Source organism: Camelus bactrianus, chromosome 3 (assembly GCF_048773025.1).
Source record: "Camelus bactrianus isolate YW-2024 breed Bactrian camel chromosome 3, ASM4877302v1, whole genome shotgun sequence".
NCBI classification, from domain to species: domain Eukaryota; kingdom Metazoa; phylum Chordata; class Mammalia; order Artiodactyla; family Camelidae; genus Camelus; species Camelus bactrianus.
In genome coordinates this window covers 14,936,581-15,080,759 of record NC_133541.1, presented here as the reverse complement: position 1 = coordinate 15,080,759, position 144,179 = coordinate 14,936,581, and positions in this window count along the sequence as shown.

Sequence of the window (144,179 nt, the reverse complement as noted above, 5' to 3'; positions counted from 1 at the left end):
ACAAAGCTCTTGAATCAACTGGATATCCAGTTCATAGCTTCAGATGATAGATGTAAAATTTTTTTCTTATATGTATTTTTTCTGATGAAATTATTCAGACTTACTCATCAATATAAGAGAATAAGCAAAAAAGAAGACATGGATACATGAATAAGGATCCAGTGAAAGAGGGGGCAATTCAAAGTCAAGGATTATCAAATATATCAAAAGTCACTGAAAATAGAGTTCTGATTGGATTAAGGTGAGGAGAGGCTGCCAGAAGGCTACCTCATGAGGAAATATAAAATTATACTTAGTCATTTAGAAGATAGGGTTTAGTAGAGCTGCACTAGTCTAGTGTAGATGTACTAGAGAGATGGAAAGAGTAACCATATGTATGTCTGAATACTAAAATAAAAATATCCGGCAGATATCAACTCTAGAGAAAAACCAAAGGGACATTTTCAATTCAAGGAAATATAAACATGGTTGCATCATTAGACTCAACAAAATACTGTTACACTTTCATGTTGATTAAAAATTGGTTTACTTGTAGGTGTGTATTGTTATGTAACATAAAACTTTTATATTAGAAAATAAACAATTACAATCCTAAAATTAAAACAAAATCTCATCTTTGTCCTTCAATCCACTACTTTCTATATCCTTTATAGGGCATCATTACCTCTTGGTGCTTCTGACTCCTTGGTATTATAGTAAATATTTCATTTGATTGCCATGATTGATCACCAGTCTAAAAAATATCATTCACAGAAGTCTCCAACAATTCCAAAATGTCTCTTTGATCTATTTTCTCTCCCAGTCCCTTCAATAACAATATTAATTGTATTCCACTTTCTGAAATAGTATCAGAATTCGTCCTTTCCATTGCCACCATCAAATATATACTCACTCTCAAGAAATATTTTAGAGAAACCCAGTAATTTAATATTACAGTGGCTTCATATTTCAAACACTAAACTTAAAACCAGTTTCTTAAACCCTCAGCTTTGTTACACTAGAACACCAGTATCTCCTATTCTTTAAAAACAAATTATTTTATCTGTTCATTGAATTTCAAATTATTCAAAGTATAAGAAATGTACATTATCAAACATATCTTCTCTTCATTCTGTCAGTTCAAACTTTTCTTATTTAGTGTAATAATTTCCCTCAAATTAAAAACAAACAAACAAACAAACAAAAAACAAAGTCTTGTCCATTAAAATGAAAGCAATTCCTAGGGCCCTATTTTCCTTTCTAAGATGTTGCTCTGTATAGTACTAAGTTATTTTTCCTACCTATGTGTCACTAAAGTTCTCAAAAGAGTTTTCAATCCCACTGTGTTGTCTTGTTTCTCACTCCTTATACTCCAAACTAGCCTTGAGTTCATTTTCATTTTGCTGAAATGACTCTTCCGTAATGTCACTCCATCAAAACTGTATCATACATTATCTTCAACAACAAAAAATATTAGTTCTTGGTACTGAGCCTCTCATCAGCATTTAACAATGATAAGTACACCCTCTTTCTTTGAACTTTTTCTTCCCTTCACTTTTGTATTTCAGATGATTTCTGTTTCTTTTCTACTATCTTTTCATACTTTATCTCTCCCCCATCGAAGTTTTTCAATACTTACTTTATGACCTAGTGTCTTCTCAAGTTATTTTTTTGTCCCAAAGGAACTTCTCTACACTCAAAGATTCAATTATCACTTACATACAGATTACTCTCTAATGATTCCTGAAGCCAGATACCTAGTGAAATTCATATCTACATATTTCTGCAGTTTGCCACATTTTTATTTATATCAAAATATTTTATACATATGTAACACATATATTTATATAACACATATCCGAAAATAAACTTATAACCTTCCACAGATGTGGTCAATTTCTGATATTTATTATTTCCAGCAGTTAATGCTGACATCCATCTTGCTTTCAAAACCAACAACCCAGGAATCATCCTTGAACTTCCTTTCAGTTTTTTTGAATATTTAAAATCTCACCAGGTATGCCCAATGTGAGTCCTAAAATCTCTCTTAAAGTATCCACTTCTTCAGAGGAAACTTAACTGAATCAGGCAAAACAACAGCTCTATTACAAACTCATCACTGTAGCCAGCTCTCACCACAATTATTGTCTAAAATTGGGGGAAATTCTGGGTTAATGGCAGTCTTCCATGTGGGACTCTAAGCTCTCTGGATCTTCCTTTGCTCATCACTGTATATGCCCTACCAAGAAAATTGCCTGAAAAAGTAGTCTAATGTGAGTTTATGAATAAGGGACTCATAGGAGCCATCTAACCTATAAACTGAATTAATGAACCAACTGATTTATCAACCAATGCTATTTTATTCCAACTGGTTTTGACCCCTTCACGTCACTGAAATGACATTGTATGACAATCATGATTATCTATGAAATCTTTCATAACTTACTGGGTCTCTCAGAGGCACAACATATGCATATCTAAACTTCCTTTCATAAACTCTCTCTCCTGCTGATTTTCATGGTTGACAAATAATTATTTTAAAAGAGTAGATGAACTAAAGTAGGAGAATACCAATTTATTGTGTATTCTAAGAAGATTAACTTCCTAAGAAGGTTCTATTAATTTTACAAATACTGCTGGGAAGTGTAAAAAATATAGTTAGACATAGTGAGTGATGATTTAAGTACTTTAATGTTATCACATGTATGATATATTTCCAAAATCCAGTAGCCATCCCACCAATTTCATTCTTTCTACTGACAGTGTGCCAAATCAAAATTTAGGAAAATAGTATTGTACACCTGACCTATGTCTTTTATATAGCCTCATGCTCTCAGTCACAGGCTCAATTCATGTGTCTATTAAGAATAAGCAATTATAGAATAAAAAGATTTCAGTTCATATATCTGTTAATCCAATTCAATTTAGAAATAGTGATAATCTACAACCTATTTAGTTTTATAATCTAATATATATGAGTAAATTTTAGAGATTCATGTTATAATACTTAGCTTTTTTATTTTACATTTTTTCAGTCTGAAACATATGAACTGAATAAATACATGACATACAAAATTATTGCAGTAAATTAGGGCAGAAATACAATAGAAGGTGGTATTTCTTAGTAAGTCATTGAGCAAAATGTTTGAGCCGTGCCAAGTACAAAATCTTTTGTTAAGGCTGATTAGGTTTCAGATTATAAAACACCCTTATAGTGCCAATAAATTACCGTCACCTTTCTCAGAAGAAAGTGACTAACAATATTTGGTTGCTGAGTTAAATAGAATAAATGTCTCAGAACTTGGCCAGAAGGCTGAGATTTTAATTAGTTATTAAGGTTTTCAGGTTAATGAAATCACATTTGCCTTTTCTAGCTAAAGAATCTGAATTGACAATGGCATTAAATCTTGAATAAACACTAATTTGCCAGAGCTTGCAAGAGCCTGACCTGCAGAAAAGAAAAAAGAAAAAAAACCCTGTTAATAGAATGCTAATTATCAAACGTCTTCTTGATTTTATGTTAATCAGAGATGTACTCTTTCAAAATAGATATTTAAAGGCTGATAATAAAATGAAATATATTTAAAACTACTGCTGAAGTTAAGTGATTATTCTTTTCTTTTTTTTTTAATTTCCATTATAATGACTGAAAACAAATTTCTTGACAGTGTTCCTAAATGAGGTCATGCCTGCTCACAAAGTAAAATGTATTGCAATTCTCTGATTAAGGAAAACCCTAACAATTCTAATTAGAAGCACTTAATTTATACCTTAATACCCACGTACCCTCCTTCCTTATAAATATATGCATGCATAAGTGAAATTTTAATGATATCTAATGTTTAAGGAACCTAAAAGAAGATATCTTTTTTCTTTTTTACTTCCTTTTCCTCCTTAATATTTATATGTTTTACATTCTCAATCTGTAAATACTAAGATATTTCATATATTCACTCATCTAATCCTCAGGCAATTCCATAGATACAATGATCATAAACCTATGACAGAGGAGGAAACCAAGGGGCACAGTTATTTTAGCAACTTGCTCAAGAAACCAAAGTTGTTATTGAAATCAATAGCTTTTTAGAATGGTTACATAGTGGTTAAGATCCTTGTTTTCAGAATCAGCACAATTGAGTCTAATTGTTAGCTCTAATAATTCTTGCTGAAGTTAAATGAGATAATACATATAAACATATAGAACAGTATCATTCACATATCAACTGTTTAATATCTGTAGGGCATTATATCCTTTACTTGGCTCTGTTGTTTGGGTTGTTTCAATTACACCCCCACATTGTAACCACTTTTTTGTTTGCCCCTATGAAATTATTGGAAATACACATATTTTAAAAGGATTAGATTTTCTTAGTATTTGCATACAAATTGTAAGAAACAGTATTGAAAGACATTTCCTGGTAACTTAACAGAAGTATCTAAAAAGGTATTCCTTCTTCTCCTAAATTATTTATGAAACATACATTTATGAAAGTGTCCTTGTTTTTGCTTGCAGATGCCAAAAAATAAAATAGGGGAATGCAGAATCACAAGGCTTTGTATATCTCACTACTTATTTCTTCCCTGAAGGGAGTTTTTCTGCAAGGATGAGTGGGATCAGAGTGATCACCTGAAGGGAAAATGAAGAAGTTCCCTTACTGTGAGAATAAGATTCCAGATAGTTTTTCTGAAAATGGCAGAATTCATCAAAAGCCTTTCCTTATTTCAAAATGATATTATATTGAATTTGTTTCTGGTTGCTGAAGATGCTGTAGTGATCTGAGGTTTGTGCTGACCAGTGATAAATATTTGAAGGGAAGAGATGCTGAAATGCCTAAAATATTTGTGTATATGAAATAAAACATAAATTTTTACCTCTAAATATTGTGCTATTGGGCCAAAAATAATAGGGCATGTGTTTTCCGAGGGAGGCGAAACAGTACAGAGCTGAAGAATCATGTATTCTCAATTATGTTTGACAAGGATGGCCATGGCTTCTGGACTGAACATGAAGATGGGAAACTGATGCATCAGGCTGTTGACAGGTGAGAAACAGTAATGGTGAAAAGAACCAGTTACATTGCGGATGTATTATGTAGGTAAAGCTAATTGGATTCCCTTTTGGGTTTGACACATGGTGTGAAACAAACAAAAGTTGAGGTAAATTCAAGTAGTCTCACTTATGTCAATAGAAGGGTGGAGCTTCTTTGTACATTTTTTTTTATTGACGTACAGTCAGTTTACAATGTGTCAATTTCTGGTGTACAGCATGTTTCAGTCATACACACCATACATTGATTTGTTTTCATATTTTCTTTTATCATAGGTTACTATAAGATATTAAACTTTTCTGATTGTTTTTACAAAATATGGAAGACTGCAATAAAAGCAGATTTTGAATGGGTGATTTTATAGGAAGGCCAGCAGTGCACATTGGGGCATATTAATATGAGATTGTCAATTGAATGTGAAAGTAAAAATACTGAATAGTTAGTTACTTTTTCAGTCTGGAATTCAAGATAGAGGTCTGGACGAGTGAGACAATTTGGGGGTCCTAAGCATTTAAGTGATATTTAAACCTGTGGGATAAGACTTAGTAACCAAGTGAACAAATATGGATAAAGAACAAAAGTGACCCCAAACTAAACCAGGATCATCTATTTCAAAATTAAATGGTTGGAGATATGATCATGAACTTATAAATAATGTAAGAAGAGGCTATAAGGAAGAAAGAACAGAAGGATGTGTTGTCCCTAAAATAAATAAAGACTTTTTTAGAAGTATTATATGATCAATGCTGCAAGGAGACCAAATAGGAAGTGAATTTAAGGTTCACGTTGGATTTTCCAAGTGGAGGTCATTTGTGACACTGGCAATGACAGTCTTTTTTTGGAGTGTTAGGGTGACAGCTTGATTGGGATTGGTTTAGGGGAGAATGGAAGGTAATAATTCAGAGACTGATATCCTTATCTGTAAAATAAAGTAGTAATGGTAGCATCCTTAAAGAGCTTGTTAAATTAGATAGTTTCCATGAATTGTTAAGCACACTGCCAGAGACATGGTAAACACTCTTTTAAAGATTTGTTTACATGTTTATTATAATTACTTTCATCATTTTTAAAATACTTCTATTTTTAAAAGATTAAAAAGGAAACTGTGTCATATCTGAATTTTTTAAAAATCAGTATTTTTATTATTGAAGTCATCAAATAGTTTGATATGACCTACTGGAATTTTAAATGATATGCTAAAAAATTTGGGTTGAAGTCCATTTCTTGCCTTTTTCATAATTGGATATACTTTCAAATGAAGTTTACCAAATACACAAAGCATACTTGGTGTAGTATAGTTTTATATTTCGAGGAGGATAGAACTGGAAACTTTTTATAATGGAGGTATGGTTAGTGTAAGCCTGTCCATCTGAATGAGGTCTGTCTCTGAGAGGGATCAGATTCACAAGAATGTCAGATTCACAAGAATACCCATTCATATGCAAATAAGTATTTTTATTTGGATTTATCTAGCTCCCTAAGAGCTAAGCAGAGAATGAAGATAAAGTGCTTTGTTTGCCCTAAATCACTATGTTCATGTTTCCCCAACTTCTTGGAGTTTTCTGTATCTCTGTTAGGGGTTATTATTTACCTGTTTCTAACTTCCATCTCAACAAATCATGAATATAATGACAAAGAAGAAAAACACTTGAATTAATATTTTGCCCCTCTTAGCATCTCTAACTGAAAATGAAAAACAGTTCTTAATGTAAAGAGTTTGAAGACTGTTTGAATATAGCCACAGGGGTGGCTCTACCTTGGCAATGATAAGACTTTGTATCCATGAAAAATCATGTTTTTCAGTTTGAACTCAATCATGAAATGTTTGCAATTATAGAGTAATTGAAAATACATAGCTTCAAGGCCTCCTGCTGTTGGATAATAGATATGATATGAGATAAGTGCTTTGGACTAAACCCTTAGTCATCTCCATGTCGCTGTTAGAAAAGTAAGAATTATTCTGAATCCAAAAAAGAAAAGAGTAGAGTGGAATTTCCAATATGATTATCTTAATATTCACAGTGCATTCATTTGCATATTCATGCGATAGATCTTATATCCATGTATTTATTCAACGAACTATTATTGCCACTCCCTCTGCTATGTGCCTACCAAGCCCACAGTGATGAAAACTCATAGTCCCATCCCAGAAGAACCTCCCAAGCATCAGGGGCGAGAGATGCTCCTGGCAAACTTTGCAATGAAATATACACGATGGAATACTAAATTAATGATGTAACAGCCTTGGCAGAACAAGGAAAAGTCTTTAAATCTACTTAATATTAAAAAAAAATTAATACACACACATACCGTGGGGGAGATTTTTATAATCAGGATTTAGTTGCTAGCTGATTATCTATAGTGAGTCAAATAGAGAAGTTTCCATAACCCCTAGTGTTATAAATTGGATGCCTTGGTATATTAACAAAGAGGTGTGCAAGGATAATTTAGGGATGAATAGCTATTTCCTCCCCTCCCTTTCACTAAAATTCAAATATTGATTTAAATGACTTTATAAAAGATAAAAATTCAAGTGATGCAGTTTAAGTAGCAAATAATTATACATTATCACACAACAGTTTTTTAAGATACTAACTTTTTCATTATTTCCATCAATTGCCCAGACAAAATATTATGAGAACAGTGAAGTGTTTTAGGCATTCATTCCATCTCTTAGTCAGCAAATAATATATAAGCCTAATTATTCACGTCAGAATTTTTAAAAATTCCACTCATTGGAATGAATCTCCCCTGATATAATTTTATTCAGCTTTTGAGTAGCTAAAACATTAAACAGATATATAAATTTATATGTGTGTGTGTGTGTGTGTGTGTGTATATATATATATATATATATATATATAGGTGATTTAGTAAAAATTCTCCTTAGTCCACCCAATCTACTTATTATCCTCCCCAAATTATTGCTTTTATTAGTTTCTTGTTTATGTTTCCAATTATTTTAAGCATGTATAAGTAAATACTTTTAAAAATCTTTAGCTTCTGTTACAAAACTAGTAGCATATCATATATATTTCTGCATCTTTTTCTATTCACTTTAAATATATCTTGATGATACTTCCATATAAAGAATTTGCTCATTTTTTAAGTGAATAGTACTCCATTTTACAGATGTGCCACAAGTTATTTAGGCCATCCTGAACTGGTAGACATTTAAGTTATACACAGTCTTTCACTATGAACTTTCTATGCTAATGCATAATAACCTTTAACATGTTTAATTTTCTCTGCAATGCATATACCTGAATTCTGAAGAATAGAATTGTTGCTCACAGGATCTTCATATTGTAATTTTGTTTGCTAGTACTAGATTGTTTCCCGTAAGTTCTGTTAAAAATTATATTCCCAACAGTAGGTGATACTGAACCCCTAAGAAACCATGTTATAAAAATTTTGCAACATGTCAATCAATAGGTAAAATATTTCAGTCTTCAAATTTGTATTTACTTTGATTCTATTTTAAGGAAGTCTGAACATTTTTTCTATATTTAAAAGCTATCAGTATTTTATTTCTGTCAAAATTTCTGCTTAAATATTTACTTACTTTACATTGATTTCAGTCATAGTTGTATGAATTTGCATGAGCATTTTATAAAATGAAGAAGTTTGCAATTTTACTCTAGTATGTAGATTTGTAACATTTCCCAATTTGTTGTTTTTTGGCATACACAATTTTTGTCTTTTTATTTTGTTTTTTTATAACACATTTATATTGCATATTTCTGTTCAGGATTTTTGTAATATAGTTAAACCTCCTTAACCTACTTTGACTTTATAAAATAAAATTTTGCATATCTTTCAAGTACTTTTATGGGTTTATTTTAAAATTATTTCACCCATTCACAATTTATGCTTGTGTAAATTGGAATTACAGTTCCCCCAGTTATCTACCCTGTTGCTTCAATGCCATTTATTGAGCAGTTCAACTTTTCCTTTTGAAATCTTCCCATTTTATACAATTCCCAAAAGTATACGTGTCTATTTCTAACTTTCAATGTCTGCCTAGACAGTTAATGTTCTCTGGTTAATTAGATTAAATTATTATACTATGTTTGCCTAACATTGAACCATTTTTGTCTTTATTAGAATAAAAGTCACTGTTTCATGGGAATTATTCTATTCTGGGTAATATATAAAATAGATTTATTTGCTAATATTGGATTTTATTTAACACTTCATCTGAGAATTTTTTGGTATATGTTTTTAATTCAATTCTTATTGGATTGAGCTGTTAATACTAGGCTCATTTTATGAATATAATACAGGAGCTTTTCTTTCTTCCATCCGAGTTATTTAAATAGCATTTTTCAATGTGGTAGAAATATTCTGTGAAATCTTGTGCCAAATATTTAGAATTTTCTATGTATTTTTCAAAAATTACCTATTTATATATTTTTTCTCCTATCTTTTTCTCTTAGCCCTCAGTAAGCCTTTTCAAAGTTGGCATTTTCCCCTGTTTTTCTGTTAAGCTTCCTTTAAATTACATTTTTTGAAGACTTCATCTTTTAGAGCAGTTCTAGGTTTACAATAAAATTGAGAGGGAAGTACTGAGATTTCTCATATATCCCTTGCTTCCACACATATATAGCCTCACTTATTATCAAAATCCTCACCAGAATGGTACATTTGTTACAATGGATGAACCTAGATTGACATACCATAATCACCCAAAGTCAGTGGTTTATCTTAAGGTTCACTCTTGGTGTTGTACATTTAATGAGTTTGGACAAATGTAGAAGGACATATATCCATCACTATAACATCATCCAGAGTATTTTCACTGCCCTAAAAATCTTCTGCATTCAATCTGTGTCTCTCCCTTTCCCTCAGCAACCATCAATCTTTCTATTGTCTCCATAGTTTTGCCTTTTCCACGATGTCACTTAGTGGGAATCATACAGTATGCAGCTTTTTTAGATAGGTTTCTATCCAGGAGAGGAAATTTCCCTCTTTTAGTCCTTTTGTCTGGTAATTAAAATGATATAAGGCAGATTACCAGGGGAAAAAAAAAATCAAATTTATTATGTGTGCACAGGGAATTCTAATAAGTATGAAGAATTCCAAAGACAGCAAAACAAGGTGATACACACACACACACACACACACACACACACACACAGAGACAGAGAGAGAGACAGAGAGAGAGATAAAGAGGAGAGGAGATAGGGAGTCTGAGACTCAAAGGGGAAGAACAGTAATTCACAGGAAGATAAAAAGAGTTAATGTTTGATAAACGAGTGTTTGTTGGGCACCCAAACACAATGGGACACGGAGAGGACTTTGATCAGACGGGCTTTGCTAGGCTCCTCCTGTCCGACTATACCTACTGCTTTACTATGTTCCTCTGTTGTGATAGCTTCTTGCAGGGACAGGCCTGCTTTCACAGGCTTTCAGGCAGTAAGGGGGAAGTTCAGAGGTTCTTCCTGAGTCTTTCAGGCCTTGGTTGTTTTCAGCTTTCTAGAATGGACCCTCTTGGCGCAGCCTGCTCTTAGCTCCATCACTTCTTCCACTTAATAATATGTATTTTAAGTTCTTCCATGATTTAACAACTTGTTTACTTTCAGCACTGAATTTTTAAAGTGTAGTCAATTGTCTGTATATACTCTATAGTTTATTTATCCATTTGTTGCTGGAGAATAGGTTCTTGTCTCGTGCAGGAAAGAATTCAAGAATTCCAAGAATTCATAGTAAAGTGAAAGTAAGTTTTTTCAGGGAGATACACGCTCCATAGACAGAGTGTGGGCCATCTCAAAAGGCAAGGGAGAGAGCGACCTTGAGGTGTGGAGTTGTTAGTTTTGGGGGGCTTGGTAATTTCATATGCTGATGAGTAGGAGGATTATTCCAACTACTTTGAGGAAGGAGCAAAGATTTCCAGGAACTGGGCCACCGCCCACTTGTGGACCTTTTATGGTCAGCTTAGGAACCGTCATGGCGCCTGTTGGTGCACCGTGAGGCTCGTGGACTACTGGAAGTCGAATCTTCCGCCATCGTTTTTCTAACTAGTTTGTCCTATCCTCAATTACTGTGTCATTTCTTCAATGGTTGGGCCCTGCCCCCTTCCACCCTAAAGAACATCTTGGTTGCTTCCAAATTTTGGCAATAGTGAAACAAAACTGCTATAAATATCCATGTGTAGGTTTTGGTATGGACAGAAGTTTTCAACTTTTTTGGGTAAATACCAAAATGTGAAATTGCTAGATCATATGGTAAAAGTATATTTAATTTTGTAAGAAATTGACAAACTAGCTTTCAAAGTGGCTGTACCATTTTGAGTACCTGCCAGCAATGAATGAGAATTACTGTTGCTCCATATCCTTGCTAGCATTTAGTGTTGTCAGCATTCCCCAGATGTGGGCCACTCTAATAGATAGATAGTGGTATCTCATTGTTTTAATTTTCAGCTTCCTGATGACATATATGTGGACTATCTTTTCAAGTACCTATTCATCATCTCTGTATCTTCCTTGGTAAAATGTCTGTTAAAGTCTTTGGCTTATATTTCAATTGGGTTGTTTCATTTTTTTAATGTTAAATTTCAAGGTTTTTTTGTATATCGTAAACAATAGTTCTGTGTCAGATGTGTCTCTTGCAAAGACTTTCTCCCACTTGGTGGCTTAACTTCTAATTGTCATGGTGCTGTCTTTTGCAGAGCAATTTTTAATTTTAATGGAATTCAGTTGTTCATTATTTTTTTCACGTATTTTATGCTTTGTGTTTTATCTAAAAATTTACCACTATACCCAGGTTCATCTAGGTTTTCCCTTATGTTATTGTTTAGGTTTTTTATTGTTTTACATTTTTATATATGTTCCAAGATCCATTTGAGTTGATTTTTGTCAAGGGTGTACGCTCTGTGACTAGATTAATTTTTTTCTCATTTGGATATCCAGTTGTTCTAGCACTGTTTGTTAAAAAAAGAATATCTTTTTCCATTGTGTTGCCTTTAATCCTTGGTCAAATATCAGTTGTCTATATTTTTGTGGCTCTGTTTCTGGGCTGTCTATTCTTTTTCATTTATCTTTTTGTCTATTCTTTCACCAATACCACACCGTCTTGATTACTGTAAATTTGTAATTTTTTTAAATTGAAATATGACCAGTTACAATGTGTTAATTTCTAGTGTACAGCATAATACTCAGTCATAAAGAACATACATATATTCATTTTTATATTCTTTTCTGCCATAGGTTACTACAAGATATTGAATATAGTTCCCTGTGCTATACAGTATAAACTTGTTATTTCTCTATTTTATATACAGCAGTTTGTATCTGCAAATCTCAAACTCCTGATTTATCTTCTCCCACCCACTTCCCGCTTGGTAACTAGGTTTTTTCTCTATGTCTGTGAGTCTGTTTCTGTTTTGTAAATAAGTTTGTGTCTTTTTTTTTTTTTTTTTTAGATTCCACATATAAATGATATCATGTGGTATTTTTCCTTTTCCTTCTGGCTTACTTCACTTAGGATGAAAATCTCAAGATCCAGCCATGTTGCCGCAAATGGCATTATTTTATTACTTTTTGTGGTTGAGTAGTATTCCATTGTATAACTATACCACAGCTTCTTTATTCAGTCCTCTGTCTATGGACACTTAGGTTGTTTCCATGTCTTGGATATTGTAAATTCTGGAACTTTTGTTTCCTTGCTTGTTTATTTGTTTGTTTGTAGCAAACTCTACAGATCTCTTGCACATCCCACTAGCTGTGGCCTGTCCTCTCTATTTCCTTTCATCAAGCTTCTACATGGGCTCTGCTCTTGCTTTTTGGTAGCCTTTACGTGTATTTTGAAGTCCAAAGATGTTATCAGTCTCCAAGTTTTATTTTAAATATTAAGTTTATGTTTTGATTTTCTATCTTCAAGTTCCTTGATGATTCACAATATGTGCAAGGGAAAATTCTGAATTATGACTGAAAGTCATTTAACTGTTTTAAAGAAATTAAATGTGTGTGTTGTAATTCTATACACATTTGGAAGAGAAGGAGGCTTTGAATTCTGTTTCAGTTTGAATTAAATGGAGGCAATATATTTTCACTGGCAGTTTGCAAATCTGTGAGGAGAAATTTAATGGAAAAATTACATAGTTCATATAGTGCTGAGTTAAATAGGATAAGACCAATGAGATCATTTGCAGATTAAGTGAATGTTTCAACTCCTCTTACAAATGTGCTTATCAAATGAGTTATTTCAGTTTTGCTGCTTACATGTTTTAATAGAATGCTAGATTTCTAAATATAACATCTTTCTAATAACTCTAATTTTATAGAAAGGCAAAGACTACACAGTGTTTGTATGACCATGGTCATGAGAAAGTAAATATTGTGTATCTGTTGCTTTGTTCTCTTACTGGTTAACCCAGAGAAAGTTTTATAAAGCTATATGGCCTAAATTCTGATTTAAATATGGATAAGAAATTCATGTATGCATAGTTAGCAGAATTAACATACATTTGACAGAATAAACCTGTGTTTGGTCTTACTTGTTGTGTACAAAAGCCTAATTTTATTAATAGGCTTTGTTCTTAGCCTGATAATAACAATTTTATATAGGATGGTATTATCTCTGACAAAAGTAATAATTACCTACATTACATTTTTATTACTTAAACCATCAGTTGATGACATTTAAATATGACAGCTTATTTGATAATATTTGAACTGATTTTGAAAATGAAGACAAGTTATTTATATATCAATAATTGTAAAGTGAGGGATCTCAAAAGTAACAAATTTATGTGTCTTTGACAGATAAACAAATAGTGACATTTGAATAAATGTAGCACAAAGCAGGGGAGCAGTGTTTAAGGAATTTGTACTTTGATGTTTGATGTGATTTCAAACCCCAGTTCTCCTTAGCACATGTAGTAAACTTTTAATAAGTGGGTATTCTTATGTAAAGTAATTATCTGTATTTTAAAACAATCCCATGTAGCACCACCTTATCAGTTTAGCTTCCTCTGGTCCCCACATCACATACTTATTTACCTGGCCATGTTCTTTAACCTGTGCGATAGTGGATACTCTTCACTGATTATCTCATCCTCTTCAAGCCAAAGAGCTGTCTTACTCCTTGAAGTGAAGCTTCCAGTGCATTAATAACCTCCACTCATTTATCAGTACTCTAAGACTTTTCTACCACTTTATCTGCTCCTAAATATGACCTAAAAAAGCCTTCTCTGACTTCTTATCATTTTCTACTAAGCAACAGATGGAAACTCTACTCTTTCTGCTAAAGATGGATTTTATTTCTGCTGCCTGGGACCCAACTGAGACAGGAACGAAGGGGGCAGGGCACAGCCATTCAAGGAATGGCACAGTAATTGACACCAAGATGGAGAAAGATTCAACTCCTGGTAGGCCTTGAAACCCAAGATGGTGGGAGATGTGACTTCCAGTAGACCTTGAGCTTCATTATACACTCATTTTAATAGATTAATATAGTAAATGACACTCCCATAGGCACCATGACAGTTCCAAGGCTGAACATAATAGGTCAAGAATTGGGCGGTGGTCCGTTCCTGAAAATCACCACCACTTCCCCAAAGTATTTGAAATAATCCTCACACTTGTTAGCATATGAAACTAATGAGCCCATAAAAACTAACAGCATTGTTCCTCATGGCTGCTCTCCCTTCTGAGTGAGATGGACCACACTCTGTCTGTGGAGTGTGTATCTACTTTTACTTTAAACTGAGCACCCAACCCCCACACCTCATGGTCTTTCTCTTGCCTTCTGAAACAGGCTGCACTCTTGTCTATGGGGTATGCATCTCTCTGAATAAATCTACTTTTACTCAACTGTGGCTTGCTCTTGAATTCTTTCCTGTGTGAAACCAAAGACCCACACTTGGTGAGGCACATCTCAGGGACTCAACTGAGACCTGGGACATAGCCATCCTCTTACCTCTCATTTTTTTCCTATTCCATAACCATGAATCTAATATGACCCACTGATCTCATGTGAAGAGGTTTTGGACACCTGGTCCTCCACCATGATATCTCACATTTTCCCAGACTGGTATAAGTATACAGCTCCATGATCCCAAGCATTGGTAATCACTGTCAGCAAAGTGATCGTACACCACAAATAGTTCCACATTTCAGGAACTTCATCTCCTAATTCAGCTCTAAATTTGCTCTTACTTCCACATTAGATACACTGATTTGTATCTCTGTGTCCATACAGTTTGTAGGTTCTCTTCCCCCTACATAGAACATCCAACTCACTTTTGTCTTCCAAACAAAAAAAAAAAATATATAAAATTGATTTTCTATGTTCTACCAAAAAATAATATTTCCTATATAAAACCTTAGTCAACTTCTCCAGAAATGAATCCCTCAGCTGACTTTATTTCACTTGTGTTTTCATTTGTTCATGCCTACCTGAATGTTAATTCCTTAAAGGTAAGTGCGAAGTCTCACATTATTTCTTTATTCTTCTATTTCTTTTTCTCTTTGTGTTCCAAAGGCATATGGTCGATATTCAATGTTTTTTAAATGAAAGCGATAGAATAATTAAATATAAGCTGTAGGTTACCTAGGAATGGAACAATCACCAGAAAATTTATTTGAAGAGACTTCAAAATAGATGTTTCAAAAAAAGAATGTTACTTTCATACATGCTTTTTTATAGGAACTTGCATACCAGTGACAATAAGCATGACTTGGTAAATATGTGACTTCTTGCTTGAAGTAGTAGCAGTAGTTTTTAGTTAACTTTCTTTGCTGCAAACTTGCTGATCTTGCTAATTATTTTTAATGTTCAGAACAGAAGGTAGTTGTGAATCAATGAAAACAGAAAGCATTTGCAGGTTGATTTTTACCTCATATAACTCAGAAACTAAGCATGCATTTCAGATAAAGAGGTAAGAGAGAATTTTATTTTCCCCTTGCCAACACAATTGTGGGAGAGCTAAAAGCCTCTAATAGCCTTTTGAAGAGGAAGGATGTTTCATTTATGTGATGTTGAAGGTAAAAAAGTTTAAGGAAACAAGGTTTTTAGACTGTCATAACCAAATGCTCTTCTTTGTTCACTTGAAAAGCAGATGCAACTTGCCAAGTTGACATAAGTGAAAGCTGTTTCCTCTGGGATTCCATGATTTCCTATCTCCTGGGTTATATATTAGGGGATGAAAATGTTTTCTGTTTGAAATGTCTTTGTGGTTTAAATTCAAGTGACACCAACAGCAAATAGCCTGAAGCAAAGCTACTTTGATTGTTCTCTTTGCTTTGAATGATCTAGTCACTTTGGAAAAGACAGCTCACATCAAGGGGAAAATGTTTAAAAATGAACTATTGAATGAAAAGGAATATTTGGAACAACAGATTTACTTGCTGACATAACGATCAACCTACTGACCGCCCTGGAATTAGTATTTCATTTTGACTTCCAAATGATAGATTACATGTAAACACATTCTTATTATTGTTATTACTATGATTGTACAAAGTCTAAGTTTACAGAGCATGAAGTCATTTTCTCTGGTCTCAACATTCTTACAGATAACAAAACCAAGAATCGGAAAACGTAAGTAATTTTCCCTGCCATGCACTTTCTAAGTCATATGGGCTTCATCAATTTTAATCTAGTATTCACTCCCACACACCATTACTTCCCAGAGAAGGTCCTGAGTCACTATAATGTTCCAAGAATCAGAACTATAACAGTTCTGCAAACTTGAGTCCCTCTTGGGTTATACAAAGAACTACTCTTACATCAAAGGTAATGAAAACTAGACGAAGGAGGAAAACATTGATTTAGTTTAACTCATGATATCTCAAACTTACCCGACCACTTATCACCTTTTCTTTCTCCCCTAGGAAACATCTATGAAGATCCTGTGTGGCTAGTTTCCTTCAAACACCTTTTGTAAACCTTGGAATACAGCATGCTAAAAGAAAATGAGTCTCAGTAGGAATACCTCAAAACCTGTTGCCCAGTTTCTTTTGTTTTTGTTGTGTGTATGTGTGTGTTTCTGTGTGTGTGTGTGTGTGTGTGTGTAATTTCTGGTAATTTGATATACCAGAAATACCTTGGCAGTTTATTCTGATGGTATAGGAATTTCTATGGGTCTAAAAAGTTCAAATTATGTGTCAACATGATAATTTATATACATTGATGCAGGCAACACATATGTTACAGAAATATTATTTTTAAAAAATCACAAGCTATTATCCTTGATAATTAAAATGATAATATTAACTCAGTCCTTGTCTGTGAAAATGTGTGGATCATTAAGTTCATTGCAAGTTTGCACTTACCAAGAGGAGGCAGAAGAAACATCTGAGTTTACCAAATTAGGACTCTTTTATGGTATAAATATTGATACAAGGCTTAATCCATTAGGATTAAATCCTGAAACACATGACTTTCATGGCTCAGGCTGTCAGTCTCAAATGAAAAGACTTGACATCTTACATGCTACTGATGAATGTGTCTCCATCATATTCTTTAAGGCAAAATATAAAACATTGAAATAGCATGTGTCAGCATAGCTTCATTATAGCCTTTTGGAGGTTGTCAGAAGCATCAGAGCAGGCACCTCATCATGATGTTTATGACAATCTTTTATACGTTAGGACTGAACACTTACAAGAACAACTCCAGTCTGGGAATAGGGAGCTGAGACTTAGTGTTCCCAAGAAATATACTTAAAGTTCTTTGTAAATTAAAGGTTTGAGAACCTTAGATCCAGTAATCACTTTTGGTTATTTCCCGTTATATTGACCTCTGTAACACCCAAATTAAAGAAACATAGAGATTCCCCCCAAACTAGATGGCTCTTGTATCCCTTTGGTAAAAGATGCCAGGTATCTGGGGATATCAAACTAAGACAGGTTAAACAGATGTCTTGGGTATTTATTCTGGCTTGTCCAGGCAGGTAAGTCTGTGGTGACAGCAGGGATTCAGTTGAAGCAAACCATTCTAATATTGTGACTTTTAGGTGGCTCTGTGACTCTTACTGACTTGAAACACTTATATACTAGAATTCTCTGATTTGGAAAATCTGGTCTCCATCATCAGTTTGCTAACTTCCTCAGCTGCAGGTGTGTTACAAAATCACTTTTTAGGTTAGGCCTGCCTTCGTCATCTTTACACTGGAAACTTCCTCCTTCTCTTGTAATCCTTAAGCCCCATTACCCAGCTGTGGGTCTTCCATTGCATTTATCACCTATAGGCATAAATCAGTAATTTATCATATTTACTGTTTTTACCACCGAAGAGATATTTGTCAGTTTTTGTTTGTTTGCTTTTTTTTTTTTTTAATTTAGACTTCAAATCTTAGAAGAGTTATGAACCTAAAGCTGCTCTAAAACAATAAAATCTGAATTTAAAAAAATATATATAAAAACAAAACTTAGAATAGTGCCTGGTATATGATATGCAGTAAATAAATATGTTACATAAGTGAAGGATAATGCCATCCTAATAAATGGAATTTTAAAAATAGCTATGGAAATTACTAATGCTGAGATAAAGATCTTTATACTCAATTATTCTAGATAAGTCTTTTGCCTGCACTATATTTTAACAGCTTCTTGGTCAGGACATCAAAATGCTGTAGTAATTATTTACAAGTCAACTTGATATATCTTATTTGCCTTTAAGCTTTTTGAGATAAGGGCTTTTTTTTTAATTATAACATTTCTGGATCGTGGCCCAGTGTAAGCATTTTGGGGCACAGGGTGGGGCTTGATGGACATTTCATTTAATCCTCTCTCTTTGACTGACTTGCTTTGTTTCCTTGGGAACATCTTTTCTTCTTCCTGAAAATCAGCACTTGAATCTATACCATTAAGAGAGGTAGTCACTTAATTCCAAGATGACTTCTCTTTCCTATACTCTTTGATATTTATCCAGCTAATTTTCTCTAGTAACTAAGACTCCTCTCCCGCCTCAGTAGGACCAGCTTTGGATCATGCAGCGAACAGCTCTATCTCCATAACAGTAAACAAGGCAGTGTTTTGGTGCGGTCAGTAGGTATTTTTGATAAACTGTAACCATACCGGAATAAACATTTGTGGCTTCCTTATTGGACAGTTTTTTGTCGAGAAGCTTTATGTTTATAAATAATTTATATTTAGAGTTTCACAATGCCTGTTCAATTAGGGTAGAGAACTTTTTTCTACTTTGTGATGCTGAAGGTAAAATTTATTATTTACCTATTCGTACTGAGAATATCGCTTCTGGGGCTTCTCATCAATGCTGATGTTTATAGCATCTGTCTGCACCGATGCATGTAGAACACAAATTTGAGCAATTCATTTGTACATCCTTTATTAAGTACTAGCTTGGGGAAAGTACTCCACTGGCTTGTGTCGTGATTGCTCTGTGACAAACAGCTGAATCACTTTACTTCATCTTAGCTGAGCCATATTCACTTCCTTAACCTGTGTCCATCAAGTCGGGAATTCTTAGTCCTCATAAATACCAATTATATATTATTTAAACCTCTATTTCTCATAATACAGAAATGATGTGCCATAAATATGACTTTGATTCAAATCAAATTTATTTTTTATGTTTAATGTGTATTAATGCAAAGCAAAATAGATATTATGCCATATATTATTTTTAAATGTGTATCCATGATTTATAACTCTTTGACCAGGAAATAACAAACATGAGTGTACCATCATCTTAAGTTCAAAAGATAAGTTGTTGAAGGCTAGAGTTACAGTGGGTTCTGAGAGATTAATGGCTTGATTGACTCATTCAAATCTTACTGCCTAATGGAGGAGACATATGAAAAATTGCAACATACTGTGATATGCACTGAAAAAAGTAGAAAGCATAAAATATTAGAAGAGAGCAAAAGAAACACACATCACCTGCATAGACGGAAATGTAGAAGTTTTCCTGAAGCAATGAAGATGAGGGAAGAGGAGGAGCCAGACTCACTGAGCCTGAAAGGGCAGTCAGGATTAGCCTGGTAAGAGCTCTTTACTCACAAATGCAGTCTATTCAGAGATAAATCACGGTTCATTTAACTTCTATTTTTAAATCACTCAAATAGAAATTCATGGTTATATTAAATATATAAGTAATTATGTATAAAAATAAAACTATTCAAGAAAGTGTCCTTGTTGCTTCCACATTTGTTGGTGTAAGTCAGCTAACATTAGAATGACAAACATGACAACGACAATTTGGAGTCTAAACAGGAAGATGTGAAAGGGAAGATGTTATTATTATATCAGGCTATAATTAGTGTCGTAACTGTTTTTGCCAGAAGCATTTCGCCAATCATTATGGCATTTTTGACAAAGTACCAATAGTGATCGCTCAGTTAGCTATACAAAGTGTGACTCAATGCATTTATGTTGTGGGAATGTGTTATATAAAGTACAGAGATAGTTCAGAAAGATATTAACTGATATGAGATGTAATTGTCCAGTGCTTAAACTGCTCCTTAAAGTTGTCTTACGTGATCTGGAGCCCAGCCATTGTAGAACATTCCAACTATTACTTTCAATTTAGACCATCAGCTTTGGTCCATTTACCAAGATGTGGAATCAGAGCAGTTGATTCTTCTGAACCACTGCCAGTTACACCCCATCTAGTTTCTACAGGCCCTGTGCCTTCAGCTGAGTGTTATTTTTGGACTTCAACAAGAATGGCGCTACCATCAATTGAAAAGGCATAGGTTTAGAATGAGGCTCATAATTTGAAGGGCTGAAATTGCTCACTTAGGTAAGAAGTAACCCTTTAGTAAATTACAGATAGAATCCAATTCTCATAAAGGCCACCAGAGTATGTAACACCTCATAACAAGGTCATTTTTCAGTTTTGCATTACATCTCATAGAAGCATTATGTGTGGACATGAATGATGCATTTTCAGCAACAAATATTTTCACGTCTCTATCAGTTTATGATCCATCTATTTAATAACTATGCTATATTTTCTATGTAGCACAGTATACACTAACTTTATTATAACCTTTGTATCTTGCATAGTTATGATAATCTGTGGCATAATTTACAAACAAATTGAGAGGAGTAGCTTATATAGAACATATAATATTTAATATGATTTAAAATTTATATACCCTAGAAATTATTTTCCTTTTTCAGGATTAGATAATATTGGCTAAAACAATTATATCATTCTTAGATGAACTCAAGTGACATTTTAAACATTTCATTCCAATGATATGACATTTTAGTCATTGTAATGTATATGTATATTTTAAATATATATGCATTTATTATATACTTGCAAATATATATACACTTACTAAACAAAAAAATCAGAGGAAAATAAAGAATGTTAAAACAACCTATTTATAGCTTATCAACTATTAGTCATTAGACTTAATATTTTATTTATTTTTAGAATAATGCTTTAATAGTAGAATTTTGCATATATTTAAGAAGGTAGAAAATATGTGCACATGTCAATTAATAATGTAATTGATGACTGTATAATAACTGTCAACTATTTAGATTCTTAACCCCCAGTCTGTCTTTCTTTACTGCTGTCAGGAGGAGATGCTCCATAAATATTTTCATGTTTCTGCACAATCAGAGCTTTCTGAGTTTATGGAAAGAAGTATTAACTTGATCCACCAAAGACACAATATCTACCCAGAATCTGCAAGCAGAGCCACTTCTTAGTGACTTTGAAATTGTCTGCTCTCATCCACCATGATCTGACTTTGAGGAATCATTCTAGTAGACTGAGTGGAGCTATGAATGGGATCACCACCCACTGCATCATTTAGATCTCTAATACTGCTGCTGAGAGGAATTTATACTGTACCCCTGGAATGAAAGATGATACTGCCCCTCTCACCAGCACATCATAGATCATTTTCGCAAACAGAATGACCTCTAGACCCTCCTACAGAACAAAGCCAATGTTCCAAAGTTGTTTTTTCTGGACTTATTTAACATCTCTGCCCCATCATTCCCTTAGATTTTTGCTGACCAGTTAGAGGAGATGAGAAGAGAGGAGAGAAGACATAAAATAAAGAATGTAAAAGGGGACTTTATTATCAATCAAGCAGATAATAATATTAATAGGATAATAATATAATTTCATGTACATTTTGACATTTGGGGGGAAAATCTATATGAAATGGAAGTGCTTCTTGAAACATATTTTATCAGTACTGACAAGAAATAATCTGAATAGTTCTATATCTGCTAGTATAAAGGAACCCTTAATTTAAACCTTCCCACAAAAAAAACCTCCAGGATCCAATTGATTAATTGGCAAATTTTCAAAACTTTTAGGGGGAAATAATGTGATTTTATACTAACTCTTCTAGAAAATAGAGGGAAAATGATACACTTCCTGATTCATTTTATGGGGTCAGAATAAGCCTGACACCAAAATTTACAAAGGATTTTACAAGAAAGGCATTTACAGACTGATAACATAAAAATAGACACAAAATTCTAAACAAAATAACAAATAGGATCTGGTAATATAAAAAACAAATAATAAATGTGATTTCTTTCCAGAATACAATTTTTTTTCTATCTAAAATCAATTAATATAACCAGTCACATTAACAAGGAAATGAGAACAAATATACAATTATCATCATCTAAAGAGATTTTTTTTATTTTCAATAAAATATTTGAACATTTGATAAAATTCAAGAATTAGTAATGTTAATCAATACCATCAAAATATGAGTAAAAGATATTATTTTCAACTGATACAGCCTATCTACCAAAATTCTATACTTAAAATCCCACTAGTGATGAAATATTGAATGCTTTCCCTATGATTTCATTATAAAGATTAGCGTAGCAACCAGCACAACTTCTACAAACATTTTACAAGTTCCTAACCAATATGACAGAGAGAAAATATAGATTTAGGATTGCAAAGGAAAAAATTACACTTATTGTCAGATGAAATAATCATATAAATAGAACTTTTTTTTTAAATTACAAATGCTTAATTTACTAAATAAGTTTAACAAGAGTCTCTGCATAAAATTCAACAAATTTCATCTATAGTGGAGAAACTGAGGAACTGTCTGGAGTGATTTAAATCCTCTGTATTTTAGAGCCAGTGCTTACATGAGCATGTGTGGTTGTCAAAACACATCAAGACACTTAAGATATGCATTTTGTTATTTGTACACTAAACATAAATAAAGTTGATTTGGAAAAAGAAATACAATGTCTAACTGCAATATGTTAACTTTAATTTTAGTTCCAAAAACTGCTAAGAGATAGCATTATTTTAATGTAGATAATGTATATATGGAGATTGGTGTACTATTCACAAGCTCGTTCTTTATGACTAATTATTTTAAATTATGTCTCCAGTGTTAATTTGTAAGGTGACAAATGTTTAGCATATTTAAACTTATGTAACTTAAACATATCTTCCCATTAAAAATCCTAAACATGATTGATATTGTTTAGTTCAACAAACATTTATGGGACCTCTACATGACACTAGGTAAAGTTCCAAGAGCCAGGTGTCTCACACTGAATAAGACAAAATTCTGTCCTCAAGGATTTATAAGGTAACAGGACAATTTATTATTTTTAAAGTTAATTACTTTTTTATTATGATAAGAACACTTAACATGAGATTTACCCTCTTAAATTTTAAGTGTACAATACAGTATTAATAAATAAAGCACCAAGTTGTATGGCAGATCTCCAAAATGTATGTATCTTGCATAACTGAAATTTTATACCTATTGAAAACAACTCTGCATTCCCATTGCCTCCTCCAGCCCCTGGCAACCACCACTCTACTCTCTTTTTGACTATTTTAGATACTTCATTGAAGTGGAATCATGCAGTATTTGTCTTTCTGTGTCTGGCTTACCACATTTAGCACAATGTCTTCCGAGTTCATCCATGTTGTTGCATTTGGAAGGATTTCCTTCTGTTTTCAGGCTGAATAATATTCATACAGCACCCTCAACCTTTGCCGCAAAACAGAAGACTCCAAGAGATCCTGGAACAGTTACCCTCCATAATTACATGCATATTTCACATGGCACCATAGCACAAATTTCCTCCTTGATCATTGCTGCAGTCTTTGTTTCCCTGTTTACCATTTCACAGGAGCTGGACGTGTAAGTCCCGATCTCAAGGCAATACCTAGCAGTTGCTAGTCCTCCTAGCAAAGGATCAGACCCCAGCTGTGGCAGCTCCAGTTTGAGTCCAGGGCTCAGATTTGGCTTGTGCCTTTCCCAATTCCTGTCTTTCAAAGAAAAGCCAGCCCATCACAATTCATGGAGGGTTTGGGAGAGAGTTTGAAATCTCTCAGTGCGTTGTTCAGTGTTACATTCTGGAAGGCGTTTATCTTTGGCTCAAATGCTTTTTATGTAAAAGTATAACTAATGTAATTATTCACTGTTAGTCATGCCCTCTTTTGAAACGATCCCTGAAGAAATAACAATAATAGTAATTATAATAATACTATTTATAATAATCATAATAATATTAGCTAATATTTATTGATTATTATCTATGTATCATGCACTGGACCAAATTCTAAGCATCTGTTAACTAGTCTCACTGATGAAGTACTTGAGGCATAGAGGTCTTTTATTTCACAAGGTCATAGAGCAGGTCAATTTTGGAACTGGAGCACATTCAGAGCCTTCTGACTCTAAAGCCAGACCTCCTAAATGCAGTAGTCTAAGTTCTCTCTAGGTTAATATCTGTTCTCATGCTAAAGGAATAGCCATTAATTCTCATCTTGTTAGGTAATTGGTACTGAATTTTGCTGAAGATCTTTTTGCCATTTACAGGAATGATGATTATGTTTAATACGAATTAATATGGTGAATTATTAATGATTTTCTGCAATGGTATAAGAGAGGAGAGGGAGAGACAGATGTAAAGAAAAATCCCTTCTCAATAAATACAGAAGAAATCATAGAAGAGAAAATAATTTTGAATTCTCAATGAAGTAATTGATTCTGGCAAGGATCCTTAATTCATGCTAAAATACTTGGTGAACATCTGTTGTTTGAAGAGGATCTAGACCTCTAGAGCATTCATAGCAATTATCACCTCTTCTTTATGGAAAAGAAGAGGTGATTTTATGACAAAGACGTTCACAAAAACCACCTAAACCAAGTGATTCGATTTGGAAAAATGACCATGTGTATCTATTTAATTTTGCAATGGAAATTAAACCACACAAGCTCTATATATTCTTGAAAAGAAGATCTTAAGCTGAATCAAATTGAGTGGGAGCAATTAGATAAATCCCAATAGTAGGAATACTAGTAAATAAATAGCCCAGATTATTCCAATACATGAATGACCTGAAAAGCAAAACAAGAAAAAAATGAGCGTTTTGATTAAAGAAATTAAAGAAACATAAAAACTCAGTGCAACATATGATTCTTGATTAGTCCTTAGTTGTTTTGTTTTTGTTTTTGTTTTTGTTTTTAATCCATGAAGGACATTTGGGGACAATTAGGAAAATTTGATTATGGATTGTAAATTGGGTAATGTTACTGTATTGATGATAAGTACTTGGGATATAGTATTAGTATTGTGGTTATGAAGGATAAAACTATTGTTCTTAGGAACTGCATGCTGAAGTGTTTGGAGGTAAGAGGCCATGACCATTGTAACTTAATAGCAGATTACTTAGAGAGTAAAACCTCTACATATGCGTGTGTGTTTGGAGACAGAGACAGAGAGAGAGCAAATGAGGAAATACATTGATGGGTGAATAGTATGTTGGAATATAGTGTATAATTCTTTCAAATTTTCTATATGTTTACAGTTTTCATAATAACTTGAAATCAAAAAATTACACATTTATAAGAGCAATAACAACAAAGAAAAAACTCAATCTTTGAAAACCTTTCATTTTTTTTTGTTGTTGTGGTGATATTATAGTAAATATTCAATAAATATTTTATAAAACCACATGCTTGGATCAATGTTTAAATTTTTCCTAGCATTTTGCTTCTCTCCTTTCTTTCCTTCATTCTTTGCCTTAAGGACTTTTTTTTTCCTTCTTTGCTGAAATAGCTTACCCCTCCGCTGAAATCTATTATCCTCAAAGGAATTCAAATAGTTTATTTTTTTTTTAACAAAGTTATAGTAACTTGATTTGTAGCTACATGTAAATGTGTGGTAATGTTCAAACTTACAGAAGACATTTCCTCATCTCTTAATAGCATCAAGAAAGCTCTAAAAGAGGGCTATTTTCAGTCCTCTTTATGTAATAGGATGTTAGCTTTCCATCACACTTCAATAGCCTTCATAGTGGGTAGCATTTAGTTAGAAGTCAGGCCAGAAAATAAAGCCTCAAAAAATGTGTATTTACACAAACTTATTTTATATGTTACTATATTCAGAGAATGTATATTACTGCCTAGGTGTACATAAGTATATACCCACCATAAAATATATCTTTCAGGGGAGCACAGTGAACAGAAGTTCTTAGTTCTGTATTTGTCATCATGCACTTTTATAAAGTGAATGCTCTAATGTTACTGGTAGGAAGGTGGCAGACTGTGCTTCAAAACCATACGTGATAGTGTCATTCAGCAGTGACTTTTAACTTCCAAAATTAATGAGTTGGCAGACATTTTATGTTTAAAGGTGTTCCCTGCTAAACTGGGTAATTAGAAAACTGATTAGTTATGCAAAAATATTTTTATCACTGTGTGAATGAAAAATGTTTCCTGCACACCAGTTAACAAAGGATGGTGCAGCCATCAAGCTGCCTCCAGCAGTGAGCCCTGAGGAAACTCAGGATGGAGACAAATGGGCCAACCACCCCCACGGTGCAGCCAGAGGGGGCTCAGGATGGGAAAGCACAGGATCCAGGCCCCAGATGGATAAGGTGCAGATCAAAGGGATGATTTCAACGAGGCCAGACTCTTGCATCTTTCCCATACGTAGAAAAGCTTTCAATTCTTTAACTTGAGATATCTGGTTTTCTTTAATTAACAGTTATCTTTTGATGTTCCAACTACCTGGTCTTTGTTGCAAAAGCTTCTATATACTGGCTCCTCCCTTACCTCTTTGGAGCGGTCCCATAGTGTTATCTGAGAGGCTATCTCTCTGGCTGGAAGTCTTCAGAAAACCCACCAAATAAAAGATAATTTTCAATTTTTACATTGTGCAAATTTTATCTTTTTTCAGTTGACAACTGTATAAAAATTTACATAAAGGGGATTGAGTATTTACAAAGAAGGATTATTTAGGAAAGACTGAAATAGAGTAGAGTAAAATCTTTGTAGAGCCATCTATCAGTTTTGTATTGCTGCTTAACAAAGTGTCACACACTTAGAAGATTAAAACAACATGAATTCATCAACAGGTTTTCCAAGAGTAAAACTTCCAGGCACTTGCCAGCTGGTTTCTTTCCTTGAGATCTCTCAGGATGAAATCAAGGTACCAGACTGATGCAAGAAAACAGATGTGGGGCGTGAGGAGGGCCATGTGTGTCCCAGGCTTCGACTGAGCCCCTGGGACATGCCCCGCCAAGTGGGGTCCTTGGCTTCGCGCAGGAAACAATTCAAGAGCGAGCCACAATTGAGTGAAGGTAGATTTATTCAGAGAGATACACTGAAAGGCAAGAGAAAAGCCATGTGTTGTGGGGGTTGGGTGCTCAGATTAGAAGTAGGTACACACTCCATAGACAGAGTGCGGGCCATCAAGGAACAGAGGAAGAGAGAGAGGCGTCGGCCGCGAGGCACAGTATTGCCAGTTTTTATGGGCTTTGGTAGCTTCATATGCTAATAAGTGGAAGGACCAGTCTAAGTAGCCTGGGGAAGGGGCTGGGATTCCCAAGATGTTGGCCATTTCCCACTTTGACCTATTGTGGCTAGCCTTGGGACTGCCATGGGCCTGTGGGCATGTTATTCACTGTGTTAATATAGTACAATGAGTGTCTAATGAAGCTCGAGATCTACTAGAAGTTGAATCTCCCATCATCCTGAGCCTCAAGGCTACTGGGGGTTGAATCTTTCACCATTTTGATGTTAATTGCTGCAGCATTCCTTGAATGGCTGTGCCCTGCCCCTTCCTGTCTCAGGACAAAGGTTGAAATTTCATTCGAGGTGCTCAGGATCTTTTTTACATCCATGTGGCTGTTGGCAGAATGCATTTCCCTGCGTATAGCTGCTGTGTCTAGAGGCTGTGTCTTCAAGGCCAGAGCAAATTGACTAAAATTTAGCGTGTAGCAGCTCATGTTGCCCCTTTGACTTCACTTACTATTCTTCTCCAAACTCACTGCATTCCTGTTGCATCAGTTGGCTTCCCTGCTGTTCCTGGAGGGTGGAGGGTGGGAAATGCTCTCTAGACTGGGGGAATCCATATTTCTATTCTTGCTGGAATATACTCCAGTACCAACATGTCTCTGAACAATGAGAAATAATTAAATATGTTAAGAGTGCTACATGGTAAGTTTTATATCACCCTTAAAATTAGGTTTAAAGATACTGCAATACCAACAAAGAACAAAAAAGAAAATCATAATGATACAACACTTTAGAAAAAAAAATCTAAATTACATAGTCAAAATGGGAATTAATATTTCAAATTTTCTTCAAAAGGATTAAAATAATCACAGTTTAAAATTAGGTGATTATGTTAATAGTGGGTTTATAGTGATATAATTTCTTTGTTCAAATTTTTAAATTATGATAATTTTGTAGAGGGAAACCAATCAAGTAAGCTCTTTTTAAATAAAAATAAAATAAAAACAGAGACTCATGCTATCCAGGTCAAGGTAAAAGGAAGTAAAACTGCATCCAAGTTGATAACATCAAATTAAAGGAAACATCTCTAGATCACCTCTGAATGTTGTGAACAGACAAAAATTCCTTAATAATCAGGACGTTTTTGAAAACATGGATGTAGTTATGAAGCAACATTCATCTTTTTTAAATGATCAAAGATTCTAATTAATTACTTAAACACGGCTTCGGTTAACAGCATCTTTTAGTTGAGCCTTGCACATGGCTCCTGTGTTCTCCAGGTTCCCATGAACGCCCCCATAATCTGCACCTTCAGGCACAAGGGTATTTGCAGGGGGCACATCACTGAGCACTCCAGATCCCTGTGTTTGTCTCACATCCTCCCCACACCTTGGGGAGAGATCTTGGCTCCAACTGTCCTCACCTAATTCAAGAGTAATATTTGTTTCTTGGAGTAATTCTGACTGAAACAGAATATCCCTGCTCTTGAAAATTTCACAAAGAAAATTTCTTTTCACAAAAAGAGGTCTTTTTCTCTAAAAAGGGAGAGAATCTAACTAAAAAGTTATGAAAAGTTATCTTACCTGTGACCCAAACTCTTTTAGAAGCCCTGATAGATACTGGGGAAACATAAATTCTTTTATCTCCAAAGCAGGAATGAAGTTAATCAGGACATGAGTCAAAAGTAAATTTGAAGAATGATGGAGGCGCAATATTCAAGAATATCAGGCAGAGCAGAGCATAAGAATGAAGCCCAGGTCTTAAAGCAAAATCTGCATGCAGATCATTTGAACCTCCAAACTCAGCCTCTGTATTTAGGTATCAGAAATCCTGGAAAGTAACAGATTACTGTCTCTCAATGCTTCTGCTTACCTACCTGTATTTATGAAGTAGAAATCTAGAAAAGTTTTCTATAGAGAATCTGGGGAATTCTAGAAAAAAATTTTCATACACTTACAATTACATTTAAAACAATCCTAGCATCCCATCCAGGTAGTCACCCTTCAGTAAATGACACACATGCACACAATATTGTCAATTTGATTACTTTTTGCTTGAATGTAAGAGTATAAAGTCAGGATGTCATATGTTTGGGGAAAGACTTTAATATTGGAGGAATCAAAACAAATAACCAAACAAAAAAGGCTAAGAAGACCAGGGTAATTGGAAGAAGCAGACAGTTCAGGGATGAAAAGAAAATTTTAAAAGAGAAAACAAGTAATATTCTCAGAGAGTTAAAAAAAATTCTATCTATACAACTAGAACAATATATGATATAAAGGGAAATAAGAAAGATCTTTTCAAAATATGCACTTATACAGTCTTTGTGATAGGGAAGATAACTTGAAAAAGTTTCTTGGAAAATACAGTAAAAATAAAGAAACAGAAAATGCTAGAAGAAAGATGACACATACGAGATATGCTTGAATGTCCAACATCCAAATAAGGGAAATTACAAAATGGGAACTCAGAGAATACAGTGGGGAAATGGCACGAATGGAGTAAGTTTCTCATAAGCACTTAGATTACCTCTAAATGTTTACATATCTGTTGGAAGATTTGAGGAAATTTAAAATTAGGAGCATAAAATAACTACAAGAAAAGAATATTATAAACTTCAGGAAATGTTGTTAAGGTGCATAAGAAAACTTTTTTTCTGAATCAGCTATGAACAATATTTACATACTAATAGTAATAAAATCATCTTTATTATTGTATTAATTAAAGGCAGCAATATAATAATTCTAGTGTAATATGGGGAGGCGGTAGAAGGATAATATTAAAGAGTTGAATCTTTATAGTAAATCAATTGATAAATCAATAAATCAGTAAATTATGAAATGGTCCTAAAACATACATTTAGAAAAATGAGGTGAATACCAAAGGAAAAAGAAAAAGGATGTGGGAGTGATTGCTTCAGAGAAGCAGGGCTAGGAATAGAATGTGGTCGGTTAAGACACGGCTATTTTTAAAACTCTTTAATACCACTGATGTTTACAATATGTGCACTTATCAAGTCAACTACAAATTAAGAAGCAACACTATCTATACCATGAATATTGGGGATGAAAATTACTTTAGAAAGGCACTTGTCAGTTAATATTTGAATTCGCATAAATCTCTTCAAAACCAATTACTGAGCTCCTGTGTTTGTCATCATGCTAAGCTCTGCAGATAGAAAGATAAAGAAGTCAGAATGACTTAGATTCCTGTTAGCTTCAAACATAATCCTGTTCTTGATTGGGGTTTGCTCATTTTATATCCATCTGTTGTTTTTCTTGCTTCAGATTTGCAGCTCTCCATTAAGAGACAATATTTATCGCCAAACAACTCTTTGCTTTCAGCATAAAGGTTTTGCAGACTTGAAAGGGACTAATTTCTAATCAGTTCAGCAACCTGATTTTCAAGAGAAAAATCTGTGGCCAAGACCACTAAAGGAACAAGATTAAGGATACATAGGTAGTTTATCACTGAGAGCACTTTTGAGCATACAGTGGGAAAAAAAAATAAGTATTTATTTGATCTGAGTATACAATGCTTGTTAGAATGACTAAACATATAAGTAAGTGTGCTTGTAAGTATGACATCAATCAACTTCTACATTTAAAAAATAAAATCATTTTTAATATCCACCAATATTCTGCTTAAGGAAAATGTAATATTAAGAATTTGCATTGGTAATATTATTTTAAAACATTTATTGATGATTGCATACCATTGCTCTGAGAGATTTATATAACATGTCTAATTTATGACATTTAAATATAGCAAGGAATTTTTAAAAACTCCTTATTGACATTTCCTGCAGATATTTTAAAGTAGATTTCAGTGCTCTGATCACACAAAAAATGTTACTATGTGAGGAAAAGATAGTTAACTTCATTGTAGTGATCATTTCATACACATATTGATATCAAATCATACTGTACGCCTTAAGCATATATAATTTTTACTTAAAAATAAAAAGTTAATTTAAAAATATTTTAAAAATTAGCCCTAGGAACTGAAAATCAAATGGAAGATGTTATTTTAAAACACCCATTTCAGGGACAGGGTGCACAATTGCTTTACATACTTTAATCATGTAACACTAGCTCTAATTCCGCAAAATCTTGAAGATGTAATTTGATCCACTGTTGTTAAAATCATGTAAGTATTATCCTTACCCTTTGTGGGATCTGCTGCATGTATAACCAGATGTGTGTCTTGAACTTCATCTGGGTCTGAGAAATTAGGGACTTGGACTCCACCATGCTTTATTGATTTTTTTTTCTATTTTGTTTATTTATATTTTCCTGTACTTAAGTTTCCTAAATAAAGCCCTCAAGCTTTTATTAATGCCTATCTATATATTAATGAATTATAATTTACATTCCACCACATACACACATTTAAAATCAGAGGCTAAGATTAAAATTGGACATTTGTTCTCAAACACATTCTGTACTTCTCAGATTATTTACAACATACATGTTAGTTAAAATAAATATGAATATGTAGATACTGCAAAAAAAAAAACCCATAAAAATAAGTTCCAAATTCATTCTCCACCTCATTCATTCTTCCCTGTCCAAGGGTCAGAGAAAATGTCCCCCAATTGAGCCATATTTCTTAAAAAGAAAAACATTTTCCTGAAACACTAATGATGAACTTGAGGGCTCTGTCAGTCGGTGCCAATTAGTAAATCCTCCTTACTACCACTTCCTCATTGCTGCCACACGCCCTGAGCCCTCCTCCTCTCTTGGCTCCCATTGCTCATGGCTGTGCTATCCCAACTCACCTGCATGAATCAAGCTTTCTGTTCTTCACTTGGTACATCAGCTCTCTCTTTGCCGAGCTTTTTACTACTGTGACTTACTTCTGCATTCCTTATGTTGCATCTCCACTTGAACATAGCACGTTACAATCCGTACTTGACAAAAGAATTGGCTGAGAAGAAAACATGCAGAATTAGATGACTGAGTTTGGCAAGTCTGCAGTTTGACAGTCCACGTTGCTAATCTCCAACCTTCCTCGCAGCAGCATTTCACGTGCACTCATATAGGCTGCATTCCCACTGCCTCCCTTGGTTTCTTCATTTTGTTCTCTCTCTGCAGCCTTGATGCTCATGTCAGCCTAACCAAGTTATGATTCATTTGGTCACTGGAAGGAGAATGGAACTTGATCTGCGATAATTAATCATAAATACATTGAAGCTAGATCTCCTTTTGTCTATTATATTATATCTTGAAATTTGTCTGTCTTATACTTTACAAAATTGAGATCAAGAAAGTCAATTATTGTACACCTAAAAGCTCATCAAAAATGTGTTGACTTAAGGAAGGAGAAAATTTGTGGGAATAAATTTCACGTCTCTCAGTGTTTATTATTCACAAAGCATGTGAAAGAGACATGAGTGAATGCGACTGGGCTCTTGCAATCACTAAGAGATAAAACATAACACTCCATATTTTTATCTTTCAAAACATTGCTCATCTTACAGGACAATGCTTACATTAGACTTACTCCATAATCCTTTTCTGTCATCACCAGTGAAAAATGCTACTTTCTAACTTCGTCCATTTTCCAAGTTGTATTATACCAATTATGATACCATGTGTGTGGTATCATAATAATCAACTTAATCAACTTGAAAATTATTATGAGACAAGTGAATTTGGCAGAAAGGGATACTGTCATAATGGCAGACTCTAAAATTCCCTTTTTACTGAGCTATGCTGCTTTTCAATGCATTTTTTCAATTCTAATTTATCCTAGAGTAGAGTCACAAGATTAACATTAGTAAATAGTAAATTTCACTATTCAGAGATTTATTCAAACACTCCCAAGCTTTCTCATTTCTTAAAGATCAAAATCCAAGTCCTGTTTCCTTAGAGCTCCTGCTTTTGGCAATCCAGATATCTTTAAATGACAACTGATGATGAATGCAAGGGAGCCACAAGGAAGACAAAGCAGACTTCACATTTCCATTTACAGGTCTGTATGCCTCTCTTTTTAAAATGGTAATATTGTGCCATTCAAAAATTAGTTTGAACATAACATTTAACATGACTGATCCCTAAATCCATTCTACCTCCTGATAACGCCTAATAATTGCTGAAACTCCACCTCCTAGATTGGAGCAGCTACGTGAACTCAAGGTGCTATTTCTTGATTTTAAAGCGAGGTTTGGGTCAAATGTATAGCTTCATCTTTCAAGAAGACTTTTTTTTTCTTTCATAGAATAAGTAACAGAGCTGACCTTACTCATATAAGAAAATGTCATCCTGCAAACACTCCAAAACAAGCACATTAGCAAATAATGATACCAAAAGAGTAGCTTTTTAATGTCAGTCAATACATTTTACATCTTTCTGATCATTTGTGAAAAGCAATGTAGTTAGCAGAGCTATGCAGTGAAAGAAAAAAAAAATCTGTAAACCTTTAAAATTTGTATTTAAAATATAAAGCAAATCAATGATTTTTCTTTCTCCCAGTATGGAAGATTTTTAATAAGATTCCAAACCTTAAGTGACCCCTATTTACGTAAGACTCTGCTGTTATATAATAAGAATTAAAAGGTGGTTAAAATTTGCAGTGTAGCCTCTGATTCAAATCCTATGTCTCCAAATTACTTAAGAAAGAATTCTACATACTCAAGTATATTATATATATATATATACACATATACATACTCATATATATATCTTGGCCATGTCAATGAGAAAGTGGTGAAATTGCCAAGGCAAATATCACTTATATATGGAATCCGTAAAAACAAACTCAGAAACAAGAGTAGAATAGTGGTGGTCAGGGGTTGAGGGTTGAGGGAAATGGGGAGATTCTGGTCAAAGTGTTTAAACTTCCAGTTATAAGATCAATAATTTCTGGAGATCTAATGCACAGCACTGTGACTGTAGTTCAAAATACTATATTATATTTTTGAAAGTAACTAAGAGAACATATTTAACACTTTCTTATCCTAAAAGAGAAATGGTAATTATGGGAGATAATAAAGAAGTTAACTAATCCTACAGTGGTAATCATTTCCAGATATATAAATGTATCTAATTAACACATTGTACAACATAAACTTACACAACATTAAATAATTATATCTCAATAAGGCTGGATAAAAGTCAAAATTTTTGTATTATCACACAACTTAACTAAACTTAATAATTACCTCCATAGTAGGAGACATTGATAGTCATGCATATTAGTTTCCATTATCATTTTTCACTAGAATTAACTGCATAGAAGATCTATAATAGATTCTTCCCTATCCAAAGTATCTCATCATTGTAAAAGTAAAATTAGTCCCTTAACTAACTTCTTGGCAAAATTAAATTCTAACTGAGTATAAGATAGATGTTCTAATCCACAACTTCCATTAATATTATTTTAATGTACCTTTACCAATACAAAAACTCTGATCTTCTTGAAAGGAAAATAAATATTTACATAAAGAAAGAAATCAGTTTTCCAATAAAGAAGTTAAGATCTCAATGAGGGAACAGAAAACAATAAAATTTCTTGTCAATAAAACCGGCTGGTCACTTTCTCTTTTTGTGGATACCAATGTCTCAGAATCAGTTTCTACTGGCTCACAATATACAATTTCACAGGGTGCTGCATACAGCTGACCTTTGTTCTTTACCAAAGAAGAAAAGATAGTATGTCAATATAAAATATAAAGAACCCTTACTAGGGACATTCTGGATCATTCATTTTCAAATATGCATATGCATTGTTTTGTTTGTCACAGCACAATTTTTCCTTTTCCTGTAGAAATATTTTTATTTACTTTTTTGTAATTTCACGGTTAAGAATTTTAAACTGGGCATTAGCATCCATTTCACTTTATAGTATCATTAGAATTTTAATGAATACTGTGTCTATGCTTTACTCTCCAGTATTTCTATGGTGTAATTTAGACTGATTATCAACATAAGTTTTTTTTTAATTTTATATCCAAATAATGAGATCATGTCCTCTTAAGTATTACTGAGCTTCAATATTATTTACTTCTAATCTAAAAGATACTCTAAGGGAATGTTGTCCTCAGTTAACCAAGAGATCTGAACTGCATAGTCAAATTTATTTTTAGGTAAAATTATGGAAAATTTACTCATACTACAGATTCTGTCCTTCCAGAAAATGTCTTTCCCTGATATTCAAGTTGATACATTAAGGAAATTCAGTAATCAACTTTTTAAGAGTGAATTTATCCTGTAAATGCCTGATTCATAAAGAAAAGAATAATTGAATAGAATATTTTGCTTTCAAAATATGAACATATTAAAGTAGGGGCTGAAAGTTCTACATTTTCTCATGGTCAAGAAAAGTCAGTTCAAGTTTAAGAGCAAAGATCTCTATGGCTTAAGAGAAAGATATGGATCAATGAGTTAAATGATGGTATCAAACTGATATCAAAAAATAGTTATAAATCTATACTCTTAGCAGCAATAGGTTTCATGTTGAAACCTTAAAATTAAAAAAGCAAGAAATTTTGTACAAAACAAAATGTTATAATCAGATATGTCTGCATCATTGACAACTCATCCAAAAGTTCAGAAGACACATTCTGAAAATCAACCAATGTGTTTTCCTTTCACTGAATCTCCGAGTGCTTCTGGGGAACCAGGCATTGTGATTACATTTACTGTTACTACATGTGAAACACTGTCTTAAGTCAGCTCCTGCTGCCATAGCAAAATACCACAGACTGAGTGACTTAAATAACAGAAATTTATTTCCTTACAGTTCTGGAAGCTGCAAGTCTAACGTCAGGTTTCCACTATGGCTGGTTCCTGGTGAGACCTCTCCTTCTGGCTTGTAGACAGTCACGTTCTCACTGTGTTCTCACATAGTGGGAAGGGAGAGAGATGAGAGAAAGAGAAATAATGCTCTTTGGTGTCTCTCCTTATAAAGGGCTCTAATCTCATCAGGAAGGCCTCACCCTCATGACATCATCTAAACCCGTGTAACTCTCAAAGGCCCCATCTCCAGATTCCATCATATATGGGGTCAGGGCTTCCATATATAAACTGGTGGGGGTGCATATTTAAGTCTATTAAAGTTAAAAAATTAAATTTCTTAATTTTCACAACAATATAAAAAAGCGAGGGAAATTATTTTTCTCACCATGTAGGTCAGAGAAATGAGGTAGAGAGGTGTTCAGTTGGCCAATCACACAGAAAGTCAGGGAGTGGGTACTAGACCTCAGGCAGTTACATGTTCATGCTCACACTGTTACACCATATCACCATTTAAATGGCCCAAGCACTACTAATTAAACAGGACCTGCTGTGAAACTGACAATTTCAAACATACGTATTAATTTTGACAGTTATTTCTAAATATTTGTCTCTGATTGAAGAACAAATTTAAAAAGTTGCTTTTAACTTAAAATTTTGGATAAACTGTGTAATTTTGATGGATAAAAGTCGATGTGATATTTGAGCCCCTATATCAGTACCTCTTTGATTTGGCATGTTAAGAATGATAATTAGTAAGAATTTTGAATTTAAAAATTAAATACAAAAACAAATGAGTTTCAATAATCCAGGGTAAATAAAAATACTTGAAATGCCTGAACTGATGTCATTTCTTGGTGAATGGAACACCTGGTGGAAGATCAGTGTCTCTATATACAATGATTTAAAAAAAAAAAAGATAAAATCGAGAAATGATTTGTACAAAAACTATAAAGTTCTGCTAAAGTAGCAAAAGAATGATTCTAGAGAAAGAAGAAATTCAGACAGGTGAGCTGGATTCTGTTACCATTTTTCCATGGGTCATTTGCTGATTCAGGCGGGATGCTGAGAAGTTTATGAAGCCCTACACGAACACTTGCAGAGGACGGCATTGAGGATGTGTGCACCGTGTCAGAACCCAGTACAACTTATAGCAGATAACACATTGCCCCTCAGGAGGTCTTAGGTCTCTGTGCAGCAGGAAACCAGAAATCTATGTGCAAAGACTGAAAAAGTAAATGTGGATTTTTACAATCATGTGAGATAAAGAAAGACTAGACTATAAGGTCCCACGAGAGAGAAGAATCCTGCAGAGTATATCAGGCTCCCAGGTGAAACAAGGAAGTGCTAATGGGGAATAAGAGCAGACCATTATCAAGGATGCAAATCAGTCTCCATCCAGCACAAACCCTGACTGTCACGGTTTTCTCAAGCTGCCATAACAAAATACTATAGACTGGGTTATGTAAATGACATACATTTATTTTCTCATAATTCTGGAGACTGGAAAGCTCAAGTTCAAGTTTTCAGCAGAGTTCAGTTTCTGGTAAGAATTCTCCCTGGCTGGCAATAGCTGCTTTCTTCTTGTGTTCTCACATAGGAGATGGGGGGGGGGGGCGGGGGGAGAGAGAGAGAGAGAAAGAGAGAGAGAGAGGCTCCATCTTCCTTTCTTATAGGGGCACCAGTTCTATTCAATCAAATCTCCACCCTTATGATCTCACTTAACCTTAACTACGTCCTTAAAGTCCCTATCTCCAATAAAGTCACATGGAGGTTAGGGCTTCAGCGTATGAATTTTGCAGAGCTGGAATTCAGTCCATACCACTGATTATACTAAAATAATCAGCAATAGGGATTTTAATTTTATATGATATAGCATTATCATTTGTGGCCCTACACTATTTTTTCCAATAAATATATATGTTGACTAGTATTTAATCAAAAATTACTAGGCAGATCTGAGGCCATAATAGCATGCCCAAAAATGAATAAGAGGGGATAAAAGCTGAGATCATAAAAAAGACATCCATACATGCTCCAGATATGGGAGTTAATTTAAAGGAATCTTGGGTATTCAAAATTCTAAGATGGTTCCCAATGTCTCTGCCTTAGTTTACACAACCTTCTGCTTATTCATTGACACTAATTAAGGTGCAACTGTGAAAGGATTTTGCAGATGTACTTAAGGTCCCAAATAGTTGACCATAAGATATTGAAAATTTCCTTGAAAGGACTGCCTTCATCAAGTAAATCCTGGGACAAGGCTTCTCTTGACAGAATAGCTTTTGGATCTGAGATAGATTCCCAGTATGAGGTAATTTCTCTATTGCTGGCTTGGAAGATGAAAGGCGACATGTAGCAAGAAATGTGAGTGGCCTCAGACAGTAGCTGAGAGCTAGCAAAGAAATGAGGACCTTATATTGAAACTTCAAGAACTGAATTCTTGTATAGCTATGTGAGCTTAGAAGAGGACTCCACGTTCCAGATGAGAATGCAGACTGGATGGCATCTTGACTTTTCCTTTTGAGTCCCTGAGCAGAGAACCCTGACACATTGTGTCTGGTCTTCTGACCCATAGAACTGTGAGCTAATTAGTTGGTGTTACTGTTGCCACAAAACTGGCCTCTGTCCCCTCAAAACAGATTGAGACTCAGAGGTAGAGTTTTGAGAAGATTAGAAGAGAACAGCTTTATTGCTTTGCCAGGTAAAAGCGAATCACAGCACGTTCATGCCTGAGAGACCGTGAATCCAACTTGGAGTTGGGGTTTTGAAGTTTTATGGAAAAAAACTGAATGGAACAGAAAAGGTGATAACAATCAGGGCGATTTACAGGGTGCAGCTACATTCCCCTTAAGCTCCATGAATCTTTCTGGTGTCATGGTGGACCGTCTGTCCATTCTTTTGAGATTACCTCCCATTACCTTCTTCCTGGTTAAAGGTATTGAATGTTTGTGGGTTGCTTAACACAAAAAGCAGTAAGGGAGAGAAAGGATTTTTTAGTTTGAAAGACTCAGCAAACAATTTCAGCATCAGGGAAGTTACTTCATTTCCTACTCCATTATTTTAAGTAGTTATATTATGATAATAATAGCAAGAGAACATAAATACAAACTTTAATATAACTGTGATTAATATATTAAAAATAGTTAAAAAGATAGAGAATTTTAGCAAGATTTTAATTTATTTAATAACAAGAATCAAGGGAAAATTACAGAAATGAAAAGTGCAGTTTCTGAAAAGAAAAATTCTTTAGTTGAATTTTAAAAGAAAATCACAGACGGAAGAAATGAATTTCCTTTTATAGCATCACTTACACCTAGGAGATGCTCAAATGCATATGAAACTATTTGGGCCAAATTTATATTAGTAACTTATAAATATGTCAAATATAAAAACAAAGAATTAAGAGAGACATACTCTTTTAACATTCATTGCATCCTTACTGGCATAATGGTACGTGCCCAGAATTTAATGAATTTAAGTGTGTTATGATTGTGAATTTCAAAGTATTCTCCTTAGTCACAGGGCCCTTGTGAGTGCTTCATGATACTCCTAGTAAGGTAATTGTGGAAGAGAAATGCATTGATGATCCAATCCGTGTATGCCACTCACTGAGTAGCCGTCAGTACTTTCTTATTTTTTTTTTTCCCATTGAGATTACACTTGAGAATATGAGATGGTTCAACATAGTCACAAATATAACCTACGCAACACTCATTGCATTTTACATTTTACACAGGTCATTCCCATATATCGTATTATTTGACTTAGGCATTACTATCATCAAATAATAAATAAGGAAAATATAGTTTGGGCTGTAGTTATAGCACTTGCCTAAGTTTCTATGATTAAATGTTGGAGCATATGAGTATATTTAACATGTTGATCACCACGTTACCCAAATCTGGGTGACAGTTGCGTTTCCTCAGGACCACCGATCCACAGTGGGTGATCAACATGATATATAAAACGTAATAAAATGCAATCTTATTCAGCCTCAAAAAGAAGGAACTCCTGCCATTTGCAACGACGTGTACAGCCCTGGAGGACGTTATGCTAAGTTAAATAAGCCAGACACAGAAGGACTTCATGATCTCACTTATAAATGGAATCTAAAATAGTCAACGCCATAGAAGCAGAGAGTAGAATGGTGGTTTCCAGGGGCTAAGGAGAAAGGGAAATGGATAGATGTTGGCCAAAGGGCATAAAGTTTCACTTATGCAAGATAAGTACGTTCTGGAGATCTAATATACAGCAATGTGACTACAGTCAACAATATTGTACTGTGTACCTGACTTTCGCTAAGATAGATCTTAAGTGTTCTCACCTCGAAAAGAAAAAAGAAAGAAAATGGTGACTATGTGAGGTGATGGATGTGGTAATTAGCCTGACTGTGGTGATCATTATTTCATAATGTATGATACACCAAGTGAGACAATTGTATGCATTTTGTGTCTGCAATTTCTGCCAATTATACCTCAATAAAGCTGACAAAGTTGGCCATGTAAATATTCACACTGAGGCTTTCTTACTCTCAAGTGTATTATGTTAGCTTTTCTTAATGACAGCAAAACATATGCTAGGAAAACTGGATATGCAGAGCTGATCATATAATAAGTCACAAAATGAAATATCACAAAATAAAATGATAGACCATAATGAAGAATGTGCCAAATGAGGTAATTCAAACTGTAAGAGTAAGCAATGAAATAAAATTTCTAATTAACTAATTAATCACATATTAAAAACTAAAAGTTTATCATGACAAGAAAAAAGTTTGTAAATATATATGGTTCAGATGTTAATCGGACTCATTGTAGTGATCATTTCTCAATATATACATAGGTCAAATCAACATGTTGTACACTTGAAATAAATATAGTGTTTTATAACAACTACATTTCAATAAAAATTAAGAAAGTTACAGAAGATCTCTTCACAGGCAAATCAAACAAGGGAAAACTATCAATAGCTATAATTATAGGCCTCTTTGTAGAATAATTTTCCACAGTACTTTCCAAACATTTAAAGAATATATTACAATGCTGTTAGAAGGAAAATTAGTCTCTCACTCTACCAATAGATTGTTTAAAATCAGAGAAAAATTTTCATGGTACATTATAAGTATTAAAACATACTTTTAATTGACTTAGTTATTTTAAATTCAGTGACTATCAATTGACACGTTATTTTCAATAAAACAAAAAACACTTTCCTCAGAATATATCTTCATGGAAATTAATTGGCTGATATAGCAGGCAAAGAAAACAAATCAAATAAGAATCAGAAAGACATTCTAGGAACTGACTAAAATAAAAGGCTACTCTGTGTCTGAAACTTACACATTGTGTATACATTGTGCTATACGACCAACACCCCCTAGCTTATTGCTGAAAACTGCTAGGATCATTCAAAACTGTCTTTACATCTGACATTTTTAATAAAATAATCACAAACATATTTAATACATAACTTAGGAAAATCTTTGTTTATTACAAATAAATAAATTAATATTTATGCAAAAAATCTAAAAGCTTGGTATCACAAATGGGGTATTTAATGTACAAATATTTGATTATATTGATACATAGTTTAGAAAATTGAGTATTTAATGTGTCATAATTTGAAAACAAAAGAGCATACTGGAAATTACATTTAATTTGTCCATAGAAAATAAGAGTCAGGCATAAGAAAGAATATAGTTTCTATCCGTAGTTCATACAAACTATCAGCATGAAGGTTGAAATAATATTACATACAAAGAGATACATATATAGATATAGTGGGAGTTTTTATGTTTCATGTCATTTAATTTTCATTTCTTCCTATCAAGGTCTAAATCATCTTTGAAAGAAAAATATATTGTTTGGAAGCAATAACAAGTTTATTGAAAGTAAAATCAAAGATTGATATCTTCTCATATTGAAGAAAAAAGTAATTTTTATACAAACCATCATCCTTTTTGGGTTTAGATGCCTCTGCCTCCAACTCTTAAACATATTAAGATAGATAGATAAATATATTTATATTTATATATAAATTTATTGGTCAAAAGTGGTAGATTATTGATCAGGAAAACAATGCAACCTTGTTATACACTAATATTCTTCTCAAAACCGTTTGAAATATTTGGTTTATTAAGATGATCTGTAGGAAAAAAAATAATATTACAAAGTGCCTTTGGCTATAAAGTATGAAAAGTTCTTGAAATGATACATGTTCATGTTTGTTATGTTGTGTGAGCTTTGAACATTTTGTTGAAAAAAAAAAAGCTCACAAAGGAAATATAAAACTGCAGACAAGAGCTATGCAATGAGTAAAAGGCAGTTATTAGCAAACTAGCTTAAGTGAACTGGAGGGCCATACCTGTCACAGTGCTTGATGTGTCCATGTATTGAACAACTGGTAGCACTGTGATATACAAAAAATGTGAGAGTTTGCCAAAACCAGTCAGCCACTAATTTATAGTTTAATCACATTTTATTTAAAATATCTTTATTATAAGTGTTAAGGCTGCTGAGATAAATCACACTTCTATTTTGAATATGTACTAGGCAAGACTGATCCATTTAAACAATATTTGATTCATAGTGTGTTTTATTGTATTTAGGAAACATTTCATTGTTTTTAATCTCTACTTGTAAGTAAATTAGAGCAGAGAAATCTAGTAAGTAAATTTAGAACTCATTTTTCAAGGGCTATTTTCATAGAAAATATTTATCGTATTTGAATAAAAACTAAAATAAGATTTTTAGCTGTAAAACTGAACCCAACACTCAGAACTAAAGTTCAGCTGTTGTCATTATTTAATCAAAAAACCAAAGTGCTAATTGTGAGAGCCAAGATATATAATTACCTAAGATATAAATTTGTTTCACCTAGAATTTGAGGAATTCTCAGTACACTTAGGAAAAAACATTGAAATTTTAGATATTGAAATATTAGATTATTTTAGCCCCTCCAGCAACATTATGTTTCTAGTGATGAAGGGAGCTCCTCGCAGAAATTAGAGGATGGCAAAGACACTTACAAACAAGGATTGAGCGAGAAAAATCTTGAGAGGTTCAAAGCTTGAGATCTCTATTAAAGAAATAAAATTAATTGAAAGAAATCCATTCCTTGAAAAAAAATGAATAGCAATTGATATTAGAGTCTCCAAGTGCATATTTTTAAAGAAACTTATTTAAAAAACAAAGAAAATTAATTTAATTGGAGAAATCTGTTTGAAATACCAACAGGAATTACACTAAATAAATACTACTTCTCTAAAGAGATTCCTTTGATACTTAAATGCCAGGAATTAAACATTTACATACAGCATGAATTAAGAGAGATTCTTTCCCATCAGAACTTCTTTCTGACCTCAGGTGTTTGTTATAATTATCTAAAAGAGATCTGCATGACTGGGACATTGTGCTGTACACCAGAAATTGACACATTGTAACTGACAACACTTTAATAATTAATTAATTAATTAATTAATTAAAGAGATCAATAAAATAATGACTGTCATACATGTAATTTATCTACTACTTGGCTCCAGGCATAAAAGATGATATAATTTAACCAGTTACAAATTAATCACATTACAAAATACATATTGTAAAATTGCCTGAAACCTATATGAAAATAATTAGGCAAATAAGGAACCTCTTTATTGACGGGTTCTCAAGTTTCTCGCTCTCTTTCTGTAACATGCACACAAATCAAACGATCTGTTTGGCTAATGTAACGCTTTAGAGGAAATTCCAATTAACCATTTACTGAGTCCCCTGTTCCCTGTGAGCCTCATGTGGGAATCAAGAAACATATGTATGCGCACACACACACAATGAGAGTTTAACATTTGTAATCACTTATACAATTTAACGTATAATAGTATGCTAAAAAAGTAGAGCTTTACTAAACTGATACTCAGAGAATTAGTTACCTTTGAAAAACTTGAAAATAAATGAATTCCTTAAAGGCGGGAACTTTATTTTTATCAGCATCTAGAGAATTCTTGATGCACAGAAGTCACCTGATAAATATTTGTAAAAAATGATTCAGTAAGTAAAAGAGTAAATATAATATTGAAAATGGTATGTATACCTTTGACTTGCCAAGGACACAACCAGTTGGGAGAGAGTTGGAGCTGAAATTCTGGTTTCTGGTCTCCTTCCTCTGTCTCTTTACACTCCTTACAGAAGGGAAACAGGCAGCTCCCCCAGGCTTATGCACCTTCTGGGCCCTGATCAACCTGCCTCAAGTCCCTCCACCTCCCCCATGCAGAAGGCCGCTGCAGAAGGCCTCTGTCAGACCTGGACTGGAGGCTCCATCCCTATGGACAACTGATCACAGAGGACTGGTGCTGGGTCAACCTGTCATTCAACGCATTCATAAGCCTGGATGGCTGGCCCCAAGGCTCCCATCTGATACCTCAAGGCAAGGATGATGCTGGGGTGATTCTTAGCTCGTGGCCAGCGTGGATTCCAGGTACAACTCCAGTGCCCTTCCATTCTGCCAGCTTTTGGAACTAGCTCACTGCTTGGGCCTGGCCAACGAGCAGATGCAGGTCCCCAAGATGCCCTGATCATACAGTGGAGCTTACAGGGCACTCTGACTGCAAGTACTCAGCTCTACTGTCCCCACCATCCAGGGTTTTCCAGACTCCAGGCATTTCCAGGCCACCTTCACTCCATAGATGCAGGGCAACCTGTTCTGCTATTTTCTTAACTCTTTTCTTTAAATTGATTTGCTTTCCTTGTAAGAACTTCAATTAAAAAGGAAACTTTAGATTACAAGAAAATAAAAATAAATGTATACAGAACTAGTGATATACCAAGTTTAAAATTTCAGCCAGGAATATTTCACATGTAACATACCTGGAATGCATTTATGAAAGCAAAACATTTAAAAGTGGATTTGAATATACCTAAAATGTATGCAATATTTTTCAATAATATTTTGTTGCATTAAATTGTGCTATGGGAAAATGCTTTCATTCCTTCTAGGTCAACTTATGGCATATTTTAGAATTCTTTCACTATTGTCTGTCTATGGATTATATTGTTGAGGATAATTGGATAATTTTATCTTACAGTAAAAATAACTTTTTAATTATGTCATCTTCCACTTATTGCCTTTATTATAATAACCTGTAAACCTGCAGGGACAAAATGTCTGGTTACAATAAATATTTAAAGGAGTGTTTTAAAAAGCAGTTTGGTAACATGAGTAGTTTTTTTCCACTAGATAATGATAAAACTATACAGAAATTGTGAAATAGAATAAATCTATTTATGGTCAGAGCAAAATTGCATAGCTAAAAATAGGAACTAAGCTGAGAATTTTTATTTATACTAAAGAGTAAAAACCTTAGTAGATCTTGGTGCCAGATGTCTTTGATTGGTGCCTCAGGTCCAGTTTGTGTCCCTCCGTCCTGAGTATTCTGAATGGACTGCATTGGTAGATCTCCTCCCTTTCTTTTAAAAATACTCCATTATCACTTGTTGATAAGTGATAAACCACTGATGCACCTATAAACAGTCAACTGATTAATTATTAACTCACAGAAAAATTACCCGACTCGTGTGTTCATGCTTCCTGGAGAAAGTTGACTGGTAATTTATCCCTCAATTTCATATATAGAAGATAGAATTGCCTCACTATGAAAATGACTTGATGAGAAATGGAAGACTTTCATGACTTTATGCTACATTTAAATAACTAACTCAAATTTTACTAATAGAATTTTCATGAAATATTCAGTGTGTGCTCTTCTATGCTATGACTTTCTGACTTTTCAAGGTATTAATGAGTATATGTAATATTTGACCTCGCTTCACAGTTTAAATAAAGATAACTCAATTAATTTTCATTATAATCAATACATTTGTTGTTGACCAAAATACAGTTGCCTTTATGTATACCACTTGAAAGACAAAATCAAAGGGGAAATTAGAGAAGACCTTGAAATAAATGAAAATGAAAATACAACTTACTGAAACTTGTGGGAAATAGCATTATTTCTACAAAAGCAATACTAAGAAGAAAGCTTATAGTGATACTGCATTAAAAAAAGATCACAGATAAGTTAATTTTACACTGTAAGGAACTAGAAAAAGTTGACAAACAAAGGTCCATGTTATCAGAAGAAACAAAATGCTAAATATTAGAACAGAAATGCAAAAAAAAAAAAAAAAAGGCAAATAAGAGAACAGGATGAAAGATCCTGCATTGAAAATGAGTTGGTTTTTTGAAAAGATAACAAATTTGACAAATATTTAACTATACTTAAAAAAAAAGACTCAATGACCAAATAAACAGAATGTTACAACTGATGCCACAGTATTAAATAGGATCTTAAGAGACTAACATGAACAATTACATGCTAACAAATTGAATAACCTAGAAGAAATAAATCACTTCTTAGAAACATCCAACCTACCAAGGCTGAATCATAAAGAAACAGGAAACTGAACAAACCATAACAATGAAATGAATCTGTAATCATAAACCTCCCAACAAAGAAAAGCCTAAGACCAGACCTATCCCCATGGGCTTAACATCCAAAATATACAAGGAACGCCTACAGCACAACAGCCAAACAAACAAACAAAACCCCTCAAATCACCCACTTAAAAGTTGGGAAAAGATTTGAATACACATTTCTCTAAAGAAGACATACAAACAGCCACCAGCTATATGAATAGAAGCTCAACATCAGAAATCATCAGGGAAATGCAAATTCAAATCACTTCACTATTGTTAGTATGGATTTATATATATATATATCTCCACCGTCCACATTATATTTCAAGAAACCGATCATTTGAAGTAAAATAATGATCAAATAATACAACAGTAAACTATCTATTAGTATATATTAAGGTCAGACAAAATAAACTTTAAGTCAAGAAATATTATTTGAAACAAAAGAGATATTTCACAATAATAAAGTATCAATCTCTGAAGTAGATCCACAAAACATAAAGAGCAAAAGCCAATGATTTTGAAAGGAGAAATATACAATTCAACATTAGTAGTTGGATAATTTCACCCCCCACTATAAATAATTGATAACATTTCAAGTTGGAAAAATCAGAAAGGTTATAGAAAATTTGAACAACAGTATTAATCAAACCAACCTAACTGAAATATATAGCGCATTGTATCCAAGAACAGTAGAATGTCCATTCTTAGCAAGTGCACTTAGAAATACTTTTTTAGAATAGACCATGTTTTAAGCTACACAACAAGTCCCAATAGATTTAAAAGGATTGACCACAATAAAATTAAACTAGAAATTAAAAATTAAAAGAAATTTGGAAAATCTCCAGATACTTAGAAATAAACTTGGATAATTTTACATAATCGATAATTCAAAGAAAATGTCTCAAAATAAATTAGATAGAAGTGTCAACTGAATGGAAATGGTAACAGAGCAAATTAAAATTGATGAATGCCTCTAAAGCAGTATCTTGAGGATGATTTATAACTTTGTACATATCAAAAAAGAAGAAATATCTCATATCAATAATGAGCTTTCATCTTATAAAATGGAAATAAAAGGACAACCTAAATCCAAACATGTACAAATAAGAAACAGCAAAGATTAAGGAAGAAATCAATGAAATAGAAAATGGAAAGCAATATAGAATGGCAACAAAATATGATTCTTTAAAAGATCAAAAAAAAAATTGCCAAATCATAGCTATCCTGACCAAGAAAAAAAAGAGAGAAAACACAAATTAACAAATTCAGGAATTAAAATATCTCATAAAGTATTATATCAATAACATATGAAACATTATTACAATTTAAAGAGAAAATATGATTTTAAAATAGACAAGTATTTGAATAGTCATGTTGCTAAATAAAATATAAAAATAGCTAAAAGCACATGAAAAGATGCTCAACATCTTTTCTTATTGATAAATTAAGACCATAGTGAGGTACCAATACACACCAATTTAAAAAGCTATAAAAAAAAGAAAGATGGTATTAAGTGTTAACAAAGATATAAACAGGAATATTCAAATTTCGCTAATAGAAGTGAAAATGATAGTCAATCTAGAAAACAGGTTGGTTTTTTCTTTAAAATTTAAATACAAACTTACATGATTGATAATCCCACTCCTAGAAACCTACCCAAGAGAAATAAAGACATATATTCACAAAAAGACATGTATATTAATGTTTATAACCGAATTATTCATAATAGCTCCAATCTGGAAATAATTCATATGTCCAACAACTTGTAAATAGATAAACAAAAGTGATAATCTAAACAACTGAATACAATGTGGCATTATAAGGGAACAAAGTGCATGCTATGGTATGGAAGAGACTCAAAATATTATGCTAAGTGAAAAAAACAAAAGGACTACTTATTATGTGATTTCATTTTTATAAAATGTACAGAAAATGCAAAATTTTAGAGAACAAAAGCAGATCAGTGTTACCTACATCTAAAAGAGGGAGCATGTAGTAACTGTAAGCAAGCATGATGGAACGCTTTGTGTTTATGGAAATGTTCTCAAATTGCATTGTGGTGATGCCTGCAGAATTCTATAAATATACAAAAAGATCTAAATCTTTATAAAATTGCAAAAAAGAATTGTATACTTAAAATGGATGCATTTATGGTGAGTCAATCATACTCCAATAAAACTGTTAAAATATTACAGTTACATTTATCGATAAGAAATACTATCAAAATCAGGATTTCAGCTCATTTCAGGAAAGAAGTTATATTTCCTTTAAAAAAACAGACTATGATATTGAGGACTACATGGTGTTTACGTGACGTGATTAGTCCTTCTTGGCAATGACCTCCTAAAAACTCTCAAGCGGCTCAATACTCCTCTGCTACTATAGCATGAAAACTGAAAAGTTAACAAAAAGAAACTGTAGAAAGATAACAAGTTGCAGAGCAGAAAATAACACTTGTTTTGTTGGAGGTTTCACAGGGGCACCATGACCCGACCCACATGGACGGCTGCCAAGAACAAAGAATTCCTAAACCAACAAGTTTGCAACAACCAACAATACCCTCTTTTCTTTTTAGTAGAAAAGGAGCCTGAATTCTGACTTGGGGAAGATGGTCCTTCAGAACATTAGTTTGCTATCTTCTCCATCAGCCAGCTTTCCAAATAAAGTCACTATTCCTTGCCCTGCCAAAAAAAAAAAAAAAAAAAAAAAGAAACTATAATGAAATCTCAAAGGAAGGAACATTCAGGAGTTTACCCTATAAGGACAATTGTAAATAGACAATCCTTAAGTATTTTTATATTGTGAATAAATCTAAATGTCAATTACTAGGAATTTCTTAAAAACTCATGGTGTATGTGTGTGTTATATTCAATTTAAGAAATTAAAGAAAAACAATATAACTGTATTTGGACATATAATAATTTACACCTAAAGAACTAGTTAATTGATCACTCATTGTTCAAAAATTAAAACTCCAATGAAAAGGAGTATGTTGTTTCACAATTATATGAAGGGAGATGTTATACATGGAATAACATGATGAAAGCATGGTATATTTTATTTCTCTTTAAATGATAGAAATTAAGAGTATGTTTTTCTCTAGAAGTCATTCCAGAATCAGAGCTTCCAAATCATAGAAGTAGAATGAAAAATAATAATAATAACAACTTTAGGTGTGGTCTACTTCAAAAGGGAGTTTCATTCAATCAGGACAATATCTGCATACAGAGAGAATAACAACAAAAGAGAATTTTCAAGTGTAAATTTCTTTCTAGGTTGGCTTCTGGCTTGCTTTGAATGGCTGAATGAAGAATGACAGCTCCTAATTTTCCCAACATATGTGAAATTCACTTTTTGGTGCACATTTAATTTGTAAGCTTTCAAGCTGCTGACCATAAATAAAGAAACCATGGTTAAAGTCTGAAGCACAATGTGCTCCTTATTTGTCTCATTCTTTCACTCTGTGTTCAGAGAACTATTAAGGGAAAGATTTTCAGGGTTATAAGTTGCTCTAAAGCAAAAATGGTGGATATGATGAAATTAGGTTAGTCTTAGATTCTTAGACTTATCTTAGACACACGACATTTCAAGATTCTGTGTTTACTTCTCAAAGGGATGGGAATGAAACAAATAAATGAACAGTCAAAAAACAGGGCCAAAATTATTTTGGAAATTCTTGGAACCATCAAAATAATTCCTAATCAAACTTCAGGTACATCTTAGCACACAGACACATGTTCTCATGTGACACATCTAGAGGGAAAAAGGATTTTCACTTTTATTATTTTCCTCAGTTAATTTCAGAAATAGAAGACAATGAGGAATGATTTTTAAATAATCTTATCTTTTAACTTTGGGATATTTTTGTTGGCCTTTGTTCAACAAAGCCCTGTGTTCAACATTTACCTGGCACAGTAACTCTGTGTTTAATTTTTCTTCAACTCAAGATTTAATGTAGAACATCTCATGGCATCACTTGCCTGACACTTCAGTAATATCCTCTGATGAACTAAACGACATCAATTTAGAACATAAATTGTACATGGCATTTCTGAGACAGTGAATATTTTAAAGCAATGTTATCACGTAATAGTAATTAAGAGAGAAAATATGACAGGCTTGGATTACCCAACAAGGCACCAGGAGAGGGAAAATCACACATAGCCCTCAGGAATCAGACGGGGGTGTCCATGGGCAGCTGGAAGTGCCAATCCGTGAGATAATGAACAAACAATAAATTCAGCTTTCAAGAAAATCAGAGTAATAGTTGTGTAAAATCCATCTTAAATACCAGTAAATCCTTGAAGTGCAGAGACGTAGGATGAAGACATAGACATGGAAGTCAATGCCACTATAGATGGAAATGTAAGTTTGGGAAATTGATGAGATCAGACAGCAGGAGGTTTAGAATAAGAAGAGGTCTTCGGAGAGCATCTTCAACGAGTGCAGGTACTTAGAGACATGGAGAAGAAGAACGTTCTAAAAGAGGTCTGAGGATGAGTCAGAAGTGAGGAAAAATACATCAAAAATAAAAATCAAGAATCTTAAGGCCAGAAATTCCAAGGAAAAGGATAATTTTGAAAAGGAGAAAATTACCCAATGTGTTAAATTCATCCATAAATATAAGTATTTCAGCCATACTTTTGAATATCATCATTTAATTGAGCCCTCCTTCACATGTGTACCACTGCCACTCTGGCTGAGACACCATCATCTACGTACACAGATTATGTAAGTAGCATCCTAATTGTTCTCACTTTCACGTGGCTCCAGGACCATCCATTTTTAAGATTCATCCAGGGTTGTGTAAGTGAAAATCTGATCATATCTCTCTCCTCTGGGGGGTTTCTCATCACAACATATCTCTTTAGTATCGTCTATAAGACTCTGTTCTTGATCTTATCTACAATTCTGACTATGAGTGGAGACTGGACTCATGGTCCACCAGGCTGACCAGACTATCCTTCTTCTTTTCACCAAAGCATGCCAAACCCAGTGCTTTATCAAGATTATACCTTTCCTGTTCCCTCTACCTAGAAGCCTTTTTTCACCTAACTTTGAGAAGTTTTCCCTCTTTTTTAGTTTTGTCTTCAAATAGCCCTTTCTCAGTGAGACTTTCTGTAACTTACCCCACCAAAAATATTTCTCACTCACTATTTTTCCTCCACATTACTTAATATCATCTAAAATTATGAATGTATTCACTTATTTATTTCCTACTACTCCTATTTTCTGTAAGCTGTACCCAGAAACAAATAGTATTATTGTTGTGATATATCTTAAGCATGAAATAGAATTGTAAATAAATATTAAACTGTTTAATAAATGAATATTTACATTGTTTGTATAAATTGTATTATGTTACTTTGAAACTCTTAGAGTTTTTGTAGGATTAAACAAATAAATTATTATGTTACCCAAGTTAAAAAACAAGAATTTTCAATTTAAAATAGAGACAAACTAAAAATTAAGAAAGTTATGTAAAATCCTGCAATCATAATTTGAATTAAAAATAGCAGCATGAATTTATAATCGGTGTTTAATTTTCAAAAAGAATGTGTATTTTTCCTAGCTAGATTGATTGAATTAACCTAGAAGGACTGACTAATCGTTGGTCTTTATGTACTATTTTAAAAAAAAGAAATCTGGACTTTTTAAGAAAGGCCTGATTCCAGGTCTAGGGCAAGAAATGTAGAAGATGACCCTGAAATAATTTTTACACTAGAAAGCAAGAAAGTTCTCAAAGAACATGGGTTCATATCAGAAATACACAAGAGTCAACTTGAAAGAAACTCCAGTGGGTCAAAATGGGGCTGTGCAAGAATCAAAACATAATGATGTCTGGGACAGACTGGAACATAAAATACATATATAATCGAGGGCTTCAAAAAGACACTAAAACTAAAACTAGAAAAAAAAAAAAGAGAGAAAGAAAAGCAAAAAGCTACTCGCTACAGAGAAAATCACATTATTTGACTCTAGTGGTTACCAATACTAACTTGTTTTATGAAGGACCGCAGCCAGCTTTTCAACTCCTTTTCCCTTAAGAACTGTAACTCAGAGTAACCAAATAGTTCATGAGGAAAAATGTCTATTTTTACAACAATTCTGTCTAATAAATGAAACACGTTTTGCAATTCCTAATAATATACTGGATTTCGATAATAACCATACATGTCTGCCAAAACCATTAGATGAAAAACTGATGGAGGACAGTTTAATAAAGATGGATCAGGTTGACAACAACTGAGCCTAGTGATGGAGAAAAAGAACGTCAGACTTTACGTCTCTTAATTTCATGTGAAAGGGAGTATGTAATACCACCTATATAGCATTCTGGGCAAATACTGAAAAATGTTAAAAGCATTATGTGGGTTAATAAGCAGTAATCTGATGTGGAACTGTCTACAGAAAAACTGACCCACCATCTTTAACAAATGGAGGGGGGAGATTAAAAGGTGTTTAAGTGACATATCAATAAAAAAAAGTATGAACCTTGTTATGATCCATATTTTTATTAAAAAACTATTTTATAAATGACTTTCACGGGACAAATTTTTACATTAACTTAACATTAGATTATATTAAGGAATTACTGTTAAATTTAAGGTATGACAGTAGCCTATGCTAACGTTAAAAGATTTAGCTTTTAGAATTGTTATATTGGTATATGTACACATAAAATCCTGTGTATCTGAAGTTCATTTAAAAATAATACAGAAGGTAGGAGATGGTATAACTGAAACATGATTGGTTACATATTGATAATTACTGAAACTGGGTGATGGTTGAGACTTTTGTGTCTCTTTGGTAATATCCATAATAGAGATATCAAAAAATAAAAATAAAAGATGAAAAACAGAAAGGGTGTGGCTGAGAGATACAACTTATATGTTTTAGGGGTCCCTTGTAGACATGAATATTAACAACCTATTCTATCATAATGTTCATAATTTTGCCATCAAGTCTAAAAGAACACAAAAAAATCAATTTATCATTACTAATATGAGTTTGGAATCTCTTTCATCAGGTAGAGTTCACTTACAATAATATGGTTACACGATCTCTCCACTTCAAAGACAAGAATTAATGTCTCTGTGAGTTGAACTGTTCACATGAAGGAAATGTTAATCCTAAAATGACCAAAATATTTTATTTACCTGTGAAAGAGAAACGTTAAATATTTAAAAATCTAACATTGGATTGTACATGAAATTTTTTCAAAAGTATAAAAAATCATAAAAAAGCAATTTATGAAGTTGATGCTGAATTTATTTCAAAGGGAATAAAGAGATGGGGATATATAAGAAAAATAACTAGATCCTATCTATCTATGTATCAAGGTATCTATTTATCCATCTTTGTATCTATCTCAGCGGAATGAACTGTGATGAGTGAGATGTGGCATACCCTCTGATGCTTCGTCAATGAAAGCCCCACAGTGAAATATTTCAAAGACGTAGTTAAGATTTAAACAAATGTATGGCAGATAAACCTTGATAAAAAGGTAGGTCTAAAGAACAAGCTATTGGAAAATAATGGAAAGGGAAGAGAAGTAAAAAAATAAAATAAAAAAGGACAGTAGATAGACAAAAACTCATAATTTGACAGGTTGACCTTTTAAAGTAGCAGCACTTTTAGTTTATAAACATCTGAAAGAATGTTGAGGATATTTGTTAAGTAAAATGAAATGAAAAAGCTTATAATGACAAATTTTATAATACAGCGGTTGTTGACCCTACTTGTAGTTTGTGGGAGGAGACTACGGATATGTACACATGTTGTGAAATAACGAATGCTTTGAACCAGTATTTGAACAAGTTGTGGAGTATCACAAACACAATTCAATGACTTATTAAGTTACATATGTGTATGTATATAAACACCTAGCCTTCCATTTTACAAACCATTATCCTTTCAGGCATGTTGCCTAATGATTAACTCCATAATATTTCAACATAGCCATCTAATCTTAATGACATACATCAGCACTGAGGCTTCATTCTAAGAAAATGTGGTCATGGTTAATTTGTAAGAAGTATATTTCTTTAAATGCTTGTACCTCATAAATTTTTATAGCACTATTTTATGTCAATCATAATGGTACATGAATTAAGAACTTTGTAACACAAACGCTTCCTTATGGTACTTTACATGTTCATGTCCAGTTACTGAACATTTTTACCAAGGGCAGATACAGAACTTCAACTCTAAACGGTATAATATATCCTAACAACTTGGAATTTTGATTCTCATAAATTCATTTCAGCCAGCACTTTGTCACCTTTCAAATGTACACATTCTACTCCTTACTAAGGATGTCACTCAAACTTCAGGCTTTATTCTACTTCATAAAGTATTCTCTATGTTTTCACCTTGTTTTAGATGTGCTCTTGCAAGAATGATAAGGCAAACTCAAACTGTTATAAAATCAACGTGAGGATGATGATAGTAACATAATAACTTCAGTATATTGATTAAACATCTTCTTTCTTTCAAGTCGTTGGAGTATACACCAAATTATATGAATCATCATTTCATCGTCATTTGTATTTTTATTATAGTATAGTAACAATTTACCAGTATTAATAAAAATGACATTTACTATTATGTAAAATTTTAGTTTCTCATTACCATTAAAAAATTTCTTGTTCACTTTTTTAACAAGTTATTGAAGCACGGTTGTTTTCCTTACAACCATTTGTAAGAGGGACAGAACATTGATTTCAATGAGCATCTTCTACTAATATTTATATTCCCCATGACAACAAATTATTCTTTCTTCTTTCCCAAGGGCTGAACACAAGTAAATTAAAGTCAGCTGAAATTCACTGAATTCCAAATACATTGTAATTCCTAGTAGGCAATAATTCTGCCATAAGCAATGCTGCTTCCCTAATTCTGTCCTTGAAACTTGACCAAAGTTATACATTACGGTACTCTTAAGATGATACGATTTTTATGAACATAGAATATTGTGGAAGAATGAATTCTAAGATATTTCCATTAAGTTACTTTTGCACATACGTGTTAGGATTTGGGAAGGTGATTTGGAAGAGAGACTGTAAACTGAGTTAAATTTTCAAGCACAAAGTCAAAGGAAAATCAAAACCGCACAAAAAAATTCCAGCGTTATGATTTCATGTATATAAAAGTTTTAGTCACATAGATATCTGTGTATATGGATAAATAAATGAGAAAGAAAACATGCTGTTGTATACCAAACAGAGCCTGGTCAGGAAAAGGGAGAGAAAAATGGGTATTTCACAGAAAAAAAATTAATATGTGTAAGAATTGCTTGCACCGAAATTGAAGGGCTAACTAACAAAAAAAAGGAACATTGAGACCATCCAGTGATAGTAACCACAGGAAGCAACCACCACCACTAGTGCCTGGGGATAAAATAGTAGTTAAAGTAGCCTAGAAGCTTGGAAGGGGGTGCTCCAAAGGCTCAGCATTCTGATCTCTAAGTAGGGTATGTGATCAGGCTAGTGCTGTCACTCCTGAAAGTGTACAAGAAACTGTATGTGGGGGTGTGGAAAAAAGCCAGCAGCTTCTACCCCTGTGGGCAAGCTCCCATCCCAAATATCTACAGTGCAAAGTCATTAAGTCACACCATAACCCACTTTGTAACAACAACCTTGCTCCTCTATCAAGATCGCTTTTACAATCATCCACAGGTTACCTAGTATTTTATCTCATCAGGACTTCCAGCTGATTAACTAGTCTTCTCCTCTCTCATAATAATAAAAATAAGTAACAATAAAACATATACTAAATATTTATTATCTTCCAACCATTGTTCAACATATTTCGTGGGTAGTAATTCATTTAATTTTCACAACATAAGGCTTATGTACTTATGGGCCCCATCTTACACACGCACAACTGAGACAGAAAATGTGAAAGTTTTCCCAGCAATCATGTGTCACCAAAGCTGAGATTGTCACCCAGGGAATCTTCTGAGTCATTGCTATTAAGCTTTATACTTACCTTCTGTCCGTGTCCATTTTTCATAGTCTGGTGGCCGTCATTTTAATGTAACCTTTGTCATTACTAATTTTGTCTCACCTTAACTACAGCAATGGCCTTCTAATTTGTCTTCCCATATACATTCATGGTCATAAAATGTAGACTTCACATAGAAGCTGGAATGAGACATCAGACAAACATGCCACAGGTCAGCCTTCTGCTTCAAACTCTCCAAAGACCTTCCATTTCCTTCTGATGAAAATCCAAAATTGTTTCAAATTCCTAGTAGATCCTAAAAGAGCCCTTCTCAATAACTTCCTCTATTTAATCTCTCCTCTCTCTGTCTGGCTTCTTGCCTTAAACCATACTAATTTCCTCAATTTCTCTTGAACACATCACACATATCTAACATCAAAACCTAACCTTCCTTCTCCACCCTTAATGCACATCCTTGTTCCTACACTTAATTCAATTCTCTGCTCAAGCATCACCTGTACACTCTATAAAATATCATTCTAGCCACCCATTTTCTCATCCTGTTTTATTTTTGTTTCAAGAATTTATTAACATCTAAAATTACAGGACTGTCGTATATTTTCTGACCAATCCAACAGAATGTGAGTTTCCTAAGAAAAATCTGTATTTTAACTGTGGTATCAATGTCCCCTAGAAGTCTTCCTGGCACATAATGTGTTTCATTGTTATTTATTCATAAAATGAGTCTTGAATCAATGAATCCACTAACCTTTTACACCTTTAACTTTCCCTTTATTCATTAAAATAATCCAATCCTGAGTGTACTACACTCTCCACAGCTGTCACAAAGAAGATCAAGTTTCCCAGGGGAGTAATTTAATTTGATATATGCATAGTGCACAATAAAAAATGTGCCTTTTAGATATATCCACTCTTTCTTTTCCAATCATTTGTGTACATAATTCTTCACTGTGTCCAAATCCCAAATTATTTATGTTTAGCTTTTGATCTGACCTACTATTTTCATTTAGAAAATATAAACATCCCATGAAAAATGCTTCATATTCTCCCTAAATGATAATATCTTGCAAAATTCTAGTACACTGCCACCACCAGGAAACTGATATTGATGCAATTGATTTTATCATATTAAGATTTCTCCTATTTCACTAATACTTATTTTTGTGTATATATTTAGTTCTATGCAATTTTATCTCATGGGTAGGTTTGTGAATCACCATCACAATCAATCAAGAAACAGGACAGTTCCAACACCACAAAGATTTTTGTGTCACTTTTTTCAAATCTTTTTCATTTCCCTCCCATCTTCACACCTGCTCTTTTCTTCCTGCTGGGCAATCACTATGTACTCAATTTCTATAATGTGGTGTTACAGGAATGTTAAATAAGATCATATAATGTGGAGCTTTTAGGGACCTACATTTTTTTTTACTCAGCATAGTTCTCTGGAATCTGTGCACTTATGGCTCTTCTCTTTTTGCTGAGAGTAGTCCATGATATGGGTGTACTGGATTTGCTCACCTAATGAAAGATATCTGACCTGCTCCCAGTTTTGAACTATTATAAATCACTCATATGAACATGCATCTGTAAGTTTTGTTTGAAAACATCAATTCCTATTCTCTGTGGTAAATGCCTGAGTGCATTTGCTAGGTTGAATGGTAAATTTCATATTTAGTTGTAATAAAAACTACCAATTTTTTCCCATGTTGGTCTACCATCAGAAATGTATGAGTGATCCTGCTTTTCACATCCTAACCAGCATTTGTGTTGTCACTGTGTATGTTTTTGCCATTCTGATAAGTGTCTATGTATAACATTTTGGTCTTGAGTTTTTTAAATGTTGGATTATATTTTGTTATGTTGACAGTTTTTGTCTGATTTGGTGTCAGAGCAATACTGGCTTCATTAGATGAGCTGGGGAGTCTTTCCTTCTCTTCCATTTTCTAGAAGAGATTGTGTGAAATTGGTAATTCTTTAAGAGATTTGTAGAATTCAATTATTTAGGTATCTTTCTGTTGTCTCTCTGGTTCTGATTTCTAGTGTGAGTCTATTATGGTCAAATAAGACACTATATGATTTCAATTCTTTGAAATGTTGGGTTTTATTTTATCACCCAAGATGTGGTCTACCCTCTTCAATGCTTTATAAGCTCTTGAAAACTACATATACTTCTGTTTTAGGGTGAAGTATTCCATACACATCAATTACATTAACTGTGCTGATCAGATCTATACTCTGTTCACTTTTGTTCTACTGGCTCCGACAGTTGTGTGTCTAACAGGGCTGTGTTGAAGTTTCAAACTCTAATTGTGAATGTGTCTACTGCTTGATTGTTTGGAACTGTTTACTCACCAATCTTCTGGGCAAAACTCTCCCTTCCTCTTTCTATTGGTTGTTTTTCCGTCTCAGTCGTGTTTTACTTTTCTAACAAGAGCGCTGCTGCTTCTGTTTTTCTATTTTTTGCAATTATTCTCTGTGAGTTTTCTGCCAGTTAGTGCTTTCAAACATAGCTCCATTGCCCTCATCTGCTGGTTCCTCACATCATAGCCGTGGGAGAGATGCTGGTTTGATACTGTTCTATCACTACATATAGTTATTTTGGGCAGAGTGTAAAATCTATATAAATCTTCCATATGCTGTGTTATGTGCATATTCCTAATGCATGTCCACAATACAAACATATGTTCCTGCAATTCGCACAGTCCAGAATGCCTGATTACACCAGCGTTCGTTAACACAATACATATTTTTTAATCTTTTAAATATAAATTGTCCAATCCCCACCCATCATCAACCTAAATGAAATGCTAGATATTTGGAAATAAATATTTTATTATATTTGCAATATTTAAAATATTTCATAGTTTCTGTTTCTAATGATAACAGTGAAAACAGATAGGCTCGTAAGTCTTATGGTATAACATAAGATTGGAAGTATATAGAACTGCATTTAATTCAATTCTGTATTCTTAATCTTAACTGAAAAACAGATGCTAAATTTAAATACACTACATGAATCACTTTAATTATGTTATTTCTCCTTTATATCATTTAGCTTACATGCACCTCAAAGTAAATGGTTTAGTAGCAGCTAATAAAACACTGTGGTTATGCCAGTTTGACTCCATTACTGGTATATAGAGTATTTAGATTACTTAGATTCTCCTTTAGTATTGCAATTTTCTTGGTTTTATTTATCCTTCTGTTATTTATTGGTGATGGTGAGGATGGTGCCCACTGTGATTCTGCAGATTTTTCAGGTACCAGCAGCGTCTTCAATCATGTGCATTTACAAGACACTAAAACACCCAAGCTAGAGATTGTCTGAACTCAATGAAAAGAAGAGAATGGAAGAAAAGATTCATAATAGATACGGCTTTCATCCAGGGATAAAGGTGTAAATGGAGTGTGTACTGCAACTATTTAAAGAGTTATCCAATTTTTAAAAATATATGTTACTATTGTGGGTCACTGAAGAAATAGCCGTCACTTAATTTTTTTAAACTTTTGGGTAGTTAGATAAGTGCAGGCACCGGGCAGATAGATGGAGGAGAGGGAGGATGGTCTGGAAGATGGTGTTATGCCCCCTCTAGCATAAAGGGACTTCACTTCTTCTAAATGAGGGCCAGCAAGAAACCAGTTAGAACCCGATAACCAACACTGCTCAGTAGCAAAATATACTTGACTGGACATGACCCAATGCTCACTGTAACATAATTAACATTGTGATTTGCCCCCACCATGGGTTTTTCTGTGCACACTCTGGATAAGGACATGCACAAAAGAAACCATCATGACTAGACATTCCAGGGGCAAGAGTCGTCAATCAATCAAAAGACCGCCTCTAAGCCAGGGTATTAGAGAAAGGACAAAACAAAGACCATCGCTTTCCTCCCTTGGATCAGCCCGCCTCCCTTCTTGGAGAAGCGTACTTTTCTTCTACTGGATAAATCCTTTAAAATAGTTTGCTACATAATGCACTCTGTCTCCCATCTGCAATTCTATCTGTTGGGTAAGACAAGGACTGGGGTCTTTTCCTTTTTGGAGGGTAACAAACAATGTAAAATTTCCTGGTTAACTTGATGTCAAGTAATTGTATATATGATACTTTTTGCTGTGGGCATGGGTGTTGCATTGAAAAGGTTGTTAGCATTCAAAAAAATTAAAATTCAGAAGAAACAAAATCTGAAAATTTTTACTGTATCCCATATCATGTTATTATTTAAATGTGATGTTCATTGTTTTCAAATAAATCAATACATTTTTTAAAGTTAGATAGATCTGTCTGTCTGATTCTCAGGAGAGCCAATGAAGCTCAAAGATCAGCCTCCAAAAATAATTTTATTACTCTGTTTAAACAATTTTTCCCTTTCTTACTAATACTGAAAATTTTATGCCAAGAATCTTTTATTAATAAAGTATACAAGCATTAAAAATTCCCTTAAGAAATACAAATTCTGTAGAAAAATAAATTTGAAAAGAACTTTGCTGCCCTGGGCTTCTACATTTTATTAGGAAAGATTTGTGTATTAATTAGGTAGCTTTAAGCACATAGGTGAAACCCTATGTACATGAAGCCAGCATGGAAGCCTTCGGTATTTGAGGAAGTCATTAAACATTTAGGAGCCATTAAAGCTTTGCTGCCCAAAGTGTGTTTCAGGACTCAGCAGCATTGGCATCACTGTGGCGCATGTTAGAAATGCGAAATCCCAAGCGCCTCCCCAGAATATGCAGTTGAAAAAGATCTCCAGGTGCTTCCGATGTCAATGAAAGTTGATTAAAAAAAAAATTAAGAGGACAAAGCAGCTGAGTATTTACCTGGAGAGACTGAGTGGCTGTCTGCAAGAAATGTGTTCCTATATGGCATAAAGCTAGAGCAGATATTCACTGAGAAGGTCCCTGTATCTCAGGGGAAGTAAGCGTACAAATGACAATGAGAAGAAGCACATGTGGTTTAGGAAACTGTGAGTTACTTGAGCACCAAATATTTGAAACAAAGGTTTAGCAACCATAAAAATCAAATATGATCAACAAGATATTTCAATATTAGATATAAATAGTCATCACGTTTTGAAATTTAAATATTGCATTTAAAGTCAATTATAAAAAAATAGGCTAACCAATAGATATGGAATTCAGCAAGCTAAAGAAAAGAAAAACAAACACATATAAGTCAATGTAAAATTGTACTTTTTTTTTTCAACTGGAGGCTGTATCTTTAAATTTACTGCATCTCACCACTCAACCACCTTCACTGCTACCATCAGTGGAGACCCCATCATCAACCACATGGATTACTCCAGTAGTGGTCCTGAGTGTTTTCCCAACTTAATCCCTTATCCTCACCCCATCATCATGTCTCTCTGTGGGAGCCAGAGTGAACATTTTTTAAAAAACACAAATCAAATAATGACACTCTCCTGTTTAAAACACTTTAATAGGGCTAGATTGCATTCTAATACTAATAATAGCTAATAATCCCCATTACATTTAATAAGAATGATTATAACTAATGTGTGTATAATGTACCGTGTGTATATGCTAACTGAATAATCCTAACCAGTATTCCATATCCAGGATTTACGATAACCCCCGGGAGTACACATGAGAAAATGGAGATGTTGTTGGGTAAAGTATCTATCCTAGGACACAGATAATGGCTCAGATTTGAACCTAAGAAGCTTAGCTTCTGTCTTAACTTTTAATCACCCTTCTATATACATTTTCCTTCATGCCCATAGGGAAACTTTCATGATCTCTTGCCTGACAACCTTTCCCAACCTACTTCTAATAATTTTCTGTTTAATTAACTTTGCCCTATGCAACTGAGCCTTATTATTCTTCATCAAACATGCCAGACACGTACTTGCCTTCCCCTTCCCGGTAAGCTGTTCCCAAGGGGTTTTCACAGCTTGTTCACACAATTGTCACCTTCTCAGAGAAACAGCCGCTGCTCATCTAGTTTAAAAGAGCACACCTTCTCAATCTCTATTCCTTCACCATGATTCACTTTTCATTGTATTACTGATCAACATGCAGTATTAAAATAGAAAGTCTTTACAGCTATGTGCATGATTTTGTAATAAAAATAGTGCATACAAGATAGGAACAAAGAGAAATGTATAACTCTACAAAATTCATGCATTTCAGATTGGGGATTTTAGGCTTGCAGAAATAGCTAAGCAACCTATTCTGAACCTAATATTTAAAACTAGCAGTTAGAATTGACAGCGTCAAATCTCTGGGTCAATGTAGCTGTTTTGAGACAAATTAAGTCTCAAATCTCTTTTACATCTGACTTACTACATGACAGTTAGAGTTTCACGTCTGCTTTTGTTCTAATACGTTGCATATCCTATTTGATTTGTAGGACAGGAAGAGAATCCAGCCTCACACAGACATGCATCAGGAAAAGGTGGGAGGAGTTTTAAAACCTTATCAGATAATTATGGATAATTATTTTGACACTGTACCCAAATTCAACAAGTGTTAACTTTATTAACGTTTAGTTTTAATGTGGAATCTGAAAGCATATCAACAAACTTTCAAGATTATAATTTTAAAAACGTTATTCAGGCTTGCATTTTTAATGGATCTTTGAATCATGTCTAGGTCATTTTGAAAGTAATGTTTCAGTGAATTCTACAGATCTTCCAAATGTTGATCAACTTTGTTAAACAATTTTTTTTAGAAAGCCAAATCCTTCTGTTAATTTGATCAGAAAATTATTTGTTTTGGTACAATAACAAGCATATGGTGGCAAATATATAAATTCTACAAAATTCTATTTTTATTTGAAAGCTGAAATTTTATCACTGACAAGTACTGTTTATTGTTTTCCTGCAATTGACATGCTCACTTGGCTTATTTTCAAGAATCAGTAACCAAATACGGAAATCTGAATAAGCATAGTTTGTCTATCAGTCATTCTTTCAAATAAAAAGTGTTCTATTAAAGAAAAAAAAAACAGCTATTTCAGCAATCCAGAAAATCACAGAACTGTATTTTCCTTGAGAGACTACTGTACTTTGGTATACAGTAGATGTGCTTAATAAGTACATTTCATTTCATCACTCAACACATTAAAAGTATGTCTACCCAAGAGTTGAGGGTTTTTTTCTGCTACATAAAAGAAATCCCCAGGTGAAACCACCTGACCACCGCTGATGCTGCTGCTGTCACTGCATCTTCTCTTTCCCCTTCATCTTCTTCTTCTGTGCGGCTATGGCAAGTGAAGAATGCAATGACCACTAGCTCATTATGGCACCAGTGTTATGATTCAGGCTGAGACACTAGTCATTTTACCCACAATTACTTTTGTACCATCAGGGCAATTATCAATTCAGTAAGCAAAGAAAAAAAGTCTTACCATTATTTTGAAAATAATTTTTAACAGTCTGCCTGGTGGGTCTCATTCACAAGCGTCTGCTGACATCCCATTATGAACTGTTAGTCTGTAGATTATGGATGGGGAACCCCACCTCCTTACAGAGCTATGTTTGCAACCACTGAAGACATACCTACACTGAGGTCCTTCCAGAAATTCCTCATAACATTGTAGGTGTTCTTACTAACGATGTTTGAATGAGTATGTAGAATGGAAGTAATTAAACAATTAATCTGAAAAGTTGAAGAAAAATAAAAACTAAAGGTGACCACATACCTGAAGCAACGGTTATGCACCAGGTTATGTCCAGCATCAGTGGGGAGGCCCAGTATGCGTCAGGAACCAGAGAGCATCCGCACGGATGCCGCTCTTCTCTCGGCAGTTTCACTGGGGGAAGGTCACTGTGGGTAATTTTTCCTGAAATCAGAAACAGTTTCCTTAGGAAAGGGTTTTTCTAAAATAGAAAACAAGGAAAACATGCCGTAATAATTATGTGACACTTTCCTCTTCAAATAGAAGACAAACTATTAGTCCGTAACTGAAAATTGACTCTCTTACAGCCTACAGAATAGTAATGTCTCACATAATGTCTAAATGTATTGAAATGATAAAAACAAAAATTCTGATAAGGCTGAAAACTACTGCTGTTAAGTATCTTTCATAAAAATATGATTGACTGATCTTCCTCTTCAACTCAAAGAGTTGTTTTTTCTTTTGCTTGCATTTTTAAGACATTAATTAATTTCAAATTAAATCAAAAGTCCATGTTACAGATATGGAGGATATCTGACACCAAAGAGCTCAGTTTCAAATCAGGCATGTTTAAATAGCTGTAGTGTTTTTATGTGTTGGTTTGCATCAAAATAATACTATCACCCTTCACCCATATTCAATAAAATCTGATCTTCAAATAATTACTTTTCCCCTTTATTAAAATCAGTTTTTATTTGTGTGGGCAATAAGTATATCACTGTCTTTAAATACGCTTGCTATTCAAGATAAGACAAACTTTCCCATTGACTGCGACTTTCGATCTCATTAGGGAAAACAATTATAACTACTTTAAGCATGTATTTCCAGACATTCTCTATGCTTCTGTAAACATACATGTGTATCCATAAAAACAAAAAACATAAAATGTCGGTTAGATTTACTTTCATTTTCATAAAACATTTTGATACACATAGCATTTTAAAAACTTATTCAACACTAAACATTTTGCTTTACACTGACACTGATGCATACACAGACCTAAATAAAAGTATACATGCAAAGATATGTGTATAAAATATTATATCCACAATTTTTGTGTCTTTTTCATAATTGCATGATAACCCACAGTAGATAATTTAGTCATTGCCTTACTAAGAGGTTGCTTGAAATGTATCACTCTTACCATTATTACTACCATCACATGCTTTGTCTTTGGTTGTTTCTCTTGGGAAGATTCCATGAAGGGAAGTTGCTGGATCATAGATATATAAGAAATACATATTTCAAGTTTCGATTATGTTGATTATTTCATGTAGATGTCATTTTTTCCATATATTTAATAACGTGTGATGCTATTCTACATTTAAATCCGTTATTTTCTCTATTATAAAACATATGTAGTATTAAGACCACTTCAACGTTTCATTCTAAGTTGCTTGCTCAATATCAAACAACTGTTAAAATTACAAGCCAGAAAACAAACCATGTTGCTGACATAACATCTTACTATTGATGTTTTTCATTGTGTGTATATGTGTGTGTCTATTTTTCTCAGTTTCTTAACTGGAAGATGTGTCATTATCTTCTCTTGAATTACAAGAAAATCTAAGTTGCTGTCAGGAAATATCCACTATGAATTGTAAAGAGGGAGGGTTAAGTCAATATTCTGTGGAGTGTTGCTTCAAGAGAGAAAGGTTGAAAGATTTTTATACTTTATTTTCTTTATCAACATGCAGTATTATGGTTGTAGCTTTCAAAAACTCATATCATATGCTTTATAATTTTATTAAAAAATAAAATTATTCCTCCTAATATTTATTCTGAACCTTAAATTTTACTTAGACCATGCTGATTATTAAAATATGTATGCAGGCTGCATTTTTAATTCACAGTATTATACACTTAGAGATGATTATTCATACTTTCACTATGAGCAAACTCTGTATCAAAGCATGTTCCCTTTTCTCCTAAAAAACATCCCAAAGTTTACAGGAGAATGGAGAATCAACTAGAAACTCTATTGTGGGCAAAATTAGGCAACATACTGTAAAATATACATTAGAGTTGTAAAAAGCAATTGCATTTGCTTGGGAATACATGCAGAAAAAGACAGAAGCCTCAGAGAAATTTCAGTGTTGAAAGTTCAATGTTAGAAAGTAAAAGTAAAAGTTATTTCTGAGCCTAGCTCTTTGATTAAATTGGCAAATGAAGAGAAGACAAGCCCATGTCGATATTCACAAATAAAAGACACTTGAAAACAGCTTTATCTTTGAGGAAGCTGAGAAGAAAACCTTTGTGCTGTGGAACCCAGATAAGCTGGAAGAATCCCTCGGCAATCTTGCCCTCTATAGGAATACCTTGCAAATAACTGATCTAGGAGAACCCAAGTTATTCAGTGAGAGTAACAAACAATACTACAAAATATCTTTTCAAGGAGCAGATAAAAATATTTGAAGAAGTACCTGACTGTGGATGAAACAAAAAGTTAATCTCTGGGTGCAGATCAAGCAAAACTGCAAGAATAAATCCTACCTGATGTGTAACAGATATCTCAAAAGTAACGTTGCTCAAACAGAATACCTGATTCGACTTGTCTTTAAATATGCTTTCTCCCAGACGTCTTACCTAGATGCCACCAATATGACACATTTGCTTAAATCATAACTCCTGGAGTGGAGAGGTATAGTTCAGTGGTAGTGTGTGTGCATTACCACGCATGAGGTTCTGGGATCAATCCCTGGTACCTACATTAAAATAAGTAAATGAACCTAATCCACCCCCTCAAAAAATAAAGAGATAATAATTCTAAAAATTAAAAAAACACCTCCTGAAATTCTTTCTTGTGTTCTTCTTTTTCTTTAGCAAGTCCTAAGGATTCTAACCATATAAATTACCTCGAATTCTCCAAAGATGTAAGGGTTCATAGTTCTTGGCAAAGTATTGGAACATTGAATGGTATGCTTAGAAGATACGTGTATTCTGAAGTAAGATTTTCACTAGAGAGTCGTTTTTAGCACAGAGGAATTAATGGTGCTAAACTAGACAACAGAAAGGTATTTTTTGTAAGGGAGATTTTCTGGTACCACTGAGGAAACAAAGCTTAAACCAGTTTATATAATTGGACTTTAATTTCAAGGGAACACGCCCGTGTTTTGTGCATGATTGGACCTGACAATAAACGGAAGCCAATCACTTCACTGTGGAAGTGGGCATAAACGTTCATTATCTAGCACTGCGGGAGACGACGCGGGGCCGGACGTGCTGCCTGCTAGTCCTGGAGAGCATCGTCATTTATACTTTCCTGCATTTGAAGGAAAAGCTAAAAGTTGTTTGTTCACAAGAGCATAAGGAAGTGAAATTAGCTAACTTTATTTTAAAGGATTGGTTAATTTGCTGTGTTACATGGTCATACTAAGCCTCATCGATCCAACTTGCAGACTCTAAGGCTAGAGATCAACTTTTAAAAAAATGATCATTATATTCAGCACCAAAAAAAAGCTATTACTTTGCTTGGGTACAAGTGTGAAAGAAGCTTATTTTCTAGGTAAGTGGATAGTGTTAATCCAGTCTGTCATTTAATCGGCTGTGTGAGGTTCATATGATACACATACACATACCCACACATATCTCAACATTCAAATGAATATAATCATCGTCTTTATATTAAATGTCATTATAGCTCTAATGTACTCAGTTACTGACATGAAACATTTGAATTGAGTTAGAAATAAAGAAGAAAACTCCATAATAAATTTTCAGAAGTTTGTTTTAAAGCTGTCATGTGTTTTATTCGTCTATAACTAATGAAAATATGGACATTTCTATGAGCTAAATAATTCCTTGCCAAGAAAAAATACTTACCTCAAGAATATGCTGAATTCACTGAAAACGCAATAAAAAAGGATACTGGGGAATTCATTTCTTAGCAAGGATTGATCAATTGTATATTACATGAATCAGAATAAAACAGCAGCAATTTTAAGACTGTGCTGTGTACTCCAATACCCTCCAGGACCTTCTTAAAATTGAATTCAGTACAAACAGAAGAATGATGGATAACCAGTATTCCTAGAAAATTTTATGATCAGAAAATAAAAGATATTTTTAAAAATTCTTATCTTTCTTATTGAAGTCAGCAAGCTATTTCTTTCCCGTCTACTGGATCACAGTATTCTGGATTAGTCTGATTCTCAAAATTTTACTCTCCTCTTTGAATCACTTCACAGAAGACTGGTTGTCTGAATATCCATTTTTTAAAAATTTTTTTCTACTTTTTTTGGATTGGCGAGGTAATTAGGTTTATTTATTTTTAAATGGAGGTAGTGGGGATTGAACCCAGGACCTCCTACATGCTAAGTGCGTACTCTACTACTGAGCTATACCCTCCCGTCCGAATATCCATTCTAAGTAGAGTTGCCAGATAAAATACAAGATATCCAGGTAAATTTGAATTTCAGATTAAAACCCAACAACCAAATGTTCTAAAAAGTATAAACATCCCACATATTGCATGGAATGTACTCATATTGACATGCTATTTGTTGCTCATCTGAAAAAGAACTGTAACTAGGTGTCTCACGCTGTCACTTTTAAATCTACAGTCGTAATTCTAAAAGAACGTTTAAAATTGACAGGTAGTTGCACGGACATTTCCCTGTAGATATAATACAATCTCCTCATCGAGTCTAATTAGGATATTCCATGCTTGCCATAGAATACCTGTTAAGAGGTTTTTTTTAATTGTCATTGTTTGCCTTGAGATGCTATCTCAGATCCAGCCATTCAAGGCAGAACGAGAAAGGTTTTTTCCCATTGTAACTTTATAAATGTGTTATGAGACATCTAAAATTCAGAAATAAGAAAGACACAACTCTCGCAAGTATAGGTGTTTGGAGCAGTGAGATTATTAGGTTCTTCTACTTTGTCAAATATATTGTCAAACAATCTGTCATGAAATGGGGACTAAGAACAAATTACAATTTCAAAATATATGGATGAAGCTGCCAGAGTTCTGGTGTTTCAGACACAAAATATTAATCAAAATGAAGCCTTGTATTCCAACAGCATTGAGAAAAAGTAGGTGGAGAGGCAATCAGGCTTTTGAGTTCTGATGTATGTTTAAAATATGCATATCTAACATTGTTTTCTCTCTCAGGAGTTCTCTACGAGTTCATTGATTTATTCATCTATTCCTTAATATTCTGAAGCAGCTACTCTATTTCAGACACAGGGTTAGTTGAAAAAAATGGACAAGATACTCCTGGCCCTTATAGAGCTTACCATCAGATTAGAAGGGAGATTACTGAATAAGTAATTCCAGTAAGTAGTGTAGAAATAACTTGACTTTTGTAAATAGATCATTCTTTTAAACTATAAAATTATGCTACACTTTCTTTTCTTTTTCTTCTCGTTCCTTTTTGTATGATTTCTCTCCCCCATCTGCCAATTGTCTTTGAAACTACACTGGTAATACAGAACAACAACAAAAAGAAGTTTTTCTCTAACTTTATTCACTACAAGATATGAAAGGAAATGTTTCTTCAGAGAAGCACAAACTTACTTTCCTGATTTCCCATTTTCCTTATGTATCAAAAGCCATGACTGATGGTAACCAAGAAGGCCTTCCTGTTCGCCTCAGTCAGGCTAAGCTACACACGGACTTCGTCCTGACTCTTGGCCTCTGGCCTCCCTTTTCTTAGAGCATTTACCTCAGAAAACTTATCATTATAAATCTTTCTCACCCCTTTGAGGTGGGAATCTTGGTAAAAAGCTTCTTGTCAGTTTTACAGTTAGGAATGTCTTCTCAAGTGGACGATCCCTTTGAACTGTAATTCTCAGGGAAGATGTGAGCCCCCAGCCCCCCAGTTTCAATGGGAGGATGAGAGCTAACTTCTCTGGGTATCTTCTTACACGTTGTAAGACTACCTCATGCATGAAGATAATAGAAAAAGTTTTCTTTTTTTTTTTTTTAAGGTTGGAGGGGTGAAGCAATTAGCAAATTTGTACACCTGGATGGCCTAGGAACCTTCACCATCCCAATTCTTAAAAACTCTCCAGCCCTTTGGATCAGACTGAGCTGACTGAGTATTGCAATAACCTTGAATAAACTGTTCCTTGACTGTTTAACTTTGGTACTTTTGCTTTGAAAGTAGATTCAGAGGCATCAGAGAACATGATATATACCAAGAACCCACCTTTAAGAAAGAGGAAATGATACAACAGAAGTTCTCATCACTCAGAAAATGAACATGAGAAAGCCTTATACTGCCCTTGGGAAGAAAAACATTTAAAGTAGTTGAAAATCATTTGAGAAAAGTTGTATTCAAGTAGACTGCAGTTAAAAATAAATAAAAGTTATTGGTGTTCCACTTACCATTTGGCGCTCTGGTAGAGGAGTTTTATTGAGCATCTCTGCATCACCCTGGGATGAAATGGCAGCGTGTTGTATACAGCAGACCCTTGAACAATAGGGGTTTGAACTGTGCACCTCCATTTGTATGCAGATTTTTTCATTAAATGTATACTATGATGCTATACCACCTGAGGTTGGTTGAATCTGTGGGTGCAGATCACAGATATGAAAGAATCAGGATATAGAGATCTTGTGTATACTGAGGGCCAAGTGTAAGTTACATGCAGATTTTTCACTGCACAGACAATGCCCCTAACTTCCTTATTGTTCACAGATCACCCATATATGCAGAGAGGAGTTACTCCTCACACATATTACTGCCCCCACAGGGTCAACCTTATCTGTTCTAATTAATAGAGTAAATATTTTAAAAGTCTTGTTCTTCTTGCAAGGGGTCCAAGTTGGTACTTGAGAACCAGCATGTTGGCTAGCGATTCACCACCGAATGGGACAAGGGAACCATTAACTGAGCTGTAGGTTGGAAAGCCTAAATCTGGCGAAAGGAGATAATAATATGGCTGAGTGAATGAGGCTGGCTCTTCAGAGGGACACTCGTGACATATCCTTAGTCTACCTTCCTGCTTTTTATAAACATAAAATATAAAATAAATCACGCTGCCTCTAATGCTTTAGCAAAATGACACTGAAGCTCAGGACCTTTAATTATTGGAGGAAGTGACATTGAATTAGAATCCCAACTATTGGTATTATGCAGGTAAAGGGTATGTCATGGCCACATTTGCTTTTAGCTGGCTATGTCTGCACTATGGAGAATACATAGGAGATCATTAAAGAAGATAGAAAGATCATTTAGTAAAGTCAGTAGTGAGGGGTAACACAATAAGGAACGTTTGAAGTAGTTTATGTGGAGAAAGGGAGAGAACACTGCTTAGGGAACAGAGCCAGGTGGGTGGAGAAATATGGTGGATATAAATGATACTTACAAGACTCAGTGACTGATTTTATTGACCTTGGCATATGAATGTAAGCTAAGAATCAAAAATGAGTTTCAGGTTCCTGTCTTGGGCAACTTATAGAAAGAGAAAACATATTATTCACTGAAATAAGGAAAGTTGGAGATAGTTTTCATTATGTTTATATTGAAGAACTGTAAGATAGGTAGGTGTTCATTAGACATTTGGATATATAAGCATGTGTTTAAGAAGATACTTAATTAGAAATATAGATATTGTTATATCTGAAAATAAAAAAATGCCCAAAAGTAAATTTAAACTGAGAAATAAAAGAGGATAAAGAAAATATTAATGTTTAAGGACAGAAAATAGGAACATGAATGAAAGATACTAAAGAAATGCCAGAGATAAAAAAGGAAAAGCAATATGGTATCGTGGAAGCCAAGAAAAATATTTCATGAAATAGAGTAGCTAAGCATATCTATATTTTCAATAAATCAAGTAGAATAAAAACGATGAGTCAATTAACTTTAAATGTGAAGAGTTTATTTGAGATATCATTCAAAGAAGTTTTACTTAAATAAGGAGTGAGTCAGAGATTATTAAGCTGAAAAGTGAGTGAATGTAAAAATGATGAATTCAAATCAAATGAATATATAGTAGGATATGAGACACTCGAGCAAACTCTAAAAATGGAAGGAATAACTCATTGGAGATTTGGAGGATTTGGAGCGTGACTAAGAAAGTTCAATTTCTGATAGAGCTAATAATGCCTACTAGATCCAAAATACAAGAAAAATCAAATCCTCTTGGAGATTTTATAATCACCTGATCCAAAGAAAAAGGAGTGATGAAGGGAAAGAATGAGCATAAAGAAATCTTTGTTCTTATGTTGGATGGCAGTATGTTGAGAACATTCTCAGTTTATGGCTTCTGCTTTTCCTTGTGGTTTATGAGGCAACAGCATTAAGAAAAATCATGATTAAACAGTGGGATTGTTCCCTGTATGTTTGAAATAGCTCATGTGAACACAGGAAGAGAACACTGCTTAATGAATGTGGTGAGGCCATTGGCTATTATTACTCTACTATCATTTATGGTTTTTAAAGAAGAGTCTTTGCACAAGTTCATCTCCAATTTTTGAAAGTTAGATAAGCAGGATTTTTTCCAAGCACAATGCTAAATATGAAGAGTCCAGAATCTGTATGTTTTGTTATGAGCCAAGAATTTCCAAGCGACATATATGAGGCACTGCCCTTCAATTCACTTATGAATTAAAAAGAGTTGAACTTGTGAGAGGTGGGAAAATTAGAGACTATCAAAGGATCTAATACAATATTAGGTTTTATAAGATGCTGCTTGATCCAAACTGGTATAAGGTCCTGATAACCATGACCTTGTGTTTGTAGTAAGAATCTATGGATGCTCCAAACACTTTAAACATCACCTCGAAGAAGAGTGCTCAGCACATCATAGATACAAAATGAATTAACTTTGGATTTATTTGTTAAATGAAATGGTCTCACGTTTGAGCATTGATATGATGTTCAAAAAGTGACATTTTTAGGAAATGTGTTTTCAGATAGGTCTCCATCATGGATGCTTTCCAGTCTTGCTTATGAAATGTTTCCCCAGGGAAAAAAAAATGTAGAAGACATATTAAAGTAATTTTAGTAGTAATAAATTGATTCGATTCAACTGAAAATTTTAGAAGGTTATGATTAGGGATCATTATTTTAATTGATTCCATAAAAAAATTATGAATGTATTATACATTTAGTAATCACAAAGTTATGAAAGGAAATTACTCTAGCTAAGCTTATTACTGTATCACCAAGAGGCAACTTATTAAATCTCATGATAAAGCCAAGCATTGCAGGGTTTAGCCATGTCCTTTGGGCTATTCAGTATATTTAACAACATCGGATTTGACAGTAACTCAAGACTTGCACTTTATTGTTTCAAAGCTACTAGAGATATTCTGATAAATCTTGATCTCCTAAGTACAAAATTACTGGAGTTAAATGAGACAGAATTAATAGCTTCATATAGATTTTAAACCTTGATACATTTTTCTCAGCTTCTCAACTCAATGTCTTCTGTCTCAAATTCCATTATGGCAATTACCAAGTTATTTGAAATCCCTCCTGGCATTCTCAGCAAGCCAGGTACACTATATGAGTGACTGAATCAACTTTTTGAGTGCATTAATATATTCACAATGTGTAAATCAATCTCTCTATATGTTTTGACTTGTACTGCTCTACTCTGAATGCCAAGAGTTTCAAAGTATAGTAAAAGGCAACCAATTTTGGCCAAAACTTGATACAACACCATTTAATAATAATTTTTAGAAACACTGTATCTGGAAATAAATGATATTGTAAAAAGCTATATTAGAGGAAATATCTGTATATATATTTATATGCATATGCATGCGTATCTATTAAGTAGCTCAGAAATTTTAGGGGATTGATATAGCACTACAATGTCCACTCTGTTCTAAGTAGCATTAGTGTTTCTGTCTTGCTTTCAGAGTGACAAACTCATCACATCACACTCAGTAGGTCCAGAAACCATACAGTGTATACAACATTGTAGGTATAGTATCTCGTGCCTGAGTAATCCTGTCCTTAGCACCTGCGTGTACATAAAGGACTAGGCAGAATGTTTGAGGAAAACCTCAATTCAAGGAAGCCATCAGATTTTATACCAAGGCCCTTTAGACATGCACAATCAACCCCAATTCTCCTGGTTCCTCTGAATTCCATCAATATTCATTGCTTTTTATTCAATAAACAGCCCTGAGCATGCAGTCCCAGTGCTTGGTCTGATACATACAACTCAGCCAGATTTCAGGTTATTAGATAAACTGTGATATCTTGAATTATATGTTGCACTGAGACTAGAGAAAAGAAAATGTTCAGACACCGCAAAAGGAGAGGAAATACCATGGGAACCAGCTGTTTACACTTTCCTTCCAATGCTGAACAAAATGATAGGTTGTATGGGAATGATATAATTGAATAAACAATAGCCACTTAAAATGCTTTTCTAAGTATCAGGTGATTTTTGAGGACAAATTTAAAATTAGGTTTTTCTATTTTTATATTATGAAATATATTGATACAGTGATCACAGAATAATTGTTAAAACACTTTGGAATTTGTATTTAAATGTTGGTTGTGGAGTCAGTTATGTGAATGAACCAATTTGAAATTTATTCCAGTTTACCTCATACCTAATGAAGTTAGTGACATCCAGTTTCTAAAGAAGACTGACTTTAGCTCTCTTTCCCATTTTCATCTTCCAACTATATTTTTCAGTGAATGCATTTTATAAGTACTTGATGATTTATAGACATTTAACAACTTAGGTATATAATTGTTGATAGTTCTAACATCTAAAAGAGCATTTTTAGTATAAGCATCAGTATATCTAGTTTATAGATTAAGAAATTGAGTTCATATTGTATAGAGCAAGCAAATCATGAAGTCAATTTACTCCTTTACCTTAAATTTATGGCTCTTTTTATTCAGATATGCTGTCTCCTTGGGGAAAAACAGTTTCAAAATTTGGGAGAACAAAGTTCCAATCTTCTAGAACATAAATGATCCCCAGAAAGAAGCAAAATTTAAATTCAGAAAACAAAATAAGGACTATATCAAGGGGAGGGGCTGCATATAAGTTAGCTTCACATGCCCAAAACTGAACTCAGTGTAGTACGGACATTCAAAGTTATTTTTTATCTCACAAGAAAAATAAATGTATTATAATTCACAAAGTTAAAAGAAGAGTGTTTATCCCTGGCCTGAATTGATTCTTATAATAACCCCAACAAGGGACTTAGATTCTGATTTTCTAGATGAAGAAAGTGAGCCTAGGCAGTGAGTGACTTCTTTAAAACCAAGATCTTTGTTTTTCTTTTTCTTTTTCTAAATTCAACTTGTGCTAGTAATTACAGATTCCAATTTAATTCCTCAATAAATTTTAAAAATGTATACTCCTATGTTAAATAAATAATGTAATAACTTTCAAAAGAGATATAGTTTGTGTGAGAATACTATGGTTTAAGAGATATAATTTTTTAAAAAATATTACCTGCATTTCTGAAATTTGGATGCTTAAATGTTTGATATTGTGCTTAAGACGAACTCTAGAGGCACAGATGACTGTATAACTCTTCATCGTTTTCAAAATGCTATGATATAATTTTATTAAGTTTGATGCGCACAGATTGCCCCAACCTATGATGCAAAGTTGCTCCTGAAAGTGCCAACACAGAACTATATAATGGCTGTGTAGCATAGGGAACTACATTCAATACCTTTGTTATACCCTGTAACGAAAAAGAATTAAAAAAACTGTATAATGTGATTCAAAATGTTCTTGTCCCTATTAATGAATATTTAGTCTAAGTCTTCATTTACAATTGACATTATTTTATTTGTCACGTGGATTTCTTCCCCATGTAAATTTTCCCAGTGATATGGTGTATGTATTCACTCTTGCAAATTACCTAGATGATCAAGCTCATTTAATTTGTTTAAGGCTATTTAAAAGAAAGTGAATAAGGCTTGGGTTTCAAACCCTGTGCTAGGATTCCTGATACTCAGTCTCATCAAATTCACTATGAAGAGTCCTATCAAATAATGTGCCTCATTATTTCCAAGGTCATTCAGGCTTATCTAACAGGCATGCCGCCTGATAGCAGACTAATCGGATATATGAGACTGAAAACAAGAAAAGTGCTCTATTAGCAGGTGTTTTAGATACAAGGCATTGATCCCAAATGTAAAGCATTTTCCATGTGGAAAGGAAGGCATTCTCCCATGAGCTCTGAAGTTGGTTAATCACACTAATTAGGTGCCACTTGATGACATTCATTTATGATCACAATCATGAGCACTGTCATAAGCAGAATTTTCTACAGCTCATTAATGAATGTCTGTGTCCTCACATCTTAGGAGGCTTCATTATTAGGCTTTGTTATTACCTTGTATTCTTTCGGTTTGATGAAATACTTCTTCTACAGAAAGAAGACCTTTCAAGAACACCTATACTAAAGCTGTTTTTAAAGTCATTAGCGTCTCACAAATTTTTCTTTTCCAAAATAACAATTTGATTTCCCAGGTAGCAGCATATTTTTTTTCCCTCTTCTTTGGTGTTTCCCTTAGACCCGCTGTTCAAATATTATGCTTCCATTAAGGATGATTTCTTAATGATGACAATTAATGTTTATATTTTCCATTAGTGATAGAGACATTATGATATACATCAGATTCACCTGGAGAACTTTTAAAACACACATACAGATGCTTTGTTTAAAGTGGCTAAAAATGGGCCTTCACGATCATGTGTATTTCTCAAAAGTTCAAAATATGAGTAATCTTCCATATAATGGTATGACCTGGTATCTCGCCTGCTTGCTATTTGCTGAATTCAGAAATTCCACAAATAATCTGTTTTATTCTTATTATGTTCTGTGTGCTTGGGACATTTCAGACAATGATCTGCCCTCAGGGAGCTTAAATTCTAATAGAAAGAAGACATAAAAACAAAACACATAATAAGCAAATCATATAAAATATTGCAATAAATGTGATTATCTCCTTAAGAAAATATATAGCATTTAAAAATGTCAATTTCAAACTTGCAAAAAATTGACTGGCACAGCCACACATTCAATTTATTGCAAAGCACTTCGCCTATATTAGACATATGCAAATTTTATGTATATATGGAATTCGACATCACATTGACAATCTATGTCACAATTTTCAAGCTCGTAGATATTTTCTGTGCACAAAAGTAATCATAAAACTTCTACTAAAATTTAGTAATAAAAGAAGTTATTGTGATACAAATGCAAAAATTAAATTATTTCTCCTAATATGAAATTTTAAAAAAACTATGCAGAGTTCTATTAACCAGTGCTATTCTGAGGTTGCAATCCTGATCTTTCAAAGAGCCACGCAAATATGTCATGTTTAATTAATGACCTGACTTTACAGATTGGGTAGTCATTTGCTGAGCTCTAGGGCAATTCTTTAAGACAAGTACCTTTTGAATTTATTTCTCCCTAGTGTTTTTCAAGCTTAATTAGGAGTTTGAATCCATGGTGAAAGAAAGTATCAGGGAGCATATGGAAATTGTGCGTAAACCTATCTCCTGGAAGCAAATAAAATACTGCAGATTGGAAAGTTTTGTTAAGGTAAACCTCATGCCGAGGGATAGTAAAATGAATTTCAGGAAATGGTAGAGCACCATCAAAAGTAAAATACCTGAGAGTTTTTTTGTGCTCGTGTTCTTCATGAATTCTAAAGTACGGAATACAATGAAAAAGAGAGAGAAGAGACGATGCTCAGATCGTGAGAATTTTATACCATTCAAAGCAGGTTTCTTTTTTTTCCTTTATGTGCTGAAATAGAAAATCATGCAATATGCTGAACAAGTCTATAGCTTTTAAATTTGAATACTATCAAGATCTTCCAGGTGGCATACAACAGTTGCAAAGGTTGGCTAGAGCAGAATGAGGTGGTTCTGAACCTCGCCCACAGCAGTGGAGTCCTATACGGACAGGAGAGAGAGAGAGAGGTTTCTTTCAGATTTCTCCTTTATGGTGAGATGATGGGAGAGAGTAGGGTTCTCACAGTGTGGCCTGCTGATTTTTGTGGGGTCCAGCTGGCATTTTCAGGTGCTCTGTGTGGTCAAAACTAGTTCAAAATGCTCTTACTTTGTTCTTTGACTCATGTTATCAGATGAGCTTCCCAGAGGCTGTGTTATGTGTGCTGACATCATCACTTCAGCAGGTACTAGAATGGTACTTGGGTATTTTTGTATTGAAAAACTTTGTTTTAATATATATTATGGTATCTACCAATCTAACATCAATTTGGTTCTCAGTACCCCTTTTTTACATCTTAAAATATGGAGGACCCCAAAATGATTGAGGATAATTGAAATAGAAGACTGTGGTTGCCAGATCGATACACACACTGATAGAAATAAGTATTTTTTCTTTCCTCTATGCCCAACTATCCGATCTTCTGGTAACAAAAACTCTATCCTGTAGTTTAGATAGGCACCCCTCATCCTCTCTTGCCAAAAAGTGAGAGATTTGGCCCTGCAGAGCAGACCAGAGAGCAGCCAATTCCTGGCCACACGATGGTTTGGGTTTGGGATCCAACTCAGGGTTGGCCTAGCAAAGGCCCTGCGTCAGAATTTCACTACAGCTGTTGGGGAGGCCTGTGTTCCAGAGCCTGTGAGAAATACATAAGTCTGAACAAACAGTCAAAAAGTTTTCTGAAAGATGGAGGCATCCTTACTGAGAACAAAGCTAACGAAGAGGAAAGGTCCAGCTGAGAGGTGAAGAGATTAGAACTCAGCCGTCATGATTTGAACTTCTAAAATCTCACCATATTCACCAAACCTATAAATGAAAAAATACTGTTTGTTTAAACTACTCTGAGTTGGGTTTGAATTACTTGTGAATGAAATAACCCTGATGAATATAACTTGATTATTTAAATAATTTAGACCTTTCATCTTTGAATATACCATGCTCAATGAACTACATGCATGTAGACCGATTAATTTCTCAAACTACAATCTATTTGATGTCAGATTATTGTCCTGATTTAAAAAAATAAGTAAACCAAGGCATAGAGTCACATAGAAAGTCATTTGCTGTGGAACCACATTAAAACATAGGATTTTCTTTCTCTTGAAATCTTGGCTTTATTCACTGACTGAAATTCCTTCCATTTCGTATATTAAATTATAGAAAATTAATAAAGTATAAAGCTTTGGGAATACACCCAAAGCCTCCCTGTTTATGCAGCACTGAGAATATTCTGTGGCAAAGGCCACAGATTCAATTCGTTTTCTAAGTTCAGAGCATGCGAGTTTGGTTGTTTTCTGCAAGAAAACATCACAGTCAGTAATCAAGTAACTTCTGTTTAAGACCTAAAGGTGAATTATAAATCTGGAAGAGAACTAAAGCAGTCATTTTCTGAGCAGGGAATTTCAAATCATCCCATAAAAATTATTATTAAGTTTTTTTCTTAAAGATACAAACACCTTTTTTTGCCGCTGATCAATTACTTTTCATAATAGATATAATCTCAGGGCAGTTTTAGTGCCATTTCCATCTCAATGTATAGAGCAGGAAAACAATGGCTTATCCTATTTTTTTTTCTCCCTTAGGGAAGAAAATGACAAGAGTTTCAACCAAGGCTGTCCTGTAAGGAAGAATAATTTGAACCGATTCCAAAAGATGCACAGAAATTGTTTCTGTAAGAAGTCACACAAACTCTCACATCAGAATATTGCCAACAGTATGCTGGAAACATTCACTCTGCTCCAATGCAGGGGGTTTCGGGTTTCCTAAAAAAATTCCTTGAAAATATAAGCAATAGTTTTGCTATAAATCCATGAGGAATTCAGTTATGTTTCAGACGGAAGTGAGGAGGTCAAGGGAGGCAACTGGACAGACCATTATTTGAAACTCAAACTCGTACGTTTTGTAAACATCTGGAGAAACACAATTACTGTCACAATACTATTCATATTATTGATAGCATTGATCTGGCAAATGTATTTATTTGTGTTAATTTTAAGAGAATTTCTACTTCTGAGAAATAATGTCAAATGAATAACTTTATAATATACAAGCATTGGATTATTTAAGAAAAGACCAAAGGGAGGCCAGGGTTAAGATGAGGAAAGTCAGTTGCTCAGGGGAATATGTCTCTTCTCTAATGGTGTTAATCAGAAGGAATGAAATCAACTTTCAAATCTAGAAAAATGTTCTTTTTGGCCTCAGCATTCAGGGGGCCAACCAGCCTCCCAATTACTTCCAATTGAGGCAGTGACATCTGCCTGCCAGAAATGTACAAAAACAATCAGATCCCTTTACCTGGGAGTTACTGCAGGACTGTCAGGGTGTAATGGTCATTAAGTAAAGCTGTCTACCCTTCATCCTGTGATCCAGGATTATGTGTACATTTTAGAAACGAGTGTGCAACTAACTCAGTGTGATTCATGTGTACTGATGGAGCTTCTGTTCCTCTAAAACTGCTCAATTTTGTTCAAATTCCAAAAGAAAACAAATTCCCTTTGTGTGTGCGTGGGTGGGGGATGAGGGAGGGATGGCAAATTACAGATTCTGCTTGTGTACGTACCATCATTTTACATAAATGCCTCTTAAATTAAGTTGATTTCTTTATTTCATTTATTTTAGCGTTTATTTAATGAATACTTGAGTGTCTAGTTTTTGCAAGGCATGGCTCTAGGTCCTATAGCTAGAGCTAAAATTAAAAGAGATAATAATGATTTTTTTCACAGAGCTAACTAGCTCTTTTCAGCCATACTTATTTTAGAGGTTATGAATTCTATTATCCTTAAAGAATTCATTAGAGGAAGAGTGATTATGAAATCTAGATTTTCATCTTCGACTTACCACAAACTTTTTGTTCTCATTATTTCTGCCAAGTCTATTAACTTTTCAAGAGCCAGAATATACAGAAGTTACTATCAAGCACTATTTTTAATTTAGACTCAGAAGTATTTAAAAAGATTTGGTATTTGTGTGGAATGCATTCTGTAAGGAGTACCAATTGCCATTGTATGTGATTACTTATATAAAGTGTATTTAAATGAAGGCAATAAATTATTTACCTGCACATAACTATTCTTTCTAATATTTCTTGAGTTGAACTGAGAACAAAGTAGTGCTGCAAGATGAGTATAATTTGAAAATGTTTACAAAGAAAGAACCTTGATAGAAAAATAGATCTCAAAGAAGATTAAATATGCAAAACTAACGCACATTAACAAAACTCTAACAGAATTATTATGACTAGAGACTGTTTAGGCAAAACGGATTAGATTAAGTGTTTCTTAAACTTGATCGTCCTTGAGCAATACCTGAAGAGCTTGCTAAAACCCAGATTGTTGGTCCTACTCCCGAAGTACTGAAATGGAACTTCATAATGTGCATTTGTGACAAACTCCTATTGGTCAAGTGCTGTGTCCAGCGCAGCTCAGGACCGTGTCTGAGGACAGGTGACACAAGATTTAAGAAAACAAAGAGACAAAGTAAAGAGCAAAGATGGGACCACCAGGGAACTCAAGATCTCATGGATTGAGAGTCCTGAAAGCCTGGTGATCATTATATTTATTAGGAGCATACAGCTCAGAAAAAAATGTGATCAGAGGCAGGGCTTTAGATATTCAATGCAATAAGCATCAAGTTCTGCTTGCTGGTTACCTGATTAATTTCAGGCCTTTCCCTTCCAGGAAAACTCGCCCTCCTCGGGGTATGCAAAATTTCTAAATCTACCCTGTTATTGCCTCCGGGACATCTCAAGATAGCAATTATCTCCCCTGGGCTTAAGGGCAGGCTTTCATGCCAGAACAAAGTTCTGTTAATGGATGATCTGGCTTTCCAGGACCCTCCGTTGTTTCACCCTAAGGAAATATCTGCCCTCCTTCATGCCCTTATGGTCAATCTCAGGATTGCTCACCACCAATTTTCTTTAGCATAATACGTGCTGTAGGTCATCTAGTGTGTAAAACATTAAAACAAAGCAAGCATGTGCATTTTAAGCAAGCAAATGTCATATAGTATTTTAAGCTCATGGAAATTTAGGTGCGGCTTGTTTTCCAGCTGTTCCTTTTTCCAGTGTCTTGCTTTCCAGCAGTTTGTTTCCCAGCAGTCCAGAGATTACACTTTGAGAACTAATATATATATTAGTCTAGACCAGTGGTTCTAGGATATATAATATATATTCAATTACAGGGCAAAGCCCAGAGCATACTAAATCTCAAGTAGGCATTCCAACCATAAAGCCCTTGCCCAGGTGTAGAACTCTATTGAAAAGTGAGTAGCTGATCACGAGGGCATTACACTGAGGTAAGTCAGACAAAGAAAGACAAAAACTGTACAACATATATGTGGAGTCTAAAAAGGCTGAACTCATAGAAACAAAGAGTAGAATGGTGTTTACCAAGGGCTGGAGCGGGTGGATGATTTGGGGAGATGTTTGTCGAAGTGTACAAACTTTGAAGCTAAAAATATTATAAATTCTGGGGATCGAATGCACAGCATTGTGAGTACAGTCAGCAATACTGTATTACAAACTTAAAGTTGCTAAGAGACTGGATCTGAAATGTTCCCACCACAAAAAAGAAATGACAATTATGTGACATGCTGGAGATATTAGCTAATGCTATGGTGATAATCATTTTGCAAAATATAAGCGTATCAAATCAGCATGTTGTACACCTAAAACTTGCAAAATGTTTAAAAAACAAAACAGTTGGCTCAAAATTGTACAGTGCAACCTGCCGTGTTTAGTAGAGCAATACCTATAAGCCACATAAAGTACGAAGAATATTTTTTAAAACTCTGAACTTTCAAAGACTGTTTAATCTAGCTGTATTCCTTTTTAATTATGAATATGCAATTGATAACTACATAATCATTAAATTTTTTCTTAGCAAAAAAAAAAGAACTTGAAGATTAAATCCAGTCATAATAAAGTGGTAAAATAAGTGTTTTGAATGGATTAAAAAAAATGCCAAAGCACCGGTGTGAGTCCAGCATGCATATAGATCAAAGGAAAGGTTTTCAGCCTTGCAGTGCTTCAGAATCAGCTGAGTACCTGAGTCTTTCAAAGGTCCCTAGAGAATTTCAATCTGCAGCAAAAATTGAGAACGGCTGAAAATTCAACATCTCTGGGGATTAGTGCTATCAGAACGTAGTATACAGTTAGAGGCTTTTGCAATGTGGAAACAATGGTAAGTCCAAGAAAAATCATTAAGTTGAAGGAAGAAAAACTATCTGTGAAAGCACCGCCACAGTCGTCTTTTTCAGGTGGCGTTCAGCTCACGGTGTCCAAATACACACACGATGCTTATAGGCAGTTCTCAGCCCTGGCTCTCAGATTTGCTTGTGTATTAGATTAACTAGGGTTTACCCATGACTGATATCTGTATTTTACCCTCTGAGGTTCTGAATTAATTATTCTGGGAGACAGCGTAGATCAGTCACTTAAAGCTCTCCTCAGGTGATGTCTTTACAGCTTTTAAACCACAGAATTTGATAGCAATGACTATAAAAATTAGCATGCCTTTCAAATAAGTGCTGTTAGGAGAAACAGGTAGACATCTGGTTCTATAATTCAATGTTTACAAGGTGGATTTATAATAAATAATCATTTCAGATAAAAATTTTGAGACATTAAAAGTCTTAAAATATGGACTTTTCCTAACTTCTTACACGTGAGAAGGTAATTTGAGCACAACAGCTATAAACATATATATACATATTAATATTTGCAAATTAATAAGTAAGACCTAAAAGCTTTAAAACTATAAGATCAAGAAATTTATTTTAAAATTGTTGAAGAGAGAGGTAAGATTTGCTTTACCATTGACACCCAGGATTCTTTAAACAATCATTTCCCAATAAGATTAAGTCATTACACAATTAATGTAACGACAATACTATTTGTATTTATTGATTTCATTGATTCAGCAAATGCATTTATTTGCATTAATTTATGAGAATTTTTACTTCTGAGAAATAATGTCAAATGAATAACTTTATAATACATGAGAATTTGATTATTTAGGACTATTTAAGAGAAGATCAAAACAGAGGCCAGAGGTAATATGAGGAAAGTCAGTTGCACAGTATTACATGAAAATTATACTAAAATGGTATCATGTAATGGATTAATTGCTTTAGTCAACACTTTCCATGCTGTGATGATTATGCAAAAGTAATTGCTAATTTTCTATATATTCATGAGTTATCTTCTGCCTAATCGAACAATCATGTGTTAGACAGAAAACTAATAACTATCTATTTAGCTCTTCAACCAAAACAATAATTCTCTATCTGTGGCAGGTCACCATTTCATCTGTTTAACTTCAAAAGGAATTATCAATACAAAAATATGATGCTTTGTTTTAATAGTGTAATGATGAAATCAGTATATTTTATGAAATTAATCACAAATAAAGTAGATTGGCAAGTCACGATCTTAAATTCTATTATTGTGCTTACCACACATGAGCTTTTATAAGTGTGAGTTATGAGAAAAACATGTATCTCAATAAACAGCTATAAAATGTATATATGTATGATTTATTCTACTACATGTATAATCTAACAGTAGAGAAAAAGAAATACAAATTAAAATAAAAAATTCATCACATATAATGAATTTTTAAGAATCTCCTTCCATCTGGGTGTCTCTGAAAAGGAAGAATTTTAAATGTTATGAATGCTTTAATAACATGATAGGAATACCGATATGGTTTATTCCCTTGTAATAAAAACACGTTTTAGTCATCTCAAATTCTGTCTACTGACAAAGTAAGAAGGATACTATAAATTCTTTACAACAACGCTTTAGAGAATTACCTTTGCAAATATTTATCTGAGTTCTGCAATGTGGAGTTTCAGTTCGAGAATCTGCCATTTCATCCTGCATCTTGAAATTCACAGTTTGTTGTGAAAATCATGAGCTGCCTGATAAAAGAAGACTCTCTACACAGCACACTCCAGCCACACAATTCTGAATTTTTATTTTTATTTTATTTTTCCTCATGAGAAAGTTCATCCTGAGAGAGACCAGTAATCATACTTCCCCAGATATCAAATTGGGGGGAAAACATGGAAACATTCTCAAATTTTCTTACATTTTATTCTCCACAGTCTGGTTGGAAGTCTCATTGTTTGTCTGCACTAACAGCAGCTGACTACTGGGCTTTGTTAGTAGGGCTGGGGACTGAGGGAATTATCTTCGCCGCCCTAAGCAAGTAGACACAAGTCTTGAGTTGAGGATGTGAGTTACTCACTACCCATGGGTGCCCCTAATCCTATGCACTTCTGGCTTGTTTCCCCCAAACCAACTCTTTTTCAGGAAACATGTCATGTATGCTTCTATATGACTATAACTCCACAAAAGTTCATCTCAAGGCCTCACAATCTGCCATAGACTTTTCATATTCCAAAAAAAGTCATCATGTTAAGAAGTGTTGCTTTCTTACACAGACGGAGAGAAGCTGCCTTGCTCTCACCTAGTTACTGAAGCACGCTCTGGCAGAACCCGACTGGAATCGTAAGCAGAGAGCTCTGAATGTAGACAACCTGCGCCTGAAATTCATCAGACCTGTCTCTTCCCATGTAAGGAATGTATTTGTGCAACTCACCCTGTCTAAGGCTAATGCTGACCCAATGATGTAGTCTTCTGAGTCTTCTATCTACAGTTAGATATGCTAGATTTCCCCGACCTGTTTTTCATTGGGTGTGGTTTGAGAAAGAAAAAAAAAAAATCAAACTAGAGCAAGAATTAACCTTGCACGTATCTCAAAAGTGAATCTAACAGAAAATAATTTTTCTGATTCCTTATCAGACGGGTACACCTTTTGGTCTATAAAATACACCAAATATCTTTGAGATGATTAAAGATTGTATCTAACATTTTCAATCTTAGTTTTTATAATATGCATTTACAGCATCATAATATGTATTTCTAATCTGAAATCACATTAGTTTTCCATTCAGTCTGTCCTCAAATGCCATCAAGGCATCAAGCAGACACATGTGCATATAACAGGCTAGTCACTGAGTACCCAGCTCGTGTTTTCTTAACCTAGAGACCCTGTTCTCTCAAGACATATGATTATGGAGTGGAATCCCCCAAATCAGTCAAAGAAATGAATGTTTATGAGATTTCTCAGCTACTACCAGTTAATCATTCTTCATTTTTCTACACTGATCATCCCAAAAGGCACAGGGATTTCATAGGGTACTTATGGCTGAGTCATAAGTATTGGAAAACACAGAAACATTCTTTAAGGAAATTTTTCTAGCTCCCCACAGGCAACTTTTCAGGTCACATGCACAAAATTATCAGAGGTTTTCTTTTAAACAGCTATCTTAGTTCGATCCCATTGGATATCATCAAAAGTAACTTCTACAGAGTTGATGTTGTAAGATGTCAATTTTACCTTAATTAATAGGAGAGTTTTCCTTCCTTATATTTGTATTCAGAATTATACCCTAAATACCTGGCAAAAGAGTAAGCTGGAAGTAGAAAATATGACATAAATATTATTTTTAAAAGTTCTATTCAATTTTTAAAAATGGAGGCTTAATAGAGGGATTATAAAAAGAAATCGTCTTGCCTGACCTAGCATAAGTTACTGACCATCTCCACTGAATTAAAAAAAAAAAAAGCTACAGAGAATGTACTCATGTAACAGGCAGGGCGAAAGGATTATCAGTAGTAAGTCTGGTATCTATCCATCTCTAGCCTGTCTCCTCTCTTTATCTATATATTTTAGTCTTGTTTCTAAAAGGCCAGTTTATGTCCTCTTTTAGGAGTATTTCTGAATTAAAAGAGGACTAGGGAAAGAACATGATCACTGATAGCTGTTGTCACTCTTACACATGGTCCATGGTTGACTTTTACGAGATCAATTATTAATTTCAGTATTTGGTTAGTTGTATTAGATAGACCATGCAAAATTTGCATAATTATACACCTGTGCTCCTAAAAACACACACATACACACTAGTGTGGAATATTGAGTTACATCCAATTATGTCATCAGCAGAGAGCTTTCTTAGCCAAGGACATTCATTCTGATCATTTTTTCCTATGGAATTTTTCTGACGTGACTTCCTCAAAGGGAATAATGTTGGGTGAACATTTCTGACTTTACAGCATTTCTCTTCCTGTCTCCTCCACAAGGTGTGAGAAATTATTTTTGATTGGTGGCTTAGAGGAGAACAGTTGAACATCCTCTAATCAATATTTTTACTCACTCTTCCTGAGAAGCAAGAAGAAGGAGGAGGAGGAAAAAAGAAAGAAGAGAGAGAGAAGCAAGAGGCGGGGGAGTAGGAGGAGGAGGAGGGGAAGAGGAACAGGCACAACACATAACACATACAATTCATCAGCCACTGTACAAATGCCTTCCAATATTATCTCATTTAATGCACATAATAGTCCTCAGAGCTAAGGACCAGTATCATTCCCATCTGTAGATACAGAAACTCAGGCACTAAAGGATACAGTGCTTATCCAACTAAAAGTGATGAAGCTAGATGTTTGCCCATCTAGACTGACTCTTGAATTAGACTTAACTTTTAATAATTCCTTTGATTATCACTGTTCCTTGGATTTCACATTTTCATTCCTTATTTCCTGTATTTTTTTTCTGAATAAATATATGCAGACAATTTTCAGATGTGTTTATAGTTGTTAAACTTCTCACGTAACTTACGTTAAAAATTTTTTTTATTTTTTGTTACACTTTACTCTTAGAAGTCATTCAGATATGGTGAGACTTTTTTGCACTCTTACAGATTCTAGTGCTCATACAGCTCCTAGAAATAAATTCTGCAGAATCTTATTGCAACTCTAATTCCTCCTGCTCTATAAACAATTTGACATTTTTCTTCTGAGACTTTCCATCATTTTCACTGTAATTTTTTTTTACTTTTTATATCATTAATGTGTAACTGGGGAGGGGTGTGTTCTTTCTCTCATTAGTCCTATTTGGTATGAGATGGACTCTTACAAGCAGAATAGTCACATCTTCAGCTCAATGAAACTTATTTTTATTATGAATTTGATTTTGCCGTTTCATCTGAACCGGCAAATCTCTCTTTATGGGGCCTGTTGACCATATCTCTTAACTTTCTCAACACCCCAAAACATTACCCAAATATCACCTTTGCTATCTTTTTGACACCTACCTTGTTGCCTTATTTAAAATAAAAACTACCCTCATAAATAATTGTTGAATGTATGAAAAGACATTGAAACCTTTCCATCGCCCCTCTTTGAGACCACTTGCCCCTCGTTTTTCCTTTGTGTTATGTTCCAAGTTGACCTCATCACTTTGGCCTTTAGTTCACTGCTGCAGTCATCAGGGACAGCTCTTCCGCTAACATTTTCTGTGATTATTTGTTTCACGATTAAATATTCAAAATTATCTTGTTAGATTCCTAGAATTCTGACTACTTGTCATGACCACTTTTCATTAGTTATAAATGTGATATGCTTTCAAATTTCTTTGTTCATATGAATTATAATCACTCTTAAATGTGCTTCTGTTTTGCATATCTCCTCATTATTTCTCTGGATTTTTTTTCTTCTTGGAGTGTTTTTGTTTTGTTTGGTTTTGTTTTTGTCCTTTACCACATTCAAGTATTTCTTTAGTATTTGTTCATCTTGGTTAACTGTCTATATTCAGTGATAGGAAGTAGATGAACAAAGTTAGAAACCATGAAAAATGTTTACAGCCCCTCGAGGAGTCAGGTTTGACAGTGAATATGGATTCTGCTGACAGTGTGCCTAATGGAAGGAAGTGTAGCCGGGTAGAGTGTGCAAATTGCTACTTTCTACTTCATGGTGTCCTTGCTCCCTAGGTGACTATAAGAAACCTTCAATACTAATCCATTTTCTGGTGCCAAAATTCTCTCCGTTTACCATGAAGACTAAAAGAGGCGCCATTGTTCAACATTTAATAGGCATTTAGTAGATGTTCAATAAATAGCTATTGCATTCATTATTCATGCATTGTCTCCCAAATATGAGTTGTTCAGGCACACAGCTCCTGACAGAACACCTTCCTGACCCTACGGTACTATGGAACATCATCAGGTTCTGGGAACTGATGTTTCTGTAGAGTCATCATTTCATGGATGACAAACACACGCTTTCTTCCCCTTTTATATTCAGAACCAACTTGAGAGACGAGTCACAGAAATCAGAATGTTAGAGAAAACTGTCAGCTGTGTAGTTGATGGAAGCTGGACTGGAGTCTTTCACTGAAACAGGCAGGCACAATGAGTTTTCTGTTACTTCATCCAGAAATAGCTTACTCACCAGGTCATAGAAAAAGCTAGGGATTCACAGACCTCTTCTTGAGGAGTAAATACTGCTCATGTGACCATCTCACAGGGATGCAAATGGAAAAAGCAAAACAAAGCAAAACGTTTTCTCTGCAGGCGGAAAGATTTAAAGGCATGCCGGTAGCGCCAGGCTGAGCGTGTTTTCATTCTTTCTCTGGAGCTCACTGATGAGACAAAGTGACTTTTCCTCCTTTGGTGATTGTGAGCAAAGCAGAGACACGTGAAGAAAAGTCAGAATGTCCTTGCCTGCTGGGCACTTTGCACTTGACCACTGCCTGGTCGTCCATCTAGAATCCAGGACCAATCATCTAACAAGTTAGGCTTTGGCCCCTATTTTCTATTGTCATTAATTCGTCCTACTTCCCATATAACATACATTAATCCAGGGCTTATCAGACCAAAGTTAGTAAATCTTTATCTTTTTTTCCTTTTTAATCACTTCCTACCATGCATTCTACGTTCTAAACTCAGTCTCATGTAACTTTACTTACATTTTGTGATCTGCTTCTTTTTGTGTCCTCTGGATGAGAAGCTCATTGACTTCCATCACTTTTGGTGTGAGATAATTACTGGCTGAGTGCTACTGAGAAGATTCTCCTCCTAAGAAAAAAAGACATCTTTTTTAAGAGTTGTAAGGTGCTCAGAGAATTTAATTGTTCATTCCTGGAGGAGTGCAGGACCCTATGTCTCTCATCTTATGGGGAATTATGACATGTATTAGACTAGCAATGGTTTTAAGAGATCCTACAGTGAAGAAACCAATTCAATATTGCTTCCTCTAGAAGTTTCCAAATATTTTTCACAGTGGGAGATTTTGTGTGTTTGTTTATTTGTTTGTTTCCCCGTCAAACATGATCATGTCCTACCTCAGGGATTCAGTTCTGACTGTCGTCCTGGCTCCATTCGTCATTGTCCCCATTAACAATTTATTCTTATTTTTATTTTAATTTAGCAACTTTTTCACTACTCTGTAAATTCTACAAGGACAGAGCATTATCTGTTGAGGTTTTGGTTTTATTACCAATATTTAGAAAGTTGTTTTTCTAAGCAAACATTGACACAAAAGAATCAGTCTTAAAGAATGAGTGTTTCATGGCATGTTCTTTACCTAATGTTTCTCTGTCTTCTTTACTTTTAAACTCTAAACATAGTGCTATATTGTATCTAATTAAGAGTACTTAACACCAGATTTCAGTACCACCCAAAGCTATGCTATAGAGAAATATCTATTTGCTATTTTATTTTCTGTGCCGCCTTTTTTGCTAATACAGACAGGTATCCTGTGTCCATTTAATAAACTCTAGTTATGATAAGTCAGAAGCTTCGTGTTACATACTGTATGCTAGAAAAACTATTTAAAATGTTTTCTGGCCAAATTTTCTTATTGGTAATATTTCAAAATTAAAAGGAACTGTTTTTGTTTTTTGATCTTTTCTTTTTTTACCTTTCTTCTTTCCCAGTACCATTTTAGAAAGTTCTAGCAGAAACAGCAACCATTCTATTATATGAACCTTGCCAAATTCTCATCCAGTCTGAAAAAAAAATAACAATTTTCCAAGTCAGATTAAGTTGCATTTTTAATATATTGGATGGGAGTCTTTAAACCAGGGATGCAATAACTGGGCCACCTGGACATGTTATAAGGTCTGGCTCTACTCAAAATGCTGTCCTCTCTTCGTTTGCTCCTACAAGTAATAGATGCCAGACAATTAAATGGCTTTCAGCTGAGCAATCAACAGGCCCTCTTTCCTATAAAATATCTCACTTTATATCTGAGCACAACCAGCTCTCCTGAACTGTAACCAGGGCTCACTCCTCTTGGTTAAGATTCTGGTATTGTTCTATAATATTATAGTTTCTGATGGAGTTTCTCCAGAAAATGTCATATTCACAGTAATCATCAAACTTTGCTTTTCATTTCTACCTAGGAGAATTGCAAATCTTGCAAGGTTTTTCTCTCCATGTATTTAATGATGTCTCCTTTGATGATTTTGTTTTTCGCACAAGCATGGAAATAAAGGTATTTTGTAGAAGATTGTCAGAGTAAATGCCACTATTTTTAAGGTGGTTAACAAGCCTCTTTCTTCCAGCATTTCCTGCAGTGTTTTTTTTTTTGCATGTATACATGTTCATTATGTTTTTGTCCATTATAAATTCCAAGTCATAGCAGGAGGGCAATTTGGACATAGACAAAAAATGTGTTTGGTGCTTTGATTTGCTTCACAGAACTTTGTTTTACATCATTTGGATAAGTTTTGTTTCAAAATATTCTTCCATTATAAATCTTGCCCAATTTACAAAAATAAATAGAAAAGAAAGAAAGAATGAAACATTTTCTTCTACTCAGAATAGAAAGTTTGGTGGCTTTCATTTACCTCCTTACTAGAAGTTCCATTTTGTAAAAATTATTTTACTGAGAAAGCTTGTGTACTCTGAGTGAATATAAATCTGTTCAATTTTAAAGTAAAGTATTAAATTTGTATATATTATTTGCAAGACACTTTCTCATAATTAGTGTTATGTGAGATAGAATTTTTGAAGGAGTGAAGTTTAATAACAGAGTATCTCTTCCAATTACTCTCTTTCATATCTGCCTCTAAAATGCCTTTAGAGTATTCATTTGAGAAATATGCTTTGATGTGCATTTGTACAAGAGCTCTTTTCTGTCTTTTATCTGATTTCTGTTAACAACACTCTTAATAAATGCTCTGATCCTTGAGATCATATATTACAGCCTTTTCTGTGTAATGTGTATAATTCATTCCTGTTTTGTATTGTATGATGGAAGGGAAAGATGAGAGAGTTAGTGTAAATTGGAGAACTGCAATTCATATGATTTGTGAGAAAGTAGCTCTGCATAATGGAGAAAATGTACAATACATTCATAGATATAACAAATTCTAAACCATAATGCACACTGTGTTTCTGCTCAGGCTGCCATAACAAAATACCATACCATAGACTGGGTGTCTTAACCAGCAGGATGTCATTTCTCACACTTGTGACGGCTGAGAAGCAGAGGATCAAGGTGCTGGCAAGTTACCTTTTATTCTTAAGCCTCTTCTCTTGGTCTGTAGGCAGGTACCAGTTTGCTCTGTGATCACAAGACCTCTTCTTCACATGACAGCTTTCTTATAGAGAGATATTTCCTCTCATAAAGACACTAATTTCATGATACCAGGGCCCTAACCTCATGACCTCATTTAACCCTAAGTGCTTTCAAAGGCCCCATCTCCAAATACTATCACACTGGAGGCAGAGGCTTCAACAGATGCACATTTGAGGGATACAGACATTCAGTCCAAAATACACAACAGCAACATTTTCACAGTATATTAAGTGAAAGCTTAAGAACTTTATTCCCTATGAGTTATAATTTTGGTGAAATGTATGTGTCAGCTGGATGCTTTGGGAAACAGATATAAAAATGGAGTTAAAAGTCCAGACAGTTTATTAGGGGAGAACCTCAATGCATGATAAAAGAAGGAAGGAGAAATGGACAAGGAAATTCTTCAAACCAAGATGCATATCTGACACATGAGAAAAGGTGAAGTAAGAAAGATTAGGTAGACAGGATATTGGACTGCAACCCACGTCCAACACAGTCATTCCAGTGGGGAGGTCTGGAGGGAAAATGTCAGATGAGTCCAGAGCATCAGACAGAAATAGCCTGTCTGTGGTGTACTTCCCATTATCACTTAATGGCTCAGGGTTTCTGAAAAGAGTGTGACCTCTTTTCAAAGCTCAGGAAGATCCTGAAGACACTGAGGCTGGAGGCTGTCAGTTAACTGAACCGCTTTTGAGGAAGACCCGAGCGGTGCGTCTCCACGGTTACCACAGTCTTACCCTATTGCCACGTAGACGAGCTTCTACAAACGTGCTGAAGGAACACTTCCTCCAGAGTTCTAGTGGGCTTTTTCTTTTGATGAAAATATAGAAGAGGGAGATGAATAGGACAAATTCAGCTCCCATTGCTGCAGCTGTTCTTGGTTTCACACTGGTACTCATCACCCAGTATCCCGTCTAAGTCTGTCGGCCACAGCCAGCACCTCTGTTGGGTCGACTGGCTTACTTGGTGGTAAGATCCAAACTCTCCTTCCTGAAGGAGCAGAGCCACTGACGAACATACCTTTCCTGGGCTCCTTTTGCCGCACTTGTCCATTCACAGCCCTAATTGGTGAACGGAGTAGCAAGAAGCTCCCCAGGGGCTGACCTGGGCCCCAGACATTTCCTTCCAGCCCTCAATGAATAACAGAAGCCATACCTCCTCCAACTGATCAGGATCAGTTACCCCGACCAAGACGGGCTCCTCCTCTTGCCTGGTTCCTTGGACACAATGAGGACAACGTGCCCAATTGACTGCACTAGTTTGTAGTCCAGTGTGAACCTTTCTATGTCATCTGACCATGGTGCATGACCCTTAGTGACCAAATCTTCTAACCCTGAAGAGCCCACATTTGCAGATAAAGGAATGACAACAAGCAAGGCCACTCCTGCTACCAACCATTAGTTACCAAATTTCAATGTGCATATCCACTGTACTCTGTAGAAATTCAATAATGGATAAGGCATGTAAATATGGGCGGAATTTATGGGTGCTAAAATCTCTACTCAGAAAAAGATATATTCTCTAACATGTTTTGATTTCACTGCATCTTTTATTTTAGTCATTTAACTTACTTATTAAATACCTTAGTCACTAAGCTCTACATTTAATATATAAAATTGAATAAGAAACACCCTCAGAGTTCTCTAACAGAGACATAAGCAGCAATACAATAATAGTAGGGGACTTTAATATCCACTTTCGTCAATGGACAGATCAACCTGACAGAAAATCAATAAGGAAAGATTGCCTTAAATGACATGTTAGATCAGATGGACTTAACAGACATACTCTTGTTTCAAAGAATCAGCAGATATGTAAGCTAACAATGATCATACAAGGTTGCTCAATGACCAATAAAAGAGGAATGAGTTCCACAGGAAAAAGATACAGAGGTGAGATTTAGAGATAAATTGGCTAGTCTGTATAGGAGCTAAAAGAATTGTAGAACTGAGTATGCTTGGGAAAATATTTTGAGATCTCAAAGGAAAGTTCAATATGATATTATTTGTCCAAGAGTAAATCATATTATTTATTGCACATTCTGAGCTGTGTTCTTGTCTTCATGGCTTCTCTGTTGACAAGCTGGATGATTAAAATAAGCCACCAAAAAAAGAATAGATTCAGTTCTGATATTAATTTTTTTAAGTTTGGGGAAATTAAATAAGGTAAGGACAGTGAGCCAGTTTTGAAAACTGAAATACTATAAAAATTGAACATTTGGATTTCTATTTTTTTTTAATTTTGTTAACCATGGATGACCTAACAGACTTGCAAAATCTTTTTAAGTATATCTTAATATTTAAACACTCACTGTTGATTCTAAAGTTGTAAATTTACTAGAAAGGCCATATTCCCTGAGTGTTTCAGAAATGTTTAGGTGATATTTATAAAAATGAAAACTCATTTACACTGCCCCATTTTCTCCATCAAATTTTAGTGTTATAATTTTATAAGAGTCATATTTATGTATATCATTCTCAAACATTACTCTTCAAAGCTATTTATTGTATTAAAATATTTGAATAATCCTAACACAGCATTTTCAACAAGATTTGAAATGATGTACCTGTTATTCAGAGAAAAATGATTTGCTACCTGAATGTAATAGATGATATGACAGTTTAAAAAAAAAAAGGAGAAGCATATATAATCAAAAACATATTTGTTTAAAATGTATTTTGAAAATAAATACGTATTTATAATTTGGCTATTAGAATCAGGTTTGGTCTAAGTGTGTTATAACGATTTTGACTTAATTACACTGACATGTCAAACAAATGCAACCTACATTTTCTAAGCATTAGATTTGACATACTGGATGTGGAGTATTAATCATGATATCTTACTTAGGCTTTTATATTGCCTTTTAAGGGACATAATATACTGGGTCATATTCCCTTGCATCGACCTTTGAAATGATTGTTACATATAAACATGAGTTCAGGTGAACAATAAAAAATAGCACTTTTAGGTATTTCTGCCTCCAGTGTTCTACTGACATTCTGGAGATTCTGAATATTTTTGTTGACTTAAATAGAGGGGGGAAAAAAAAAGGAAACTTGAGGCAGCCTTGATTTAATCTACTTAGCTCAGCAAAAAAACAATAAAGAAATCCCCCCATGCCCGCAATTATTTCTCAAATAACCGCTACAATAAGAAGGATTATAAACTTTAACTGGCCCCTTGGGAGTGTTGAGCTGAGGCACTTTGGATCATAGCACATCGATCTGATCCAGTTCCTTCACCTCCCATTATAAACACTGTCAGCCTAGTTCTTCTAAAAATACACGAGAGTGCATTTTAACTTTTCCAAAGGCTACAGTATAGAAACGTCCACCATTCTACTGGACTAGATCCAAATGTATCATTTGTCTCCTTTTGCTTCTACAATTTCCTTTTGCACTAATTATATGCTACAGATCAGTCTATGTGATAACCTAAACTTGTTGGGAAAACCAAAAGAATTTAATTGATCCATGTCATTTAAGATGCGCAAACAATTCTATTTCTGTTACATTCTCTGACTTCACTAGGATTTCAAACTGGTGCTTCAAATGTTTATTCCTTTTATTTTCCCCTGATTTGAGATACTAAAAGCTTCAACTGAGTTTCAAAACACTTTATAAAGAAATGAGTAAAATTATTATCTATTTACATCCCAAACTGAATTTGTTTAACAGACACTGTAGCGAATAAAGAAGAATGGAAGATAATTGTACCTATGTATTAGTACCCACATATATATCAATATTAAATAGCAGCTAGAAGAGAGAAGGATTGAGAAATTCCCAAAGATGTCTTCACACATTTTGATTGGAATTTTATTGCTTTTACAAATTCATTGTTAACAGTTCTCTCTCTCCATTTTGACCAATGTTTTTATCCTGAATGATAGTTTGGATCATATTAATATTGCAGTGCCCTGATGTGAATTTGCCTGAGTGATGTTTGATTTTTAATTTTTCCTTCTTTGAGTCAACTTATTTGAGATGTCCGTCTTGTAAGTAGTGCATTGTTAGACTTCTTGTAGTGATGCAAATTGGTAGTCCGAGGTTTAATATATTTTGCTTTGTTACTATGTGTGAAACACTTGGTGGATTCTCTATGATATTTTGTTTCCTTTTTAATATTTTGTAAATTGATTTCTTTATGTAATATGTGAGTATTTTGTGTTTCAGTGCTGTATGAAGAGGAAGGAAGGATAGGTTATTAAATGTCTTGGCTATGGGCTTAATTTTGGTTTATAGCACAGTGTCTTCTATAATATACTTTATTTTTTATATTCATACCTATTTAAATTTCACTTTCATAGTCTTTACCATATGTTAATTGTTCAGGTATTAAAAACAATGGTTTTACAGAAATTTGTTAATAATCCAGAAGCAAGAAGACATTTATTTGCTGAAATTTATGGTGGAAATCACACCCACAGTCTTTCCTTTGCATGTTTCTTCCACATATAGTCGAGTAAGAATGTTTCTTGAAACAAACTGATCTCTGGAATCAGGGGAATAGTTCCAAACCCTGGTCCCCTACTACTCACTGTTCATTCTAAGAAATGAGGAATTATGTGGGACGTGCGGAGTGACAGTAAAAGTACAATTCCTCGCATTTTATGTTTAAATATCTAAACTACAGACATGCTGAGATATGGACAAGGCCATCAAGACTTTTGGCCACAACAGTTTAGAACATCAAAATATAAAATAGTCTCTGCTTAAATTCGCAATTTTTTTTTCCAAATTGCCAAATTATTTATATATCATCAATTTTCGTTTTACACCATGAATGGAAGTATATGTAAGATGGTAATCTTACAAAAGGATTTGTGAAATTTTAAAAGGTGACTGTGTGCCATGTGTAAGCACTTTCTGTAATATATGATGAAAAAGGATAATTTAGGAATTCTTTGTATCTGTTTATTATACTGAATGTCAGAACACTAACCCCAGGGATGACCCAAGCTATTATTCATTGATAAAATATCATTTTGAAGATTATAAAGAAGTAATCATTTTTCATAAGTTTAAGTTCTGTCTTTTAAAACACGAAATGGGATGTATTTAAACATATGTCCTAACTTTAATATTACACTCCATTCACTTATGCAAGGAAAGTCCTTTAAGACTAGTTTCTGATTCTTTACATTATATTATCAGCATTTGGAATGACTGCAAATTATGTTTGATGAATACCAATTGGAATCTGGGGAAATGTCCTTACATGAGCAAAACAAGGCTGAACAAATGTGAATAAGGAGGTATTTGAATCAACTTGGCAATAATTCATTTGAACTATCAACCCATTTATATTCTGAGTAAATGAAATCCAATGTCTATGGAACTAATTACTCCTTAAAATATGCAACTGATTCACTTTCTATATGAAAAATACTATATTCTTTCTCTAATGGATAATCTATTGTTGCTAATAGCCAACAATGTTTTATATCTAGTAATAGTAATTCAGATAAAACAATTCTAAAATATATGTTATATATGTGTGTATCTGAGAAGTCTCAGGCTAATATGTATATCTGAGAAGTCTCAATACAGGTCAGAAATTGAGGCTGAGAAAATATTGTATGCTGAATGGAAATTAAAAGGTCAGAAGTAACAATCAAAATATTATTAAGAAGACTGCTGAGAAACATGATGTGGTGAGGCCAATTGGATAATTCCCATTTTCCTGCCTTGATAGCTACTGAAGTTATCAGAATAATGCAGACGTGAAAAACAAAAACACTCACTATGTTACAGTAAGTAGGGAGAGTTCTACCCAGAGTCTTAAACTGAGACGGATTATTAAAGAGCTAGTACATTCTGGAATGTACTAGGAATCTGGAAGAGAACAGAGATCAGTGTTAGAGTTTTTAGTCCTATGAAAGCGGCTTCGTGGGGTGTGAAGTAAGAGAAGGAGAATCTGGAAGAAATCACCCACACCTCTGGTTTCCAGGAGTGAGAAAAACAATGTGCATCTCAGGGATTACTCAAGACACTTAATAAACTCAGAAACGCTTAGCCTTTCTAAATACACGTGATGTTGTTTCTAAAGAAAAAGATAAAAATATAAGTGCAACCACTTCAAACAAAACCTTCATAAGACTGTGGAATTTTCTGTGCAGATTTTCCTGACACAACAACTGGACTCACTAAACCAATAATTCACTTTCTTGACCCAGTGGGTTGTTGAAACAGAAAGATGACAAGCGTAGCCATATTGGTACTTGAAGAGGACGGCCGTATGAAAATTACAAGCAGTTATAGAAAGCTAGTTTCTAGCTGAGCTGTTGTTCTTCTAACTAACCCAGAGAAAATATTGTATGCAGATTTAATTTTCTAATTTCTCAGAATCTCACCTAGGATGTCTTAACCTTGAACTGTAAATACATGTTTGCATAATCCACCCATCTACCATAGTGTTCTATTGTTTATGAAGTAATTTATTTTAAAGACCCTTCAGGATAACCAGTTTTATGGAAGCGTGCATAAGTGGACTCTAACCTACAACGTAGCAGAGGATGGTTAGCCTTTGAAGTAGCTCAATCAGCGAGGCATGCTCCGGACCTGGTCTCTTAAGCACTTCAAATGTCATTATCAATATTTCCATCATACTGTTTGCTAACTAGTATGCAGAGTGTTAGAAGAAATTTAGAGAAATAAGAATTATTGAAAATATGAAACGTGGTAGAAAGTCCTTGTATGAAAGAAGGAAAAGCGTCTGCCAAGATCAGTAACTACTACTTCAGAATTGGTATTCCCAATACAGAGCTCTGTGGGTTTCTGTGTCCTCTGTTTGCTGATCTAGTTCAGTTTTTATCTGGCTTGATACTAAAACTACTGGAATTGCCTTTCATGTAAGACACTTGTTGGAGTTCCTTAAGAAGGAGTAAGATTTCCCTGAGCCTAGACATAAATGTTTTTCCAATTATTTTTACTTGTTTTCCAATATATTGTATTTATTCTGAAGAATTTGGTCTAAAACAGACTGACTACTATGGGAACATATAATGTAACAGTGAGATCATGGAAGAATGCGTGTTTACCATCTGCCTCCAATTTTTGAAGGCATCGTATTTAACGAAAGTCTGATAAATGTTAAATGACGACATTGTCTCAAATCCATTCACAACACACATCCCAGAGGATGATTTTTTTTTCCTATTGGTAAGCAGTTGAGCAATAAGAGGGAGAAAACAGTAATTCAACCACAGTTTTGTAGTTTTTTTTTAGAAGTAAATAAACACATACTCAAACATGCATGTACACACACAGACACACACAGACACAACACGGTAGGTTATCTAGGACAATATTCTGAAATGTAAAACAGCAAATATTGCACAAAAGAAGGAGATAAAGAGCATGATAAATTACAAAATGATTGCTAAAAGGAACTGAAGCAACTTGTAAATATCATTAGCATTGCATTTTTTCAATTGAATGAGTTCTGAAATAAGAGATTAAACATCATTTTCCGAGATGTTTGAAGTGGAAACTGTGCTAGCAGAATAGAAGTGTGTCTGCTGTCTCTATTGTCTGTTTTTCTTTCAAACCACTTTACCTCTGGTCACAGACCCCCAATCCCAGGGCATGAAGTGTGAGCCGGTAAGCCATGATAAAGTCCATCCATTTTTAGCCACAGCAACTGGTCCAGAGGTGAACATATCGGCAAAGTGAGAACTATAAAAAGCCTTCCTTGCATTTGTTCTTGCAGGAACTGGCAGTGAAATGCCTGCTTTTACTTCTTGGAAGCCTGAGACTCCATGGACATAAGCCTAGAACTATCTGTAGCCATGGATTCTATCTCGCCTGAGCAGCTGGCAGGAGAATCAAGCCAACAGGCAGAAAGGAACATACGGAAGCAAGAGAAAGTCCCAGTGATATTCAAGTGTCTTATGGCCCTCAGACCCAGTTTCACCCCCTCCATGAGTCAACGGCAAAACTCAGTACAAATCCCAGCGTTCTTTATATTCATGTGCAGGGTTTCGGTCCATCAGCAATTTGATGAATACAAGGAGGAAGAGGAAGTGTTGCTAAAGACAGACCATAAAAAAGGAAACTGGCTAAATCAAGAGGTTGGGAGACGGTGTCTCTTTCACACAAGCTGAGATGGTGTTATGGGGTGAATTGTGTCTCCCCCAAATTCATATCTGGAAGTCCTAATCCCCCTAACTTTAGAATGTGAGCTTATTTGGAAATAATGTCATTGCAGATGTAACACATTTTTAACTTAACGTGAGTTCATTAGGGTGGACTCTAATCCAATATGACTGGTATTCTTATAAGAAGGGAAAATCTGGACATAGACACTCATAAAAGGAAGACAGTGTGCAGAGACACAGGGAGAAGGAGGCAACTGCAAGCCAAGGAAAGGGGCTGGAACAGGTCCTCCCTCACAGCCCTCAGAAGGAACAAGCACTCCTGACACCTTGATTTCAGACCTCCAGCCTCCAGAACTGTGACACAGTAAATTTCTGTCATTTAAGCCATACTCTGTGTTATTTTATTATTGTAGCCTTGGCACACAAACACACATGGTAGTAATCCGGGTTTTAATAGGCAGGAACCAGCTATTAAAATACCTCTATGATATCCTGGTACTTGGACATGTACAAACTGAGTCTCTTTAGCTGACTTGGAGACAAAAAAAAAAAAAAAGAAAAGAAAAGAAAAAAAAGGATAGGAGATTGAAGAGAATTCCTCCCTTCTTTCTGCTTTGAGTCAAAAATGCTGCAAGTTAGAAAAAAATAGAAATAAAATGTGGCCTGTCTAGAAATAAAGAAGGCAAAGCCAGACAGACCCAAAGTCCTGCTGAGGCCGATCATTTCTGTCTGCAACGCACTGAGTCTAGGGGGAATGGCAGCACCCTGGCCAGTTATTAATGACAACAACATCCACAAATACAGGGTGGGCTTTGATCTGCAGTTGTTGACTTTAGCATCTTTCTGGCACTGTTTGTTAGTTGCTGGAGTTGATGTTCAGTCAATTAATATTTTAAGGTCCTCAGATTTCCAGAGAAATATCTTGGGATTCTTCAGCAGCCAAAAAAATTCTCAGTCTCTTCACCTACCCATTCATAGGGGTGAGGCCAAACAAAGCTTGTCAAATAGGCCAGTTTTCTCTGAACTAACATAGGGATCAGGTTTTTTTTTAAACTGAACTGCTGTGGATCCAAGATCTTACCCAGGATTAATCTTGATAATAATTTACGGTTTATGAGTAAGGGAGATGATCAGGTCAAGAAGAGGAGTTGCACCTGCTTCCCAGGTCTCTCTTCTTCATGTTAGACAAACACTCCTCAGCCCAGAACCAAGCATGAAATCTGTAATAAGGTGTAGGTTATTGTCTCACCAGGCAGGGACCATTTATGTTATAAAAAGTTCTTTGATATCCAGGCAATCACTTGGCTTGTGTGGTAGTTTCCTGGATCCATGTTCCAAAATCCATAGATTCTCGTAAGCAGTCCTAAATCAAGGACATCCTGCTGGCAGCATTCCGTGGATGAGGAACTGCCTACTACAAATGTCATCAGTCTACTTAGCAAAAGGCAAATGTCTTCAAAGGGACTCATGTGGGTTACCTACTGTCTCTCCTTCAATGTGAGCATCCCTCTGCTTTGGGAATGCTTAACCCAGAGAGAAATGCATCCAAGACCATCACTTGCCATTCTCCCCAGCCCCAGTGGCCCTCTTTGGTGGACAGAAAACAAGGAAGAAAGGGGATATTTTCAGGTGGCAGAATCTGGGGCAGCTTAGATTAGCTAATTAATTTATTCATTCCATCCCATGTAAAGGAAATGCTTCAGTTCCCTTTCGCCTGGCCTGTAGGATGATGGAAGTGTTACAGGAGACTGTTACATGCTGCTTTCACTTCTATTCTGTTCTATTTGGTTGTCTTGTGAGAGTCTCTCAGCTTTCCATCCATTATTAAACACTGGCTATATAAAAATTAGTTATGTTTATCATGTAGTCCGTAAATTTCATGATTATATTGCAACAAATCTAGGCCTAAATGTAAAGAATACAGATAATGTAGGCACCGTAGACAGAGGTGCGGATGAAGGAGCTGGATGTGACATCTGTGAGTGCATCCTGAGTAGCACGCAGGGTGACAGCTCAGCATCAGACAGGGACAAGTTTGGAATCGTGTGTATGAAAAGATGCGCATGTGCGTGCGTGTGTGTTAAAAAGTAGAAAATGATGGTTATTGTTGGAGTCTGTCTACTTCTTTCTCACCTTTCTTCTAGCAATGGTCCTGCTTCCCTGAACACAATAGAGGGCACATGTGACAAGTTGGACCAATTATAATGCTCAGCGTTGTCAGAATGATCAGCACAAGGATGAGCGCAGGGCTGAACGCAGGCTCCTGCAAGTCATTTTCCAGCATGTAGGGGGCTCCCTGTTTCCCTACTAATTATGAAAAAGTGTTAGGAAACATTTTGCTTTAAGAAGTAGAAATCCAGCACAGAATGCCTCACACATAGTTTGCACTTTTTTCTAGCACTTACTATGTGCCAGACAGAGCGGTAAGTGCTTTATTATAGGTGAGGACATTTTATTCTCAAAACACCCCATGGGCTTATTATAATGTAACGGCCTCTAGACGTATCAACTTTGCTAGGCTGCAGTCTCCAGGCATCCAGTCAAACACTAATCTAGGCACTGCTGTGGAAGTATTCTGTCAATTTGATGAAAGTTCATAATCGGCTGAATTTAAGAATATCATTCCAGTTAATTTGCATGGGCTTGATTCAATGAGTTGAAAGGCCTCAAGGGCAGAGCCAAGGCTTCCTTGGGAAGAAAATCTCTTTTATCTATGGAAGAAACAGAATCTTAAAGATGAGTTTCCTGAATTGGTTCCTAGTTTTAAAGAATTGGTCTCTAATCTTAGAGATTAGATTTACAGGTACCAAGGATTCTATTGCCAGAGGTAAAGAGGAACTGGTAGACTGTGTCACGATATGACAGTAGAGATACGCAAAATATTGCCAAGTCGTTATGTTTAACCAAGTATCTGTATAAAGTGAGGTTCTGGCTGGCCATGTATTTACTACCTTAGAACATTTTAGTCAGACTAACTTCAGAATGTGGGGACATACATACTCTGAAGGGAGGCCCAGCATTATCCAAGAGCTTTAAGTTTGCTGTTTTCACTAGGTCAGATACTACAAGAGAAAACCTATCATCAAACTGAATCCCTAAATGCAACAGGAATAATGGGAACCCAGAGCTGTGAGGCCCAAGTACTGTCCCTTAATTACCAAGGACAGGGTGGGCTCAGTTACCAAGTTGGCCAGTGGAGCCAAAGCAGTAATCATAGACTTACCACATGACCCAGGAATCCCACTCCTGGGCATATATCCAGAAGGAACCCTACTTCAAAAAGACAGCTGCACCCCAGTGTTCATTGCAGCACTATTTACAATAGCCAAGACATGGAAACAGTAACTAGTAAGTAGCAGATTCTGGAATGTATACCGTGACTCTGTAATTCCAAAATTCATCTCTGGTCCTAAAACAATAAAATAAAGAAATCAAAAACTGGAAATTCAGGATTCATGGCACATGAAAAAAATAACAAAAAATGAAATAAAAATAATCATAAGTGATAAATAAGTAGAAAAAAATCATTAAAGAGAAAAGAAGCATTTTACATGAGATGATATTGCTGTTAGCTGAGCACCAGCAGCTGGAACTGGCCAATAATGAAATGGATGAAAAATCTTATGAAATCCACTCAAGGTAATGTGATTCTCCGTGTATTTTGTCATAATAATGAAAGCATGGCCTCCTATGATGGCCGAATTTAAGTGTGAGGACCAACACCAAATTAAAGGAGTCCCCTGCAGAGAGCAGAGTCAGACACCTAAATTTCACACATTGCTGATCATACGAACAATTTACAACTTACAGCAAAGGATTTTTAGAAGAGAATTAGCAAATTATTAGGTATTGAGGCCTTCAAACTTATAACAGCCAAAACAGGCTGCTGCTTTTTTCAATGCAGCTGCCAAAATCTCAGGGCTTACAACACTTCCGTGATTCAAAACTGAGTACAAACCTGAGTACAGTCTTCAGCATTAATGACTTTAAGAAGAAGGACAGTGGTGTGGATGCATTCTTCAAAGGCAACTGGGGCAAATTATTAGCAAGGAATGGATTTTATATATTTTTCAATTACTTACGGAGGAAAATTAGGTGGAGAAGACTTACAGGTTGATCAGGAAAATAGTGTCTAGACTTGTGCCAGGACTGTTTTCCATATATCATTGAGTAACTCCCAGCTGTACAACCTGGTAACCAAACTGCTCCCAGACCCAGCAAATCCAACTGAATGCAGTCTGTGGTTACGCTAGCAAAGTCCCCTGGTGGTGGGTCTCCACGGAACTTGAGAGAATGCAGAAAACTACAGTTATGAAGTACTGTGTATTCTCTTCAGTCTCCTGGATACAGCTGTTTCTTTATTTGAGACATCAGTGTTTGCTGACTGTTTCTCAGTGATTTTCTCATGTAACAAAATCCATTATCCCCATAGTGGTCACTTCATGATAATGCTATCTTTACACTTTCTTAAAAATAGGTTTTCCCATATGACGTGCTACTGAAAAACAATTAAAACCAATTAATTTTAAAAGTACTTAAACACTAAGAATCATGGCTTCAAGGATTTTGAGTTTATAAATTCCTTTACCTTCTACAATATTTTTATAGTAGGGGTGAGGCAATCATAATCTCCTTTTAAATAACTTAAAGTAAGTTTCCCAAGACCACAAGCTAATGAAAGACAGGACCAGGATCTCATAGACACATGGTCTGGGTTCAGAAGGTCTGCTTGTCATCTGTTTCTAATCAGTAATTATTATCCAACCAAAATATTAATAATAATGACAAGAGCTAAGTACTTGTGAAAATATTTTATTAAAAAAAACCATTTTACTTAAGAAGTGTAAATGGACATTCGTATGAGGGGTTTGTTTTCACCTTACTGAATAGCCATGTTCCACTCTGCCAAATCCCAAAGGTAACATTCCAAATCCTAGGCTCTTGTCAATGACTTGAATACAAACATCTCATTTTGTTTGGATTTAAAAGAAAGACGTTATTTACCCCTGATGATACTGAGAAAACTAACGGTGAGTATCACAGCGAAGGATCATTTGAATACAGTTAATGAAACTCATTCAGGCTGACAATAATAGCATTTCACTCTGAGAAACACAAGGACATCACTTATAAGCAAGATTCCTCAGGCTTGGAAAAGAAAATAAAGGCAGCACTCAAGTCACAGAGCATCTTTTTTCTCATTTTCACCACCTGACTTCTCATTTATGATTTTTTTCTGCCTTTTAGTGTCATTTTTCTTTTTTTCATGGGACCAACTTTTTCTTCTTTGCCATGCACATAGTGGAAAATGCGTGTCACTCATCTTGGGTTCAAACATCCCCAATTCAAGGAATTGACAAAGACCAACCCAAATTGCAAGTTTCCAAAACAAAAGGGTTTAGTTGTTGTCGTTGTTTTTGTTTGGTTTGGTTTTCTGTTTTGTTTTGTTTTATTTTGTTTGTCAGCGTCTATCTCTTATTCAATCAGCTCTGGCTGGGTAAACAGAGTCCCATGGTAAAAACTTGGCTTCTTGAAATCACCCAAAGGGCTTTAGACAAAGAGTGGTCAAACCTGGAAAATACTTGGATGTTAGTGGACTTATTTTAAAGTGAATTCTGAGGAACAGCTTTCAGAGAAATTTCATAACAGAGTTAGAAATTGAAATTGCAGATAAACTCAGGATTCTCTATTTAAACTGATACACTGACTCGTTCAGGATATACCACAGAAAATAGGGTACACAATGATAGTCACCTAAAAGAAACAAATAAATTTTAATGTATTTTACAAGTGTTTACTTAAGTTATTATGTTTTCTTCCCTTGAATAAATTGAAATTCTATGGAACTAATCTAAGTGGATACTTAAAAGATAATGCCCATTGTATATCAAATTCTTTTCTTGATACATTTTAATGTACATTTTCTCATTCTTTACCAGATATAATAAAGTCAAATGTTTCCAGGAATCTAGAATGCAAATCAGTTCACTGTAACATAACTGGGAGTGGCAAATGCTGAGGTCATTTCGGGTGATCCATTTCAGGACATCACTCAGACCAAACAAAGCATATGGATAGAGCAGATGAAACCTTTACCCCTTAAGTTTATTATCCTAACTCTTAACATGTAATTCCAATTAAATTCTTTAGAATATATTTTATCTATATAGTCAGTTAAATAGGAGGGAGAGAGAGGTAGAAATATAACAAAAAATAAAATGTCAGCATTCTAAAATAAGACAGATACATGAACATCAAATACTGATATCTTACGTGTCATAGGCTTCCATCAATTCCCCTTCTCCCACCAACCCCCAAAAAGGAACTCATAGAAACAGACAACAGAATAGTTATTATCAGGGGCTGGGGGCAGGGATGAAGGGTATAGAGATGGGAAAAGATGGTTAAAGATTAAAAGCCTTGTGCTATAAGATGAGCAGGCTCTGGGAATCCAGTCTTCAGTATGGTGACTAAATAACACTGTGTTGTGTATTTGAAATTTGCTAAGAGTAAACCTCAAGTGTTCTCATCATAAAACAAAAATTTAAAACCATCTGAGGTGATGAATCTGTCAATTAGCCTCATTATGCTATTCATTTCCCAGAGGATACATATGTAAAATCACCATTCTGTGCACTTTTAATATATACAAATTTTTCAATTACACCTCAATAAAAATGAATATAGTATCAATTTAAAAACAATATAATAACATAACAGAAAAAAAATCATTTTATTTTCCATGTTTGTGAAATGAATATATGGGAAGGTGAGAAAGAGACATATACACCCATAGTTGTTTTGTTTTGTTTTTAATCAAACAAGCATACATATGGCAAAAGACATGAGGGAAAAATTAGATCATAAGGATAGAAATGCCTTATGGTAAATATGATAAACAACACAATAAAACATTGCATTAAATCATTTATTTATTTTAATATACTGGAAAGGATGAAATTGGGAAGAAGAATATGGCAGCTTTCCATAGCATTTTATTTTTTAATAAAGCATATGTGGCCAAATGTTAGATTTAGTAGAGGAGGGTGGTAGCACACAGAGCTTCTCATGCTTTTATTTTTCTGGAAATTGAAATATTTAATAATTCATAGAAGAATTAAAAAAACATTAAATTCATACAATATTTATGGAATGAAAACTTTCAATATACTTATTATCATATTTATCTATATAGTTCCCACTCCATGTTTGCTTACTAGTTTTACTTTAAGGTGAAGCTGAGGAAAAACACTTTATGACCAAATGAATTCAGTCAACTAATCCTCTGACCTTTTTTATAGTTTATTTATTTATTATTTTATTATTCAATTATTTTATTTTGGTGGGGGAAATAATTAGGTTTGTTTATTTTTAGAGGAGGTACTAGGGATTAAACCCAGGACCCTGTGAGTGCTGAGAATGAGCTCTACCATTTGAGCTATACCCTCCCCTCGACCTTCTTTCTTTCTCATAAAACTGCTCATTTAAATCGGTTAATGGCTTGATATAGATTCTGCAAATCACCTTTCTCCTTTTCTGCAGAATTTCTTATATTTATAATAGTTCCACATAGGTGGAGAAAAAAACTCAAGTATTTTCATATTCAATTTAGCTTTATTGAGTACTCTGAATGACTCAGGGTCCTGTGTTTGGTGAGTCCCCATGTAACTTCAATGTGTTTTTAAAAACCAGTGAAAGATAATTAAAGAAATAATACCCAAATATTAGTATGTAATGTTTTCTAAAATATATTATCCCCTAGTCCTATTGGGCTTTGTGTGTGTGTGTTTGTAGTTAGGATAAAAGAGCAATATGAAAGATGAATTCTGATTAGGTGTGTTCAGATCTAGGAGAGATTATCAAAAGAAATTATCAAAAGAAATTATGAAATAATATTTTCTCTCTGAAATACATGGTTCTAGGACATCAAATGAAATATTTAAAGATATTCAAATAAATAGTGAAAATGACATATGATAATGTCACAGAGACTGAAGTTAATTCTACTAATTTGAAATATTGCTTTGGGTGGTAGACTAAGAAGATCTCCCACAGGCATTCAAGTGGGCCGTTTAAAAGAAGTGTGTATCAGAAATTCAGTGTTAATAAAGACGAGACCTTTATACTGCAAGAACTTTAAGTGAACTCTAAGAGACGTTCCCATAATCATTCTTTTTCTATTTGAATGCAATTGCTCCATTTCATATTGAGATGTCAGTTGCCCTCTCATTAAATACATTGCAAACTCCTAATAGTCTCCTTTTTAATTAAGGTTTCACAGCATAGGAAGATTAAGAGTTCATGGAAAGCACACCCAGAGGAAATTGTCTGATTGTGTTATTCAGCGCCAAATCCTACATTTTTCACTAGAATGAATTTTAAAAAGGAGCATACTCTAAAAAATACAGCTTAACTCATCAATATTATTGTGTCTTCTATAATTCTTCTTCTTTGGAGTTACCTAATTCAGGTGAATTCTTTATTATTTCCAAACTTCCTATTACAGAAACAACCCTGTGTTCTGTCAGTTTGAGTCACCTAAACTTTCCACTTACTGTCTGGAAAAAAAAAAAAAGAGAAACACAAGGAAAATCTAAATCATTTTAATATTTGGGAATAATGATTTAATAATAACTACAACAGAAATAATATTCATAATAAGTGCTAAAAGTTGATGAGAACTTTTTATTAATAAATGAGCTAATTGCTTTGCATTTTTGACTGACTTAATCCTTACAAAAATCGTCTTCATTTGAGGTAACTTATAGTTTACACATAGAGAAATGTTCTAAGTATTAAATTTTTCTGTAATCTTTTAATGATGCAATTTCTATAAATACGCATCTCCCCACAAAGCATATAAGGAATTAAAAAATTCAATTATTTAAAAGTTATCAGTGTCAATAGGATGTATTTATGTGCTAGAAGTATAATGACCTTGGAGCCAACATTTTATTGTGAGAAGATGGAAACAAATGTGCTGTTATAAAATTGCTTTTCAAATATGTTATTCCCTCATATTCCCATTGCTCTCCCACTAAATTAGCTAAACAAATGACATGATTTAATGTGCGTTTATTTTACCTTTCATTTTTTGCTACCAGTCAGCTGCGGACATATTGGACAGCAGTTTTGAGAATCTAAGATTAATGTTCTTCAAATGACGTATTATCCAAAAAATAAAGAGAAATCTTTAGCTAGGAGATTTCAAATGTGTTCTTGAAGGACATGTGATACTAGATCTGTGTGGAACTAATGAGCTGCCTAAGGCCAGGATCATTTTAATCTTTTTCCCAAATTCTTAATGCCTCAAGTTTGAAATACTTTATCTTTCAAAAGTTATAATGTCCATTTTTATTTCAAATATTACAAGATACGCACATTTCCCTCTCATTTTCATAGAACGAGTTTGAAAAGTCCTTTTAATAAAAAGTAACAAAAGGTTTTCAATGTATATTCCTAAATTCTTTGAATTTTTCTTTTATTTATTCTTAGAATTGGCAAAACTACTTCTTAGATAAGTATTCAAAGAGCAAGAGAGTCTGGGTAAATTGTGACATTGCCAGTTTGTCAGTGGAAGTAACATGAACCATTCATCAAAATGAGTCAGCATCATACGATCGGTGGAAATCTCAAAGTACTTGATTTTATGATTAAATACTTCTGGTTAATAAAATGCTCATAGGAATGAACTAAATGATGCTATTTTGTGGTAGACAGTGTTCATTGTCAAGCCATAATGAACAGGACTCCAATATTATGCAAATTTTTTCCTGCTCAGGAAGTAAAATACAATGGACAAATACATTTAAGATGAAAAGACTGTAACTATGGTAGCAAAACCAAAAGATAGTTTAAGATAACATTAAATCATAAATGAAACAAAAATTCAATTTTTAGTCATGAATAAAAATAAAATTTAAGGATTGAAAGCTGAAAATTAGGGGATTGTTTCACTATCTTAGGACAGTCCAAGAATGAGAGTCTTAGAATAAAATTTAATCTTTGGAATACATCTGTATGTGGTTCATTTGTGTGTATATGTATATAAATTCACCAATTATTGTATGTGATTGTTGTTATTCTCCCCGGAAAAACATCGTATACTCTGCTCTTTCTGTTTCCAAATTATTGCCATTAATTCTTCCTGTTATTTCACCCATTTAGTATAAGCAAACACATAAAATCTGGATACAGACTTTTTATATTAATATAATTCAATTTTTTTTCCCACCAGCCCTTTTTATTCACTCAAGTTCATTATACATGATTCACCTAATTGCTCTCTGGGCTATTTACATCAGTGAGTCACTTATACCTCCCCTTTAAGTTCCTTTTCCTTTTTGTATTTGAATGAGAATCCTTTTAAATGGAATTCTAGAGTCATAACTCCAAAAATAAACTAAAAGAACTACCTCTGAAGCATTTTGGATAAAGGAGCATGTATCTTATTTTAAAAGCTCTTCAGAGGTTTTCCACAAATTTCTTGCTAACTTACGCAAGCATTCATATTGTTTCCATTCCATTTAGATTAGGCAAGCTTTCAAAAAAATCAAAAGCATATTTGCAAAATGCACCCCTGTTAATATTATAAGTGAATTTAGTCCTTGAATGCATATAGTTTTGTATAGCTCTCCTCAAACTAGATTCTTGATAAAAATACATATTGCTGACAATTTTTTTTATAAATATGTTCTGAAAGCCAAAAATGAGCTGGCAAAATAACAAAAGTTGTGACTCTAGCCTACATAAAGTTAATTCAGATTCAAAAATATAGCACTTAAAAGTGTAATTCACAAACTTAGATTTAAAAGAAAGTACAACATGTGGTTGATCGGTAAAAGAAAGTTTGAACTATAAGATCTTTCTTTATAATTCAAATAATTAGAACATTTTAGACAATGAAAATCAATAAGCTTTCAATGATTTTGAACAACTTAGACCTCTGGGCAACCTAATAGATCTGTTGAAGTTTATAAAATATAAATTTCTAATGATCTACATCAAGATTATTTTGGTCAAAATGCATGAGCACCACTATTGTGAAACTAATGATAGAACATTTGGATTACTTTTTGATGTTTATTAAAGGAAGATTGAATCTAATTAATCTCTTTGTTATATTGTTTCATATGGGCATAAAGGTTTTATTCTCTTTTCTACATATGTAGGGATAAAAAGTCTCATCAAAGAACTACATGTGTTACCAAATTAAACTTGGATACCCTTGTCTGATGCACAGCAAATTCGATCTACTGACACCTAGTTGTACTGAAGGAAAGTACAGCCTTTATTGCAGGGCTAAGCAAGGAGAATAGGCACCTCTGCTCTAAAGACCCAAATTCCCCAAAGGCTTTTGGAGAAGGGTTTCTAGATGCAACATTAGGGTTGATGGCTGTACGGTTCCTGATAAGTTTCTGCGCATTCTTCTGATTGGTTAGTGGTGAAGTAACAGGGTAGTATTTTGGGAGTCAAGGTCGTCAACCTTCTAGTTCCAACTGGTTTGGGGTCTAAGTACTCCTGGTCAGCATGCAGTTAACTTCCTCCACCTGGTAGAAGTTTTAGCATCTGCAAAACAGCTCAAGGAGATTATCTATAGCCCTTGAGGAGGAACTAAATGTCCTTGACCTTAATCATATGACTCAACTAATTCAACTAATATTATTATTTTTTTTTTTTTTGCTTGACTCTTTTCCTTTGCTTCTGCATTTTCTCACTTCTCAGATTAAATCTGTCCTTTGGAAGTCAGGAAAGCCTAGGAATCTAAAGCATTTTTTTATAAACAAAAGGCAGGGGATGCAGAGACATGGGGGGAGATCTATCCCCAGGAAGGCCCCACAGGGTGCTTGGTTTCACATATATGAACTTGGTAGTGCTAATTCCTAAGGAGTATAATTTATTCTCTCCCACTGATTTCTATCAATATCTCAATGATAAATCAAGAATATGCTTATAACACATGGACACACATCACACACATATATGGAAATTGTATATATATTGGTTTAACATTGACCAAAAAACTATCATACATAAACCTCCTCTACTCATCAGAGAATTATCGTTCTTTGCTTTGACATGTGTTAACTCCAAGGGAGAATTTTTTTTTTTAAGTGTTACCCTAAATACACCTAGGAGGCAATAATAAGGTAGAAAACATTTATTTGGGAATCCAAGAATTGCAATTCAGGACACACAGATTTTGAAAGCAACCCAAACAGTATCTCAATAAGGAGTAAAAATCAAGGGCTTTTAAAAACAAAGAAGGGAGATTTACATTACAAAGAATTAGAATTGGAGTTGGACGCAGAAGCTAGTCTTAACTAAACAGGATTGAGTGCTAAGGCTGTTACTAGAGGAAGGAAAAGTCCACTGCTCTGACACCTTGTAGGTGTTCTTTCTGAGTTCTCAGAATACTTGTGGTTTGACCTAGTTCAAAGTTCAAGGTTCCACCAAGTGAGGACATGTATAAAACCTCATGAATGGCCTTCTGGCTCCATTTTAAAAGAGCTTGATAGAAGTGATTTAATTTCATTTCACATTTCACAAAGGAAATATCTTACTGAATAGAGTATATCATTGATAACAGAAGCAATAGCGTGCTTTTTCTTTATCTAAAACAATTTTCCATTTTGAAGACCTAACATGAGAAAGTTCTTTCGGTTCTCAGTAATAGAAATAAGAAAACTATTGGATTCCCCTGATGCTGTTTTAAGGAAATTAACACACTTTAAGTATGTATCTTTTTATTTGTATTTTTTAATAGGAAGCTCAAGGCCATACATGTCACTCCCACTAACCCCTAATGGTATGCATTTTTTACACTAACTATATTTTCCATTTCATCTAATTTTTCTAATGTTATTTTTCCCATGTTTGGATTCTCTCTTGTTGTGTCTTGTATGGTATAGATTACTGTAGGCAAACTATTTTTCTTTTGGTTGTTTTACAGACTTCATGATATAGGTTGAAGAAATGATTAGATTCTTTTTTCCAAAATATGTTGAACATATTTAGCTTTCTTTGTGCTTACCCATACAGTGATTAGCAAGGTTGTGCACATTTCCTAAACCATTTTGAAGCTGCAGTAGGATGTGGAAACTCAAATAGTAACAGAATATCTACCTTTACTGGAGCACTTATTCTAAACTAGGAACTATTACAGACTTTACAGGCATATGTCTAATTTTATAAACATTGTAAGAGTAAGTTTTCAAAATGTTGATGCTGATAAGTGAATAATCTCAGATCATAAAAGTGATCCAAGATTACATAAAATTGATGTAAAATCAGTGTTCCGTGGCTGCCTGTCCATGGTCTTGCTGCTTCACTGATGCAGTGGTCCTTCATAACTAAGCTTCCTCATGCTCATTCTATATCCAACTTGGTTAGCTCGTGAAATACTTCTTCCTAAATGTCACTCCTTTTAAAATAGTAAAGTAAAAATTAAACCAAACAAATTCATTTATTAGATTGTTTACCATGAGCTATGTTTTGTGTAAAGGTCCAAGGAAAAGAAACCACAGGTTCACCTTAAAATCCAAAAGGAAAATACCTCCATTAGTGTTTTGTATGTCAACTTGATTTTAGTTTTGTTCAGCGAATATGAAGACAGGGAATTCAATTTCAATAAAGAATACCACCATTACTCTTTATGAGATAATTGGGAAATATTTACTACCCATTATAAGCCTAAATCCCAATCAGTTTGAGATTTTCCCTTGACTGCTTCTAATTTATTATTATGTTTTGCAAGGCACAGTTTTAATGATTATTATCACACCCTCATACTTCTTGGAAACACAATTCAGTTCACCAATTAAATCATCTGTGGCATCTGATTTTCTTATACTAGCTTTTTTCTTAACAAATATTTTTAAAGTCATTATATGCTCCTATTTTGATATGATATTTAGAAGTAAAGAAGCTAAAGATTGACAAACAGTGATGTTCTTGCTTAAATGTTGATTTAAGTTGCAATTCTTATAAAGGAAGTTGTTCAATATAAATTATTTACTTCAATATATAAATATCTCCTATCAGTTGTAATATTTTTGTCAGAAATAAGCTTTCCTCAATTAATTTCTTTCCTTGTGATCTATTTATAAGAAATATTTTTGCTTATTACAGTATGAATGAAATTTCACATCTTATGTTCATAAAAGTGATATATTTATTACTGCATACATAATATAAAGATATGGGTACTCTAAAGGTAAACAACAATATTTTATAAAAGATAATTTTTCCTGATGGAAAAATGAGAAAGATACATTAGTTCTTTCAGCATTTACTTTGGAAAACTTGTAGTTTTAAAGTATTTCTCAGCTTCTCTGAAATGTGTGTAAACCTTTTTACCAGTTAAACGAGCCTCTTAATTTTTCAATCTAGTAATGTTTCTTCAAGGGTCTAGGAGTTATTTCTTTAAAATATCATCAGGAAAGACAGTCCTCCTCATCTCCCTGTTTCTGTGGGAGGGTAGAAGGCTAATCTGGGCTGGTGCCTAGCCTTAAGTTCTGACATAAAGGTATGAGAAGTTTATTTTTCTTTTGGAAAAAAGCCAATTAGCTAACACAAATGGTCATCCTAACTACCAGGTGAATTCGGATACACTACATGCGACAAATAGTGCTGTCAAGTCCTCTTACTAGAGCGCTAGTCATCATTTATCTTGTGAATTTGTATGTAATGGGTTGTGTCCACTTGGCTATAAAAAGGGTGAGATTTCTTTCTGACTTAACAGTCTCTTTAGTGGACTGCCTGTGACTTCACACCAAATCCTGATTAAAATTTTATTCACTAAGGAAGATGTTTTCTTTCTCTTCTACTTCGGTGAAGAGGTTTTTCTGAGCTGGTAGGAGACTCAATGAGATGTAAGTCCCCAATATTACTCTACATACTCTCCTCTTTCAAAGCTCCCCCCGATTAAGATCTTCAACAAAAGGGACAATATATATTTCAGTTATATTTTGCTGAAACAGGAAATTTCCAGCTCTTAGAAAACTGAAAATCTCCATGATTTAATATAGAATTTAAAAAATTAAGGTTGTAATCATGCAATAGTAGAACTCCACACAGCTAATGTTAAACATATTCTGCCTTCATTGTCCGGAGACATGTATCATTATGGCATCTTACTCTAGGAGTGTTTTGTTTTTTCCTTTAACTGTATATGAATTCATGTATGTAAAATATCAGGCATGTTCTCAGTGGACATTAGGGTTTAGCTTTTGTTTTGTTTTGTTTTGTTTTTGTACTCCCAGGTCTACTCTATTCCAAACATTGAGAGACTAAGACCAAATTTCCAGGTGCAGTTCAAGAAATGATACTCTAGTGATGTTTGTTTTGCTTGGACTATAGGCTATAATATAAATCAACCTTAGAAAGGATTTAGATTTTAGATTTTAAAGGATTTAGATGCCTCCAGAATCATTGAAACAGGAATCATTCCGCTTCTTTTTTGCATGTTGTTCCAAGATACTGGATTTTTAAGTTAATAAAAAAGTTGCAAACATGAAAAGAATGAACTATTATTTGCTTGATGCATACCAATATACATGTAGACTCTGTCCTTTCAGATAAAACCTGCTGGTTATTTGAAATCTTTTATCTGTGATTTCTCAGTCTGTATGGCTTATTATATTTGAAAGTCAAAATCTCATTAAATTTAGGCATGCAGCAAAATGTGTTAAAATTCTTAACAGAATGTGGTTCTTGCCCTCATTCCAACCCACCTCCAGCACCTAGGAGTTCTCTTACAAGGTTATATTCATTTACTCTCTACCCAGATCACTTTTAAACTAACATAATTTACATATTTATTACATTTATTTTTATAGTTTCTCTCCTCCCACTAGAATGCAAACTTTATGTGGGCAGATATTTTTGTCCCATTTTTTTCACTACTGTATTGTAAGTGTCTGGCACATAAATTGTGGTCAAAAAATGTTTATGGAATACATTTTTTAAATACTATGAGCTCAATAAATATTACTTGAATTTTAATATCAATTATAATTGTAATTCATCTTTAACTCATTACCCATTCATTTTGAATGTTCTTACACTTATCTACTTACTTCTATTGGATGTGACCTCAGCACATAAGTTGCTAATTGAAAGGGACCTCAAAAGCCATCCAAGTAACTTCACTCCAAGGTCTCTGAATCAAAGTTATATAACCTCTGGTTGAAGAATTTCACAGACCATCTCCAGCACACTCCATTTTTCATTCAGCTATGCTGAAAATGTCAGTCTTATAGCTTGCCAAGTTCTTAATCGTGACTTTCCCTCAGAATTGTTAAATTCTTAACAGCAGCTTTGAAGGATGAATAAAAGAAGCCGCCTTGGGCTTAGCCAGGACAAGTGCTAGAGTTAAGAAAGGGGTGACATTGAATTCAGAGGTTTTATGTATAGAATAAGGTACAGCATCTGAGGATCAGCTCCCTAGGAAATTTAAGGAAAATGTGAGCGCTAGCCTTTGGAGACAGTGGATGAGTGTGAGCATCTTCTGTGTAGAGGAAGGCATGGGACTAGACTGTAGGCAAGAGCTTTTTAAATGGTTTCCTTTGTCTGTCCAGATCCACTATAAAAAGCCAGTTTTAAGCACTGAATACCCCAGGTCAGCTTTGATTACTACACAGTAATCTATGGCCTTCCTATGATTCAATGCTACAGTCATATTAATTAAACCCAAGTTTATTCTTGATTCTTAACAAGCGCATCCTTCTTTTGGTAAAAAGCATTTAGTATAGAGCACAGAAAACTGACTCCAACAGATATTTTCATTAGGATTTACTGTTAACTCAGGATTCTCTTCACCTGACTTTGTGCAACTGAGTCTTTGACTCTAAAACCAGGGCTTGCATTTTTTCCCATTTTAAAGCTAATTAGTGAAGACGATCCTCTTGCTTTGCCAGTAACTGTATTTTGATTCTGGCAACAAATATTTCATCTGTTCCTTCTAGACATGTATTCATGAACTGAATTAGATATGCCTTTTGTGACTTTTCAATGATAAAATGCTTAAAGGTTGGAATGGATGGAACAAAGGACAAAGAATTTGTGTCATGTTCTTACCCACCCGCTGTAAAATAACTATGTCAAGTACCTAGCTATGCCTTCTACTTTAGATATTTCCTCTTAATTTCCACATCTCTGTGAGTAGTTTTAAAAAGTAAATAAATTAAAGAAAGAGAGAAAGAGAGAAAGAGAGAAAGAGAGAAAGAGAGAAAGAGAGAAAGAAAGAAAGAAAGAAAGAAAGAAAGAAAGAAAGAAAGAAAGAAAGAAAGAAAGAAAGAAAGAAAGAAAGAAAGAAAGAAAGAAGGAAAGCCAGCCAGCCACCCCAATCTGGTTAAGCAGCTCATTCATGAATCATTTTTTAGTAAGTAATTGAGGAAGAATTAAACCAGGTTCAAAACCAAAAACTCATATTCTATTCTCTTCTATCTTTTCTCTTCCCTTCTGTTCTATAGTATTCCATTCTGTTCCATTCTATTTTTGGTTGTAATGAATTCTATAATTCTCCCCATCACATTCATAGTAAGGAAAAAAAAAGTCAAATTAGATTTCATATTTTCAATGATATTGAAAATGACCAATGTTTTGATCAAATTTCAGTATCTGGTTAATGATAAAAGGATTCATCAGTACAACTGAATTGTCCTTTTAACTATGTTATTCTGTCTGTCATTGGACTAGAAGTTTGCTTCATAACATAGCACATTGTTGTGATTCAGGTATTGATACTAAGCTTTCATTTCCCAGGAACAATTTATAGTAATTTCTCTCAGATTACTAACAGAAAATCTTAAGTAATGTTTGCATTTTTGTGTGTTGTTTGTTTGGTCTGGTTTTGTTTAAGTTCTGACTTATAAAATCGGTGAGCCTGGAGGCAAGTTCACTCAAAGCCACAAAACATCCACCATTTTATAAGTTGGAATGTTTTGAGCTACTTCATAAATTTAATTGAAGTTGATCTACTCTTGAAGTTCATTTTGTTTAATGGGAGAGGAACCTGTGGTTTAGGTCTGTTCTATGTGTTGTCTGTTAACATTGCACCATCAGCCCCAAACAGTGGCTCTATCCCTAGCTTTCATATTGCTCTGAGTAGCCGTCACAAATGAACTGACTTCTGAAAAATTTACATTAAAAATAACATTAAGCATCTGCATAGTAAAAGAATAATTCAATCACACTCTTCCTTTGACATTCCTAGTAGGGGAAAATACTTCTAAATTGATTAAGCTGTGAAACTGGGCACCTTATCTCTATTCTACATAGCTCAATGTCCATTAAAAGCCAGATTATTCGTTGGTTTTGGGGTTAAAATCTGAAACAAAACTGTATTAAATGTTTTTTGACAGGTAAATGGTTAAAGAAAATGTCATATATGTTATATATATGTGATATATAATAGTTATATGTAAAATATATTTTATATGTTATATCTAATATATATAGGTTTTCAGCCATAAAAAAAGGAAGAAATCCTGCTATTCACAACAATATGGATGAACCTGGAGCCATATGCTAAATTTAATAAGCTAGACAGAAAAGGACAAATATCACACGAGATCACTCACACGTGGACTCTAAAAATGTCTAACTCATAGAAACAGAGTAGAGTGTTGGTTGCCAACACTGGAGAGTGTTGGAAATGGAAAGATACTGATCAAAGGGTACACACTTTCAATTAAAAGGTGAATATGTTTTGAGGGTCTAATAGACAGCAGGATGACTATAGTTAATAATGTTGTATACTTGAAATTACTAAAATAGTAGATCTTAAGTGTTCTCATCACACACACACACAAATGAACTATGTGAGATGATGGATGTGTTAATTAATTTGACTGATAACCACAGTGGTATGTATATCAGATCATCACATTGCACACTTTAAATGCATACAATTTTATTTGCAATTCTACCTCAGTAAAGCAGAAAAAAAATTTCCTGAAGAAAAAATGTATATTAATATTTTAATAATTTTAATAATAGAGAAAACATGGTAAAAAAGAGATTATTAATGTATAAAAATATGTATATAAATATGCATATATATACAACTGTATGTAAAATACATTTGAATTTTATACTAAAAATCATTATTTGTGTGGAATAATAATATATGTATATATAATAATAAGGAAAGTCCATCTTTGTATGTCAATGAACATAAGAACAGACACATTTGAAATTCTCATTTTTATTCCTAATTTCATTGCATGGCTGAATGTGCTACATACAGTATGTGATCATTAACATATTGTTAGACATTTAGATTATTTTTGTTTGGGGGTATTAAAAAATAAATTTCAGTAAAAATTCTTTATAATCCAGTGTTGATTTGATTGATGGATTTCCTAAAGATTAATTCATAAAACTGGAATTGGAAAACTCAGTCACAAGTTGGTACTAAGTATTAAAAATATGTTACTAAACAACTATCTAGAAACGTTACACCATGTTATACTGCAAACTGCAACATACAAACGTCCACTTCTCCAACCTGTAGCTGAAGACAAGTATTTCTATTTAAAATGATATTCGGCCATCTATTGAATAGAAAGTAATATTGCATGGCTATTTTATTAGGTGTATTTGAATACTAATCAGACTAATTATATTTTTGCATATTTTTCTCAATTTGCTTTTTTACTGTGCTGAACCAGTGTTTCCAGAATCCTCAGATGCTTGGTTCTCCAGAGTTCTCTCCAACATTCAGACATAAAATGGGAAAAATAACTGAGTCACAGTCTCTTAGATAGAGAAAAAAAAATGTGAAAGCAAATATTCATATCCCCCCAAAAAAAATCAGTTAATAAAACTCATGCTAGACATAATTTTTCTCTTTGGAAACTCTCCAAACAAATAAATTTTGCTTTGCCAAAAATAAGTATCAGGAGGGAGTTTTTCAACATTTATTGCACTGGAACTGTAACAACTATTGTTGGACTAGTCCTATCGCATTTAAAAAGCACAAATTTCTCAGTACTCGTCATCTGGAAAATTTTCGAAATAATTTATGTCCTCAGCAAAAGATCATGGCAAAAATTAAAAGGTAGTAAACAGATACAGATAGATATCAACTTTATGGGATGAGCATGAGAACATGGGATAACGGGGAAAAAATATCCTGCCCCCCTGCCTGCTACTTACCTGTTCTAAAACTTTCTAAGCTTTTTGGGTGCCGTGCTCTCTCAAAATAAGAAACATATCAAATTACATAATTTCTAAACTCCCCTTTCTTTTCCACAGAACATTTGTTTGCACTGACCACTTGCTCAAACCTCTCCACCCCGTCAGAATAATCTTGAGATCTCATCAACAAGACTCTTCAGCACAAGACCAACCAAGAAATTTTGTTGCCTTTGATGCCAAAACAGTTATAAATTGCATTTCACTAACTTACTTAAGAAATGCAACTTCACTGTATCTTGACTCAGTTACTTTTTGCCCTCAGAGAAATACAAGATTAATGTGTGAAAAAAAAATTGTTTTAAAAAGTAGCGTTTTCTGTGGCTTAGTGAAAAAGCAGTTCTATTCAAGGTCTTCTCTCAATGCAGTTCTGATCTTTGTTCTAACAGGAATCAGAGGTCGCTGCTTCTGCCGGCCAGCTGTCACATTGTCCCTGACCCAGGCAGCAAGTGCAGCGATGGTGGTCAGCTCTCTGCTTTCTGAAGTATAAAAAGGCTGTTATTCAAAATGGTCCCTGACCACTAACCTGTGTGATCAGTCCAGCTGGGTGAGGATCACCGCTCCAGTCTCTGTAAAGTACATATTATTTTTCTTGTTCTGCCTGAGAGCTTGTGACAGTTTCTCTTAGTATTATGTCACTAGAGCAGGATATGCTTAATCTGTTCTTTCTTACCAAGCTTCCTGGAATTCTGTGAGCCTTTTAAATTTGCTGATTCCTCTTTGATACAGAGAAAATTTCTGCTATGATCTCACCTTCTCTCTTCCTCTGCTGTTTTCATCTTCTGAACTCTAAGCTATTCACATAAAAATTTTCCCGGATCTGGAAACACCACAAGACAGAAGTCTGGGGGTTGTGCTGTGTGGATGGTGCCCTTAGAACTGCGTGAGTAGTGGTCCTACCTAATGAGACCTCTGCTCTGGACTCTTATCTTTTCCCTTTTGATTTCCAAGTCTGTGTAGATTTGCTTTGAATCTTGAGCTATTTCTTTCATTTGATTGCCTAGGTCATCGATTGGGGTTTTAACATTGACCATCCATTTTCTCTATTCATCCACTAAAATGTTGGAATATTATTATATTAAAGTTATATGAAAATGTTTACATGCTAAAACAGGCTGTCATGAAGCACTCTTACTATTATGGTTCTTGCTGTTATTGTTGTTTGTATTGGAGTTATCTATCTTTTGGTCATTTGTTTTTCTCTAAGAGCAGTCTATTTCTGTAAGTCTAATTCTTCTCCATGTGTGATGTGAAACACACATGAGTGTGCTCTCATTGGCCTTGAATAGGGAAGAACAAATCTGACTCTGTAGTAAATCTCTTTAGCTCTAGCCTTGGGCTCTGTTTCCTGTGCTGAGTCATGCTGGTTCTGCACCATTGGTAAAAGAATGTTGCCTAGAGCCTGAAATATACAGGAGAGCCCATTCTCAAGACTCTGACCTTTAAGGGTAGAACACTTTTCCATTCATATAGACATAAAAAGTTGCGAAACAGAAAATAGTATTTTTTTTTTTTTTGGAGGTTTGCGGGAACAACATGACCTGATCTGCGTGGACAGCAGCAAAAACAAAGGATTCTGACACCAACAAGTTTGCAACAACCAACCACACCCCCTCCCTTTTTTGGTATAAAAAGCCTGAATTCTGACTTGGGTAAGATGGTTGTCTAGGACATCAGTCCCCCATCTTCAGTCATCCAGCTTTCCAAATAAAGTTGTAATTCCTTGCCCCAGCACCTCACCTCCTGATTTATTGGTCTGTCATGTGGTGATCAGAATGAGTTTGGCTCAGTAGCAGTCTAAGACATTCATGGGTGCTCAGGTCTGATTGCTGGTGCTTTCTGAGCAGCAGGAATTCCGCCAGGCCCTCAGCTCCTCCCCAGTCTCACCTGCACAGGATTCTGCTTCTCTATTGACACGATGCTCTGTGCCTGCAGCGTTGCAGCCAGCAAGTTACCAGTAGAAGCACTAGCAGAAAACACCTATCATCTTCATTGATTCAGGAGCAAAGGTTAGGACTCTTCCAGCTACAGGAGCAGACACTTATGCAGTTTCTCCAATTTTCCTTAGGAGCCTGCGAATTCAGCTGGTTTTCTGCTGAACTCTCACTGGTGGGGCCAGACTTCCATTCCAGGGTGGATGTGCATCTATACCTGTTGAATGTTTTCCAAAATCCATGTGTTCTGATTGTTGCTGGTAGATGTAACCAGTGTCCAGGTTCATGTCCCATTCCAGAAAGACTTCAGAGATGAGACACAGAGGTTGAGAAAGTAAAGTGAGGATTTATTAAGGGATGGATTGTACACTCACTCTCAAGGGGAGAGGGGCAGGCTCAGGAGAGCAGCTGTGCTGAGTTACTTTGGCAAGGTGGTTACACAGGGTGTAAAAACGAATGAGCAGAATATTCACTGGGGAGGGAAGGGTTTGGGATCCTATTGCCTGATTTTCATCCCAACTCCACCTTCCCAAGGGAGGAGGGAGTTCTGTCCTTATTTAGTCTGGATGGGAAGTGCCATGGCATCGGTGCATGATGGGTACTTCTAATCTGCAAGGCTAATTTTATTGAAATGAGGACATAATGAGCAAAAGGTTACATTCGGACACTGGAGATTCCTGCCTTTTCCCACCTGTCTTTGTCGGCCTCCAGGCCACTCATCACCCCAAAAGGTGTGACCACTTATCAGCTCAGAGGTTCCTGCTTTTCTTTCTCTGTCCAGGGACCCCTGGTGTTTACACGATGTATGATTTCCTGCATTTGTCCTGTTTCCTTCCTTTCTGCCCAATTCTTGCCATTTGGCCTGCATCCCCCTTTCTCTGTTCATATCTAGCTATCTGTCTGCTCTAATAACACAGTCATCTCCTATTCACCCCCGTGGTGAGGAAGGGATTGCTCCTTTAAGATTATAGGAAGAGCAGGACGTGTAACACCTGCCACTGGACGGAGGAGACACACAGGGGTTTATTAGTCACATGTCCCCACAGCCTGGAAGAGGATGCTGCTTCACCCAGGACCACACAGAACAGGTGGACAGTCAGGGGAGTCAGGATTTGTAGTAACAAGAGGCGGTGGTCCCCTTGACTCCCATAGGAGGATTTCATTGGCTTGTTTGAATGATCCCATGTGCTGACAGGAAACTGAAGCCCACTGCTCAGGGGTAAGTAGGCACAGTGCTTGGCCCCTTTGAAAAGGAAGGTTGTTTGGCTGGGGAGCAGAGCAGGGGCAGGAACTTGCACTTAGGTCATCCAAGGCCCCCCTGATTTCACCAGATGTCAAGGCGACATGTCACATTGGGCCTGAATTACAGGTCTTACATCACAGTCGGGTGGAATCTTCATCCAAAGGCTCTCGGCCACTCCCCACTGGGGTCCAGGCACAAGAGAAGCTGAGTCCTGGCCACTTTCTTCATTAGTCTGGACAAAGCCTTAGCTCTGGCTTTCACTCCTCATGAGTACAGTCCGCTGCTCAGCCTGGAGAAGCTTCGGGCAGACAGAAAAGTCCAGTTGGGAGGGGCACAGCAGGAGGCTGAGTCCTAACCCTACTTACTAGACTCCCCAAGGCCGGACCAGGGATGCTGCTAAAGCAGCCGCAGGATGACATTTATCAATCTCTCTGTTGCTATACATGTTATCATTCACTATTAGGAATTCCCGACACCACATTAGTGCAAGCTGTCATTTTTCTCAGCGTTAAGTGTGGTCCTGGTGAAAGGGATAACTGTATCATCAATATGTAGAAGCTTTAATTAAAGCTTTTAGACAATTTGTGTATTTAGAAATAACAGGAATGCCTTGCAGATATTACGCGTTCATTTCCAGACCACCAAAACCAAAGGAACATCGTGATAAAGCAAGTCACACAAATAGCACAGGGAAATATACACAAGCTCCTATGGTAGCTCACAGAGAAAAAAATGTGACAATGAATATACATATGTTCATGTATAACTGAAAAATTGCGCTCTACACTGGAATTTGACACATTATAAAATGATTATAAATCAATAAAAAAATGTTATATTGTTAAAAAAATAAAACAACAAAAATATTAAGCAAGTCACACTAATTTTTTTTTTGGTTTCCCAATGCGTATAAAAGTTATGTTTAACAACATTGTACAATTATTATAAATCAATAAAAAATGTTAAAAAAAAAGGTTATGTTTACACTATACTGTAGTCTATTAGGTGTAAGACAGCATTATGTCTGAAAAAACAATTTACATACCTTTATTAAAAAATAATATATTTGGGAAAATGACATGAATAGGCTTACTAGACACAGGGCGGCCACAAACCTTAAATTTGTAAAATACGCAGTATTTGCAAAGTGTATAAAGTGAAGCAAAATAAAATGAGGTATGCCTGTATAAGAAGAAATTATTCACAGTAGGATCTGATAAGTATACTATTGTGAGAACCAATCAGACCTCTTAGATATGTGTGATTTATTATTAGATGTGTGATTTATTATGTATCTGATATCATAATGTCAGTGACTTACTAGTTTCATCCTAAAGAAAAACATTGCAAGAAAAACAGAAGTAAAACAAATCATGCTGTATATTTGGATGATTGGAGTCACAATGAGTGATTAGTTTTGATTTGAAAATATAAACATTTCCATCAACAAATAAAAAGCTACTTGAACATTTTAGAAAAGAAAATTCTAAAGCTTATTCAAGATCTGAGTAATAAAACATATCTGAGATTTTAAAGGGAACAAAGATTGATCAACCAGCAGCCCATTCTTTAAGGTATATAAATTAAGTGAATGCATAACTTTATATTATGTACTAATGTAGAGTTTCTATTAGGATGGGAAACATGTTTTTACCAGCTTTTTTTTTGGATAATTACTATTAGAATTGTTTTATCTGTTTGGCATGATAAATTCTACTAATTTGAAATGTTTATATATTTGAAATTTTATTTCTTAAAAGTCACTGTTTTTTTTTTCTAGTAAGTTAAATCATTTCATGTTCATTTTTGTTTATATATTATCTTCTCTCTCCTCTTTCCCTCAGGGTTAAGATCGTTTAATGATCTAGCCTGGTAAATAAAGTAGTTCTACAATAAACATTACATTTATTAATTTTATTTTTCATTCATGCAGAAAAGTACTAATAAATTATTCTGAAATATAGCATGTTCTTTGTATACTGAATAAGCTGAATTAAGCAAAAAAATGCATTGAAAGAAATTTACTAGGAAATGAAATGATTCTGTGTAACTACGGAAACTGCGTTTATTTTATTAATTTTTAAAACTTCTCTATGCCTTATATCTGCCCAATTAATAATATTGCATTATGCTTATTTATGGATAGGTAGATTATTTTAACTTATCTGTCTCTATATAGTATTAACATATTTTTCTTTTCAATTTTAATGGTAAATAACAAATATCTAATGCTTAACATTTAAATACACTAATGAGTTACTATGTGCCTTAAGTCTATCAAAGAACCTATTCTCTCAATTAGGGATCGTTGTATTTCTTAATATTTTGTCTACATATGCTTAACAGAAGTATTATATAGGTAGTATTTTAAGTCACATTTTGATATAGTTGGATCATTTCAATTTGGTGAAAACAAATTAAAATAAGATCTAACATGAGACATTCAGTATTAAGGCTTTTCCCATATTTGGCTTCAACAATTATAATAATATAATTCATATTGGTTATACAATATATGGCAATGATGACTATTTCTTTTTTTCCCTCATTTATATATTTTTACTGAAGTATAGTCGGTTCACAATGTTCTGTCAATTTCTGGTGTACAGCACAATGCTTCAGTCATATAGGAGCATACATATATTCGTTTTCATGACTATTTCTTTAAATATCTTCTTGCATTTGTAAAACCACCTATTATGTGAGTGTTTTAAGTCTGTTTTATAAAGTCTGTCTGGATCCAAAACTTGTGCTGTTTCCCATACAAAATATTAACAATTGCATATATTGTGTATTTTTCAAGGTTTTCTATTATCCAAAACTTATTTAAAATAATATAAAAAAGCATTATAAAAATATACTTCTGTCAATATGTTAATTCATGCAAACACACAACCCAGATCTACTCACTCAAAGCAAATAACTTGCGCTTTGCAAATTAAATGCATTGTTCTTCCTCACAAAGTTGCGCTATGACCACCTTCTTATTCTCTCTCATCTCATCATCCAAAGCCTGTACACCCACTGCTTGTCATACGCAGCTGTTCACAGCTGACTGAAGTTGGAGGAAGTGTTAAATTTCATAAGGGCAGACCAAGTACAGTTTAATAAAGAAAATATAATATATATAGTTTTATATTATATGTCTAGGTAGGTTGCACAAAATCTAAACACAAAATACTTTGCTTTTTTAAATATTTAATGATAGCAAATCATTATAAAATCATTGATAGAAAAACCTATTCCAAGTTCACAGAAATATGTAGAGTCTTAAAATGTGATTAGTGTAATTTGCTTTTAATGTCTATGTGCAAATTAATATTACACATTATCACTAAGAAATTATTTCCATATGGTAAATATCCTCTATATAGAGCTATCTTGACTTGGAGATAGATAGTACCTTGACTATAAGAGATGGTTTTTCTCAAAATATGAATTACCAACCTGTAAATTTAGGATGATTAAGATATCTGCAGGAAAAAAAAAGTCATGTAGCCTGTAACTTTTTATTTCTTAAAGTATTTATTTTGCAAACGCTGCCTTATAAAAATTCATATTTCTTTTACCTTAACTTACAACCTGAAGTGGCAAAAGTGTGATCTCAGAAAATTTCACCTGTATTAATTAGCCTTAATGATTTTGTGTGTTATTTATAAAGACAGTTATAACTTGATGTTGAGACACACATAATAGCTTGGATGAGGCATCACTATCCCATTGTGATATACATCTCTCTCCCTAGCTAAGATTGCACCGAACCTAAAATTTTCTTTTTTAATACACTTGGATAACAATTTTCTGATGCAAAAGAATAAGCATTGGTTTAGTCCAAGCAAAATCAGCACTTATAGAACCAGTGAGAAAATTGGATTTGCTTTGTGCCATTTTTTCTATGACAGATACATCACAAAGAAAATTGAAGTAGACCATTAGTCTTTTACTTCTTTAGGGGGATGCTTACTAGATACATAGCCAAAAAAAAAAAAAAATTTAAAAATTGGTGAAAGGTGTAGCAATGGAAAACCACTCTTGAATATTCTGAAAAACACCACCAAGAAATATCACAGCCTGCAATTAAAAATTAAATTGAACGAGTTTTCTGTGTTACATAGACATTGAAGTGCAAAAATATTGGAGTCTGTCTTAAAGAAATGATGTGTCGTCTATCAGCTATTTGGAACTATGTAACTCTTTGGAACTCCTTCAAATCCTGAGAGGAAGATTCATCAGTTATTTACGTGCATGTGTGTTTTACATTTATACAAAAGAAGCATTTATTTCTAAAGTGAAAGGAAATGAAGTTTTTAAAATAAAAATGTATGTTCCAAAGTAAAGATTTTTTTTTAAAAAAATCATTATTCTTGTAAAAATAAGAAGAATCCAAAGGCAGACACACATATAAACATTAGGGATGCTGAATGGATGTACAGATAGATACAAAGACGGAAAAAGTGTCAATATGCATAAGGTGCCAATAGCTAATCAATTGTGTTTCAGTGAAACAATTTGCATTCTCTCAGCAGCAATGAATTGGTTACTCTCAATTTTAAAAACTGAAAAAGATATCAAAGACAAGGAAAGACTCAAAGGTTCTGTGGAATCAGAATAACCACAAGGACCATGCTTGGAAATGCTTTATTTTTCTCTAAAGATATTCAAAGATATTTTGATCCATTTCAAAGCTCCTACTATTTTTCCCTTTAATGCTCTTATTCAATATTATTTAACGCACAACTTTTTTTAGTGACTTAAACATACCAGGTTCACTCCCATCTCTGCTGTCCTGGGAACTTCCATCATGCTCTCTCCTAGAGTATTATTATTTGTCCCCTTCCCTGAACTAGTTTGACTCTTATTCATGCTCACATTTCACATCAAGTGTCATTTTCATGGAAGTTTGCCTACATCTCCCTGAATATTTTGTCTTTCTGCTTAATCTCACTCTCTTTCTCTCTGTGTCTCAGTCTCTGTCTCTGTTTCTGTCTCTGTCTCTCAGTTTCTCCCTCTCTATCGATCTCTCTGAATCCTTCTCTCTCTCTCAATAAGAGTTATGTGCATTCATACAAATCTTACATTTTGCGTAAGTTGAATATATATTGGACATTAATCTTTGTAGCTGTTAAACAATACCTGCTCAAATAGTAAAGAATTTGTTTCACAAATCAGTACTAGGTAAAGAGTGGAACTTATGTCAAAGATACAAAGCACTCATGACAACATCTATACATTGAAAGGGGAGTAGGGACACTAAAATTAACCTCTTGGGAGTCAGGAAGCCATATTTGATTTATAGCAGAACTGATAGTAAAGTGATCTATCCTGAAAGTTCTTAGAGAAGCCTGACATGAAGTGAAATGTAAGAGAATAGCCTTACAAGAGAAAAGAAGCTCAATTTATTCTTGTGTTCACAATTCGGTAGCGTGGCCAGACTAATGACGGTGTCCATCTGAGCTCTGCCTTGACTGTTAGAGAGCACGTGTGTGCACTTTACCAGATCTGAGCTCCTGCAGCACTGGGCCGATTATAAACTAGCTTCTACTGCTCCAAAGTTGTCCCTTTATACCCTGCTTTGTGACACTGGGGCCGCGACTCTGCGAATTACAACTCTCTTTACCAGATGACTACTGGCCAGCCTTGGCTAATAGGTGGCATCCAAGAATCCTGGAGGACAGGACGAGCGAAATGGCACCTGACTTTGTGTATTCCTGCAGTCCCTGGCAGGTGCGCCACAGCAAGGGCAGCTTCCCCAACAGCACTCTCCAAACCAGCCTCACTGTGTCTGATAAGCCAGTGAATTTCTCTGCTTTCTGAGAGATCTGAATCCAACTTCCATGAGAAACCTCTGCTGAGCTTCTAAATTCTAATTAATACCAAATCATCCCTTTGTGGCCTCAGTCCTAGGAACAGAGGCTGCCCTGTAGCCTCTGGGTTATCATTTCTGGGTTACCTAAGTGACCTCTCTGTGTACCTCCACATCTCCAGTTCTGTACAAATCCTTATGTACAATTCACTCTGTGAAAATACGTAGTGAGGTTTATATTATCCTTGCTGTCCTACATGCCATGACTAACTGTCTCTTACAAATGTAATTAAACACCCCAACATCCCAAACCCAGGCTACCACTATCACTTATACAGCTTGGAAAACAAACTGACCACACAAATGTTTCCTGCCTGGTTTAATCTATTATCTTCCTGCCTCTTAGACAGAATGAGCCACTGGAATATTCAACATCTCCCAATATGAATTATGATCAATTGTTTTTATTTCAAAAATATTGTACTTGGTTGAGTTGTTTTTTACCCCACTCTGTAGCTGATCACCTCAGTGACTTAATAATTCAAGTGTTTATTGTTCAGAAATAAGATAGAAGGTCAGTGCCTTTGCTGTAAACTATAGTTAAGTGTCTTAAACATATCTAAACATAAGGAATACGGTGACTCCAGAGAGATAACTGCAGTAGAAACAGAAGCTGGGGGACAGTGAAGGGAAAATTAGATGTAGCCAGTGTGGCTGGAGGATAATGCTTGTTATATAAGAGTAATACTGAAGGACAGTGATAAAAATGTAGAATGAGGTCAAACTGCAGTGGATCTCAAATTGATTTAACAGTCATACTGTTGAGTAGCACAGGCATATCCATCATCACTCTTAGAAACTGAATATTACAGTGTACTGACAATAAAAACAAGGTTTGTATCTGCTGCAGGAGTCAGAGAAGGGCACCACTGACACCTGCAGTGGCACTGTGGGCACATTTCGGACCTCCCTTCCAAGGTGGAAACCCTTGTGGCCTGGCTGTCAGGGTCGTCAGCTCCTGACACCATAGACCCAATTGTTGCTGCTGTTTCCAAACTCACGGGAGCTCCCTCACCCAAGGTTACAAAACCTTCCCCAGGACAGCACATACCAATGACTGACTGATATGGGAACACGGAGGACCAGCCACAGGCGCTCAACTAAGAGGTCTCCGTGAGATGTAGCTCAGAGCTCTACGTGTTAGCAGCCGGCTGAAGATCCTGCTGTCATTGCATCACAGTCAAAATTCTCCCTCTGCCCCATCTTGAGTCCCCCTGCTTCTCTTCCTTGCATGTGTTAATTCAGAGAGGATTGAACTAACTGGACCTGCATGCAGATCTTTCCCTCAGAATCTTTTCTCAGGAAACCAAACCTCAGAGATTTGGAGTCAGGTGCGGTCCTAGGAAGGAGACCCTAAAATGTGACTTTGGAGCTGCAGCCCCTGCCAGCAGATGCACTGTGAGAGCCCCACCGCCAGTTGAAGGCAGAACAGGATCTCAGCCCGAATCACGCTGCAGTGTGGCCACAAAGCTGCTGCAGGGCAACTGTGAAAACTTCTGCTGCTGGTGCATCGCATGGCGGGAAGCGGAGAGACCACCCGATGGGTGTGACATCTCAAGCATTTGTTCACGTGTGAGAGATGCTCACTGCAAAGACTGAAGATTCATATTTTGACGAGCTGGGAGCTGTGAAAGCCTTGCAGGGAAACAGTGGGAGGCTCAGTGCGATTAATCAAAACCAGGAAGCAGAATGTGAAAGCCAGGGGGCTCCTTGGCAGCTTATAATGTAACTCTCATCTCTTATACTCTCAGGGCAGAAAAAAATGTGAGAATCAAGTCCAGGGCAAAATATAGGGTTAACAGAACTTAGCAGAAGGTTGAGTCATCAAAGCAAGCAAGTCAACTATGAAAATGTCAAGTTCCTAATGTGACATGTGATTCTGAAGTTTGGGCTGGGAACATCTCGGCTCTGCACTTGAATGTATTAAAACCCAGTATTTCTTGCTTCTTCTGGGCCTGCAAATGTGGTCCACTCCTTCTTATAAAAGTAAAGGGCTTCCCTCTTGCATCCCTTTGACTTCACCTCTTCTCCTGGCCATCAGGCCATTAACTAAGGTAAAATCATAACATAACCCTGTCATGGAAATGCTAGATCACAACAGGAGCAAAGGAACGATGCCACAAAGGGACCAAGGACCTAGTTAACACTGATTGACAGTATCTAATGGAGTTTGCATAGGGCTGGATTCCAAGCTGGCCAGAACAAAGGGAGATGGCAGGATATAAAACTGGGTAAAGGAGAGGTTAACTGTATGAAAGCACTCCTCTGTGATCCAGAAGCTAATATTATAACAGAGTCTCAGAAGCCAGTGCAAATATGCTGCAGGATGACTTTCAAAAGCTTGAAAGACGTGATGATCCACACTAAGTGAGATAGAAGTGTCAAAATGGCACAGAGTGGAAGACGTGTTCAAAGAAAGTGGAATGACATATAAGACAAGGAACTCCATCACTCAACTATGTTCTGTAGCAGGACCTGGAAGACAACACATTTACCACAATGTTTAGTGAAACGCAGCTGAAAGGAGCCCCAGCATCACAGACAAGCTCATTAGTGGCTCTATTTAGTGATGGCTGAAGGGATGAGATGTTGCTGCAGACTGGGATTCCCTGGTAACAATGAGGAAATAGATCTCTCAAATCATAGAGGTCAGAAGGTGGTGACTCTTAATCAGAAGTAAGATGAGCAAAATTATTTTAATGAGTAGCAACATCTGATTGGCACCAAGGGGGTGTCTGACCCGCAATGAGTTTTAAGGATGGTTAAAAAAAATCCCGCAAGCCTAGGGCAAGGGTGATGCATATTCAACAAAAGAAGTGTTTCACATATAGGAAGAAAGCAAGGGTGTATGGTTCAGAAGGTTGAATGCAGCTTATTCAGTTAAAAACCATCTCAATAACTTGTCTAGTTTTATTATTATTATTATCATTTAACGCAGTTTCCAGACTCAGAACCCTGTGACTAAAGGATGTCCAACTCTCCAGAAGAAAGGATGCTACAATGCCATACCAATGAATATGGTAATGGTCCAACTTATTCTTTCCTAAAGTGAAATACAGCCTTTACAAGAGTATCTGCCAACTGGGGAAATGTAAAAACTCAGCTATTCTGAGAAATGTGGATAGAGGGTTAAAGCTGACATTACTACACAAGAAATGAAATATCACCATGGTCTCCTATTAAAGGGGGATGTTAGTTTTCTACGGCTGCTGTAACACATTATTGCAATCTTGGGGGCTTACAGTAGAACACACTTATTATCTTATAGTTCTAGAAGTTAGATATTTGAAATAGGCCTCACTGTTCTCACCCAGGTTATTGCCAAGTTTGTGCTCCTTTCCGAAGGCTTTAGGGGAGAATTTTTTTTTTTTTTTTTTTTTTGCCTTTCCATCCTCTAGAAGCCACCCACCTACCCACATTCTGTGGCTCATAACCCTTTTCTTCCAACTTCAAGCCAGCAACACATGACTGAATTCACACACATACTTCTTTGGCTTTGATTCCAAAATGTCAACATATTTCCTCTGTCTCTTTTTTCCATTTTTAAGGATTTCTATAATTGCACTGGGTCACCCCAGATAATTCAAAATAATTGTCCCATCTCCAGCTGATTAGCGACCTTAATTTCATCTTCCCCTTAATTCCCTATTACTATATGACAACATATGTCCAGAGTCTAGTTCTTAGGACACAAACATTTTTAGGGTGTTTTTTTCCTGCCTACCACAGAGAGATAACATATTGATCTAGTAACAAATACAGAACCATGTCTGGTCTGGTTTATGGTGAGTCAATAGGTCTATGGAACAACTCAGTAGTCATTTCCCTAGTCTCCGAGCTCATAATTGAGACAGACACATTTTATTTTATCCTTGGCAGAACCACCCTGTGATTTTTCTTGGCCTATGAACAAGGAGCTAATATAATGGGGAAGGCCAAGTAGAAGTCTCTGAAATCACCCAGGTTATTGTTCAAGAGAAGAGACTCAAAACAATATCACATCTAATGGAAATGACTCTCTACGTAACTTACCTTAAAGACCCACATGATTCAGTGATCGTGTCTTCCACTGCATCCCCATTTAATTCACTCTTTTGGCGCCTACAAACCAAATGGACCTGGAAGATGACTGGGCATCATATAAACTCAACCAAGAGGAAGTCCCACTTGAAGCTCTTCTGCCAGTCAACATGGACTGAGATATGTGGTGTACAATCATCACCTTTTCCTTCCCAAAGAGAAAGAATGATTAGAAGCAGTTCAAAGTCATATGAGATAGACAGCACTATACAGCTACATTCTTGCCTCAGAACTACATTAACTCCTTCACCTTTGTAGAAATTTAGTTCAAAAGGAACTGGACCATATGTTCAGCCCACAGAATAACATAGTGTCCACTATTTTTATTATATTGTGTTGTTTGGACCAAATGATCAAGAAGTACATATATTAAGGGTCTTAAAGAGCTATACGTGCTTCAGAGATTGAAAGATTAAAAACTAAGAAGATTTAGAAGGAGATCGACAAGGTTTTGGGGAATGAATTATTTGGGAATGCTGAAAACTTCCCTCCAAATAAAATCCAAATCATTTACTGCATATTAAATTTTCCTCCACTAAGAAAGAAGAGATTTCTTGTTAGGTTTCTTCAGGTAGTGGCAGCACCTTACCACAGATCTGGGAATGTAGTTCCAAATCAATTACCGCGTGACAAAGAAGGCTGTCGCTTTGAATGAGACACAGAGGAAAGCACTGTGCAGCAGGGCCAGGCTGAAGGGCAAGCACACTGCTTTTTGTTGTGTACAACAGGGAGATGCTACTGCAACTGTGGTGTCTGTGGCAGGATATGACACTGTTAGAGTTTATGACAAAAGCCAATAGAAGAATCTCCACGAAGACCACTTGTGTGATCTTCGTGGCAAAAACAATGTCTTGTTATCTGTGTCATTGAAACATGTATCACTTGAAAAACAGGAAAACTTTGGGGATCTTTATTTCAGAAAAAAAAAAGGAGGAAAAGGGACCAGATTTACCCTTCTATTTGATGAAACAACAATAAAATGTATTTTAAAAGTGGTTTTCAAAATCTAGCCATCAAGAAATGAAGAATAATGATCCCTGAGAGGAGGGGAGTAAACAAGGGGGCCCTACAATTGCCTAAGTTTATTGCCTTGGGAGACCTTTTGTATCTATTGTTACAAAGACTTTCATGTGAATATTCATAGTAGCTTCATCTGTAATAGCCAAAGAGTGGAAACGATCCAAATGTTGATCAACAGAAGAGTTAATAAACAAAATGTGTAATATCCAGACAATGGAATCTCTTTTATTAGCAATAAAAATCAATGATCTATTGATACACATTGCAACATGGATGAATTTCCTTACAATTATGCTGAGTGAAAGAAATCAGACAAAAGAGAGAGTATACTCTTATGACTCCACTTACATAACATTTCAGATATGCAAACTAAACTTTGGTGACAGACATCAGACTGACGGTTGCTTAAGGATGAGCGAGGCAGAGGGAGACAGGAAGCAGGGATCATACGTGGGCATGAGGAAAATCGGGGGTGGGGAAGAAATGTTCACTATCTTGTTTGTGGCAATGGTTTATTGGTATATATTTTAACTATTTTCTAGAAAAACTATACATAATAATTACATTTACCAAATTAAACACTTATAAGTAGTTTCAAAAATTTAAAAGGCAACTATTTATTCATCATTATAAAACAAAATGAGTGCCACTAATTACCCAGATTTCTCATTTGAGGACTCCTATTTCCAGAGTGCCAATGTTAGCAGAATGGACATGGATTCTCTCTGAGGATCTGAATGATCGCACACAGGCAGGCAATGAATTCTTTTAGACAGTAAGTCTTTTCCAAGGGCTGCTCTGGACTTCTGTCATAGCTTTAGCAGGTTTAATTCTCAGAGGGCCTTCCTAACAGCTTGTTGCACCTCTAGTATGCCAGCATCGATTTACGAATGTGATGTAGAGCTTTTATTATGCCCTCTCAAATTCCCTTCATCAGATCAGAAACTAGCTTAGCAAACTAACCCTTCTTCTCTGAACTATTATAAGTAAATGGGAGGAGAGGGTGTTGATTTGTGGAGAGAAAAGAGCCTTTGAGTAGGACCTATCTCTTTTTCACCTGTCTTCTAAGTACCCTTTTCTCTTGATGGCTGAATGACTTACTGACCAATCTACTCCGTCATACTTGAGATGATTATTTCATTAAATGAAAATCTCTTCCACTCTGGCTTCCTTGATTGGCTCAGAGTTACCTCTGATACCCACACGCTGTCTGACAGTAACCTAGGTTAAATGGATTTTCTTTTTCTTAAAAGAAAAAAAAAATTCTCAGAGAATAATTTGCATATAGAGTCTGTCACCTGTTTTATATTTTCATTTCTATCATAATCTCAAACAGAATTTTAGCCCTATGTATTATGTTAATATTATACAAGTGCCAGATGATCCCACTTCAACATTCCACGATGGACAAAGATTCCTGCACCATCACTTGTGGTGGTGATGTCTCTTCAAAAGGCTCAGGGAACAAACAGAATGCAGTACAGTTCTAGATGACATATTACAAAGTGTGTGTACGTTTATATTCATTCTGGTGGTACATTCACATAGATTTGATGCAGTGGAACACCTTCTCCAGGAGACGTTAAACTCTCTCTCACTAAAATGTCTTTATCTTGATAGATTTAATGGCACTGTGTCTTTCAGTTCTAAAGCAAGACTATTTACAGCAACATATGAATCCTTAGAAGACTAACATATTATTCTATATATAATAGAATTATATATATGATCTATAGCGTCTCTTGACAACCTATTAGCTGTGTGAACCTGAAAGGTAATACATTAATATCATTAAATTTGAATTTTCTCTTTTGTAGGGATTACAGTGACTAACTCATAGTATTATTGTGAAATTTTTGAAAGAAAACATTGCTACCTGGTATCTATGGAAAAGAAAAAGAATTAGATCTTGCCTCCAAAACATCCAGCCTTTGTGGTTTGTTTGCCTATTTGGGGTCATTCATCAACTGAAAGAAGTCAATTAGTTAAAAACAGTAAATAGACAAACAATGGAATACATAAATAAATAAATATATATAATTAAAAATCTTGTTTAGGTCAGGGTCCCTTTCTTCTGTGCTGGTTAAACCAAAGAGCATTTGGAGTAAAATTGGTCTCAAACGATTAATGGTTGCTTATGTCTTAATTTGGAGTTTCCATAGGAGGAATAAAGAGTAGCAAGAAAATATAAAGCATCGTGAAAAGGAACCAAGAAGACATATGCAATGCCTCAAACCACTAAATATCTATTATCTATTAAAATATAAAAGGAATCCCCACATTTAAAAAAAAGGAAATAAATAAAATACTGGTATTACAACTAAATCTCAGAATAAGACCAAAAATCTATTCTCAATATTTCACTACGAAGAAACAGGAATGAGAGGAATTACATGATTTTCACAAGGTCACTCTTCCACAGTTGATTTGGTTAGGAGAAATCCCAGGTCACTAGACATCAGAATTAATATTTTCCACAAGAATGGAGAAGTACCCCTACCACTTTTGGGACCCAAGTACAGTGAACCTTTTGCAAAACTTAGGATGGTTTCATTTGTCACTTAAAACTTGCTACAATGAGGTTTATTTCTGTTTTTTTGAAAGGACTTTAATAAAGTCATCGCACAAAGAATGTAAGAGAAGTACACAACCCACTGTCCAGCATGAGGATTTTCCTGGGTTTTTCTCTGAGAATCTTCATTGATCCATTCTATGGGGGAAAGGGTGTGGGAGGGGATAAATTTGGGAGTGTGAGGTTTACAAATGTTAGCACAGGGAACTATGTTCAATATCTTGTAATAACCTTGCCAGGAAGTGGAGGAGAGGAATTGATGATGTCTTCACCACTGGGGGGTGGTGGCAGCCGCAGATGACTTGATGGTTTCAGCATTCTTTCTTTACTGGTATGTTTGCAGTATTTTTTGTTCACACTATAAGGATTACTACTGATCTGTAGAAGCTGTGCAATGCAATCTTGGTAACCAAGGAAAAATCCAATTGTTCTGTGATTTTTAAACATGTTTGTCTAAACATTAAAATATATTTTAGTGTTGCTGATAAACATATCGAGACATGAAAGAATCATAAAAGGTGTAGTTAGTACCCTGTAATTGAAAACATTAGAAACACTATTAGTGTGTTTCAATTCTTTGTGAAAAATGTATTGACTAGTTTGAAGAGTTCCAGCCTTCTCACCATATGAATGATGTTATGATACTTGCAGTGTTTGAATTAGCTTCAAACATTTCCTCCTTTGTGCTTCAAACGTTGTGAAATACCTCTGAGCATTCCTGTAACGTAAGCTTGTTTTCTGACTCCCTCCTGCTGGGACATCTTCATCTTTCTTTTCCTTATAATCACTTTCCTCCTGTGTGTGTCTGTGTGTGTGTGTGTGTGTGTGTGTGCGTGTGCGTGTGCGTGTGCGTGTGTATGTGTATGTGTGTATGTATATGTGTATATATATCAATAATTTTGTCTTTGCTGTTTCTCTGGCTGCATATCTAGAGTTCCTCAAACATGTCAGTGCCAACATCCCCATGGCCAGCTATATCTTCTATAACTCTATTGACATTCTATTAGAATTTTATTTCCAGATTTATCACTTAGTATTTCTTTGCAGTACTTTCATCTTTGTTGGACAATTTCCTCTTTCAATTATGTACTTTTTACAATGGTCGCATGGGTTTATCACTGAGAGACAAATTAGCAACACAACCGCACACTTTGCTGTCTGTGCGTAAACTAAATAAGATGCACTAAGATGCATCTTATAAGGTGACCAATCACTAAGAAGTGAAGCGATGGCTCATTGATCATTATGGACATCTGTTATTTACATAGGGATGTGTGGACTAAAGAGCTAGCAGTGATGCTTGTACTTTATGCAACTACTCAGCGTATATACTGTGGCAACTGAAATTCAAATTATATTGTTGAGGAATTGCTGTTAGGTAAATCACAGTAGCTGAAATCTACGTATTTCAGAGCTGTACAAAGTGAGGACTGCCTATACAAACAGCTTACAACACTCTTCTCCAATATTATAAACATTTTCCAATCAAAGTTGAAAGAGGTTTATACAAACTTCTGTATTACCACCTCTTAGTTTCATAAAGAAATATTATACTTTACATGTTTTACTCATATCTGCCCATTTATTTCTCCATCTACCTATTTAAACATCCACTGGTTTTATGCAAATGTATTTCAAAGTAAATTGAAGATATCACTAAATTCCTCTGTAAATATCTCAACATGTTGATCATTAAAAATAACTCGATATTTGCTTCAGGAATTTTGACATTTTATGTAAACTTTACAAAAATGAAATGTTCATATCAAAAGTGTACATTCTCTGGGATGTGATAAATTCATACACCTGTGGAATTCAAACTTTTAGCGATGTATAGAACATTCCTAGTCCCTCAGAATTCTCTGTCATGTTGTTTCTAGTCAATTCCCGTATGCATTCCCAAGAAAGAGCTACTATTCTGATTATTTTTGCATTACAGATTTGTTATGTCTATCCTAGAATTCATATAAATGTAATGTAATATAGTTATATTACACATAGTGTAATATAAATGGAACCAAAGAGTTTATAATTTTTGTGTCAGTCTCTTTACTCAGTAAAATACTTTTGAGTCATTCAGGTTGCTGCAAATATCAGTAGTTCATTCTATGTTTATTCCTGCTGAGTAGCATTACATGTTAAGACTATACTGAATATTTTGCAGTAGGAATATTTATTCCTACTGATGGAACTTTAAGGTGTTTCCAGCTTTTCGCTCTTAGGAACAAAACGTGCAATGGTCATTCTACGCAAGCCATTTAGTGAGCACATTTTCATTTATCTTTGATAATTTTGAGGAATAAAGTTGCTCAGAAGGTGTAGATTTAATCTTATGAAAAGCTTCCAGACATTTCTTCACTGTGTGAATGATTTTACACCCCTAGCAATAATGTATAAGTGTTTCAACTGTTCTGCATCTTCACCAACATTTGATGTTGTCTGTGCTTTCATTTTAGATGTCTTAGTGGGCGTGTAGTTGTATCAAATTGTGGATTTAAATTGCACACCCTTGATAACTGGTGATATTGAGCTATTTTCTTGTGCTTTGGCTATTAATGTGTTAATTTTTATGTAGTGTCTGTTTAGATACTTAAGCAGTTTTATTGAGTTTGTTGTTTTCTGTTATTGAATTGTAAAGTTCTTTGTATACCACAATATCAGTCTTTGTCACATTCTTTGTTTAAAATTTTCTCCTAGTCTGTGACTTGCTAATTCATTTTTTAACAATGTGGCTTGATGAATATTTTATTAATGCTGATTAAGTTAAATTATTAAATTTTAATTTAAGGTTATTGATTCTGTTTTTTCTCTAAAAATTATTTCCTCACTCCCCAATCCCAAAGATATTCTCCCTTGATTGCTTCTGATGTCTTTATGATTTTAGCTTTAATATTCATATCTATACATTTTTGGAGATTTTTTGTGTGTATAGTGTGAGGAAAAGGTCCAAAGTCAATGACCACCTATTTCTGGTCATATGTTAACCTCATAGCCAATAACATCAATCATATCCATTGTTAGTTCTAGTGCTTAGAACGCTTAAGCACCAGAGTTCTTAAATTTTCTACATAAACAACGTCATCTGCAAACAGAGAGTGATGTAATTCTTTGATTCTGACTTTTAAAACACATTATATTTTTTCTTTCCTTAATATAAGAGCCAAGATCTTGAGTAACATTTTCACTACAAGTAAGACTAGGAATCCTTACTTTTATCCATCTACTGAGATTATTCAATATGTTCCCTATTACACATGATGTTACCCATGGGGTGATTTTGTTGTTATTGTTTGGAAATAGAGAAAAGTTTTCAATTTTTTAAAAAGCGAATTTACATGCAATTATAAGCGTGCATATCTCTAATGACTGAGTATGATTCAGAGGTCACAAATAGCTCATCTGAGTAGAGCTGCAGAAAGAAAATGAGGACTGTTAAAACCACAAAGAGACCATTTGAAAAGAATGAAATTTGTACGATGTGACCTAATTAAACATCTTCTTTAATCTCCATTTTAATGATCTAGTAGAGTAATTCTCTATTAATTGAATAATTTTACTTTTCTTCTCACAGATCTTTTGGGCAATACATTGGCTACAAATGTACATTTCATACTTTTTGTTGAAAAAAAAAGAAAATGTTATCATGTCATTAACAGTTGGCCAAGCAGTGTATGATGATTTATATTAAGGTTTATGTAACATAAAACATAAAAAAAGAAATCTTTGCCTTCTCTAGTTTGAATTAGCTTATTTATTTATATCCAAATTTCTTGTCTCTTCAACAGTATTTTCTATTTTTCTTTTCTACGCTCCATCAGCACATTAGTTAGGTTTATATTATTCTCTTCAGTTACTTTTCACTGTGGAAATTAAAGCTATATAAGACTTAAAAAAATCTCTTTATCAGTGAACACATCAGTAAACCCCAACTGCAAGTGTCTGGAACCAAGCTAATCAAGATTAATGCATTCATTTAACAGATGGTTACAATGTTATTAAAATGCAAATGATTGGTTTCTGCTAATTGTTCAACACCAGAAACGATTAATCAGGAGATTTTTTTCATTTTCTAATAGCCTTTGTAGAGTTTACCTTCAGAGATTAACATAAAAGACAAAAATGTAAATTTCTCTCACTAACCCCAGGAGAGCCAATCAACTTGAAAGAAAAGTGGAATAATGATTATATATTTATAGTAATGGGAAGAATCCTTTTAGTACTGTAATTTGGTCCTGAATTGTTTTGCACCCAATTTAACTAGCCTCCAAATAATTATGTGTACTGGAATATCTATTCAAACGTAATGGAATTTGGTGCTTTCCTTTGACTCAAAAGAGACAGTCTAACCGCTTGAGTAAATAAACTAAAATATGATGGCGGTAGTCCCCCAAAATAGTAACATTATAACATGGCAGTAAAGACTATTTTAGATAAACTAAATAATGTGAAGTTAAAGTCCAAAGTATTTTATCCCTTCATTCTTCCACTCAATAATTTTCTACTGAGTGATTTTTTTGAATCAGTTTCATTCCTCTGATAAGCAGGGTCTAAAATCTAATTAGACATGCCACTGTTTTTGCCGGGGGAAATACTGGTAGACATTAATAGAAGGAGGGAGGTGGATTGGCACAGAATTCAGACTTGATTTTCAGACTAGAGCACAGATCTGAAACCTGTGCTTGGAGAGATGAAAGGAGGTTTCAGTGGAAGGAACCATGCACTGCAACACAGCCTTGAGAAAAGTCTTGGCTGGCCCTCTGCAGGGACCCAGAATAAAGACTGATCGTCAGAAGGGTGCCATGTAATCTCTCCTGGAGTACAAAGTCTCTTGTGTTAGAAAATAGTATAATCATGTAGAGCCTACTAACCTTTCCTTTTCTAGCCTTAACTTTCAGTTTGTTTACCCATTTACTTATAGTGATGATTCAAACGCCAATCAATTTTGTGAAACAATGCTGTGTATTTTAAGATCACATTGAAGACTATTGCTCCCAGCTAAACTCTATGCTCCAGGTATATTCAGATTATTAAAAGGTACAGTGGGACTACTACATCTTTTCTAGGAGACTACCTGTTGTTACAGCTAAAGTTTATTTTTGAAGGTAAACATTTTACAAGGGTTCTCAGATCAGATATAAAATGTTGAAGCTTTATTTTGGTTTCATTTAGTTCAAACACATTCATACCTATTGTTTTTAGATTGTGTACTTCCTGACCTATACCAGGGCAATTCAATGTGTGCTCCTTGATATCTAAATAAAATAAAGATGACTGAGGATTTTCCAATTTATAACCTAAAACAATAACTTGGGCTTTCCTAGCATAGCAAATACAAAGTCATATTAAGAAAAATATACAAAAAAAAAAATACAAATTATATTGAACTGAATTTGCAATTCTTTTGCAACCTGGATTTGCAGAATGAGGCAATGTCATTCAAAATCTTCATTAATATATATTATTAACTAATACTCAACTTGGCATTGTTTATTACCTTAAGAAAAGATTCTTTTCTAAGTGCTTTAGACAATTTTTTGTCTTTCAAGATGATCAATATATGATCAAAACCAAATATATCTTATCTGAAAATTGTGATGTTAAAGGAATACAGATTTTTTTCACCAAAATAATGAATTCTTATCAAGTCTTTCAAATTTCAAAAGTATGTACTTATACTTACTGAAACTGTATACTGATTACATATGAATTTGTCTGTAAATTTTTTCCCTTTTGCAACCTGTCTAATCATTGGTTTCCCTTTCTTAAATGTTAATATATTTACTACCTGAGAATTTAAATTAAGAATAAAAAAAAATCCATACTTAATCAGTATAAAGTTCAAAGTATGTTATTATCACTTGAATGTGTAAATAAAATTAAAATGCAATATAAACACGTAAGTATATAAACTATAGTGTAAATGAATCACCTGTTTTTTCTCATTTTCTCATTACCTTCTGCCCTCTCTTAAGTCACCTAGGGGTGGTACATTCTCACTATCCCTGTTTTACAGCTGAAGTAGCTACATTTTTGAAGAGGGTAAGTGTAATATGTACATTAATAGATGGTAAATGGTGAATCCAAAGTTCAAAACTAACTTTGATCGCACTCATCATTTTATTAATTTGCTATATTTCTTTTGTTTTAAATGCTTAATATTTGCTTACATTTTAATGAAAGCCGATTGACAGTTTAAGTAACAATATATATAAATATTTTTTCCCACACAAGTCTGAAAGACATTGAATTTTTTAAGATTGAGTTAGTATCATGCTAAAGTTTCTA